At 35.3% G+C, this 144,179-nt stretch overlaps 1 long non-coding RNA gene across 3 annotated transcripts; it reads left to right on the top strand.

Annotated features, from left to right (window-relative positions):
• The first annotated feature begins 37,892 nt into the window (after nt 1–37,892).
• On the top strand, nt 37,893–118,836 carry LOC118009309. 3 transcript variants are annotated; one of them, XR_004678875.1, is made up of 6 exons: nt 37,893–38,128; nt 89,782–89,859; nt 91,026–91,084; nt 93,822–94,549; nt 95,143–95,284; nt 116,405–118,836. It is a non-coding gene; the product is annotated as an uncharacterized LOC118009309 (long non-coding RNA). The 3 variants fall into 3 exon arrangements; XR_004678874.1 differs by lacking the exon at nt 116,405–118,836 and having other exon boundaries at nt 37,896–38,128; nt 95,143–95,712; XR_004678876.1 differs by lacking the exon at nt 116,405–118,836 and having other exon boundaries at nt 37,971–38,128; nt 94,386–94,549; nt 95,143–95,712.
• The last annotated feature ends 25,343 nt before the right edge of the window (nt 118,837–144,179 follow it).

The raw sequence follows: 144,179 nt of genomic DNA, 5'->3' as shown, positions 1-144,179 counted from the left end.
TTATATATCTAGGTTACTCTAATTTTAACACAGAATATGGGCAAGTCTTGGAGAAACTGTGCCTAAATCACTTACTTTTCAAAATCACCTTTAGCAGAGGTGAGATGTATTGAGTCTATTGTCAGTATCAGATTTTGTATACCAGAACCTATTAATGTTGTTCTATGCAAGGAGACTGGCAGAAGGAAGAGGTGTACCTAGAGATTTCGAATGTGAATGAACTACTCAGCATCATATAAAACACAGGCGTGGGTCTTGCTACTCATTTGTTAGTGCAGAGTTTTACCCCTCATTCCCCTCCAATTATATAGTTTTCTTTGAGGCTATTTCTCTGTTGATTTTTTTAGATCAAGAGACAGAGGAAAGTAAGTAATAGTCTTGGTGCCCATAGTTTCTAATTTATAGTAATTAATTCTAATTCTCTCCATCTTTATTGTAGATGAAAAGTTCTAGTTGTTAGCTATTATTTCTTTCCTATTTTTTAAGTTTTTATTTAAATTCCAGGTAGCTAACATACAGTGTAATATTAGTTTCAGGTGTACGATTTAGTGATTCAATACTTCCATACATCACCCTGTGCTCATTACAACAGTGCCCTCCTTAATCCCCATCACCTATTTAACCCATCCTCCCACCCACCTCCCCTCCGGTAACCGTCATTTTGTTCTCTACAGTTAAGAGTCTGTTTCTTGGTTTGCCTCTCTCTTTTTTCCCCCATGACTGTTTATTTTGTTTCTTAAATTCCACATATGAGTTTCAATAATTATTCATACATAGATCCTGATTTGTTTTTTTAGATTTCTATTTATGCACACACATAAATAACACACACACGGTTTTTGTCTTTAAAAAAATCAGAAAGGATTAGTAGCAGGCAAGTAAAGGGATATCATCAATGTAAAAACACATGCTAATAATACACTGTGCTTGGAAACATAGATGTGGCATCTATTTTTAGATTTTCAAACTGATTTTATTTTTAGCCTAATTTTATATGTACACACACACACCCTTATATATACCTACACACACACACACACACGTATACCTATATATTGTATGTACATATATATTACATGTGTGTATATTCCCAAGGGGTAAAGAGAATGGAGTCACTATAGAAAAAGCATTACAGGAGGGCAAAGGTAGGAGTATGAGAAGTAAAAGCAAAACAAACAAAACAAAAATGGCTGAATCATTGTTGAGTTTGTCCTTATTTTCTTCTGAAAATGTTATTAAGTATGTCTAATCTCTATGAGGATAGCTTTATTCCCCAGTCTCACTTCCCTCCACTCCTTCAGACGTCCGTCTGTTCTGTCAAAAATTGTAGGTAAAGTCCGGCTATAATATACAACAGAATGTAAAAGAATCAACTGACATTCCTTTGAGATTACAAATAATTTCTCCATAAATTTAAAAATTTCTTCTTCACTACTAAAATGACTATGAATTTATATATTAATTTCCTTCCTCAAATGATTTATATTTTAAACTTAGCTAGTTGGAAAAGTTCTCTTTCTAAGTGAAGCAATTTGAAACAGAAATGAGCAGGGAGAGGGAAATCATAGTTAAGCACAGAGGGTGTGTGTGTGTGTGTGTGTGTGTGTGCACGCATGTGCTCATTTGTGTTTGAATGTGTGGGGAGGTACATTCTATCGAAAGGAAGTCAGGAAAGGATTGCTCATGAGAGAAGCTTATCTCATGGTAAGTTCTGCCCTGAAAACATATGATCATTTTTCATCAATAATATATATTAATGCTTATGTATTGACGCTTAATGTGAATTTGCTCTATTTTTCATATTACGGTTATTTCCTTTATGCTTATTATTTTCCTCCATTAGACTACAAAGCTTGGTTCCTTTTCTTCTGAAAAAAATAATAGATCCAGTATTATACATATGGGATCCAGGCAACAAATTTTGACAAACAGAATTACTGTCCCATTTCAATCTCACAATTTTATTCTTTAAGGGGATAGCAAATAGAGTTCGATATTAGATGTTTAGGTATTCTCAGCCAAAAAGTAGGTATACGGAATAATGGTAGTAAGTGGAATATTTGGCTATATTCACATCATGGAATTTTTCTCCTGCTTTACCCACATTCCTGCTTCCAGACATCCAAGCAGAAGGAGACTTTTTTCCAAAACTTGAAAGTTAATGTTAAAACTGATTTAAAGAAACAGTAATGATCTTCAGGTTAAATTTTGTTTATTTTAGAGAGAGGGATGGGCGAGGGGCAGACGGAGAGGGAGAGAGAGAAACCCAGCAGACTCTGTACTCAGCACAGAGCCCGACACATGGCTCGATCTCACAACACTGACATCATGACCTGAGCTGAAACCAAGAATCAGATGCTTAACTGACTGCACCATCCAGATGCTCCCAGGTTAAATATTTCTAAGAAAAAATAGGGAATAATTTTTATCTAACTCATGACTTGATTAACTATTTTCTAATAAGGAAATTTCCTGTGAATGAATGAAAGAGATTTGAAATTTGATGCCCTTTCATAAATCAGCTCTCCAGACATGGGATTCCTTTTCAAAATTAAGCTAAGAAAACAAAATCTGCCTAAGTAGGAAGCACATTGATTATTGTTTTTCCTATGTAATATTCTGAAACAGCACTCACTGAACCTAACTCTTAAGCGACCTTTTCTTTTTTCTGCTTTGTAGGTTGTTGTGAAAGACTGCACACTTTGAAGAGCTGAGAAAAACTGAGAGAATTACAATAACACCAAGCAAGGGCCAAGATGTGGTCAAAGCTTTGAATCAGCTCTCCCGTGGCTGCCTACCTCCAGGTGAATTGTTACCTTCTAAATGCATTTTAAAAAAGCCAATTCTCTCCTGTTGCTTGTCAGAAAGTAAGATCCAGTTTATTTGAGAAAGATACGAGTTTATAATACGTATAGTTTTTAAATCTCTAACACAAAGCCAAAGAAGGTATCTACTTGTAAAATATGAAAAGAGCCTGGAGTTAGACAGATGTACCAAAAGAGAAAAGGAATTTGCATTTGAGTTGCAGCGTGACCTTCAGGCATAGAAGCAGAAAGAAGATTAAGGCAGAGATGACCTGCCGTTGGTACACGGTTGGCCTCAGCGAATCCCTGCTCTTGGCAGCAAGAAAAGTTCTTCAGCTAAGGTGAAAACACCTTAAATCCTGATTTAATCCTTCTACTTTGTTTTTTTAATTTTTTTCCATGTATCATGGTTCTATAGCTTTGAGTTTCTGTGAGACCTGGTCCCATGTTGGTGATTACTGTTTTCCTTCTATCCATACAGATTCTGATGCAAAATCATCTGTTACTTGAAGTAACGTAATGGAGATCCTTCCTTGCAACCCTGACAATCACCATGCTCGTTTATTTTGTCAGTGGTTGCTGTAAAAAAAAAAAAAAAAAGTGCCAGTAAACTGCTTATGTGCACATTTTTACCCTAATGGTAGAATATATTAATAGGTTAGTGTACCAAAGATAAGTTCAAATATTTTTAAGAATTCTAGTTACAAATATATTTTAAATTGTTTTCAAATCTAAAATAAGATGATTCGTGATTACAACATGGGACCAGTCTTGTAAATATTCTCCGGTGTTTCTATATAAACTTTTCAGAGTTTGACTGAAAGATCTTATTATGAAAGATTAAATGTTTACACTGATTATGATGAGGTGAATTACTGCAAGTGAGCAACTAACAAATCACAAGAAAGTAGAAGACTATTAATGTTGAAGAGGAGAGATGAAACTGGGTAGTTGGAATTGGGTGCTTATTGCAGGGGTGTGTCAACCAGAGTGCAGTAACTTGAGCAGCTCTAACCAACAGGTGCGACGTTCTTCTGTCCCGGTCGTAGTGCCACAGGTTGTAAATAACAATTGTATTGAGCTTCTGAGCACTGGAGGGGCACAACAATATGTACTCTGCATGTTGGAAGTGGGGAAAGGTCCTTCTTGCCCCATTTCACAAGCTTCAATGTGATTGGCTTTATTTTTTTTTTTTAAAGATTTTATTTATTTATTTGACAGAGAGAGACAGAGCGAGAGAGGGAACACAAGCAGGGGGAGTGGGAGAGGGAGAAGCAGGCTTCCTGCTGAGCAGAGAGCCCGATGCAGGGCTCAATCCCAGGACCCTGGGACCATGACCTGAGCTGAAGGCAGGCGCTTAATGACTGAGCCACCCAGGCGCCCCAACATGTTATTGATTTATTTGAGAGAGAGAGAAAGCGAGAGACAGAGCACAAGCAGAGGGTGAGGGGCAGAGGGAGAGAGTGAAGCAGACTTCCCGCTGAGCAGGGAGCCCGATGCCCAGGACCCGGGGACCATGACCTGAGCCACCCGAGCGCCCCTGTGATTGGCTTTAAGTTCACAATTTGAGCTCTTTCCCCCGATGACAGCTGCCTGGCAGGGCAGTTGAGGGCATGGGCTTTTGACCTTTGCTTGAATGGGTCCACTGGCTCTTTCATATAGTGACCATGTGACTTTGAAACTGTGTCTCCATTTCCATATCAAAAAACACATAGCCAAGAATGGAGCCTGCTTTGTAGAATTCAATAGAGATGAGGAGAGGTAAATAGAAATCTAAAGTATCTTATACAGAGTAAGCACTTACTAAATGTTAACTTACAGCATTATGAGGGAAAAGATATCCTATTGCGTATCATCATCATCTAATCATCCATCTACCTTCTACCTTGTTACAAAAGGGCTTCGAGGTAGACAAAGCCATTTTACCAAAAGAAAACATGTCTGTGTTCTGAGAGTTATTAGGGTACTCAGGCAACCACTTGAATTGGATGCTACCTGTCCTGCACTCTGCCCTGAAATGGTCTATGCACACTTTAATGTGAAGGCCACATAGAAATAGGAAGGCATCTTCATGAACTTAGTAAATTACAATTTCTTCTGCCTGTGCAAAGCCTGTAGTTTTCCCCTCAGTGGAGTGCAGTATGTTTATTGACTGCCACCATCTGGATTTGTAAGATATCAAGGGAATCGCTTCATTAGGTCTGCACTTCTCAGTTTTGGGGAAGGCTGATATAACATGCGGTACTAAAGGAGGAAAGTAAATTCAGAAAATACAAAAGCAGCCACATTGAAGGGGAGCTTCAGAAAGAGATACAAGCCCAATAAACGTGGGAGTTAATGAGAAGTGGACGGATGATTCTGCTTGGGGGGAATCATGATTATAACTGCAATTCCCCATGACACAGGGTGATTGTATCTAGACGGATGACTTTAGATATTAAGTGAGGACAGAAAATACTGAAAGAAGAAGCAACATTCCAAAAGAACTTTTGCGGTTATAATGTACTCTTTTTTTTTTTTTTTTGAGATTTTTTTTTTTCCTGGTTTGCATATTATTAACAACTCCAGATGGGTGGATTTGCTTCAGAGCCACACTATAAATCATCATCAGAGTTGGTTGTGATAGTTACTATTAAGGCTGTGTTCCACACTAAAATGTCTTTTTGTGGTTACTTTCTCTTCTTCCTTCGCATTCTACTGATCATCAATCACAAAAGCAGCTTGGCCATTTCTCTCTGTCTTGCCTCAGTGAACTTCGACTTCCCTTGACCGTTAACCCCTCCCTGGAATGCACATGACCTGTACGCCTCTCTGGGCTCCTATTCACCTCTCCCAATGAGCCTCTCTTCCTGGCACTGAGCTGTAAGGCAATATTTTCCATCTGTTGAATGAAGAGCATGACACAGGCAGTTTGATATGGTTTCAGAGACCACAGCAAACCAACGATGCACAACTCACTTTTATTCCACAAGCCTGTGGGAGCCCAAAGAGATAAGAGACCTTTCTGCTAGGCTGAACACAGAGCCTGGTATTCAGAAACAAATATTTCTTCCTGAAACACTCAATATGTTTTATATTCAAGCCAGAAACATTGTGGGTTGGAATAATCTAAGGATAAATCTAATCGGAAGTTATCTTGAAATGTGTGAGCAAGCGTCTCTTTCATACACCAGCTGTTTTCTTTCCAAAGAATGTTTACTGGATGGGGGATCAGCCTGTTTATTATGCAGTAGCAAGAAAGTTTTGTCTGTTCTGAAAGAACCTACAAGGCCTCTCCAGGGAGAGAGAGGAAGAATGGTTCATCATGAGTTCAGAGAAATTTTGGGGGCTCTGATAAGATCACATCCTCAAATATGGGAAGATTTTTCTTTACAAAGCACTTAAAAATATGTTATGACTGCTAGTTCTCAATATCAGAATGTTTGTGGCAAAATTCTTAAAATAGCATTGCTAAGTGTACAAAAATACTTTTTACAAACATTTTGTAATGCTATAAAGGATTTGTGATAATTGTTAATATATATGATTTCTTAATTTACACATTTAAGGAGAAAATTGAGGATCATTAGCTTTAAAATTAATAGGATCGTTAGCTTTAAAAATTGAAATAGGGGAGACATAAACCTTGGTAAAGGAAGAAATTTTATTTAATTATATTTACTTGTTCAAAACATGTCAGTTGCTCTTCAGTACATCAGGAATCAAATTATACTTCCTGGTGTGGTTGTCAAGATTCTTTATGACCAGACCTAAACCCACTTTGGTCCCAAACAGTACCACTTACCCATATTAAAACATCCAAATATTCTAGCACTTTTTTCTACTGTTTTCTCTGTCTGAAATTCCCTTTTCCATCAGTTTTCATATTAAAATTCTAACCACCTACTGAGGACACTTTTATTAGTTAATGTATCTAATTCTTCCTTTTTTTCATTAATTTTTTCAACTTCTCCTCCAGGAATAATCACAGTTTAACTGTTTGGTGCTGTGAAAGGCATTTGTGTTTGTGTGTTTCTCTCTCTCTCTCTCTTTTTTTTTTTTTTTGACAGTTCAGTTTGCAACTACGTGAAAGCTATTTTTTATTACAACAACTGCTTTTAGACTCTGCTAGATGTAATGCATGTGTTGCCTCATTCTATCTTGACAACAATTCTTTAAGGTTAATACTATTATCTCAATTTACAAATAAGGAAGAAGGGTTCAAGAAAGGCTAGGAAGCTTGCTCAAGGTTACTCAATAGTAAGTGCTCAAACTGGAATTTGAAACTGAATGTGCCCGACCTCAAAATCAAATGTTCTTCTCGGCCCTAGTTCTGTGGGTGTTTTTTTTGTTTGTTTTAAAGATTTTATAAATTTATTTGAGAGAGAGAGAGAGCGCGCGCGCACGAGCAGGGGGAGGGGCACAGGGAGAAGCAGACTTCCTGCTGAGCAGGGAGCCCGCTACCCTACCCTGAGGGACTTGATCCCAGGACTCCGGGATCATGACCTGAGCCAAAGGCAGATGCTTAACCAACTGAGCCACGCAGGCGCCCTCTGTGGGTGTTTTCTTGAACATGCACCAACTGCGAGGCCGGCTCTTAATCTTTCTAGACTCCATCAGTTCTGTAGCGATGTTGCCACTCACTTTTGACTGGACTAACTCAAATCTGTAAAATCTTGGCCAACTTTATTGAAAAATGGGCTATAAAACTACCATTGGTTCTGTTTAGATATTTGTCTCAGATTCCACAATTGTTATATATGAAATAACAATTCTCATATATACACACAAAATACCCAGGCATATGAGGTTTATGTGTGCATAGATAGGTGTGTGGTATACTCCTTTACTGATTTTCAGACAAAGGACAATTTATTCTTTTAATACCCGTCACTTAACCGTTTCTCTAATTTACTGAATTCTTTATGCTAATTTTGGTAGTTAAAACATTGAGCTATGTTTCTTGTAGACAAATAAGACTAAGTTCTTTGAGAACCTAAATGTAGTCGTGAAGGCTATTGGAGGAAAGTAACTTAGATACAATGCTGACTATAGCCTTCGGGCTAAAGAAATCTTACAAAATGTTCTCTACTAAAAGTCTCTATCAGCACATAGTGCCTCCTAGGCAATAAGCAATTACATTATAATAACATGGACACTTAATACATTTATTTGTCCTTCTAAAGTTTAACAAATTGTGCTTTTGCCAATTTCAGTGTAAGAGGATATGTGTGTAAGTGTGTGTTTAAGAAGGAAAGTTATTGAATTAATTGTTGAAAGGCCCACAACATTTTAGTTTCTCTCCACTTTAAGATGTAATAAAATGTATGTAGATCATCACACTTAGTATTCTTACGAGTATACTTACAAGTCACTTGGCAATAAAATCCTTACATATAAGATGTAATCTATTCCATTAAAATACCTACAGTTTTTTTGTGTATACATGTATAATTATTCAAAGAGATAAAATATTTTCCCTGGCTCCAGTATTTCTTGCTTCCAATGTATCCTTTATTTTCAGTTAGAGTCATTTTTATAAAACACAAGTAAGAATATAATATGTCTTTGCTCAAAGTCCTTTACCCACTCCATGACTTTCATAATAAAATCCAAATTTGTTGATTTAGCAATCCAAATGGTTTTTTTTTTTTTTTTTTTTTTAATTTTTTTATTCTTATGTTAATCCCCTTACATTACAACATTAGTTTTAGATGAAGTGTTCCATGATTCATTGTTTGTGCACAACACCCAGTGCTCCATGCAGAATGTGCCCTCCTAAATACCCACCACCAGGCTAACCCATCCTCCCACCCCCCTCCCCTCTAGAACCCTGTTTGTTTTTCAGAGTCTATCGTCTCTCATGGTTCGTCTACCCCTCCGATTTCCCCCACTTCATTCTTCCCCTCCCGCTACCTTCTTCTTCTTCTTCTTTTTTTTTTTTCCTAAAAATTATTGCATTATTTGTTTCAGAGGTACAGATCTGAGATTCAACAGTCTTGCACAATTCACAGCACTTACCAGAGCACATACACTCCCCAGTGTCTATCACCCAGTCCCCCCATCCCCCCCACCCCCCCCCCCCCCCCAAAAACACCCAATTTGTTTCCTGCGATTAAGAATTCCTCATATCAGTGAGATCATATGATACATGTCTTTCTCTGTTTGACTTATTTCACTCAACATAATACCCTCCAGTTCCATCCACGTCGTTGCAAATGGCAAGATTTCATTCCTTTTGATGGCTGCATAATATTCCATTGTATATATATACCACATCTTCTTTATCCATTCATCTGTCGATGGACATCTTGGCTCTTTCCACAGTTTGGCTATTGTGGACATTGCTGCTATAAACATCGGGGTGCACGTACCCCTTCGGATCCCTACTTTTGTATCTTTGGGGTAAATACCCAGTAGTGCAATTGCTGGATCATATGGTAGCTCTATTTTCAACTTTTTGAGGAACCTCCATACAGTTTTCCAGAGTGGCTGCACCAGTTTGCATTCCCACCAACAGTGTAGGAGGGTTCCCCTTTCTCCGCATCCCCGCCAACATCTGTCGTTTCCTGACTTGTTAATTTTAGCCATTCTGACTGGTGTGAGGTGATATCTCATTGAGGTTTTGATTTGGATTTCCCTGATGCCGAGCGATATTGAGCACTTTTTCATGTGTCTGTTGGCCATTTGGATGTCTTCTTTGGAAAAATGTCTGTTCATGTCTTCTGCCCATTTCTTAATTGGATTCTTTGTTCTTTGGGTGTTGAGTTTGATGAGTTCTTTATAGATTTTGGATACTAGCCCTTTATCTGATATGTCATTTGCAAATATCTTCTCCCATTCTGTCGGTTGTCTTTTGGTTTTGTTAACTGTTTCCTTTGCTTTGCAAAAGCTTTTTATCTTGATGAAGTCCCAATAGTTCATTTTTGCCCTTGCTTCCCTTGCCTTTGGCGATGTTTCTAGGAAGAAGTTGCTTCGGCTGAGGTCAAAGAGGTTGTTGCCTGTGTTCTCCTTTAGGATTTTGATGGACTCCTGTCTCACATTGAGGTCTTTCAACCATTTGGAGTCTATTTTTGTGTGTGGTGTAAGGAAGTGGTCCAGTTTCATTCTTCTGCATGTGTCTATCCAATTTTCCCAACACCATTTGTTGAAGAGACTGTCTTTGTTCCATTGGACATTCTTTCCTGCTTTGTCGAAGATTAGTTGACCATAGAGTTGAGGGTCCATTTCTGGGCTCTCTATTCTGTTCCATTGATCTATGTGTCTGTTTTTGTGCCAGTACCATGCTGTCTTGATGATGACAGCTTTGTAATAGAGCTTGAAGTCCGGAATTGTGATGCCACCGGCTTTGCTTTTCTTTTTCAATATTCCTCTGGCTATGCGGGGTCTTTTCTGGTTCCATACAAATTTTAGGATTAATTGTTCCATTTCTTTGAAAAAAGTGGATGGTATTTTGATGGGGATTGCATTGAATGTGTAGATTGCTCTAGGTAGCATTGACATCTTCACAATATTTGTTCTTCCAATCCATGAGCATGGAACGTTTTTCCATTTCTTTGTGTCTTCCTCAATTTCTTTCATGAGTATTTTATAGTTTTCTGAGTACAGATCCTTTGTCTCTTTGGTTAGATTTATTCCTAGGTATCTTATGGTTTTGGGTGCAATTGTAAATGGGATCGACTCCTTAATTTCTCTTTCTTCTGTCTTGTTGTTGGTGTATAGGAATGCCACTGACTTCTGTGCATTGATTTTATATCCTGCCACTTTACTGAATTCCTGTATGAGTTCTAGCAGTTTTGGGGTGGAGTCTTTTGGGTTTTCCACATAAAGTATCATATCATCTGCAAAGAGTGAGAGTTTGACTTCTTCTTTGCCAATTTGGATGCCTTTGATTTCTTTTTGTTGTCTGATTGCTGTGGCTAGGACTTCCAATATTATGTTGAATAGCAGTGGTGATAGTGGACATCCCTGCCGCGTTCCTGACCTGAGGGGGAAAGCTCTCAGTTTTTCCCCATTGAGAATAATATTTGCTGTAGGTTTTTCATAGATGGCTTTTATGATATTGAGGTATGTACCCTCTATCCCTATACTCTGAAGAGTTTTGATCAAGAAAGGATGCTGTACTTTGTCAAAAGCTTTTTCTGCATCTATTGAGAGGATCATATGATTCTTGTTCTTTCCTTTGTTAATGTACTGTATCACATTGATTGATTTGCGGATGTTGAACCAACCTTGCAGCCCAGGGATAAATCCCACTTGGTCATGGTGAATAATCCTTTTAATGTACTGTTGGATCCTATTGGCTAGTATTTTGGTGAGAATTTTTGCATCCATGTTCATCAGGGATATTGGTCTGTAATTCTCCTTTTTGATGGGGTCTTTGTCTGGTTTTGGGATCAAGGTAATGCTGGCCTCATAAAATGAGTTTGGAAGTTTTCCTTCCGTTTCGATTTTTTGGAACAGTTTCAGAAGAATAGGTATTAATTCTTCTTGAAATGTTTGGTAGAATTCCCCTGGGAAGCCATCTGGCCCTGGGCTTTTGTTTTTTGGGAGATTTTTGATGACTGCTTCAATTTCCTTAGTGGTTATAGGTTTGTTCAGGTTTTCTATTTCATCCTGGTTCAGTTTTGGTAGTTGATACATCTCTAGGAATGCATCCATCTCTTCCAGGTTATCGAATTTGCTGGCATAGAGTTGCTCATAATATGTTCTTATAATTGTTTGTATTTCTTTGGTGTTGGTTGTGATCTCTCCTCTTTCATTCATGATTTTGTTGATTTGGGTCATTTCTCTTCTCTTTTTGATAAGTCTGGCCAGGGGTTTATCAATCTTGTTAATTCTTTCAAAGAACCAGCTCCTAGTTTCGTTGATCTGTTCTACTGTTCTTTTAGTTTCTATTTCATTGATTTCTGCTCTGATCTTTATGATTTCTCTTCTCCTGCTGGGTTTAGGCTTTATTTGCTGTTCTTTCTCCAGCTCCTTTAGGTGTAGGGTTAGGTTGTGTACTTGAGACCTTTCTTGTTTCTTAAGAAAGGCTTGTATTGCTATATACTTTCCTCTTAGGACTGCCTTTGCTGCATCCCAAAGATTTTGAACAGTTGTGTTTTCATTTTCATTGGTTTCCATGTATTTTTTTAATTCTTCTTTAATTTCCTGGTTGACCCATTCATTCTTCAGTAGGATGCTCTTTAGCCTCCATGTATTTGAGTTCTTTCCGACTTTCCTCTTGGGATTGAGTTCTAGTTTCAAAGCATTGTGGTCTGAAAATAGGCAGGGAATGATCCCAATCTTTTGGTACCGGTTGAGACCTGATTTATGACCTAGGATGTGGTCGATTCTGGAGAATGTTCCATGGGCAGTAGAGAAGAATGTGTATTCCGTTGCTTTGGGGTGGAATGTTCTGAATATGTCTGTGAAGTCCATTTGGTCCAGTGTGTCATTTAAAGTCTTTATTTCCTTGTTGATCTTTTGCTTAGATGATCTGTCCATTTCAGTGAGGGGGATGTTAAAGTCCCCCACTATTATTGTATTGTTGTTGATGTGTTTCTTTGCTTTTGTTATTAATTGCCTTATATAATTGGCTGCTCCCATGTTAGGGGCATAGATATTTACAATTGTTAGATCTTCTTGTTGGATAGATCCTTTAAGTATGATATAGTGTCCTTCCTCATCTCTTATTACAGTCTTTGGTTTAAAATCTAATTTGTCTGATATTAGGATTGCCACCCCAGCTTTCTTTTGGTGTCCATTAGCATGGTAAATGGTTTTCCACCCCCTCACTTTCAATCTGGGGGTGTCTTTGGGTCTAAAATGAGTCTCTTGCAGACAGCATATCGATGGATCTTGTTTTTTAATCCAGTCTGTTAGCCTGTGTCTTTTGATTGGGGCATTTAGCCCATTTACATTCAAGGTAACTATTGAAAGATAGGAATTTAGTGCCATTGTATTGCCTGTAAGGTGATTGTTACCGTATATTGTCTGTGTTCCTTTCTGGTCTATGTTGCTTTTAGGGTCTCTCTTTGCTTAGAGGACCCCTTTCAAGATTTCCTGTAGGGCTGGTTTTGTGTTTGCAAATTCCTTTAGTTTTTGTTTGTCCTGGAAGCTTTTTATCTCTCCTTCAATTTTCAATGACAGCCTAGCTGGATAGAGTATTCTTGGCTGCATATTTTTCTCATTTAGTGCTCTGAATATATCCTGCCAGTCCTTTCTGGCCTGCCAGGTCTCTGTGGATAGGTCTGTTGCCAATCTAATGTTTCTACCATTGTAGGTTACATATCTCTTCTCCCGAGCTGCTTTCAGGATTTTCTCTTTGTCTATGAGACTCGTAAGTTTTACTATTAGATGTCGGGGAGTTGACCTATTTTTATTGATTTTGAGAGGGGTTCTCTGTGCTTCCTGGATTTTCATGCCTGTTTCTTTCCCCAAATTAGGGAAGTTCTCTGCTATAATTTGCTCCATTATACCTTCTGCCCCCCTCTCTCTTTCTTCTTCTTCTGGGATCCCAATTATTCTAATGTTGTTTCGTCTTATGGTATCACTTATCTCTCGAATTCTGCCCTCATGATCCAGTAGTTGTTTATCTCTCTTTTTCTCAGCTTCTTTATTTTCCAGCATTTCATCTTCTATATTACTGATTCTCTCTTCTGCCTCATTTATTCTAGCAGTTAGCGCCCCCATTTTTGATTGCACCTCATTAATAGCCTTTTTGATTTCTACTTGGTTGGATTTTAGCTCTTTTACTTCTCCAGAAAGAGTTTCTCTAATAACTTCCATATTTTTTTCAAGCCCAGCTAGTATCTTTAAAGTGATGATTCTGAACTCTAGATCTGACATTGTACTAATGTCCGTATTGAGTAGGTCCCTGGCAGTCGGTACTGCCTCTTGTTCTTTTTGTTGAGGTGATTTTTTCCGTCTCGTCATTTTGTGCAGAGGAGAATAGATTAATGAGAGAACAAAATGCTAGCAGAGTAACCACGTCCCCAGAAAATATACTCTAAACAAATCAGAAAAGACCTGAAGCAGTGGGATAAGAAGGGGAAAGAGAGAAAAAAGAAAAAGAAAAAAAAAAGAAAAAGATAAAGATAAAAACAACAACAAACAAAACAAAACAACAACAACAAAAGAAAAACCAGAATGTGATCAAATATGATCTATATGGTATATAGATCAGTGCCACACACTAGATTTGGGGTGTGTTTTGGTCTTTTAGAAGAAAGTGTCTCTCAAAATTTTAAAGAAAGAAAAACTTATATATGTACAAAAATAAGGGTTGATATGATGAAGGGATGGAAAATGACTGTAAAAATGGAAATTATAAAAAATTTTATAAAAGGAATTGATAAGAAGTTGTTTGAAAAAAGAAAGAGGATTTAAAAAAAGAAAAAAGAAAAAGAAAAAAAAAGGGAGAGGATGTGATCAGGCAGGGGAATAGAGAACACCATATACTAGAGATTTAGGGTATATTTTAATCTGTTAGAAGAAACTATCTCAAAATTTTAAAGAGAGAACAACTTATATATATAAGCCAAAAATATGGGTAACTACTATGAAGGGATAGAATATGACTCTAAAAATGAAAAATAAAAATGTTTTTTTTTAAAAAAAGGGATTGATAAGATGTTGGTTGAAAAAGGGAAAAAGAAAAATTCAAAAAGAAATAAAAAGACAAAAAGACAGTTAAAAAAAAAATTAACTTTAAAAGACTAAGGAATCATGGTAAAAAAGCCATGAATTCTATGTGTAGTATTCCCCTAGCGCTGGAGTTCTGCCGTCCTCATTGATCGGTAAACTTGTTCTTGGCTGGCTGTTCTCGCTGATCTTCTGGGGAGGGGCCTGTTGCCGTGGTTTCCAAATGCCTCTGCCGGCGGCGGAATTGCCCCGCCCTTGCCCCCTCCCGGCTAAGTAATCTGCTGGGTTTGCTCTCTGGAGCTTTTGTTCCCTGCAAGCTTTCCGTACAGCTTTGGAGGCGGAGAGTGAAAATGGCGGCCTCCCAATCTCCGCCCCGGAGGAGCCGAGAACTCGGGCCCGCTCCTCAGTGAGCCCCCAGAGAACAGCCGTCAGTCACTCCCGTCTCCCCGGTCTGCAGCTGCACTCCGTGCTCACCCGGCCTGTGACCGCGCGTTTCTATCTCTGGCACCCGACCCCGGGTGGAGTCTCCACACCCAGCAGATCCCTGCGGTGCCCTCCCGCGCGGCTCCTCCCGGGGGAGGAAGGTGAGTCTCCCCGGATCTGCCGCTTGTTGGGTTCCTGCTGGAGAAGCTGGGGCCCGACTGTGCCGCAGATCACGGTTTATGGCAACCCCAAGCTGAGAGCCCGCGCCTGGGTTCCGTCTCTGCAGCCGGCTTCCCTGCTCCGTTACCTGGGAGCTCTGCCGCCCTCAGGCACCCCCGGTCTTTCTGTGACCCCGAGGGTCCTGAGACCACACTGTCCCGGAGGGTTCCACCCCCTGCTTAGCCACCAGAGTGACGTCCCTCAGCGGAGCAGACTTTTAAAAGTTCCGATTTTGTGCTCCGCGGCTCTATCACTTGCCAGAAGCGGCCGACGGAGGCCCCTCCCCCGCCGTCTATCCTCCCGAATATCGCCTCGGATTCCCTTCTCCGCACGTCCTACCTTCCAGAAAGTGGTCGCTTTTCTGATGAGAGAGTTGTTGCTCTTCTTTTCTTCGATCTCCTGTTGGGTTTGTAGGTGTTCAGAATGGTTTGATCCCTATCCAGCTGAATTCCTGAGAGGAGACGAAATCCAGGTCTCCTACTCCTCCGCCATCTTGCTCCGCCCCCCCAAATGGTTTTTGACATGGTTCCTGCTTACATCTTTAGTGTTAACATCACTTTAAATGCCCTCAATATCAAGCCAAACATCTTCCTGCTTCCTGAATTCACCATGTTTTTGCAAGTATCTAGAGATATCTAATGAAGAAGAAGAGCTGTACATGGACAAGTAGAGGAAGAAGGGGGTGGAGGTGTGCGGGTATGAGGTATTCGGATGGCATGAGGAGAGGGGGAGGCATGGGTTGCCGAGTGAAGAGGGAGACTTTATTATAAAAGTAAACGGGACTAAGAACTAGAATCTGGAGGAAGGGTAGGTGCTACTCTTCCCTAGCACACAGATCATTCCTACATCTTTAGAGTAGGAAGGAATCTCAGAAGTTGAAGACAGGAGATGAAGAAACAATAAAGAGGAGAAAGGAGAAGGAGAAGAAAAAAAGTAAGCTTAACCCTCTCATAGAACTCATCTTTACAGTTTCATTCTACATTAACTGTATTTCAGTAAAAATATTCTTCTGTTAATATTACATCCACCTGATTTTATTACACTTTTGGCTTCTAGGTTATATCCTCAAAGGCATACAAATCGGTTCACACTCAATATTGTGAAACAAATATTTCAAACTTAATACTCAACAGTTAATAAATAAAGTTCTGGGTATTCATACCCTTTTTTCTTGTGATTAAAACATGTATCACAGCAACAGAAAATCACAAACCCATATTTGTATTTATAATTGCTGAACAGTGACTCTGGTCATGGCTTTCTTTTTCTGGTAATTATTTAGTACTGTCGAGAGAACATAATGGAAATACATACTGTTTAAAAATATAGTAATATATTTCTTTCCCAACATCACCTTAGCATTACATAGTGCCCAAAACTTCCCCAGTACATTTACAAAGAGCCTTGAGAGGGAGCAGGAGAAGGAAAAGCTGATTCTCATTACTCTTTTGAAGTTGAGACTAAAAACAAAAGATAAGACTCGGAAATTACTTATATCCGAGCCAGCTTCCGATCATCATTAATGAAGTTATCTTTATCTCCATGAGTTGTTTATTGTTCTGATTTAATATAAAAAGTTGATGTTTCTTAAAGACACTGTTTTCTTTTGAGGTTAGTAAAAAGTAGATAATAAACTACCCATAAACCACAAAAATGAATATATAAATCTACTGTGCAGTTTTTATCATGCTTCAGACTTTTTATAATCCTCATGTATTGATCATGATCTACATGTTTCTAGGCTTTGAAATTAAATTAATATTTAAAATAGAAAAGTAGAATTCTTTAGAGGAAATTTTCCTTGGAATTGTAGAAATTAAACATAGCAAATGTTTTTTACATTTTGTAATACTATATATATATATGTATATATATATGTAATGCAGTCAGTAATCCAAATAGATAATATTATGTTTAAAAAGACCAGTTAATATACAGCGTTAAAGTCACAGGATATTCATGAAACTCAGAGGGCAAATCCTTCAACTTATGCAAAAAAGTTTGGCTTTGTTTCAGAAATTCTACCCTCATAAATCTAAGCAAAAGAGTTATTATTACATATCAGATTATCAGCTAACATTATGATAGAAATAAAGCTAAGATAAAGGCAGATGTTTTTCTTTTTTAAGATTTATTTATTTATTTTAGAGAGAGACAGCATGAGCGGGAGGGGCAGAGGAAGAGGGAGAGAGAATCTCAAGCAGATTCTGAGCTGATCTCAGGACCCTAAGATCAGGACCTGAGCTGAAACCAAGAGTTGGTCACTCAACCGACTGCGCCACCCAGGGACCCCTAAAGACAGATTTCTTAAGTCAGTCCTGACCGCCACCTGCTTAACACTATGCCAGCTACTCTGAGGAACATACAAAAAGTTGCAATCTCATTGAGGAGTGAAGTTTACATACCGAAAATAAGCAGAGAATACAATCTGATAGTATATCATCAGGTACTAAATTCTGCGTAACCGTTTATCAGTTCTAAAAGAATTGAGTTGAAAGAAGATGTTAAAAACCGATACTGAGGAAAACTGAACAGTTTCTAAAATTTCTCAGTAACTGAATATGAGAGTTAGAGTAAAATTTTATCAAGTCCCTTCATTTTCAGTCTTGCCACTATGCCCAGTTGTCTTTTTATAATGAATATAAATATAAAGGGTTGTACGCATTGTGTGAAGTGTTTCCAGGTGACTTCATAGAGATTTCTTTCCCAAACATCATCTTTACATCACTTAAAGCTGAAAACTTTCCCAATACATTTACAAAGAGCATTGAGAGGGCACAGGAGAAGAAAAAGCTTGTAGAAAAATTTTAAAGTTTGAAATAATTTTTGAGGAAGACGGAAAGAAAACTGCTTAAGGAAAAATCAGAGATTATTAAGAAGCACTAAATCCCCAAGTGAGTAGACAACCACACATTTATGATCAGACAAATCTGTACATTTGGGAGAATTTCTCGAGAAACGCTCAGGAGCTGAGGCATGATAATATTAAAATTCTAAGTTTAGTAAGTCATATTATGTACATTTGTACCCCCAGCCTCTTTAACACTTCTAGTGCTCAATGATTTTAAAATCCCAATTTGTTTTTTGATTTGCCTCTTCTCCAACCACTTAAAATCCATTTATCCACTTAGAGATTCTCAAGGAGCATCATTTTTAACCTAGTAGGGTCTCTTTCAGTTATTGTTCAGATGACATCCATCATCACTGCGTACAAGATGTAATACAAAGAGAACTCTTGGAGATTTCTCACATCTCGATCTCTCTTCTAGTCTTGCTTCACTCTTTTACTGAGAATGTGCTAAAGAGGAAGTATCTACAAATGTGTTATGAGTGTAAAATAAGATAAGCAAAGGGCCCTTTGCTCAGTGAAACCTCTACCCATTGGCATTGTGATAAATAAAAATCTATCATTTGATGCATATTTTTAGTCTTTTCTTACAATTCAAATACAGAAGGGAAGGACTAGAAGTAAATGTGAGCAGGAGATTGTACTGTTGTTGGTTCATTCATTTGCTTGTTTTCAGATCTTTCGCCAAGAGCATATTATACGAGGAAAAAAGGATGAGACACCAGAGTACAAGCACCTACGTGTTGGGAGACACTGGGAATTGGGAGAGGAGCACATCCATGAGTGAGAACCGAGAAAGGCCATGGAGGCCCCCCGATTCTGCTTTCATTGTGCCTGCCGAAGCCATCCTTTGCCACCGCCACTGAATCTCCTCCATTCTCGAGATGGTGGCTGCTCAGTTCAAAGAAAGAATTCGATCTGAGGTTTGAGGAAGATCAAAGATAAGTTTTGTTTGAAGTCTGAATTTGTTCAGAGAAAAGATGAAGCACATGGGAGTAGATGAAGGTGGGGGCTGTGTTGGTATAAAAGGGTATCAGTGTGGTCAGAGCAGTTTTAGGCATTGGGAAAGATCAGCAGCTTAGGAAAGTGCTAAAATTTGGAGACAAATCTGGAAATCATTCACATCGAAATGATCTCTCTTGTTTGGGTAATGGGTTCATGTGTTATTTCCTCATGGAATGAGAGGAATACTAAAACTAAGAATGTAATTTTATATAGTGATTGGGAACTCAGGTCTTGGTCTCTGAGAGTTTGTTGTCGATTACTGCCCTTGAAATTTCTGTCACTTTGGGCAAGATACTCAACATCTATTAGCCTTGGTGGGAGCTTTGGTAACTGGAGATAACACTTATTTTAGAGAGTTTCAGGCAAGGATTAAATGGGTAATGCATGTAAAGTGCTGAGCAGATGCCTGGCTTTCACTATGCCCTCAACTGTTCCTTAATATTATTATTAATGTTATCATTATTACTGTACATATATAAATTGGCAGGCTTGCTTTTCACCAATTGTTGGTTTCTTAAACAACTATCAATCACAGTCTTCTCCACTGTATACATAGTATACCTGATAAAAACATAAGGGAGATTTTTAATGGCTTTTTAAAAAAATCACTAGAGCCAGGAAAAAGCACCTGGTGAATGTTAGCATATTCACAGTCTACAGGAAATTCAATTCAATGAAAAAAAAGGAAATCCAACTTCAGTCTGGAACAACTGTCAGTCTTCAAAATTGATTTTTGCGAGTGTGGAGTGATAATCTTTTACCCAAATTTCTCAGGGCGAGGGCTTTACAAGGAGGTTGTCTGATAGTTAAGTCTGTTTTAAAAGATATTTCTGTAAACATGCTAAAGTGCTTCCTGTCTCAGACCAGTGCTTGCTGAATGACATGGCATTGCACAGTGTTTGTGCCCGGAGCTTAAAATGCAGGAAGCTATAGATCATTCTTAATGAATAAATCATGTGTGTTCCTGCTGTCAATTCTGCTAACGTTTTTACAGAAGCTAAGGCTAGTGCTGTGGTAAACTATCAATAATTAGAACCTACTAGGCCAGCTTATTTAGTACCTCGATCTAGCAGTAACAGCTGTTCCCGTATATATTTCTTTCTTTCTTTTAAAGCACTGAAGCACAACTTAGAAAAAACTAGTTCCTAGAATGTATCTGGGTTTTTTTTTCCACTCGTTTTCATGTGAAGCAATAAAGTGTCCATAAAAGCAGACCATTTTTGAATAATAAAGCTGGTCTTGTTTGAGGCATGGAATTCTCAAATTATTTATTAAATTTGGTTTGAACGCCTTATAGTTAAAACTTCATTACTTGCCATAACAATCTTGTCAGAGTGTCTGCGATATTAATAGGAAAAGAAGTGAGCTGAGTATAACAAAAAAAGGGGGGGGGATTTAGGTGCTTTATCTTTTCAAAAAACATCTAATTGACCATTCCATTTTGGAGAGAAAATAGATTATTATTAGGAATGTACAAATCAGATACATGATTAGCAGCTTATATTTGTTTTATATAAATTTATATGAATTCTATACACATTAATTTTATATAAGCAGCTATTTAATAATCTCCATTTAAAGCCAGGGATATAAAATAGTAACTAAACATAAAATTGGTATCTTTTCATTTTAAAATAACTTTGAGTGTCTACTCTTACTTTCTTCAAGTCTTACGTTTATTCAGTGTTTGTTTAGTTCTTAATTACACCAGAACCTTCATTTAGCAAGTATCTATGCACTTTTGGGAATTTGGGCTTTAATACAGATTTTTTTACATAAAGAAATGTCCATTTAATGAACATATCTGTGAAGCAAGCACTATACTTTTCATGAGTGTATTTGGCCCAATAATTATGTAATCTTTACCCCAAGGAAGCTTATTAAACTAGATAATACAGTTAAGTGAATGCACCTTTAAAATCTAGTGGGACAGTAGCTATGATAAAGGCATTTGCAGGGTACTGGGTGAACATGGAATAGACACAGTTGAATCACAGAGACTGGTGAGGAGAATTCAGGTAGGAGAGTAATGGGATATTAAATTAGAGTGCAAGCATGGCCTTGTGGGTTAAATTAAAGCACTTGAATTTTTGACTAGAAAGTTAAAGGAGGCAGTAAAGGTTCCTGAATACCTCAAATGAAAGATAGAGGGCAGAAAAATCAGGGAGGCATCAACAGTCAAAAGATTATAAAAGATCCAGAACACACAGTACAATCTGGAAGGTACCCTGAATCTGAGTGGTTTTGCAAAATACAGTTTATTATAAGTTCAAAACAGCGTTTGAACTGTTTAATGATAAAATAGAGCATATTAAAAAGAAACCACTATTGTCTTTATCAACTGCTTAAGGGTTGATTTTTTTTTTAAATTTTATTTTACTAATACTAATAGTTTACAGCTAACTTAGATAGTTTTACCTGGCAGTTAAACCTATCTTATCCAATCTATTATTTTACTGTTATATAAAATAGGTCCCACTGAGGGTTGTCTAACTGTAAAATTATAGCCCTTGAGAACAAAGAACTAAATCTGATTATATTAAATTTAAGTCACACTTTGTATGCATAACCTTTTGCCAGTGGTCCACCCTCTTCAGTCAACAGTTCTAAATCTATCTTTAGCCCATAAACTTGTTTTTTACTGCCACATAAGATGAGGGGAACTGTTTACATGTAGACGACTTATTGACAATTATTTTAATACCTCTTTTAAAATATTCTCTGTGGATGTTCATATGTCTTTATCTGAACCAAGTTTCCATTAACTTAATAACTCCAGTCCTTAGATGGAAGGACAGTGTTATATTGTGAAAGCACTTTCATCTAAATGTTACCCTTACCATAAAAATAACTCTTGGAAAATTCTTGTTCCAGAAGCCAAAAGATAATGAGCCCATGTGGAATATGTATGTTTATTTACTTGTGCAATGTTATTAAGGTGAATCAGTTGAGGAATGTAACATCGATTTTTAACACAATGTGAGGTTGCTATACTTATGTCATTTGTCACACCCAGTGATCCTGTTAATAGTCTTTAAAAGTCTGGACACCTGAGTTTTAATATTCTGTGTATTTCCTTACTCTGGACTTTTCCTCTCTATGCTGGAGACAGTAACATTTACCTGATTTCAGAAAGCTTTATACTATCTTGATATCTCTGATTCTGATTCTCAGGTAAGAGTCTTCCTTTTTAAAAGAGAAATAAAGCAGAAATGTAAAAGTATTATTTAGGCATTCATTGAAGAATTCAGATCTCTTGACTTTTCATTTAATAGTAACATATACTCCCCAAAATTGGTCTCTTATTTTGGCAAATTTTAACAAGTTTTGAAACATTAGGCAAGATTCCCTCTTCACTGGAGAAAAGAATATTTTGAAATTTGATGGCAACAAGTTTAATAGTAGAAAAATCCTATCTAACACACACACACACACACATTTAAAACCCCTGATATTTTATTCACAAAGACTCATTACTAGAAAAAATAATTTTAATCATCTGGGTCTATGTTCTAGGGAAGTGCAAATATCTCAATATAAAAACATATTAACATAACATTCTATCACTGTGCAAAAAAGCAACTCTAATCCACAAATTCATTTTTTTTAAGAAAAGTAATTCTTCTATTTCTGAGAAAGAATGTGTACAAAGACACCAAAATTCTTCCTGGTCCTTAAGTCTCTTTTTCAAATATTTATTTTACAAAACTACAGTAAGAAAAAAAAACAAAACCTGTCCAATGGAACAATGCTTACGTTCGAAAATTAGATTTTTTAAAAGTTTCTAAAGCTCTCCAGGTAGAAAATAATTTGAAATTGAATTATCCAAGATACCATGGTTTTATTAACACTATTAAAGGAAGAGATTCCTTGAGGGAAATTCAAAATCAACCATATTCCAAGACACAAACTGAGGGTTCTAGAGGGGAGGGGAGGTGAGGGGATGGGCCAGCCCCGCGATGGGTATTAAGGAAGGCATGTACTGCATGGAGCACTGGATGCTATACGAAAACAATGAATCCTGAAACACTACATCAAAAACCAACGATGTACTGTATGGTGACCAACAGAACACAGCAAAATAAAATAAAAAACAAAACAAAACAAAAAACCAAAATCAACCGTATTCAGTGGCAATTACTTAGTAGCTTCTATATAATAAATAACAAATTCATGAACAACAACAACAAAAAATCAAGTGGTCTCCCCTTGTAGAAATAGCTATTTGAGGTAGGGTTTTCAGGATGGCAAAAACTGAAAACTTGAGCCAGATGTTTTAATAACCTAGATTGATTTGGGGTCTTTGTAGTGAAACAAAACTCAGGTAAATTTTTCATGACTCAAGTTTTCATTACAAACTTGGCTGCATCCAATTACTGATAGCTGTTACTCAATCACACATCGTGTTATAAATTCACACCTTCTGTTCCACAATCAAAATCAGTACCACAGGAGGGGAAATGAAAGAGAATCTACTTTGCACTGAGGTCCTTTTCAACCAGGGCCTCGTGGCATTGTATGAATATTAATTTCCCATCAAGTGATATTCAGTAAGTTAACGCTCACGAGAGAAGCCATAATTTGGACATTATTTATAATTGTAAAGTCTTGGAAATGATGAATGATGCTTTTGCCAGTGCCACATAGAAATTAATTTCATTTCTCCTTTTAAATTGCAAATAACTGTGAAAAACAATTATATATGGATGATACCTATACACACATATATATGGACACACTCTGAAGAGAAAGTAATAATCTGCCCACCTGAGACAGACAATTCAGAAAGAGAGAGAAAAGTAGTCAAATAAGGTAGTCAGAGAAACAGAGGTAGGCAGTAAACTTTTCCTACTTGTTACTTTCTTCTAAAGTCATGTCTTTTTTAGAGTACTAAGGATTCTATGGTTCTTAAACTGCCATGATGGGGATTAAGCTAAATATTGAAAGTACCTCTTTACATATTAAGACCCCTTGTAATACATTTGGCTTTTGTTACTAAACATATTTGTCATTTTGGAGAACTTGGTGTGGAAATTTAATTGCCTTTGCAGCATCAAAACCCCACAGGCTATGGTCCACGTTGAGGTGCTAATGCACGGAGGACATGCAATGTTTTGTACTGAGAGTAGAAGCAGTAATCATGCTAAACAGTGCACATGCAAATAAATCATTGTATTTCAAAGTGATTTATCTGGCAGTTTTACACTTTTCTAGGCTTATCTTGGTGTCAAAGCATAGACTAGAGGCCTTCTGGACATACAAACAAACCCTCTGCTATAATCCTAGGTAATACAACATGGGAGTAGTGAATATCAAGAAGCCTAGGAAAGCCATTCCACAGATTCCAAGCTATGGAATAAGTATTGCCCCAGGGAGTCTTCAACACGCTAAGAGAGAACATTGCCCCCTGATGAAATGTGTCCTTGCTGGAGCCAGATAGAATCCGCTGTCTGCAACCCTCAGTTTTAAGGAAAGAGCTATTGCAATAAAAAGGGCCATACTGTTTTCAAATAACTGAAAACAGCTTTTCTTTGCTTCAGTCCAGGGCTGTCGTCAAAGAAATAAACTTCTCTCAGGACCAGTGATGAGACTGCCTTGTGAGTAGGAGATTTATACTGCTGTCTGAGTTACTAGTGAAAGTCTACATGTGGGTCTCATCTTTCTCCTTGTCTGCCCACCCAGTTAAAACTCTGGCAGTGTCCTCCGGCAGGGACTGGAGCCCTTTAGGTAATTGCAAGTCTGATCCCTGATGTTGCGACCGACCAATCCATTGACCACGTCAGACTGATATCCCAGCCCTTCTGAAACTCAAGTTCTAAGCAGAAAGCTAAATACAGGCATGAATTGTTTCTTTATGTACTGTGTTGAGGTTTACCAGAACATCATTCAGGGTAAATCAAACCTTAAAACATTCTGTTCTTGCTGCTTCAAAGAATCTTTTTTTTTTTTTAAATCATATCAGTGTTATAGATATGAGTAACTTTGTCTAGCTTAGAACAAAATAATTTTCTTGGGATGAAGTTAAGCCACTTCCATGTCTATTTCTGTGATAGGTAATTCTTCCCAATTCATCTAAGAAAACATTAGCTATGTGATCTATGACCTTTCTTGAGGAAACACTTCCCAGTAAATCCATAGCCATGCAGGTAGAAATAGGGTACCTCTTAAGAAATCAGATTTCAGATGCAATCCATAATTATCTGATCACAATTGTGTGAAATAACCAAATACCATCAAAGGGCAAATGGACAATGTTTGGAATAAGGGATCATTTGAATATGGGCATGACAAACAATCATGTATGAAAGGGCTTATTTGTAAAAGATATATGACTTTTAGGCCAGTTTTTTTGATACTTGGCTCCTACTATGTAGTAAAATTATATGAAAAATTGTTTAAGGTTCAGTGATTATGGGCCCCACCCTAGACTTACAGAATCAGAAATCTTTGAGTTTTAAAATACTACTCCAGGGGTGCCTGAGTGGCTCAGTCGTTAAGCGTCTGCCTTTGGCTCAGGTCATGATCCTGGGGTCCTGGGATCGAGCCCTGCATCGGGCTCCCTGCTCCGCGGGAAGCCTGCTTCTCCCTCTCCCTCTCCCACTCCCCCTGCTTGTGTTCCTTCTCTCGCTGTGTCTCTCTCTGTCAAATAAATAAATAAAATCTTTAAAAATAAATAAATAAATAAAATATTACTCCAGTGATTTTAATGCACAGCCAAATTTGGGGACGCAATGACCAAACACCAAATGTGGAAGATAATCTTATTTCCATCAAAACTAGGGAGTTAAAAACAATTCTTATCACAATGGAAAGTATTTCCTAAAAGAATTGCAGACATGCCTGTGTCAAACACATTTTGTACTAGAGCAGTTGTACCCCCTGTGTTTCTGGGATGTACATGGACTTAAGTTAGAATAATTAGGAGAGTAATTGCATTTTGTATTTAAAACATGAATTTTTATCAATCACAGAAAAATGAAAATGTATTATCAATAAGTATAGCAGTTCAAATAACAATAATAAGCACTGACATTTATGGAATGCTTACTTTCTGTCAATAATACACTCAAAGAACATCAAGGGTCAGAGTTGGTCACACAGGAGGTCCAGAAAATAGCAAAAGAGAATCTGGATGAGTCCAAATAAAAACTATTAAGTTAGCTATTTCTGGTTGCACACTTAATTTTTTAAGTTTATTAGTGAGATACTGATCAACAATAGAACGATGCTGCAGGATTCTGATACATCATTTTAGTTTCTGTGTTTTTTTTTTAATAGTTCCTGTATACTTACATTAGTTCTAAGTATGGTATACTCATGCTTGATTAGCTGAGCATCCTTATAAATTACGAAGAACTCTGATAGGTCATTATTAAAGAGTTTTCTAACTATAGTGAACTTCTCTGATATTTAAATAGCATATAGATAACCAGATATAGAAAATCTTATAAAATTGTTTCTGAACAGTGTGCATTATCAATCCAGTGTGCTGTATTTTATATAGATCCTGGGAAATCCCCCAGGAGCAGTTGGATTTTACCTGTTCCCTTCCATCCCTCAAAAATCTCAAACATTTTGAAATGGTTCTTGTTTCCTCTCATGCATAGTTCCAATAGGATTACTAATAACCACAGCCCATATGTCTCATGTTTAGAAAGTACAGGTAGATGCATATATCATTATATCATTATTTTCATAATACTGCAAATAAATAAGGAATGACAAAGAGGATGATGACAATGTTGAGGATAACGATGATGATGATTGCCAAAAGGATAGGGAGAGAGGGAGGAAGAAGAAAAGGGTGATGAGGGAGAAGAAAAGGGTGATGAGGGAGAAGAAAAGAGAATCAAAACTTTAAAATTTTTATTTATTGATTGGCTATTATGACCTACATTCAAAGTCAAGTATTTACTATTATCTATCAAGTAGGCACTGCAGATTCCCACTGCCATATGCAGAATTGTTTATATAATTTGCTTTAATCATAAACAACAACAAAAAGAATGCTAGATGTCAAACCCTGACCTGCCCAATTCTCTAGAATAAGTTATGAGAACTACATGCTCTTGGAAAAATTGATGAATCGAAGCAGAAAGTCTAGTTTGAAAAAAATCATATAGCAATAAATTCAGGTCTCTTTATAATGTAATTCTAGATATCTGCAAAAATGTTCTTCTTCCATGACATTTAATGACAAAGTAAACTGATAGCAATACTTAATACTTATTTAACTACATTTTCAGAAGAGGTGTGTGTCTACTTTATTGAAATTTTTATTCCATGAATAAAAAGATACTGTATTTTATTTTTTCATCATATAATGTTATGAACAAAAATATTGTATTTAATGTGTTTTAACCATGTAATGTTAAAAGTGTTAACACTAAAAACAAGACTATTGAGACCAAGATCTTACCAAGTTGTGTCAAAAGGCATTCCAATTTAAAGTTAAGAATGTGATTATTATCAGTATTACAGCCTACTGAGTGATGATCTTAATTTAAAAAGTACTGGTATTTAAATTTTAAAATACCATAGAGGAAGTCATTATGAAGTTTTATGTTTGTTTATACCTGAAAAGTTAGATATACTTATTAGATATACATTTAACATATATTTAAAAAAAGAGATCTGAGATCCTTTTAAGAAATCTATTTTTCCAAGGAACACTTCTTTAAGACAGAGATTATTCCCCCCCCCCCCGGCCCCTTCAAATAGTTCTAGTACGGTATCATTAAAACCTAAATAAATTGGGGTGCCTGGATGGCTCAGTGGGCTAAGCATCTGCTTTCTGCTTAGGACATGATCCCAGGGTCCTGGGATCGAGCCCTGCATTGGCCTCCTTGTTCAGTGGAGAGCCTGCTTCTCCCTCTCCCTCTGCTGTTTGCCCTGCTTGTGCTTTCTCTTGTTCTCTCTCCCACTCTCTGTCAAATAAATAAATAAATAAAATCATTAAAAAATAAATGGGTTTTATGTTCAAACTTTTTTATTTCTTGACTTCCATTAAAAAAAAAATCCGAATTATATTGTCCTTCCCTTAGAGTCCACAGATACACATTTTGGATGTACTGCCTGGAGATGATGCAAGTGCTGTCAAGTTTCCTAACCTAGGTTTTATTTCCTTCAGGATGAGAAATAGAAGTACATAATTTGGCAGAGAGCAAAGTGATTATCCTGTTGCCTAAGAGGCAAATGTTTTAGTGATGTGCAAAATAAAGAATCATTACAAATTCCAAGTGATATGTGATGCTGCTCTAAGTGTGGGAGGTAACAATGTCTGGGGAAAAGGAATTGTTTCTGGAGGACGGGTGGGTCTGAATGAGTGGGACTTTGTTCCAGAAAACTAAGGTGGACAGATGGAGTTTGGCTTTGGAGCATGACTTAGATTGGAATGTGCATCCAGAAAAATCCACTGCTCCTCTATTTTTTCATTTTCTTGATTCATCCCCTAACTTTGTTTTCTGTGTGCCTTTGTTTGTTTGTGTTTCACTCCTGACCTTTTCTTTGAACCATTTTTTTAAAACAATTATGCCTTTACATGTCTTGATTACTTTTTCAAAATATAAGCACAAACTGAAGTGCCTCCTATTTGTGCATATTAGAAGTGCTATTGAACTATGAAAGGTCCAAGTGGCAGAACACTGCAGCCTGGACCAGGTGGAGAACTTTATCTTGCTGTAGGTTTTAGTCAAAGTTGGCAGATTTTAGGGTCAATTTGATAAATGAGTCTGTTCTGAACAATATATCCAAAGTGGTATATGTAACCTCTCAAATCCCAAGAGACATACCTAGCATGTAGTATTCAAATGCAGTATTTTTTTTCACCTTATAGTAACTAACCTACATGCCAGAACTATTAGAACACTGGCAACTTTACAGAGGCATCAGGTTCCAGGAATTATCTCCCTATTCATAAACATAACTTACAAAGTCATCCATGACAACTGGTAATTCTGAATCATCAAGTCCTATTGGAATGATATTACCACTATAGTGTTTGAAAGATCCATAAATGCATAATAGGTCCTGGGATCCATGTTGATTTGCAATTGGAGTAAACAGCTGATTAAGCTTATAATAACTGTCTGGCATATGCTAAGAATACTCATCACCTGTACTAGCCAATAGTCTATTTAAATGAGAGTGTGATAGGAATCTTAACTCTTGCATCTTAAATTTTTAATGATGTCATTAATCATTGATTCCCCCAGGAGTATAATATTGCTTTTAGCTTACAATTTTGAAAGGTAGGGTGAATTCCAGGAACTTTCAGTTGTCAAAATTGTTCTCATTCCATGAATTGGAAAGGCAACATGGGGACTGTGCCAGTTATTAAAATACCTATTTTAGAGAAGCTTTTGTTTCTGACCAATATGTGTGGCTAATGTGCAATTAATATGATTGGATTTATCCTCCTACTTAAGAGAAACAACTGAACAAAATAAATAAAACAATGCTTTTCAAGATACTGGGCATGAGGCAACAGAAAATAGAGACTTTTGAGATAGAGAAAACAAATGAGGTGAACCCTAAAACTGCCTAAGTTTACTTATTTGAGGGAACGTTCAGGTTACAGAGTGGGGAGAAGAAACCCAGGTAGATCTAGGCAGACTTCCTGAGTTGAGAAGACAGATCTAATAGTCCAAGGAAAACAAGGTAGCTAAATTTCATGATACAGAGCATTGGGATAACAAAGCTGCACAGAGAGAGAACTCCAGAGATCTGTAGAGGGATCCCTCAAGTGTTCATCAGAGTACTGATCAGTGCAAGCATGTGAAAAACTACCTGAGGCTTGGAAATGAACCACCTAAAAGGATTAGAATACAGTAACTTGAGCTCACCCAGGGCTGGGAATAAACTCTATTTCCATTAGCCAGATTGGAAACCCTCATAATTCACTGAACATTTGGTAGTGTATTCAGAAGAATCTTGCCTCAGTGCTGGGGAATAATTAGCTATACCCTGAGCACTGCTCCAGACCTTACCAAATCTTAAAATTTAAGGCTCTAAAGTCTCAAACTAGGTCTTAGTATCATAAATGTGTCCAAGAACAAAGATTGAGAATATAGGGTTACAAAAATATCCAACACCCAACAGGATAAAATTAACAATGCCTGATGTCCAATAAAAAATTATCAGGCACACAAACAGGCAGGAAAATGCAATCCATAATGAGGAGAAAATGAAATCAATTGAAACTGACCCAGATGTTAGAATTCGCAGACAAGAACATTAAAACAGTTATTACAACTGTATTCCATATGTTCAAAAAGCTAGAGGAGAAATGAATATTAAGTAGTGACAGAAAAGACATAAAAATATAGCCAAGCTTCTAGAGATGAAAACTACAGTGTCTGGGATGAAAAATGCACTGGATGTTATTAACAGCAAACTATGCATTGCAGAAGAAATGATTAGTGAATTCGAAGACACAGGAACAGAAATTATGCAACATTAATGAAACACACAGGGAAAAAATATGTAACTAAAGAATGAACAGTATATTAGTGAGCTTTGGGACAAATTTAAGAAATTATAATTGCAATTGGGAGCATGAAGTTTGGCTGAGTTGGGGAAAGGGAAGTGGCAGGAAAGAATATCTGAAGAAATAATGATAGAAAAATTTCCAGATTGATTAAACTATGCAAAAAAAAATTTTTTTTAAAGATTTTATTTATTTGACAGAGAGAGACACAGCGAGAGAAGGAACACAAGCAGGGGGAGTGGGAGAGGGAGAGGCAGGCTTCCCGCAGAGTGGGGAGCCCAATGTGGGGCTCGATCCCAGGACCCTGGGATCATGACCTGAGCTGAAGGCAGACGCTTAACGACTGAGCCACCCAGGCGCCCCATAAACTATCCAAAAATTTTAACAGTTCCAAAATCTCTACTAACTCCAAGCACATTACAGAAATACAGTCCAGCTAAGTGAAACATTGAAGCATCAGTTACTAAATCATCTTAGCACCATTAATTAATGATTTGAACACTGAGTGCTTCAGATATTAAACTTTATCCTAATAGTTTCTAAGGAGCAGTTAAAAGCATTACAATAAGTAGGCAGTAATGTTAAGATTAGAATTAACATTTCAGGGACACAATTATATCTGTAAAAATGTCATCAGTCTTTATTACAAGTAGAACATTTGATTTAGGATGTTTCAGAACAAGTGTTGAATATATAATTTCAAAAATCAAGGTAAATGTGATAAAGAGAAAATCTTAAAAGTAAACAGAGGGAAAAATGCATTATGTTTAGGAGAACAAAGATAGCTTGCTGGAAACATTGCAAACAATAAAACAGTTGGGAAGGGAAGATGGCAGTGGAATAGGAGGACCCCAGGTTACCTTGTCCCAGAAATACAACTAGACAATGATCAAATCATCTGAGATACCCCAGAAATCTATCTGAAGAATGGCAGAACAAACTCTGCAACTAAAGGTAGGGAAGAGGCCATATGGAAGAAGGTAGGAAGTGCAGAGATGCAGTTTGGGAGAGTAACAGATCATGGCCCCTGTGGTAGCAAGAGAGCCACAGTCACAGAGAAGGGTGAGAGACAAACTTGTACACAGGGGAGCTCATGGAGAAAACAAATCCTCATAACAGTTGGCTTGGAAAGTGAGAGAGGGTCCGAATTTTGTGAGTTCTTGCAACCAGTGAGGCTTAAAGCCTGGAGTTTTAAAAAATCAACCTGCTTGGCTCTGGGAGAACTCAGAGGACTTTGGGGCTGCTCTTGGAGAAAAGGCAGGGCAAATAGCATGCAGACATACAGTGTGGAAACAGTGAGCTGAAGATCACTGAGGCACACAGTGGGGAGGTTGGTTGATCATTATGTAGCATGTCCCAGAAAGGCAGAGTTCATAGAGAGACCCCTCTAGGAACAATGGAAATGGCAGCAGTGCCATTTCCCTCCCCCAATCCCTCAGCATAAGCATAGAGCCACCTGCAAGGACCAGTGCAGCACTGACACTCGCTACCTAATTGCTTACACCATTCCCCCCACTCCCACTGTGCTCCAGAAAAACTGCCCTTCCCAGTTATATCTGCTTCAGCCCCAGCGCAGTGGGCCCCCTCCCCTGGAAGACTGGCCCAAACCCCTGCCAACTTTGCATCTCCCCACCTGGGAGTTTTGTGAGGCCTCACTTCCAGTGGCAGCAGTGACAGGTCTCATTTCACAAGCAGATCAGAGTATACCTAGTTAAAACTTGCCATATTCAGGCCAGAAACCAAACACTCCCCACAATAGGCAAAGAGAGCCTCTGTAGACGACTGGCCTGAAGGAAAGGGCTAGGACAAAATAGTAAAGCACATGCAACACACACTGGGGACACTCCCAGAAGCGCCAGGCCCTGGAGAACAGGGGACACTACATTGCAGGGCACTACAGGACCTCTTCATCATAAAGCCATTACCCTCAAGAATGGGAGATGTAGCTGATTTTCCTAACACACGGAAACAGGCAAAAGGCCACAGCCAGAGATATAAGCAAAACAGATATAAGCAACATGCCTGATGGAGAATTTAAAGCAATGATCATAAGGATACTCACTAGATTTGAGAAAAGAGTGGAGGACATCAGTGAGACCATTAACACAGAGATAAGGAATTACATGGCAGAGATAAAGGGCTCAGTATACAAAATGAGAAACATATCTGATATAATGAAGAGCAGGGCAGAAGAAGAAGAGGAATGAGTTAGAAGAAAGAGTAATGGAAAGTAATCAAACTGAACAAAAGACAGAAAAAATAATTACACAAAACAAGAATGGACTTAGGGAACTCAGTGACTCCATCAAACATAGTAACATTCATATTATAGGAGAAGAGGGGGTAGAGAATTCATTTGAAGAGATACTATCTGAAAACTTTCATAATCTGGGGAAAGAATCAAATATGCAGATCTAGGAGGCACAGAGAACCCCCAGCAAAATCAACAAAAGCAGATGCACACCAAGACATATTGTAATTAAAATCACAAAATATAGTGATAAAGAAAAAGTATTAAAAGCAGCAAGACAAAAGAAGAGAGTTACATACAATGGAAAGCCCCATAAAGATATCAGCAGATTTTTCAGCAGAAACTTTCCAAGCCAGAAAGGAGTGACATGATACATTCAAAATGCTGAAGGGGAAAAACCTGCAGCCACAAAAACTCTATCCAACAAGGCTATCATTCAGAATAGAAGGAGAGATAGAGTTTCCCAGACAAACAAAAACTAAAGAAGTTCATGACCACTAAACCAGCCTTGTAAGAAATATTGAAGGGGACTCTCTGAGTAGAAAGGAAAGACAAAAAATGACAGTATGAACCTAGGACACACAAAAGCAATAAAGATGAATATTTCTGTAAAAAATTCATCAAGGAACTCACAAAATAAAACGATGTAAAATATGACACCAAATACCTAAAATGTGGTGGAGAGGAGTAAACAATGGGCTTAAACTTAAATGACCATCAACTTAATACAGATTGTTTTATGCAGAAGCTGTTATATACAAACCTACTGGTAACCACAAAGCAATAAAATAGTTGAATAGCATCTTTAAAGCAATGGAAAAAAACCCAGAAAACCTCTCAGCCTAGAAACTATATACCTAGAAAAATATCTTTAATAATAAAGCCAAAATAAAGACAACAAAGACAAAAAGATGTTTAAAAACTTTGTCACCAGTAGGCCTGAATTACAAGAAATGTTAAAGAAATTTTTTTTTTAGGAAAATAAGAAATTTTCTTCTTATTTAAGTTCATTTTAAAGATACTGAATGATTATAGGAAACATAGTAGGACAGTATTGTGAAGATTATGAAAAATATAGAAGTAAACATATGACAACAATAGTGTAAGGGCCAGGAGGGGAAAGATGGAATTAAATTATTGTAATTTTTTTATAACATACATGAAGTATGTTATAAAGTCAAAGACATATAAAATAAACTGTAACAGAACCACTAGAGTAGCACAACAGTTCCAGTATATAGAAGATATAAAATAAAATTAACCATGAAAAATATTAAACTAAAAGAAAACAGTACAAAAAAGGGGGGGGGTGGTTAAAAAAGCTAAAGAGGAGGAATAAGGAACAGATGGGACCAACAGAAAATAAACAAGAAATTTTAGATTTAAATCTAACCATATAAGCATTATGTTAAATGTAAATGGGATAAAAATAACATATATTGACAGACTAGGTAAAAAAGCAAGACCCAATTATATGTGCTTATGAGAAATCTGTGTTAAATAATAAGATACACACATGTCAATACTAAAAAGGATTAAAAATTACATATCATGCTAATAGTAATCAAAGGAAAGCTGGAGTGGCCATGTTGATATCAAACATAGTATATTGCAGACTAAAGAATATTACCAGGGATTAAAGAAATTCATTTCAGCGTGATAATGGAACGACCTAACAAACCTAAATGTTTATGTAACTTGTTATAGACCTTCAAAATACATGATACTAAAATTGAAGAATGTCCAGGAGAAATGGAAAAATCTACAACTATAAGTCAGAGAGTTTAATATCTGCATCTCAATAATAGAAAAGTAGATGGAAAATCAGTAATCACATATAGGACTTGAGCAATAGTATTAAACCTATTAATTTACACAAAAGAATATTCTGTCCAAAAGCAGGAAAACACACATTCTATTTATGTTCTCATAGAAAATTTACAAGATAACCTATATCCTGGTCTATAAAACAAGTTTCAGTAGATTTAAAGGGATTCAAGTTAGATATTCTCTGAACAAAATGAAATTAGGAATCATTAACAAATTTCTGGAAAATTACAGATATTTGGAAACTATATAACATACTTGTAAATTATTCATGTCTCCAATCTATTTTAAACTAAATAGTTTTAAAAAGCATATAAAAACTTATGGAATATTGCATATTCAGCACTTAAAGGAAAATTTGTGGCACTAAATACTGTATTATTAGAAAAAAATTGCCTCAAATTGATGATCACAGCTTCCACCTTAAGAGTGTAGAAAATAAAGCACAAATGATGCCCAATGGAAGCAGGGGAAAGGAAATAATAGACACCAGAGCAAAAAATCAATAGAATAAGAAACAATTTTAATAACAGAGAAAATATGAAAATGAAAGATAGTTCTTTGTAAAAATTTAAAAAATAAAAAAAATAAATTTCTAGCCAGAGTAGTCAGAAAAAAAGAAGAAACAAAGTTCTCTTAGCAGAAATGAGAAAAATAACAGTACTAGAGATTCCATGAATATCCAAAGCATAATCAGGGATATTATAAACAACTTTATGCAAAGAAATTTGACAAAAACAATGAAGTGAATAACATCTTGAAAACAGGAAGAAATATATTGCTTGTATAGCCGATGTCTATTAAAGAAACTTAATTTGTAGTTAAGACATTCCAATAAATAAAACTCCTGAATTGAATACCTTTACTGGTGAATTAAAACAAAAAACTAAGGAAGATATAATTCTAATTTTGTACACTTTTCCAGAAAATTGAAGAGAAAGAAATACTTCCCAACTCATTACATGAGGCTAGCATTACACTGTTATCAAACCCAAAGATGGCAAGAACACAAAATGCTGACTAATATCCCTTATAAACATGATACAAAAATTCCTAACAAAATTTTAGAGAACAAATCCATAAATATATAAAGTGTAGTTTATCCCAAGAATCCATAAATAATTTACCATTCAATAATCAAATAATATTATTCACTATATTAACAAACTAAAAATTGAGACATTTGGTATATAAACCATTTCCTCTAGGTTTGGAATTCTACTTTTCTCCCGGAGAAGGTTGGAGTTGGATTCTAGTTATAGGTCTGGAAGTAATGAGGGGTGGTAAAAATGGGACACAAGCAAAATTGCCTTGTCCTTGTAGGGTAAATGCCTTAGGCATTCATTACAGAGACCTCAAACAAGGCAAGAAGAAACGAGTTGCTTCCTCAGATGAGAGAATCTCCATCGGATTTAGTGGTTCAGAGTGAACTGTTTTATGTAACCTAATCTTATGAGTTTATTCTAATTCTCTGTTTACTGCCCCCCAACCTGTTTCCTAAAACCAACGGATATGTTTGCAAGTATGAATAATATATATATATATATTTTTTTTTTTTTTTTGCTAACTCACTTTGCTTCCTCAAGCTTCTGCTACAAGTGATAAAGACTTATTCAATGGGATCTTAAAGAATTAGGGCTTTGATCTTTTTGTTCTCATTCTTTAGGCCCCACAAGTCAGTTACAAAAAGGAAAGCTGACACCACAGTTCTAGAATTTCATAATCAACGTTTTATTTAATAATAGCAGCTATTTAATCAAGACTTAAACTCCTGAGCACAGGAGAACCCTGGTAATAAGGCACTGTTGTGCCACTGCATGTCAGGGACTGTTAGAGAACTGTTCTCTGTGGTTGTTTTCTCACTGTGTTCTGATCCATGCATAGCAAATATCCCATCTGGGATTCTTATCACTGAATGTCTACTACCTTCAACCATTTCCAGGGCCAATATTCTTTCAGTTATTTTTATAGTTAAAAAAATGGAAATGTGCTGGCCAGTTTAAGAAAAATAGCATTCATTAAAGAATATTAGAATTTAACATGATCAGTAGGATAATTAGAGAAAACAAAATTTGAGCTTAAACTTGTAGATGAATATCTAAAAATATGCTGCAAAATTTAGCTCATAGGAAAACCTATTCTGGGCTTCCTCTCAAAATGAAATGGCAAAAAAAAAAAATCAACTTTACTGCAATGCTTATTGTCTGTTATTACTCCCCAAACTGATGCCACCTCTCCATGAGAAATATAATCTTGCTACTACTACCATTCCTCAAGCCTAGAATTCAAAATTTCAGTTTTACTGAGTAGAACATGACTCACGATGTGCTGATTTTTTAAAAATACAAGCAAGTTATACAAAGATGGTTGGTGCCCAGGAATATGCCATATTTTCCTGACAGTTTGCTTCACCTATTTCTCCATGTATAAGTAGGGTTTATTTATCATATTTATATTCCTAAGTTAGTACATATACTGTAGGATATAGGATCATGACAAAAATAGAGGATTGGTTATCACCTACAGATCCTGTAGTTTGAGCTAGAGATAATATGTGATTGGACTCTGTTGCTTCACTTTTGACAGTGTGAGAAGATATTTTCAACTGTCTGAAACTTGAAAGTATTATATGAGTCTTTACAGTAAAATGACTATGAAAGCTAGAGGCATGTACCTATTGAGTAATCAAAAAGATGGGATCTAGTCAGGATGTCTGTCATGTTTTGGCCACCTAGTTCTGAACTACCATCCTATTTAGGGAAAACTCTTTATTATGTGAGTTTTGGTGAATGGGGAGCAGATAATCTCTCACTCCCTGCAGCTAAGCTTTTAGACACATAACTTAGGCTAACTCAATCATATATTCCCAGAGGGACATTGAAATTTGAGAGTGCTGCAAAGAGAGGGAGATTTAGAATTTATTCACAGTGGCAGAGATGGAGTTGAGATTTTGTTGATCACAGCAGGGAATGTCATCTTTGGGTTTTTATGAAGATTTAATAAGTTGATGTAAATAAACTGGCTTGAATAATTCACAGAGCATATCCTAGGTGTTTATTATTAATAAGTGAGAGGCCACTTCAGGCATTGCCAAAATTGGACTTAAGAGCATTTTACTAGTCCAGGAATTCAGAATTAAAAATCACCCCTTGCTATTGTAATTTAGTTTGTACTTCCTTAGATGTGAAATAAATATTTTATTAAATTGGATATTTATATGAATCAAATGACTCAATGTATGACCTCCAATCAGTATAACTCATTTACTCTTGCAAAAGTTACCATGTGATCACTTTTTGTGTTTTGGGAGTAGACTTACAAAAAGGGATGCAGAACCAGTGCAACAGATAGACAATTTCACTACATTAATCCTCTTATGGGAAGAAAAGGAGAACTAGTGTGTGATATTGCCTAAGCACAAAGCCATATGCAGTAAGTGGAAGGGCTGGCTATCCAATGTAGCAGATCTGCTCATTTCACCATATCCAGCTTTTGTGCTAGTTGGAGACAGTCCTGGAGTATTGTGTAATGTTTCAGAAAGTCCAGTATGGGGAGTGCTGTTTGCATAGTATACACCATCTACTGCTTTGCATTTTGTTCTTAGAATTTCTGGAATTAGTGTTCTTGAGTACTGCCAAACTGCAGCCTCAGTGAAGGTAAATATATTTTATTCTCTGTCTTTGGAAGTATGAGAATTGTAAGTGTTGTTTGTTTTTACTTTTTATTATATTTATGATAGAAAAAATAGTATAATATAATTGGACAAATTCTAAAATTCATCTCAATTTTTATACTAATAGTCTTCATTTTATACATAAGGAAGCTGAAATCTAGCAATTCTAATGATTTGTCCAAGGTCATACATATAATAAATGGCAGAAGTGGATGAAATCTGGGTTTTGATGACCAGAGGTAATGTGCTTTTCACAACAGTCACTCATTAAGCTTCCTCCTAACAGAGAACACTTTATAGCTGACTAATGGTCATCACAAATGTAGATGGTCTTAGACAATTAAGAGTCAAATAACGTGAGTTTATTTTACATATAGAAAATGCATAATTTAATTAAAACATAAATCTGGTTTTGTTTTGTTTTGGTTTTTATGTGTTATTTTGGTAAGTATGAAAAGATAATAGTAATCTGTAATATATGCTACAGTGGCACAGTGTAAGACTGGAATCAAGATCTTTTAATTTTAAGGCAATTATTCACAATGCAGATGATATTTAAAAAATCATAAATATATATATGTAAATAAATTTAAAATTACACAAACATTATTATTTCAAAAACATTTTGCCCATCCTCTATCCTCTTCCCTCTGGCAACCAAAAGTTTGTTTTCTTTATTTATGAGCCTATTTCCACTTCTTGTTTGTTTATTTGTTTGTTTTGTTTCTTAAATTCCACATATGAGTGAAATTATATGGTATTTGTCTTTTTCTGACTGGCTTATTTCATTTAGCATAATATTCTCTAGGTCCATCCATGTAGTTGCAAATGGCAATACGCCATTCTCTTTTATGGCTGAGTAACGTTCCATTGTATATATATACCATACCTTCTTTTTTTTTTTTAAGATTTTATTTATTTATTTGACAGAGAGAGACACAGCGAGAGAAGGAACACAAGCAGGGGGAGTGGGAGAGGGAGAGGCAGGTTCCCTTCTGAGCAGGGAGTCCTATGCGGGGCTCAATCCCAAGGCCCTGGGACCATGACCTGAGCTGAAGGCAGATGCTTAACACCTGAGCCACCCAGGTGCCCCTATACCACACCTTCTTTATCCATTCATAATCATTATGGCTGAGATTAAAATCCTTTACACCACCATTCCTAATCCCAACTTCCTCTCTGCCTTCCCTTTGGGTAGTCATCTCTTAAAAGGTATTTTTCAATCCACATGATTTTCTAAGCATTTCTATACATATAACTTTGTCCAAAAATGAAGGTTGGGATAATTCGTTAAAGACCCTAAACTCTACATATTCCTATTTAATTTGCTGTGTTTACAAAATCATAATAATATCAATGGATATAATTAATTTCAGCAAAGCATTACATAATATAGATTTTATTTGGCCATTTTCATTCTGAAGTAATTTTAAATAATCCACTTTTTCAATTGTATCAGTAATATTTCATAAATATTGTCCTTATACATAATTTGATTATCTTTGTGATTAATTAGAGAAGGGAGGTAATTGTTTTGTAAATTTCATCTCTGGAGATTATTAGAAGAAATATTGAACAGATTTTCAAATTCATGTGACTTTAAGAGTGGTTTTGTTTTGAATCAGAGTTAACAAATGACTAGTATCTTTTCTGTTCTATAATTCTGTATCTGTTTTTTTTAAATAAACTTCAGAAAAAATAATAGAGAGAATAGGAGAGTCTTAAAACTCTCAACACTTTTCAAAAAGTTGTTTTTATAAGAGTAAATCAAAAGGTAAATCAAAAAAATATTTTCAGACAAATGAAAATTTAAACACAACATATCAAAACTTATGAGATGCAACAAAGGAAGTTCAGAGAGAAAAGCTTATGGCTATTAACACATACATTAAGAAAAAAGAAACATCTCAATTTACTACCCAACATTACACCTCAAAATCTAGAAAATGAACAAATTAAGCCCAAAGTTAAGAGAAGGAAGGAAATAATAAAGACTAAAGCAGAAATAAATGGAACAGAGAACAGGAAAGATTAGTGAAACTAAGAGTTGGTTCTTTGAAAAGATAAAGTTGGCAAACGTTTAGCCAGACTAACCAAGAAAAAAAAAAAAAAAAGAGAGGCTGAATTGGGAAGAAATAGAAAATCTGAACAGACCAATAACAAGAAAGGAGATCAATCAATAATCAAAAACCTCTCACCAAAGAAAAACCCATGATCAGATGGTTTCTTAGATTAATTCTACTGAACATTTAAAGAAGAGTAAATGCTAATTCTCAAACTCTTCCCAAAATGTGCAGAGGTAAAAACACTCCTAAACTCATTTTACAAGCCTAGCATTATCCTGATACCAAAGCCAGACAGGGACACTCCAAGAAAAGAAAACTACAAGTCAATATCCCTGATGATTATAGATGAAAAAGTTCTCAATAAAATACTAGCTAACTGAATTCAACAGCAATTAGAAGGATCATACTTTATGATCAAGTGGAATTCACCCCTGGGATACAAGGATGATTCAACCAAAGAAAATCAATAAATACATCACATTAATAGAATGAAAGATAAAATATGTATAATCATCTGATGGATGCAGAAAAAGCATTTGACAAATACAACATCTTTTCATGATAAAAACTTGCAACAAATGGGGTATAGAAAGAATGTACCTTGACATATAAAGGTCACATATGACAAACCCACAGCTAGTGTCATACTCAACCCTGAAGGGTTAAAAGCTTTTCTTATAAGATGAGGAGCAAGACAAGGGTACCCACTCTCACCAATTTTATTCAGTGCAGTAATGGAAGTCCTAGCCAGAGCAATGAAGCAAGAAAAAGAAATAAAAGGCATCCATATTGGAAAGGAAAAAGTAAAATGGTCTGTTTTCAAATGACGTGATTTTATATATGGAAAGTCCTAGACTCCACCAAAAATTTAGAACTAATTAATAATATCCAGTAAAGTTGTGGGATATAAAATCAATATATTTAGAAATCAGTTGCATTTCTATAAATAACAGCCACATTTCTAAAAAAGAAATTAAGGGATTCATAATAGTCTTTCTGCTTGCATTGTTCAGCTTTCTCTGCTGCTTCACCTTGCATACCTTCAGGTAACCTTAAGTGACACCTTTTCACTAGCTTTCCAGACTAATTAAGTCTCAATGCTATCTAAAATTTTACTGCATATTTTACTCCCCTTTCTGATATTGGTAACACTTGTATTAATTGCTCAGTGTGTATCTTCATATTAGACTGTTCAGGAACTATTCTGTCATGCTCACTGCTGTGTGCCTAGATCTGTCACAGAGTAGAGGTCAATGATTAATTGTTGCTGATTTAATATCTTCACTATTTCAAACTTGGGTGACTTGGAATATGAAATAATTTATTTTATTTTATTTTTTTAAGAGATTTATTTTTTTTAAGATTTTATTTTATTTATTTGACAGAGAGAGAGACAGACAGCTAGAGAGGGAACACAAGCAGGGGGAGTGGGAGAGGGAGAAGCAGGTTTCCCGCGGAGCAGGGAGCCCGATGCGGGGCTCGATCCCAGGACCCTGGGATCATGACCTGAGCAGAAGGCAGACGCTTAACGGCTGAACCACCCAGGCGCCCCTGAAATAATTATTGATAGAAATAAGGATCTAAAACGAAAAGCTAATTTTTCCAGGAAATAAGATAAATGTATGTTTTCATGCTCAATTTTAATTTAGATAGGACTTCCAGGTATAGTCATTTAGAGCCAATTATAAGCACGAAGCTTAAAAAAAGTACAAAAGGAAACACTAAAATGAATAAAAAACTTAAAATACAAATAGTCGTATATTGATAAGGAGAAAAAAGAAAACATGTGGCAGAGAACAGAAAATTGCCTAAGCATGAGCATCCACTATGAGAATCTAATCATTAAGGTTATGAGAATTAATATGATTGCTCAGGAAAAAATACAGGAATAAAGCCAAGGACTGAACTTTGAAGAACGGCTTAATTTTGGGAATAGAGTGAACAAAAATAGCATGTAAAGGATAGAGAGAAAGAAGAGAGCAATGTTTGTATGAAGTTACAGAAACCAGAGAAGGGAGTGCATGAGTCAGAACAAGTGCTACAAAAGAGTCTGAGGCTGGAGACTGAGGAAATGATGGTGTTCAGTACGTAGGAGTAGGAGTTCAACAGTGCTTTTCAAGGAACAGTTGGAGTAGGGTAGGGGAGTTACATTAAAGAGTTTTAAGAACTATTTGGAAAAGACAAAATGGGAGCTAGGACACAAATATTTTTCAAGGATTCAGGTCAAAAGTTTGAAAAATGAGGGGCACCTGTGTGGATCAGTTGGTTAAGCATCTGCCTTTTGGCTCAGGTCATGATCCCAGGGTCCTGGGATTGAGCCCCCCATGGGCTCCCTGCTTAGCGGGGAGTCTGCTTCTCCTTCTTCCTCTGCTGTTCCCCATGCTTGTGCTCTCTCACTCTCTCTGTCAAATAAGTAAATAAAATCTTTAAAATAAAAGTGTGAAAAATGGGGTTTTAGCTTGAAAGGAGGGCAGGTTTTTTATTTTTCTTTCAAAGGAAAAGGAAGATTTGACCATGTATAAGGTAGAAAGAAATATCCAGTGAATTGGGTTGAGTTAGAGAATTAAGAAAGAAAAGAGATTAACTGAGGAAGAAACTTATTAGAAAAGGCATAGAGATTATTATTTACCTTTATCATCATCATCATTATTATCATTGCCATCTTTATTAGGATAGATTCAAGAATGTAGGTTGAGAGCTTCAGCTTTTCAAATAATAATAATAGCCGTAATTTGTTAAATGTTTATAATCTGCCAAAAATCTGTTAATTACCCCTTATCCCCTGTAAGGTAGAAAATTGTACATCTATTTTGGAGATGATGACATTGAGGTTGTGAAGCTGGAAAACTGGTCAGGGTCACTCCATGTCAACAAAGAGTATTTAACTTTGACTCCAAACCCAAAGCACTCCACCACAGCATGATGCTGTTTCCCTGCAAAGGGAATGATTTCCTCAAAACAATGCAAAAGCAAAGAGGGAGAGATGCACAGATTTTTTGAGTGGAAACGAAGGCAATTGGGTAAGCTTAGGTTGGGATGGTTTCAATTTTCCCAGTAGGAGGTGAGGTTATGTGCTTAGAGGGGAGGGGGGAGCACTGGGATTAGGGACTTGAGTGCAGTGGAAACATTTGGAACAGCTGCGGCGAGGAATGCACTAGGGAGTCAACAAATGATAAATAAAAGATTTGCTGAGATACAGTGAGAGACCAGCTGAGGTTACTTGACTTGGTCACTACTGTCTAGTGACTTGCTTCAGTTTACAAACATGGGAAGAGAAATTGGGCAGTAAGGGTTATTGAAATGTGGGGATTGGTAAGGTGGAAATAGCTGGAGATCAAAGAGGGGGGAGAAGTAAGTGGGCCGTAAGTGCATTATGACCTGATTGATTGTGTGGGTGTTGGCAGAGTAGAGAGGAAGGGTGTGGCTCCGAGGAAGAAGTGTGCATGATGAAGCTACTAGACTGCATGATGAAGATGAAGACAGAAGAAGAGAAGACATGAGAGAGGCAGAAGGATAGCAATCCATCTGTAGTTTAATAATGATAAAATAATTTTAAAAAGAATTGCTAACATTTAATGATTGCTCATCTTCGGCTAAAACCAATACCTGTGTTACTGTGTTGAATTCTCATAATAACACCATCAGTTTGATATCATTATCTCCACTCTATATGTGAAGAAACCAAAAGCTGGATAAATTAAGTAACTTGAAGAGGATTTTAATCCTCCTGGAAATGGAAGAGAAGGGATTCAAGGACAGATTGTTGGGCAGCAGAGCCCAGTGAACTTATCCAAGAAGGAATCTTTGATGAGGGTTGAGGCGCCCCTTTGTAACATATACACATGGTTGAATAACTCCAGTTCTTTGAGATCCTTTAGTAAAAAAAAGATATATATATGCTTATATGTAATTCTTATAAAATCCAAGTATACTACTTCATACATTTCATGTCATAGGAAAACTTTCTGGGGAAGGTACACACCTGCTAATTGTTACTAACACCCTCAGACATATTTTATTGGTCAGGCTGTAGTGCTCTTGCAAAGTTTTAGTTCTTGCAGCTGGATGAAGCTGCACGTTTTGAATGCCTGAAATTTGACCTAAATGGTGTTGACATTACAGTGACTGTGAGTGATGGAAAAGGAAACAAAAAATCTTGGATTTTTTTCCTCTACAGAGACCTCTTCTCCTTAAATTAATAACAACAACAGACTTAGAAAATATCTCATGAACCGTAGACTGCAGCCAGAAGTACAGCTGCGGAGTTCCAAGAGGCCCACAGAGACGCCTGCCTTTCAGGCTAAATCTTTCCACTCATAAAACTCCCCCTGTTGTGTTGTGAAAGTGTCCTCTCTGCTTGTTATTTTATTTATTTATTTTTGTTTTATTCTATTTTATTGACATTTAAGTGTCAGTGGAAAAGATCTCCAATGCTTGACATGGATAACTTTGGCAATCTATATTTATTGTGCTATGATTTCACAGAAACAGAAAGAGGGAAAGACAACTGAATTCAATAAGTGTATATTGACAAGTACACTAATGAGTGAAGTTCTAGATTCCTAGGGAGCTTACAAGGTGATTGAAGCATGATCTCTGTCCTCAGAAGCAATATGGTTTAGAGAGACAGGTGGGCAATACTGAGCGATGATTATAATATGAATCACAAGGTCACTTTATTTTGAAAAGTTTTGGAAGTGAGTTTTGGTAATATAGATGAGGAGATATTACATATGGTTAGTGGACCTGAAAAGTGATTGAGGCATTAATAGCAAGTAAAGCAAAGATTTTGATAGGTGTATGTAAGATTAAAACTCAAGCCAGGTAGAGAGTATCTCAGTATCACAGGCAGCAAGGCAAGACGGTGAAGGTAATTTTCATGAAACAATGTGGACCTGCTCTGTGTAGTAGCTCCAACTGTATGCATGAGAAATATGCACTGAGGCCATTTTTGAGATTTTTTAAAAAAAGATTTATTTATTTATTTGAGGGAGAGAAATAGAGAGATAGCAGGGGGAGGGGCAGAGGGAGAGGGAGAGAGAAAATCCTCAAGCAGACTCCCTGCTGAGTGTGGAGCTGGACGAGGGGCTTAATCCCAGGACTCTGAGATCATGACCTGAGCCGAAATCAAGAGTTGGCCATTTAACTGACTGAGCCACCCAGGCACCCTGAGAATTTTTTAATGTATGGTTGACGAGTACAAGCAGCATTGTTTTCTGCGACTGTGAGCAGTGAAAGATTTATGAACAACTAAGTCATATAATCCATATATTCTTTAGGCAACACATTCACTTAAAGATATGAATGAGGCAATTACCTGGAACATTATACTTAATTACTTTTTCATTGTTTACTTATGCATTTTGCTAAAAGTAATATGCAAACTTTAATTACATTGATATATGTGATAAGGGAGTTAAATAATTGACCCTATATAATGACAGAAACTTTGAATGAAGAAGCGTTAAGAGAGGTGTTCTAGATGCCCTTTGTCACTTCTCTTTCTGACAGTAAAGTAGACTTCAAACTCTGACTTTGCCACTTGAAATAGCTGAAAAGCTGGAGTGTGTGTGGCAGGAAGAGTAAACATGTTTATACCTGCATTGCTAAAGTGGCAAGATAACAAAGAATCCCACAGAGAATAACAATGAGAAGAACATCCAGAAAGTAACCAATCATCAAAACCTACTTTGACCTTACTGAAAAACTTGGATACCTTGAATTTTCTGCTCTGATGGTTGTATGGGAATTAGCCTAAGGAGACAGTCTAACCTAGAGTTAGGAGCCCATATAAGGGACTCCCACTATAAAGCTGGAAAAAAAGGGATTTTGTTGGCATTGTAAGGATAAGAGGGAAATGAAACTGTCAAACAGAAAGTGACCGAAAAACAAAAGAAAAACTAACAAAGCAACCAAAATCTGTCTTCAACTTGGCATCTGGAGGAGAGGAAGAACAACCAACCCTCATTTCAGGTTGTGTTCATACAGGCTATCTGTATGCTCAGAAAAAAATAACTAAAGTGATTTTAGGTTGGTAGTACCTCCATGAAATAAAGAGACCCAACTTCAATGAAATAATACCAATGTGTATGAAAAAAAGAGAAATTTTAAGAAACATTTTACTCCCAAATTAATTTTTTTGAGAGTGGCAAAGCTTTGATACTAAAACAGACTAGAATAGAAATTCATGAGAATTTCTCTTACGAAAAAAATGTCTTCAATCAAACAGTAATAAACCAAATCAGCACTGTTAAAAAGTATGATTCAGAATGAGCTAACTGCATTTATCACAGAAACAAAACCTTGGATTAAGGTTAGGAAATTGATTCCTATAGGTAACCATATGTATCAAGACTAGTTATTGTCCCAATATTTATTTTCTCCTTCTTCCGTATAAATGGAAGTTTTGCTGAGAAATACGAGTTTCTAGAAATACAGCGGGGTTTTTAAAAATTTACTTTGAAGTTTTTTAGTGTGAGCATGTATTTTCCCAGAATAGCACACTAATTTCCCAGGCTTCTCTGCAAATACATGCTGTCTTGGGTCTAAATTCTGGCCAAAAGAATGCCAGATGGTGTGATGCATTTAACTTTCATTCAGTTCTCTTAAATAAAAAGGAGCAGGAGCATACCTGATTTCAACTTTTTTTCCTTTTTTGCTTGCAAAATGTTGATATCTCCTACAATACCCTTGTAAACACATTGAAGAATGGAGGCAAAAGGCAGAAAGAATCTGGAACAGATTCTATATCATACTTGAAGTCTTCATGCCTCGTCTACTAAATACAAAAGAAATAAACTTTTATTAAGCAATTCTTACTTGAGATTCATTAACAGTTACTGAATCTATATACTGAGTAATACACCACATTAATATAAAGAAGAAAAACCATATGATCATCTCAGTACATAAGGAAAATGTATTTAAAAATGTTCAACATCAATTCATTAAATATCAAATTAGGGTTGGAAGAAAATTTCATTAAGCTAGTAAAAGGCATAAAATCATCTACAATATCTACAGTAAATATTATAATTACGATGAAATGATGTTAGCATTCTCACTAACAATGTGGTAGATTAAAGAGGGTCATAAATTGTTTGACACCCTTGCTGGGTTCTATGTCTCCTAGCCTTGAATCTTGGTAGGCTCTTTGAAGAATACGGCAAAAGTGAGGATACACCAGTTTCTGGGCCCAGGCTTTAAGAAACCAGCAGCTTCCATTTCCACCCCTGTGCAATCTTCTCTCTGGGTGCCTTGGTCACCATGTAAGAAGTTGAACTACACTGAGAACAGCTTGCTGGGAAGGCCGTATATCCCCATTCAGATGGGTAGTCCCACATAAGCTCAGCTGCTAATTCATTCTTGCCAAGACTCCAGACATGTAAACGAAGCCATTTTGGACATTGCAACCAGTCCATGTGCCAGCAGAACATTAATTCAGGGCCACAGTTAAAATATATGGAGGAAAGAACTGCTCAGCCAAGTTCTTAACATAGTCTTAAGAATAATAGAAAAGGTGGTTTTATTCTCCAGTTACTTTAAAAAAAAAACAACAAAAAACAAACAGACTTTAGTTTCTAGGACAGTTTTAGGTTAACCAAAAACCTGAGCAGACAGTATGTAGAGTTCCCATATACCACCTCCCCCCATATAGTTTCCCCTATTAGTAACATTATGCTTTAGTGTGGTGTTTGTTACAATTAATTAATGAGCCCCTCATTAACTAATGTTCATAGTTTATATTAAGGCTCACTCTTGGTGTTGTACAGTTTATAGATCTTGACAAATGCTTAATGCCATGTATACACTGTTAAAATATCATAGTTTCACAGCCCTAAAAACCTCCTGTATTTTTTCTATTTATCCTATCACCCTCCAATCCCGGGAAACCACTGTTCTTATTCCTGCCTCTATAGTTTTGCCTTTTCCAGAATGTCATATCATTGGAGTAATAGAGTACGTGGTATTTTCAGACTGGCTTCTTTTATTTAGCAATATGCATTTAAGGTCTTTTCATGGATTAATAGCTCATTTCTTTTAATCACTGAATATTTCATTGTACGGCTATACCATAATTTTCCATTCACCTATTGAAGGACATTTTCTTTGATTCTAGATTTTGGTGATTATAAATAAATCTGCTATAAACATTATGTGAAAGCTGTTGTGTAGACATAAGCTTTCAATTCAAGACATCCTAGGATGTAATTGTTGATACATACAGTATGACTATGTTTAGTTTTGAAAGAAACTGCCAAGGTATGAGTTGTAAGACTGAACCATTGTGAATTCTCACCACTAATGAATGATAGTTCCTGTTGGTCTGTATCTGCACCAAAATTTGGAGGTGTTAGTGTTTTTTGTTCTTGTCAGTGTCTTGCATTTTAGCCATTCTAATAGGTGTGTACTGATATCTCATTTTTTTAAATTTAAAATTCCCTAATGACATTTAATGTTGAGTATCTTTTCATTGGTCTATTTGCCATCTGTATTGTGTATCTTCTTTGATGAGGTGTTTCTTTTGCCCATATTTAAATTGGGTTGCTTATTTTCTTATTCTTAAATTTTAAGAATTATTTATATATTTTGAAGGCATGGCTTTTATTAGATATGTTTTGCAAAACATTTTTCCCAGTCTGCAGTTTGCCTTATTCTCTGAGTAGTATCTTCCTCTATGGGAGAAAAATTAATTTTTAAAGTCCAATCTGTTAATTTACATTTCAGTCCATTCAATGGTCCATTCTGTGTTAATTTTTGTGAAAGGTACAAAATCTGTGTCTAGATTCTTTTTTCTCCTATTCTTCTTTTTTCATGTAGATGTCCCATTGTTCTATCACCATTTGGTAAAAAGACAATTCTTTCTCCATTGAATTGTCTTTGATTACTTATAAAAATCAGGCTACTTTGGAGTCTTGCAGCTCAAAACTGGGGACTCATAGATGGAAAGTACAGGCTGCATCAAGCTAAACTCAGGAGGGCATAATTTTTTTCAATCAGCACATGGCACTGAACATCTATATGTCGAATCCTGTGGAAATGAAACATTTTTTGCTCTCAGAGAACATCCAAAGTAGGATCATTTTGGCTGCTGTGCTGAGAATATACTGACAGACAGTATGGGAGGAATAATGAAAAAAATATGAAGTTATTGCAAAATTTTTCCATGTCATCTAAAATGCCTAATTTAGGCTCAAGACAAGCTTGATGTAGGAAGACTGTGAATTCATCTCCACCATGGAACACACCAAATTACACCTATTAATACAACAACTTCTGAAGAACTGAGGGCTGACTGAACAGCTACTAAACGACCAAAGATAGAGAGAATGGCAAGAGAACAGTCAGAGAGATGGAGACATGCCATGGTTTAAAAGAGTAACAAGCATATGCAATCACAGCTCCAGACAGCGACCAAAGGCACCAAGTCCATACAGTCTGCCTAGGGGACACCATACATGAGGCCACTCCTTCAACTTTAGGAGAGGGAGCCATTTCACCTAATCCATAGAAAAACACAAAGTCAAGCAAAATGGAGAGACTGAGGAATATGCTCCAAAAGAAAGAACAACAACAACAAAATGCAGAAAAAGAACTAAATGAAACAGAAATAAGCAATATGCCTGATAAAGAATTTAAAGGAATTATCATAGAGATATTTACTAGGCTGGAGAAAAGAATAGAAGAACTCAGTAAGACCTTCAATAAAGAGATAGAAAATATTAAAAAGAACCAATCAGAGACAAAGAATACCATAACTGAAATAAAGAAACACACTAGATGGAATCAACAGTAGATTTGAGCATTTGGAAGAATGTATCAGCAATCTGGAAGATAAGATAATGGAAAGCACAGAAGCTGAAGAGCAAAAAGAGAAAAAAACTAAAAAAATGAGAATAGATTAAGAGATCTCTTGGACAACATCAGAAGAACAAATATTCACATTATAGGGGTCCTAGAAGAAGAAGGGAGAGAAAGGTGGAGTAAACTTATTTCAAGAAATAATAACTGAAAACTTCCTGAACCCAGGTACGGAAATAGATATCCAAGTCCAAGAGTCAGAGAGTTCCAAATAAGATGAATCCAAGGAGGTCCACATCATGGCACATAATAATTAAAATATCAAATGTTAAAGATAAAGAGAGAATCTTAAAAGCAGCAAGAGAAACAAAAAGTTACCTGCAAGAGAAAACCTATAAGGCTATCAGTTAATTTTTCAGCAGAAACTTTGTGACTCAGAAGAGAGTGGCATGATATAATCCAAGTGCTGAAAGGGAAAAAAAAGCCTACAACCAAGAATACTTTACCTGGCAAGGATATCATTCAGATTTGAAGGAGAGATAAGCAGTTTCCCAGACAAACAAAAGATAAAAGAGTTCATCATCATTAAACCAGCCTTACAATAAATGTTAAAGGGACTTCTTATATGGAAAAGGAATGGCCATAAGAAAAATAATAATAAAAAGATGTAAAATAGGGGCACCTGGGTGGCTCAGTCATTAAGTGTCTGCCTTTGGCTCAGGTCATGATCCCAGGATCCTGGGATCGAGCCCCGCATCAGGCTCCCTGCTTGGCGGGAAGCCTGCTTCTCCTCCTTCCACTCCCCCTGCTTGTGTTCCCCTCTCTCGCTGTGTCTCTCTCTGTCCAATAAATAAAATCTTAAAAAAAAAAGATGTAAAATATAACAACACATACATAAAATATGGAGAAGGGAGTAAAAAAGGAAGAGATGGGGAAAGAAGTGAAAAAAAGAAGATTTCTTTCTTCTTCTGTTTTTTTTGTTTGTTTGTTTTTAAGAATGTGTTTGCACTTAAATGACTGTCATATTAACATGGACTGCTGTTTACTTAGGATGTTATATATTGACCAAATGGTGACCACACACCCAAAACCTATGATAGATACACAAAAGAGAAAGAGAAAGAAAGCCAAACAAGACACTATAAATGCTCACTGATCACAAAGAAAGAGAGCCAGAGAAGAAGAAAGGAACAAAGAACTACAAAATAACCAGAAAACAAATGTTTAAAATGACAATCAGTACATACCTACCAATAATTACTTTAAATGTAAATGACCTAAATGCTCCAATCGAAAGACATAGACCTGTGGAATGGATAAAAAAACCCAAAAAACAAGACCCATCTGTATCTGCCTATAAGAGACTCAACTCAGACTTAGAGCCATATACAGACTGAAAGTGAAGAGATGGAAAAATATTCACCATGCAAATGGATGCAAAAAAGAAAGAAAGAAAGAAAGAAAAAGCCAAGGTAGCAATTAATATCAGACAAAATAGACTTTAAAACAAGAGACAAAGAAGGGCATTGCATAATGATAAAGGGGTCAGTCCAACAAGAGGATATAACAGTTGTAATTATTTTTGCATTCAACATGGTAGCACCCAAATATTTAAAGCAGTTAATAACAAACATAAAAAAGTAATCAGCAGTAATACAATAACAGTAGGGGGCTTTAACCTTTCACTTACCTTAATGGATGGATCATCCAGGCAGAAAAATCAATAAGAAAACAATATCTTTGAATGACACCTTGGATCAAATGGACATAACAGATATATACAGAACATTTCATCCCAAACAACAGAATACACATTCTTTTCAAGTGCACATGGAACACTTTTTAGAATAGATCACATATTAGACCATAAAATAAGCCTCAATATATTTAAGAAGCTAGAAATTATACCATACATCCTTTTGACAACAGTATGAAACTAGAAATAAATTGCACACACACACACACACACTTGAAAAAACACAGATATGTGGAGACTAAATAATATTATACTAAACAACCAATGGGTCAATGAAGCAATCAAAAACAAAATGAAAAAATACATGGAGACAAATGAAGAAGAAAAAGCAACAGACCAAAATCATGGGACACAGCAAAAGCACTTATAAGAGGAAAGTATATAGCAATACAGGCCTACCTTAAGAAACGAGAAAAACTCAAATAAACAATCTAACCTTACACCTAAAGGAACTAGAGAAAGAACAAACAAAACCCAGTGTGAGTACAAGAAAGGAAATAATAAAGATCAGAGCAGATAAAAAATGACATAGATACTAAAAAGCAATAGGAAAAAAAACAGTGAAGGCAAAAGGTGGTCCTTTGAAAAGATCAACAAAATACAGACCTTAGCCAGATGCATCAATAAAAAAAGAGAAAGGACCTAATACATAAAATAGAAACGAGAGAGGAGAAGTAATAAATTACAGCACAGAAATACAAAAGATTATATGAGCGCACTATGAAAAATTATATGCCAACAAATTGGACAAACTAGAATACATGGATAAATTCCTAGAAACATACAATCTTCCAAAACTGAACCAGGAAGAAATAGAAAATCTGAACAGACTGATTACAAGTAACAAAATTAAACTGGTAATAAAAAAAAAAACCCAAAAAATAAAAGTCCGGGGACTTGATGGATTCATAAGTGAATTCTACAAGACAATTAAAAGAGCTAAAACCTATTTTCCTCAAACTATTTCCCCCCCGCAAAAAAAAAAAAAATAGAAGAGGAAGGAAAGCTTCCAAATACATTCTATGAGGCCAGCATTATCCTGATTCCAAAACCAAAGACTCCGCAAAAAAAGAAAATTACAGGCCAATGTCCCTGATAAACATAATGCAAAAGTCCTCAACAAAATAGTAGCAAACCACATGCAACAATACATTAAAAAGATTATTCACCATGATCAGGAGGTATTTATTCCTGGGATGCAAGGATGGTTGAATATTTGTCAATCAATGTCATACACCACATCAACAAAACAAAGGATAAAAAACATATGATCATCTCAAGATGCAGAAAAAACATTTGACAAGATTAAACATCCTTCATGATAAAAACTTAACAAAATGGGTTTAGAGGGAACATACCTCAACATAATAAAGGCCATATATGAAAAATCCACAGCTTGACATCATCCTTAATGGTGAAAAACTGAAAAAGAACAGAAATATTAAAAAGAGTCATTCATATTGGTAAGATGACTTTAAACTGTTACTATTTATAGATGGTATTATACATGGAAAATCCGAAAAACTCCACCAAAAAAATTAAAAAAACAAACTAGTAAAAGTAATAATTTCAGTAAAGTGGCAGGATACAAAATTAATACCCAGAAATTGGTAGTGTTTTTATACACTAACAACAATAATGCAGAAAGAGAAATTTTAAAAACCCTGCACAATTTATAATTGCACCAAAAGTCATAAAATACCTAGGAATAAACTTTACCAAAGAAGTGAAAGTCCTGTACTCTGAAAACTATAAAACACTGATGAAAGAAATTAAAGATGGCACAAACAAATGGAATTTATTCCATGCTCATGGACTTGAAGAATTAATACTGTTAAAATGTCCATATTACCTAAAGCAATCTACAGATTCAATGCAATCCCTATCAAAATACTAAAAGCATTTTTCATAAAACTAAAACAAATAATACTAAAATTTATATGGAACCACAAAGACCCAAAATAATCAGAGCAATCTGGAGAAAGAAGAATAGCTGGAGGTACCACAATTCCGGATTTCAAGATATACTACCAAGCTACAGTAATCAAAGCAGTATGGCACTGGCACAAAAATAGAACATAGATCAATGCAACATAATAGAAACCCCAGAAATAAACCCACATTTATTTGATTAATTAATCTATGACAAAGGAGGATTAATTAATCTATGACAAAGGAGACAAGAATATACAATGGGGAAAGAGTCTTTTTAACAATAATTGGTGTTGGAAAAACTGGACAGCTATATGCAAAAGAATGGAAATGGACTACTTTGTAACACCATAGACAAATATAAACTGAAAATGGATTAAAGACCTAAATATGAGACCTGGAACTATAAAAATTCCAGAATAAAACACAGGAAGTAATTTCTCTGACATCAGTCATAGCAGCATTTTTCTAGATACATCTCACAAGGCAAGGAAAACAAAAAGAAAAAAGAAAACTATTGAGTCTATATAAAAATAAAAAGGTTTTGCACAGAAAAGGAAACCATCAAGAAAAAAAGACAACTTACTGAATGGGAGGAAATATTTGCAAATGATATATCCATTAAGGGGTTAATATCCAAAATATATAAACAACTGACATAACTCAACACCAAAAAAACACAAATAATCCAATTAAAAATGGGCAGAGGACCTGAACAGATATTTCTCCAAAGAATGCATACAGATGGCCTACAGACACATGAAAAGATGTTCAACATCACTAATCATCAGGGAAATGCAAATCAAAACACAATGAGATATCACTTCATACCTGTCAAAATGGTTAGTATCAAAACCACAAGAAACAAGTGTTGGTGAGGATGTGGAGAAAAAGGAACACTTGTGCACTGTTGGTGGGAATGTAAACTGTTGCAGTCACTATGAGAAACAGTATAGATGTTCCTCAAAAAACTAAAAATAGAAATAATAATTTCACAATTGGGTATTTATCCAGGGAAAATGAAAACACTAACTCAAAAAATACATGCACTCCTATTTTTATTGCAGTGTTATTTACAATAGTCAGGACATGGAGGCAACTTAAGTGTCCATCAATACACAAATCGATAAAGAAACTGTGGCATATATACACAATGCAATATTACACAGCCATGAAAAAGGAGGAGATTGTGCCATTTGAGACAACATGGATGGATCTAGAGGGTATTATGCTAAGTGAAATAAATCAGATTGAGAAAGACAAATACCATATGATTCCACTCATAAATAAAATCTAAGAAAATGAATAAACAAACAAAAAGCAGAATCAGAATTATATAGAGAGAGAACAAACTGATGTCTGCTAGAGAGGAGAGGGTGAAAGTGTTGGGCAAAACTGGTTAAAGGGAGAAGGACAGTTACTGATACAGTAGTAGTGATGTAATGGGACAAATAAATAGTAGCTACACTTGTGCTGAACATAGCATAATGTATAAACTTGTCAAATCACTAAAATGTATACCTGAAACTAATGTAACATTGTGTGTCAATAATACTCAAAAAAATAAAAATAAAAATCAGGCTACTTTGAGTAATACCAAAGAGCATGATTGCTGGATTATATGGTAAGAGTATTTTCAGTTATGTAAGAAAGTGCCTAACTGTCTTACAACTGGTTGTAACATTTTGCATTACCACCAGCAATGAATGAGAGTTCCTGTTGCTCTACATCCTTTCCAGCATTTGCTACTGTTAGCCTTCTTTGGTTATAACTTTTATATTATTCCATTTTCTTTCATTTCTTAGTCTATCAATTATACTTCTTTTAAAATTTTTAAGCAGTTGCTCTAGATTTTTCCATATATACTTATAACTAATCTAACCCCAACTACTGCAAACTAATTACTTTATAATATAGTATTCCCAATTCCTCTCTCTGGTCTCTTAACACATTGCTGTTATTTAATTTATACATACACTGTAATCACCTAATAGAATTGCTATTATTTGTCTGAACAGATTTCTGGAAGATCATTAAGAATAAGAAACATAAACATTTTAATTTTATTTATTCCTTCTCTGATGCTCTCCTTTACATGGATCCAAGTTTCTGACTTATGTAATTTTCCTTCTCCCTGAAGAATTTATTTTACTATTTCTTGCAAGACAGTTCTGCTGGCGGAAAATTCTCTTAGTTGTTCCTTGAGAAAGTTTTTACTTCTTCACTTTTGAAGAATAATTTCACTGGATGCAGAATTCTGGATTCACATTTTTTTCTTTCAACATTATATTTTACTCCACCCTCTTCTTGCTGGCATCATATCTGATGAGAAGGCTGATATATTTCTTTTCTAAGTTAAGTATCCCCCCTAGCCCACCTCTGACTCCTTTCAGGATTTTTTTCACTTTGAATGTATGTGTCTAGATGCAGATTTTTTGGTATTTATTGTGCTTGGTGTTCTTAGGAGTCCCAGATCTGTGATTTAATGACTGTCATTAGTTTTGAAAAATTCTCATCCATTATTGCTTCAAATATTTTTTGTGCTCCTTCTCTCTTTCTTTTCCTTCTGCCACTTCTATATATAAGTATATTATACCTTTGTAATTGTCATATAGTTCTTGGATATTATATTCTTTTTTTTTCATTTTTTTATATACATGTCAGTTTGGAAAGTTTCTATGGACAGACATATCGTTCAGCAAATTGATTCTTTATTCATCTGTGCCCAGTCTACTGACAAGACTATCAAAGGTATTTTTTGTTACTGTTATAACAATTTTTTATGTCTAGCTTTTATTTTTGATTCTTCCTTCTGCTTTAATTAAATCTCTTCTTACATGCAGCATAACTTTTCTTGAGGGTTTTTAATATGTTAATCATAGTTATTTTAAAATGCCTATCTGAGAATTCAAAACCATTTTAACAGATTCAGAGATGTTTGCTTTGTCTCCACAGACTGTTTTTACTTGACTTTTAACATGTCATGTACATTTTTGTTGAAAGCTGGACACGAAGTATCGAGTAATAGGACCTGGAGTAATTAGGGCTTTTTGTCAGGCTTTATGTGACTATGGCTGGGAATTAAACTGTGTTTCATGCATGATATTGCTATAGGTGCCAGAGGCTTTGGTTTCTTATGGTTTCTTTGTTTTGTTTTGCTTTTCCTCCCCTGTTGTCCTTGGGTTTCCTTAAGAACTCCTTCTAATATAGGGACTGTGTTTTATACACTCTAAGTTGTAATCCACTGTTATCATTCTATAGTCCAATTACAGTCTCCAATGTGCTCGCCTTTCGGTAAGCCAGTCTTAGTTCTGACTACACATATTTACCTCTCCAGATCTTGAGGTTGTAGTTTCCCTTGTGACCTCAATTCTCTGAGGGACCTATGAAAAATCATTGATTTTTACTTTGTTCATTTTTTTCCTTGTTGTGACAGTGAGAATTATGACTTCCCAGCTCTTTACATGTTGGAGCTGATACTAGAAATCTCCCCAATGAGCATTTTTGAAGTCAGTATAATTTTGACATCAAAACAGACTAGCAGAGTATGAGGAAGGAAACCTGTAAGTCAAAGTGGCCCACAAAATTGTGAGATATAATAAGATAATTATTGTTTTAAGCCACTATGTTTTAGAGGAGTTTGTTATAAAGCAATAAGCAACCAAAATACCAATATATAAAGGTGTTATTAGAATTATAAAAAGAATTTGGTAAAATTGCTGGATACAATCAATTCAGGAAATCAACTGAAGTTCTTATACATCAACTGTAATAAGAAAATGTGACTAGGGGCACCTGGGTGGCTCAGTCAGTTAAGTGTCTGCCTTCGGCTCAGGTCATGATCCCAGCATCCTGGGATCGAGCCCCACATTGGGCTCTCTGTTCAGTGAGGAGCCTGCTTCTCTCTCTCCCTCTGCCCCTCACTCTGCCTACTTGTGCTCTCTCTCTCTCTCTGTCAAATAAATAAATAAAATCTTTAAAAAAAGAAAAGAAAATGTGACTAGAAAATATTATTTAAAATAGTAAAACAAAGAGCATTCAGATAAATGTGACAAAAGATAGATAAGCCTTTTAATAAAAAACATTAAAACTTTACTGAAAGTTAATAATGAAGACGATGGAGAAATATATTACTAACTGTGAAAACTCAGTATTCTAAAGATATCAATCTTTTCAACCTATAGAATTACTAAAATCCCCATCAAAATACTTAAAGTTTTTAGTGGAAATTGCTTAGTAAATTCTATAATAAAAATGAAAGAACAAGAAGAAATAAAAAAGGGGGCAGCTGGGTGGCTCAGTCGATTGAGCTTCTGACTCTTGGTTTCAGCTGAGATGGTGATCTCAGGGTCGTGGGATCGAGCCCCAAGTCAGGCTCTGCACTAAGAGCGGAGTCTGCTAGTTTCTCTGTCCCTCCTCCCCTGCATGCTCTCTCTCTCTCAAATAAATAAATCAACTTTTTTTTTTTTAAACTAACTCATTCCTGAGAAAGAAGGAAAAGTTTTGGAGGTCTTCTCGCTTGACTTGGAAATAAAAAAAAAAAAATCAAAGAAACTGTAGAATTGAGGAAGGAAGATCTAGGACAGAATTGGTAGAGTACACTTAAAACATGTTTGTCCCAGGTGTTCAATTCAGCCACTAAATCTCTCCTGCCCCTGATTCACACTCTGCTATCATTTAATTTCTCATAGAAACCTAAATTTCTATTACTTGTTTTTCAAGACAAGAGTGGTTTGGCTACCAATTTACTGCAGTGAATACTGAAGGGCATTGAGAGGTACACATAGCTATTATGAACAAGATAGAAGAAAAACATTTTTTTAATTTTGAACATGTGAGGTCACAATAGTGAATACTTCCAAGCTCGAAGTAGAGATCTTGGCTTCTGCCCCAATGGTACAATGTTCTAACTTAGCCTTTATAGAAATGTTCCTATCAGAAAACTGGGAGAGAAGAATCACCCCTTCCTGTTCTCAATTTATTGTTTACTCCATTGTGTAGAAAATGAGTATACTCAGAGGCACAGGTATATTCCATGTAACACTGAATTAAGAGGGGAGGAGGTGGTAGAAGGTGGAAAACAGGTTTGGTTTTTCTTAGAGTATTTTAGTATTAAAGACTTCTTTTCCCCATTAAATCATATTGATTCAATTTTAAAGAAGTAACCACTAAAGTTAACTGATATAAGTCAGAATTCAAGGCTATATATATTTTTTTAATATTTAAAATAGTATAAATACTATTTGTATTCAAAGTTTCAATGTTTGGTCACAAATGAAGAATCTGAATGGTCACATCTGAAAATCCAACATTTTGAAATCATTTTGAAGATATTTGATTACTTATAAGAAAGGCCAATAAAATTCCAACCCCTTCTTTTTCTCTGATAATAGAGGAATTAGTTGATGCCCTGAAAGGAAATGAGATGCAGTACAACATAGATTTCCTAGTAGATTACATGTTTTTTGTTTATTTTCTTATTGGTTTAAATTAAGTTCAACTATTTGTAGGCATTGTCTACAACTCCCCCCCCCCCCCCCCCCAGTTTTTGGCAGGTCATCATATTGACACTTGTAGAAACGTGCTATGTTCATTGGTACTTATCAATGTAGCACACATCACAAAACACAAAGGGTTTTTATAATCCTGAGATGGTACTGTAGTTGAATTCAGTAAATTTCACTTGAAACATTTTTAAGTATATATATATTTTTTCATAATTTGTAATTGCATAATTTTGGAATTCACAAATAGTTGGCAAAGACACTTGCATTTGTTAAAGTTGCCCCATTCCCATGCATACCTAACCAAGACTGAACAAATATTCCAAGTGTCTTCATAGCTGGTCACTGGGGTCATTCCAATTGGAAAACAAAACTTCAGATGCTATTTCCTTTACCTAAGCTAATTGCAAACAAATGTTCCTTTTGTCAGAAAGGGAAAAAAAATGTTATGCCCAGTGGAAAAGCTCTTTCTGTGTTTGGTGCTAGTTTCTGGCAGCCAAGGTAGGCCAACGATCTCACTTTTCCTTTTGGTTCTTCTCAGTCAGGATTGCCTATGCATAATTATTTTACTACTAATTCAACTTCAATTGAATTTATCTTGGGGATATCTAATAACTAGAATTTATCTTGGGTACTAGGGATCACAGTGCTCCTCATTATTGTAATTCCCATGTCTGTTGCTTAAGAGGAAATGCAAGGCAGCCCCAGGAACTCAAACTGCTGTCCTGACAGCCTTCCAGAAGAACAATAAGATACAAAAAGTCAGAGGGAGGAAAATGCCCAGTTTACTAATAGAACTGCCCACACAGAAAAGAAGCCACTTTGAAAATGTTGATTTGAGCCCTTAAGCCGCACAAGGGAAAAGACTCAGAGCCCACTAAAGAAAGGAAGCCCAATAAATACAAAGAACAAGCTGCTTTATTCTTTATTTCATACTTGCATTACCAAGTGCCTATTCTGAGCTTGTTTTCTATTTGAAAGGCCTTGAGGGTTAGGGAACTATTCACCACTGTATTAATTGGTAAAGTTAAATCACTTGCCCGCTGTATTTGCTATAACACCCACATTCTCTGCAAAGCCATTGGCCACCTGTACTCAGCATGTTCTCACACATGGTCATTAACTCTGAAAACTAATGCAAGCCAAACAAAGCCTGAGGAATAAATGGGTTGCCATAAGAAAACAATTAAAAAGTCACCTGTTGTGAAAAGACATATTTAATCAAACCTGGGCAAAGAGACCACCCAAGATTAAACAGAAGTTTTTCTACCAGTCTGGTATTTACAATACAGGTGCATTTTTGTGAATGAGTGATTGTGATGAAAATGTATTTAGTTGATATGTGTGAACACTAAGAATAAAAATAGATGTTCTAAAAAAAAGAATCAAAGTTCCTGATACAATAAATATCCGATTAGTTTGTACTTTATTTATCAAAACTAAGAATCTATTTTTTTCTTCTTAAGGGACCAAAAGTAAATTATGTTTTACACAAAATTGATCATTAATGATACTGTGAAATGTCTGCAATTGCTGATTAGACTCATTGTATTCATCAAGATTTGGGTTATAAATTATATTAAAATGTAAAAGATGAATTCTTTCTCCATTTAGAAACAAATAATCGTGGTAAAAATACTTCTATACTACTTCTAAACATTCCAACTGATCATTTCTTTCCTCAGGATAGATTCTTCAGTCTTTTAGATTTCCAATAATAAACATTTGTTAGACATTTCAAAACAATTAAAATTATTGCATCATAGTTAAGTTTTCTGTCACTAAATTTTACATTTCTAAAATTAATGGGGGATTTAACACATTGTTTTATAACAAAGACTAAGTCCATGCTAGAAGATATGATTTGTATTGAATGCCTTGGGAAGAAAATAATCACACTTTCATTCAGACATGAAAACATATTAAAAAACAGAATGTGCATTTGTTGTTAAAAGGTTAATTCAATGATACTAAGAAATACATTAAGTTATAATATTAAACCAAATATCACCATCAATGTTAGCTAATTTCCCACTTAAAAATGGCAAGAGGAAAATTATATGATGGAAATAGTAAATCTTTACTGTCCCTATTCTAATAATTTTACTAAAAACTATTTTTAATACCACCTGCTTTGCACAGATTTTATGCAGAACTTGAGTGTTTTGTCTAAAATTATAGAAAAGCAACAGAAAAAATTTGACTTGAGTTCCATATCTTTAAAATGGGAACAAATTGTGTGTGTGTGTGTGTGTGTGTGTGTGGTCACTATGGAATGCAAAGTGGTTACGAACATAGAGGGCCTGGGTCAAAACTTGCCATTTAGATGCTGTGTGACTCAAGCAACTTTCTTAAGCTATCTGTGTCACACTTTGCTCATCTGTAAAGTGGGGATAATAGTAACACCTACCTGATAAAAATGTGAGGTTAAATTATTTAATATATGTCAAGTGCTAGCATATGCTAAATGCTACTTATTAGTAATTACTGATATTGCTTTTGTTTCAGATTTCATGGGTTTCTGATGATTCAGGAGATAAAACATAAAATCTCATTGTAATTTCCAAAGCATTTCTTTATCTAACTCATGATATTATCAGATATTCAAAAATTTTAATGATTTATTGTATGTTGGCTAACTGAACATAATAAAAAATGTTTTCATGATTTTGAACTTAAATTGGCCTTTCAAAGGCAAAGATCTTTCATAAACATAATGTTTAATGAATTATAGCAATTAATTTACTACAAATGAGATAGCAAGAGGTGGCAACTGTTTGTGTTTTAGAATATCTGAGAAGTGCAAGTGTATAAAACTGAATGATGTTTACTACTTCTACCTCTTACCTAGCCTTCGTAGGCCACTCAAGGTCTTTCTGCTATTGTCTTCCACTCTTAACTACAGGACATATAGTGATATACTATAGATATTCCACAGACCTTAAACTCAGTATGTCTAAAACTGCCCTTACCAACTTTCTTCTTTGAAGTTTATTTACTATATGGCTTATAGTAGATTTAACTTTTTAAAATTGTCTTCAACAATTACTATTGACTACATTTCATCTGCCAGGGTTTCAATCTTCACATTCACTTCATTGCATGTTCCTATGTGTTCTACCTTCTGAACAGCTCTTGGATACTTCTTATTTCCTTTCTGATGCCTTGGTTCAGGCCCCTATCATCCTTTGTACTGAACTATTATGATAGTTCTCCACTTGTTCTCTCAAACTTTGGTCTAGTTCTCTTAAGTTTGTCCTCCACACTGTCAGTATGACCTCTCTAATATGCAAACTTGTCATAAATCAGCATTTTATAAGGGGCTTTGTGAGACCTCATCTTGGCTTTACTCCCCACCCCACCCCCCTTCCCTTCCCTTCCTCCTGCCATATCAAACTGTTAGCCATTCTTGGGAAGTGCCCATTTCCTTCTGTGGCGTTATGCTTTTGCATTGTTCCCTCTGCCTGGCATATTCTTCCTTTCATTAAATAATGGATTCTACTCATCTTTCATGAACCAGATTAGTGTCATCTCCTTTCCAGATTCCCCCTTGACCCCAGAAGAGACCATTCCTTCTTCCTCTGTCCCAACACAGTGGCATATCCTCACTTCTAGGATTTATTTCACTGTATTGAAATTGTTTTTATTTTTCCACCATTAAACTAGAAGCTGCATTAAGCCAGGTTTTTAAATATATTTTTCCTTTAAGGTTATCAAATTTTAATTTCTTCTGGAAAGGAAATTTTTAAAAATCCTACCATTTATTATAAAATAAAGACTGTTTTTACACCAAAAGTTGGAAGAACATACCCTTATGTACATTCATAATATAGACAAAATTTTGATTAATGTTTGTTTGTTTGTGAAACCATGTAAAACCCTTCTCATTGACTAGTACAGATCCAGGGATTTGCTATTGGGAATCACTGATTAGATACACTAGTTTTAACTCAGGTTCAAGAATAATTGAAAGGGAATCCAAGAACTTATTTGTGTGGTTATTTGGGGGATGCTGTGCACTTAGCATGGGGCCAGGGGACTGAATACCCTTAATAAATATCCACTGAGTGAATGAACATGTAAAGAATGACCAGTTAGTTAATTCTGTAATTTGTGGGAGAATGCATCTCTACATGAAGATCAAGTTATAGGTTATTAAGTTATTATTTCCATAAGTTATTATTATATAAGTTATTATTTCCAATCCTATCTCTTGCTTCTTCTCTGTCTACCCCTTTGTTTTCCTTATCCTACTTCATGTTTCTCTTCCTTTTTTCCTTATATTTAATGAATTTTTATATTGAAAAAATATTTTTCCTTAACCTAAAAATATTTACTCCCTAATATTGCAGAATTTTTGTCTTATGTTCATTTTATACCAAATAAGCAGGGACATTATTTCACATCTGTTCATAAATGATATTGTTTTTGTCTATTGTCATAAAAGTCAGATTTTTACTCTTAGGATACCTTTATATATGTGGCTACATCATATGTATTATTTAATGGTTCTAAGAAAAGAACAGGTAGCAATTTCTGACTTCCCAAAGAGGAAGGGAAAAACATTTGGATCTTAGAGATCAGCTGTAATTCTTATCCTGCTCTGGAATGTCTAGATTCTGATCTGAGTTATAACAAAGAGTAAAGAGAGTTGTTTGATCTCTCCTTGTTCAAGTTTACTCATCCCTAAATAGGGGAAAATAGAATTCCTTTTAATCTTTCTCAAGGATAAGTTATTGAGCAAATGCATATTTTGGACTTCTCAGAAGAATCAATAAGAATGATAATAATACTAATGATAATAGTAGCATTATCATAAACTATTGAGGTATTTCATCAAGATACTGTTTAACTAAAGCCCACGCATAGTTCAAAGAATCGTTTTACACTGTTTTACTATTATCTGGTTATTATTAGTTGTGAATAGTTTCAAACAACAGCCTAACTGAATAAGGAATTTAATCTGGATCAGCTGTGATCAGGCTAAGATGCCTTCTCAATCAAAGAATATATTTTATGCTCATCGTGTCTTCTTTTGAGGGTTTTCTAACACAAATTTTTCTTGAATTATGATTTTAAAAGACTCAAAGTCTACCAAATAATTCAAATTGAAATAAAAGTGGCAAAAGAAAGTTATTATCCTGTTTGTCCTTGGGCTCTGAGAAAATGCAGAGGGATCAGGAGCAGCAGAGACCACCAGCGAAGAACAGCTGTTGTGAAACAGCAGGAAGGAGTGTTCCAGCAAGGACAAGAGACCCCAAATAGAGGTCTGTAACATGAAAGGGTGTGTGTCTGGAGGGCGAAAGGCAGGATGACTGTGAACTTCTGAAACTGGCAAGTAAACTGGCACGGTGACATAAAATGAGAAAACACTCCAGATACAACATTAACCAAACACAGAAATGTCCAAAGGAAATGCCACTCAAATTTAGAATATTCTTTAGCTGCTCTTAACTAAACACCTGTAAAATGTTTTTTAAGTGAAGGTTAAAAGTCATCAGACACCAATATTTCCTTTAGGTAACATTTTCATGAACATTTGTGGGTAACAAAACAAAATACGTGCCTTAACTTCACATTTCTATTGATGATAACGGGTAGTTCTCATGCACCATCTATATTAGGTAAAATCTTTGCCTCTTCCCAACACACGCTCACCACTTAGCTTTTTTTTTTTTTTTTTAAATCTCTCCTTAAAGTGCTGTTCAAAAGCATCTTCTTTCTATTGCCTTCTACCATGACACTCATTCTCTCTCTGATGGGCAACCCCATCACTTATTTTATGAAGCTCTGTCTGGCTGCTTCTTGTTCTGTTTATATAGCCAATATATTCCTGTCCCACATATTTTCATGTGTGTTTGGGGCTTGTTTTATCATCTTAACTGAATTTCAATTTGTCATTAAGTCAAGCGGTTTCATATGACCATTTTCCTTAAAGATATACTACATCTTTTCCTTTGTTTAGTGCGTGGTCGGTTAAGTGTTCCTGAGACTTCTCTTGGCTTTTTAAAATGCAGCCCCATACTCTGAGGAGCTTGTTCTCAGACATTGTAGATACAACTCTTCTGTAGGTAAGTGTTCCCATGCTTTGTCCTTAAAAGATACTCATTGAAACACACATGTATTTATATCCATGTTTCACTACTTTCTCATATATTTGATAGTAAATGTTTATGAATTCTTTCAATAATAATCCACACCTTGTTTCCCCCATGTAGCCTTGGCTGTTGCATCTAATACTGATATCTATCTTCCTTCACTGCACTACTCTGGGAAATTTCCTGTACTATTCAGTAATAAGATCCCTTAATTGTGTATAAAGGGAGAACCCTCAGCTCAGAGGCAAGTTTCTGGGCTTGGAGTCATTAAATGAGATGATGTGTACAAAGTTATTAGTGTAAAGTAAGTACTCTGAAAGTTAGGTATTATTACTGGTATGGTGGTAATTACTTAATGGATCCATTTAAGATATTTTTATCTCCCTAATTAGACTCTATGTCCCTTTAAAGCACTTATTGAATTTTTACTGTCTTGTATAGCATTTGCAGCTCAGCAAAGTGGACAAAGTATTTGTTAATTGTTTGATTAATGGCAGGAAGGCAGAAGACAGGGAAAAGTATTAGAGGAACTACAAAGAATCAAACAAAGCCCACCAAGGCATAAAGTCTATAAGATTCAGATGGTTACAAATTGGAATTGAGTGGGAGATGAAGGCTATTGGGAAAAGCTTCCCAGAGATAATATTTTAAAAGCTGAAAATTCTATTATTTTGACCGTTTCTGGCCCAAATCACAGGTTTTTTTGCAAAATTAAAAATGTAAACATTAGTCCCAAGATTGTGAAGCTCTGATCTTTTATATCCTTTATATTCTTCTATTAATCTATTTTATGCAAAAGGATGCACAATTATAATACAAAAGATTAAGTATAATTGTTTTCTGAAAGGCAAAGAATTCATTAAGAGAAAACAATATAAATGGAAACTGCAATGCACAGTTATAACAACAAAAAAAAAAGTCTACAAAATAGATTCCAGGAACATTACAATAAAATGTTAGACAAAGTGGGAACCAGGAAGGGAAATGAGTTTTAACAGAAAGAAAAGAACTTTACAACCTCCTGTGGCTCAAGGGAGAAAAAGCTCACCCACATTGCTCCCTTTAAGAGTTTTTCCAGGTTTAACTAGCTGCGTGGAGGTTCCCATATGGCTATTAAAGAATTATATTATCAAATAGAAAAATAATAAGTATATTAAAAACAGTATATAATCATGCTATTAGAAGGGAAGGGCCATGTCATGAGCACATTATATTTAAGAGTTCAGAAGAGTAGGTACTCAATAAACGCTATTCTCAGCTAGGCTTTGAGAGCTTACTTTCTAAATCCAATATATAAGTAAATAAATAATGCAGCCTTGATAACCCTCAAAATAGAAAGTAATGGTCCATTAAGAGAAGACATTAAGAAGTCTTATTGACTCATGCATGGACCCTTCAAGTGCCCATTATTAGCCAAATGCTCCCATCAATTGTATTACCCACATAGAAAACAGTCTTCTTAAATACACCTTCAGGCCATAAATTCCTGTTCTTAATCAGCTAGTGACCAATGTTTCTAATTTGAAATTTTATAATTTTATTTAAAAAGTTACAATTTTTGCTTTAAAGTTGCATTTTTAGGTGGTGTGGCTCATTTTTAGAAAGCAGTAACAATCGATTTTTTTAAGTAGACCTCATATCCAACAGAAAGGTCCTTAGTTGTGCTGCTCTCACCACAAAAAGGAAAAAGCAGTAGGGTTCTTTTTCAGTGACACCGTGGTCATATATAAATCAGCATGCTAACATAAATCATTCAGGTCATTTTCCGTCAAATGCCAAGGGTACAAAATAGACTTGATGGTTCATATGTACATTGTATGAGGATGTTATCTCTGCTTTCTGAATGAATGGAGGATTCATTTGATACAGACCTGGAAGACAGCTAATGAATCCAAATGCACTGGTCTTCAGTTGGATTGATATCCAGGCTGCCTACATTACATTGTTTTTAACTTCTGGCCATTTTAGCTGGGAAGGTTCTTCCATCTGGGTTTCAGGCACACACACCTCCGAAGTTAGTTAAAACTGTTCGCTTAATTGCCACCCTAACTTGACACTCAAAGGTCCTCTTACTACACTGGGTCATGTTTGATAGTTTCCTCAACTTCCAGCCTATAACCCTTTGCAAAATTATTCCTCCTCAGCTCTTCCTGATTAAATTTTAGCTCTACCTTTTTGATCTGTATTTCCCTGAGTTGATTGCATGCCAGATATCTTTTTTCACTTTTCCTTTTGGTATCACTTTCTCCCTACTCCCCTCAAGCTAGCCTTTAGTCATCTGGATTCTTTCTCTTAGTCATAGATTCTCTTTACTCCCACCCACCGCCACTTCTGGGGCCTTCCCTGGCGTGGACTAATGGTTACTATTCTTACAGCTCTAGTCAGACAGCTTCTGGCATGCTTCTACATTAGCATTCCCCAACCTCTTTTTCTATCAGTAGATAAATGATGGCTTTTTTTGTCTGTGGAAAGGAGGTAAATGTAATACACATTTAATTTGAGAAGGGGTTAGTCATCACATAAGTCATTATTCAGATATAGCTGCTCAGCAATTTATACATCTGGGAACGAATTAAGTATGTGTCATGTGGAATCTATTTGACACAACTTTTAATCTCTAAAACATTTGTGAGGAGGAAGTTGATGATACCCTTTCTTTTAGCGGAAAGGGCAAGGCTAAACGAAGGTTGTATGAAAAGGGATGGAGAAAAGTATCTGAATTATCTAGGGAAAGAAGGAAAGAAGGAAACATGAAAAAGGAGAAAGTAAAGCAGGCTGGAAGGAAATAAAGGAGAGGAGAGGACAGGTGAGAAGAGGGGGGGGAGGGGAAGGAAAATGGAAAGAACATTAGTTTCACTGGGAGCATTGTTAGAGTAAAATATTTGTGGTATAGTTTACAGGCCAAATGAACTGAAATCCTCATTCTATAGCTGCAGAACTAGAGCAGAGCTTGGATGGAAGGCCCAGAAGATGCATCTTGCCTCTCCCCGCTTTCTGTAATGCCTTTTTTGACAGTGGCTTCCCAGTGACACCTTTATGTTCCTCAGTCAATATTACCTCATTCTCGGGCGCCTGGGTGGCTCAGTCGTTAAGCGTCTGCCTTCAGCTCAGGTCATGATCCCAGGATTCTGGGATCGAGTCCCGCATCGGGCTCCCTGCTCGGCGGGAGGCCTGCTTCTCCCTCTCCCACTCCCCCTGCTTACGTGCTGTGTCTCTCTCTGTCAAATAAATAAATAAAATCTTTAAAAAAATATATTACCTCATTCTCTTAACTCAGAATTCTGCCTTGCTTTTCAAACACAGAAGAGGGGAGCATATCTACATTTATACTAAAGAAAAGAGAGAGAAAAGAATTTAGCCAATGATATGTAATAAAAAGATGATATTCATCAATTATCATTGAACCAAATATTTAATTTAACTAGTTTAAGATAGTTTATTAATTAAATTATTAATAAAAGGTTATGGCCTTATTTCAGTCTGGTTCTTAGAAGGTAAACAGCAAAATATGACTCTCAATAGGAAAATGGTTACGTAAAAATAGTCCCTTTGCATTGTAAACTATTATGCAGGCACTGAAAGAATAACATCCAATTTAAGACTATTTCCATAATTTAATAATAAGTGAGGAAAGAAAATAAAGAAAAACATGTACAGTTAGTATCATTTTTATAAATCAATGACAAAACTCCCCTCATATGTGTGTGTATATACATATAAGGATATGTATATTGTCTTAATATATTCTTGTATAATGTTGCATGGCTATAGGCAAAAATAGAGAATAATATCTACTAAGTTGTTAATACAGATTTCATGGATGCGGGTGTGTGAGGGATATGAGAGGAAAAGAATAGGAAAGAAGAAACAAGAATCAAGTTGACAATTGAAGGGGGTGGTCTTTGGACAAAAAATATATATATTAGTATAATTAAGCATTTATTATACATACAATTTATTATTTATACACAATTATATCTATATATAAGTGTATATAAATGAATTCATGTGTGTCTGGGCACATTTTTTTAAAAAAACCGGAAAGGATAGGACTTAATTCTCTCTCCATCCCATCCAACATCTGCCAAAAACCACAATTACACATTTAGAGTTGTACAAACAGATGTGCAGATAAGCCTTCATATAATTCATCTCGTCTCCTCTCTCTACAACTTACATAGTGGGATGTAAACTTACACTTTAGGTTGCAAACCTCCAAGGGGCATGAGTAAACCTGAAATGTCAGAACTCTACAATGGCAATCAAACTTGTGAGAAATGTCAAGGTAATCACCCCATATGCTTGGTGAAAATAGTAACCCCTGAATGCAAAAATTAGATCAGCAACAGAAAAAAGAAACTGAAGGAAGAAATGTATACCAGTTAATAGTCAAAACTATTTTGTTGTTTTCAAAAGCATATGATAATCATTAACAGAGCTGACAATTTTTTTTTTTTGAGAGAGAGAGTGGGCTCGTGAGAGCGAGGGGGGCCTGGGGGGGGCAGAGGGAGAGAATCTTAGGCAGGCTCCACGTCCAGTGTGGAGCCTGATGTGGGGCTCCATCTCACAACCCTGAGATCATGACCTGAGCCGAAATCAAGAGTCGAACGCTTAACCGACTGAGCTACCCAGGTGCCCCCAAAGCTGACAATTTTTTAAATGCATATTTGCTATTTGCTCCTTCAGCTTTTAGTTTTCTTTCTGTCCTTTTCTCTTGCTTTTTATTAAAATATTTTTCTCTTGTAAATTATTTTGAAATTGAAATTTTATTTTTATCTGATTAATATGTGCCCAGTTCTAATATTTAAATAATTCAATAAATCTTAGAATGAACAATAGCAGCCCCTTGCCTGTCCCATGCATATTCTGATTCCAGCTACTCCAAAGTCCATTATGTTATTTTAGTTATTTCTTTTAGGGTCTACCTCTATACACCTAAATGATATATTAAAATCTCTACATTCGGGGTGCTTGCTTTACACATTATCTACTGAATTCCTATTATGGAAGTTGTATATTTAGCTTACTTTTACCTTACATTTCTCCCTGACTTATCTTTCAATATTGTCATGTAATGCTTTTAGTTTAATCAATATTTATTCACACCTGTACAATTAAGTTCTACACCAGGCAATTATTTAGTTCATATTTTTTCTTAAGAGGTCTTTGTTGAATTCTTCTGTCTGCCACTCTGATCTAAATTGGTCTCTCTGAGCATGCCTGCACCACTCTCATCTTGAAGCTTTCCTTACGTTAAGTCACCATCTCCCTCTTAGACTGAATCTCCTATTTCCTGAAAGTCATGACTTCTTTCTAGGTACTCCTCTTGGGAGCATATCTTCTATTAGCTTTCTTTAAGAGAGTGCAAGTGAGATGATTTTTGTTAAGGTGACATGTATTAACTTGATCTATACTTATAACTGATTAATAGCTTGATGGAGTACTGAAGCTGAGCTTAGAGACTGTTTTTCCTCAGAATGTTGAGGATGTTGCTTTGTTTTCACTTGCCATCTAGTTGTTATTGAGGAATCTAACATCATGCTCAATCTAGTCTTTCCTATAGAAACTGTTCTTTTTTCTTTTTTGTCAAAGTTTTTATTTATTTATTTTAGAGAGAAGGGAGAGAGCATGTGAGTGTGAGCAGGGGAGAGGCAGAGGGAGAGAGAATCTGAAGCAGACTCCATGCTTAGTGCAGAGCCCCAGAGGGAGCTCAATCTCACCTGACCTGGGCCAAAACCAAGAGTCGGACACTCAACCGACTGAGTCACCCAAGCACCCCTGTTTTTTTTCCTTTTGGGGAGCCTTTGGGATCTGTTCTTTTTTCTTGAGGGTCTATAATTTCATGATCATTTGCCTTGAGGTAGCTATTCTGAGCATTTAGTGGACCCCTTAAATTTGTAAAAGGATGCTCTCAGTTTTGCAAACTTCCCTCGATAAGTTCTTTGACAATTTCCTATTTTTGTTTTCTTTTTTCTGTTTCTTATGTCTGAATTTCCTAATAGTTCAGTTTTGGATATCCTGTGTTGAGTTTCTAATTTTCTTATATTTTATCTCCTATTTTACATTTTTTAATCATATTACCTAGTTTCTGATATAATCCTTTGACAATCTTTTAGCTATTCTAGTTTTTTTTAATTCATTTTTCCTTGTTCTTTGAGTTTCTATTGTATATTATTTTTTCATGCAACTCAAAATGTTCATTTTCCTAACAATTTTTTTTAAAGATTTTATTTATTAATTTGACAGAGAGAGACAGAGAGCACAAGCAGGCAGAGCGTAGGCAGAGGGGAAGGGAGAAGGAGGCTCCCCACTGAGCAAGGAGTCGGAGGCGGGACTCAATTCCAGGACTCTGGGATCATGACCTGAGCTGAAGGCAGACACCCAACCAACTGAGCCACCCAGGCACCCCAAGAACTTTTTTTAAAAGATTTTATTTATTTATTTGAGAGAGACAGAGATCGCGACAGAGATCATGAGCAGGGAGAGGGAGAAGCAGGCTCCCTGCTGAGCAGGGAGCCAAATGTGGGGCTGGATCCCAGGACTCTGGGAACATGACCTGAGCCAAATGCAGATGCTCACTGACTGAGCCACCCAGACACCCCTTTCCTAAGAATGTTAATAACAGTTTTTGTTATTATTTTCTTTTATCTCAGAATTGCAGAATTGCTTCTATTTCCTCTAATTCCCATTCCCCGCCCCCCCCCCCATTTATTAGCATTGGTATCTGTCTTTCATGTACTTTCATGCCTATTAATTCCTGTGCATCCATTCACTTTTAAGAATGAGATGCTAAGGGGCACCTGGGTGGCTCAATCGTTAAGCGTCTGCCTTCGGCTCAGGTCATGATCCCAGCGTCCTGGGATCGAGCCCCGCATCGGGCTCCCTGCTCCGCGGGAAGCGTGCTTCTCCCTCTCCCACTCTCTGCTTGTGTTCCCTCTCTCGCTTTGTCTCTTTCTGTCAAATAAATAAATAAAATCTTTAAAAAAAGAAAAGAATGAGATGCTAAAATGTTAATTGGAGACTTGTTTGGAGTGGGACAAAGCATTTCAACAGAGAGTCTACATGTTTACATAGTAGAATGAACAAATGTGGATATGGCTTTTGATTGTAAAATCCACACATATTGGTATCTGTGTCATTTTTCTTGGGCCAGATTTCTCCAAAGAACTCCCTCTAATTTCCTACTTGAGGCTTAGATGAGGGAAGATAAAATCTTGACTTATAAGCACTCAGAGATCCCAAAGGGGAAAGGGGCTGGAGACTACATATTAATATAGAGATTTTCCATCTTTAATCACTACCCCCCTTCCCACCTACTGCTATAAGTGGGGACTGACTCCATATCCCCTCTCTTTCAATCCTCTTATGAAAGTAAATGCCTTCTCTTCTGACAGAAATGAAAGGAGACAAATGTTTGTACCTAACCTAAGAGGGAGTCTGGGGTCATAACTTCTTTATGTAGTCTTCCAAAATTTTAAATTAATTTATATCAATGTTTCATATAATAAACATATTAAATATTTTTGAGATATGTTACAAATATTCTTCTCAAGTTATTTGACTTTTTAATTATTTTTTGACTCAAGTAGAACCTCTAAAACTAAAAGAGAATCTACAACATAGTGAACACCTGCTCTCAGCTAAGTCTTAACTATTTTCACCCAAATTATCTCATATGTCATATTTAGTACAGGTTGTTAGTTTTCCCATTTTATGCATGATGAAACCAATGTTCTGGGAAGTTAGTAAACCCCACTGTCAGTGTGCTAAATATGATCCATGAAGTCACCAGTCATGTGAGAATGAAGGCTTGTTTGGTTATTATCTTTGTTTTGTATCTTTGGAATTATGTCCAGTAATTCTAATTGAATACAGGAACAGAGTTCCTGTTGTTACCCATAATATGTACAGAGGATATGGCCCTAACTTTGTATAAAACAGAAAAGAAAAAGCTGTGTTTTTACTTTGTTCAGAGTCTTATCTAATCAGATTGTGTTCTTTAATGCAAATTGGTTGGTATAAATGTATAGTAATCCAAGAAGATATAAACTGCAATGTTATTGTGAATCTGCATCATTCAGAGGCCCTAATTCAAACAAGTGCTCATATAGTGTTTTCCTCAGTGTCTCAGTCAGATAAGCTTGAAATTTCTCTCTTCCTGGAACACTGTTGATTCTGGTTTGTCAGGATTCTATAAGATTCTGCTGGTCCCGGTTTCTCTACTGGGATTTACATCAACCTAGTTATTGTTACTTCAATGACTCTAGGCTACTTGACAAAAATCTGGCTAACTGAATGCTCTATAAACTGTTCTAGACATGTGAGAATGAGTGAATACTTTCTAATTATTTTTATATAGCAAATATATTATTGATAACTAAATCTGACAAAGATATTACAAGCAAGGAATGCTGCAGGCCAATATACATATTAATATTGATGCAAAATACTAAGTGCAATATTAGCAAACAGAATTCAAAGTCACATTAAGAAAATCATACACCATGACAAGGTTGAATATGTTCCAGAAATTCAAGATTGGTTCAGTATTAGTATTTCCATTAATATCTCACATAATAATAAGGTATATAAAAATTCTTAGATGCTAAAAATCTTCAAGAAATTCAACATTTTTTCCTGATTTACAAAAGAAGATTCAAGAAAATAGGAGTTTCCAGAGACTTCCTTAACACGATATAATACATATGCTTTAGTTCTAAAGTCACTTTCTTATTTAATGGGTAATCCACACAGACATTTCCACTAAATAAAAAACAGGGGAAGAATGCCCACAATTTTCAATAAGGTAGCAGGATATAAAATTAACATATACAAATCGATGGCCTCCATACACACAAATCTTAACCAGTTTGATGGCACAATGGTAAGGAAATCTCCATTTACATCAAGAAGAAGTAAGATTAAAATTTTAGGACAAACAAAATAAGAAATGTACAAATTTATATAAGATAAACTCTAAAATACTCCTGAAGGGTGGACTTCTGCTCCCATCTGGTAGTAAAAAGCATCCTTCCCTCTACCCGCTGGGGTGTTGTCAGAGGAGGCCTAGTGGTGAGTCAGGACTTTCATCACCCCCAGAAGTAAAGAGGCTACACCCTCTATGGTGTCACTGGAAGCCATAGAGAAAGCAGTAATGAGGAGCTTCTTCTCCACAAAGCCTAAGAAGTATCAGTGGAGATCTGTTTGGGAACTAAATTGTCACTTATATACCAAAGTAACTAGGGGCTCCTCATCAGCTCAGGTGTCAATGAAGACCTATTGGAGAACTAGACTTCTAACCCAGTAGTAACAAGGCTGCCCCTCTCCTTTCCCTGTTGGAGCAGTGTCAGAAGAAAAATCTAAAAATTTTAAAGGGGTGCCCGGGTGGCTCAGTTGGCTAAGTGTCGGCCTTCTGCTCAGGTCATGATCTCAGGGTCCTGGGATCGAGCCCCACGTCGGGCTCCCTGCTCAGCGGGGAGTCTGCTTCTCCCTCTGTCTCTCTCTCTCTCTCAAATAAATAAATAAGTAAATAAATAAATAAATCTTTAAAAATTTTAAATACGCACAGAGAATTAGATGCTGATACAGATGTATGTGAATATGTGTGCATACATATATTTCTTTCCTAGTGCAGCATATCCTAAAAGGAATCACACCCAAATAGCAATGAGAAAATGTAGTACTCAGAAATTCATTTATAAATACCATTTCAAACAAAAGGAACTGATGCTCCTAGGTCTGAGTCAGGGAAAGTATAAGATGAATTTGGAACATCAATCATATGATTGCAGAAAGGAAGAAGCTGTTTAAAAAAAAAAAAAAAAGTGCCATGTCAAAAGAACTCAGAAGCCAACTCCAAAAAGCTACCAGTGCCCACATCTGGGACATTTTTAGCCCCAAAATAATAATGATAGTAATGTTTTATAGTAAGTATCCATGAGTTTGCACTAACATAATAAACAAACAATAAGTAAGGTAGGTGGGTAGATAGATAATAGATAGGTAGATAGATAGATAGATGATATATAGATAGATGAATAACTATATTTTAAGATAAATGGGACAACTTTTCCTTATAGTACAATTTGAATATATAAAGAATCATGGAAATAGAAAAATCATAATTTTGCAGACACACTGTAGTAACTGTTCTAGTCAAGTATCATCAATGTACACTGAAATTATTTGGGGAAAGTATTATGAGAAATAGGATATTTGCAAAATTTCAAACTATCTCCCCGTAAGATGCTTATTAAAAGTGGAAAATAATAATTTTATGGGGCAAAAACTTGGCACACACCACCTTAACAAAGTTATCAAAGTTAATATCACTAATATGAGATGTAGTCATCATGTACTTGATATAATGCACTGAGAAGGGTGCAACCAATTTGTGTTACTCTTGCCAAAAAGTGAATGACTCAGACTCAAGGAAAAATGTAAATTAAATGCAACCACAGTTCCTGGATTGGGTATCAGAAAAACAACAACAAATAGTGGGACAATTGGTAAGTTTGAGTAAAGTGTCTAGATTAGTTAATAGTATTGTATCAACATTAATTCCTTAATTTTTATAATTATACTATGGTTATGTAATTTGTTAACATTTGGAAAAGCTGGTAAAGGATTTTCGGGAACTCTTTGGTACTGTTTGCAACTTTTTGTAAGTTTAAAATTATTTCTAAATAAAAAGTTTAAAAAAGCAAAAGCAAATAAAATGATTAGTTTGACTTCTGTCTCCTCATTGCAACCTGATTGGTCATCACCTATGGTTTCAAATTTGTTGGTATAAATATCCTGAAATATCTGGAAATTTAGGTAAAGAAAATGGGAGTTACACTGTATAAAATAAATTCAATGTCTTATGTTTGTATTTGGTCCTAAAAGATTTTGAGTTAAAATGGCTAAATTTATGACCATAGTTATATTATTAATCTTTAAATTTAGACTTATATTACTCTGTAGCTTATAATTTTAAAGCTTTGTTGCTTCTTCCTGTCTTTTATGTAAACTTCTCATGGCTGAATAAAAATCAAGGATAGATTAGGAAGTACTAAAATAGAACAGGCTCTTATCATCACATTTTTTCCAAATAAAGTTATCCCAATATATAATCTTTACAGGCAAGCCCTATTTGGTAAAGAAACTATGTATAAATGTTTGTGTTTCAGACATAAGAATAAATTATAAAGAGTGTAGCAATTTCTTATGATTGGCAAAGAACAGAGCATACTGGGGTTTTGAACATTCCACAGTTTTATTAACATTTATCCTGATTTAGACATTTGGTACACGTGTAGGCCATATTGTAATTGAGATAAAATATTTATACTTAATGTTTTGTGTAAGGCTAAAAAGAAGATAATATCTTATTTGATAACTAGAGCTAGTTGGAATTTGACCAGTTAATATGAATAACTTTGCTTGAAAATCTTTATCTAGATGATCAGAATTTAGATGGGTAAGCTGCCTGATTAATTCCAGATTTCAAATATTTTCATTCCAAATTCTCTTCCTGCCAAGATAATTATCAGGAACAATATAGATGAGCACAAATGGTTTGGGAAATTTTATGTTGTTTAGGGTTAAAGATAAGGTCACGATATTTAAACTTCAGTTGTACTTGGTAAATATATCCTTTGTCAAATTCTAATTTTTAAACATTTTTGGAAGTAATTCTTGCAAGGTTTTGTCACACTCAGTGTCATTTGGAAGATGAATCCCAGTTGGCTGCATTTCATAGCACCTGCAACTTTCGGAAATGACTAAGATTTTCAGTTGACATGTCCCAGATATCAATTTATGTTACAAGTTAAATGATGATATCTGTATGCTTGTGAGGCAAGGTGCCTTTGTTAAGGAGACTATCTAATGATGAAGAGCAAATAAAGTGAAACAGTGATTTAAATCTCTACTCAAGAGGGAAAAATATACAAAAGCTTAGAATTTGACCTCAGATGTTAAAAGGAAAATTAATTACAAGGCTATGTAGAAGCATGTATCTTAGCTTTTTTCAATATTGTTGATGTTTCATAAGCTAAATAAAATATATCTTTGGTAGTACTGCATGATATATGTAAATCAAGCAGTATTTTACTAAGTCAATATTCTACAACTAAAGTTTGTAACATATAATTATGCCTCAATTATTTTATGAGTTGACATTCTGAGATTTAAAATAAACAATGAAAGACTAAAAAGGGATGCAGATCGCCTGCAACTCGGGCCCAAATCTCAAACTTTTAGTGGGAGGAAGTTCTCTTGCGATTGGATATAGAAACTGTATTGATTTAATTTGTTTAGAGCCCCTAGAACAAAAATGGTCCAGGAATGAGCAGGATAATAAATTAATAAAAGATTCAATAACAGAATCACAAACCAATCAGAAATTTTGTATATAACCATATACCTGGGTCACTCTTAAAAAAATTTAGTTATTATTTGGAAACCTGAGGATGTTGGGGGGGGGTCTTGAAAATTTATTATGTATGTTCAGCACTAGGGGTTAGGAATGGATATTAGGATTTTAAATAAGAATATTTGAAAAGGTATCAGGGATTTTGTCAAGTCAAGATTTTACCTGACCTTAAAATACTTTTAGGAGATAACAACTGACTCTCTATAGTTGGATTTTGAGGGAAAAAAATTTCTCAAAATGCAGACATCTTTGACCCTAGATCTTCCTTGGAATAGAGATAAGGGGAAAAAAGAATGGAACAAAGGACAGCTAGCGGGGCAATTATAAGTGCCAAATTCTGGGCTTTACAGACTTGTTTCTCTAATACAAACCTAGAAAGATAGACACAAAGTTTGTTGCTGGGTAGAAGAGATGGGTAGAAGCACAGATGCCAATGAAGGGCCCGTATGCCCCTGCAAAAAGGAGCTTTAGTCTCTGGAGTGCTTCAGTGACAAGGCAGACTTTGAGAAACACTGAGAAATACCTGAGAAGAGCTGACAGAAATATGTCCTTCCAGGGAGGCATGGGCTGTTTCTCCTTGCTCAATATTATGTTTCCAGGCCATAAGGGAGTATCTGACCCTTAGATAGCACTTAGCAAAACTTCGTTTAAGGAAAAAAATTTAGTCACTCCTTTTTCCTTCCTTTACATTTTGGAACTTCAACTACAGTATTCATTACAGTATGTTGAGTTATTATACAGCGTTCTGAATATTGAGAGAGAACTGAATTTCAAGCAGGATAGAAATGGCTTTCAATCAAATTCTATTCACTACTAGTTTGAGAATTTAGAAAAGTTACTTACCTTCACTGATTTTCAGTTTCCTCATCTGTGAATTGAGATTAATAAAATCAAAATTATATATAAGAAGTGTAGCACAATGCCTAATGTAACATGGAGTAAGCAGATTGAATAACATAGATGATAAATTTAGATTAGAGAATATAGAACAGAATAATTACAAACTTGGGGTATTACATCTGCTGAAAAACTGGCCTAAATGAAGAGGTTGCTTAGGAATGTAGCAAATGGCATATTCACTCGTGATGTAAGCAACAGTACTAGTTACAAGAAGGGCAAGCTGTTATATCCCCTAACAGTGGTGAATATTTAGGAGTTATTTGGGCAATGCTCTAGCCCAAGGGCAAGGAAGATCATTTCTGTCATTGGCTGGTACTTAGTACTCCATTTCTAGAGCAATGCTAGTGTTAGGTTGTATAGGGACCTAAGCTGAATCTCTGTCCTACTGCTTCTCCAGTGAGAGTAAGAAGAGAACAACTGGTAGGAGCACCTTTGGAATCCAGTATATCCCTGCAGTGAAGTGCATCTGGAGACTCATGGACAGAGGGAGACATGAGAGAACAGTGTGCGAATCTAGCAGTTATTCTGAAGACAACAAATAGAAGCTAGGGCGAGGCTTTAATTTCTACCCCCAAGTAGAAGACAAGGAGTATGGGAGGTGGGCTAAGGTTGTTGATGTGGTTTCTTCTGGAGTCATGTTGGGCTCTCTCTGTCATGGACAAAAATGAGAATAAGCTTGTGGTGACAAGAAGGAGAATTTGATATACTGTAATTCCAATTCCCAGGGAAACCAGAAAAAGAGCAGATGTCTAAACACAGATAGAATGTCTTATAATTTAGGCTCATATTTCTAACACATTTGGCAGAGAGTTTCTAGAAGAAAGGCAAATCTTAAGGATACAAAAAATGAGGAAAGAAAAGTTAACATTCAGAGAAATACTTTAAAATATGGCTGGCCTTAAAATGTAACAGGCACATTGAACTGAATTTGACCTTCTTGGTAATTTTTAACAAAAGATGAATACTTTCATAAAAATAGAAATTGTTTATCTAAATTAGATGATAACCATTATTCTTTCTGAAGTCTTCTTTGTCCTAGATCTATAATTTTCAACAATGAATGATGTCTTCATATATTTTTACCCAAAGCCTTTCCTTCATTCTTCTGAATACCCATGGTCTCTTTTGTGCTCAAAGGAAAACTAATGGAATGGGACTGGTGCTCAATCATAGTTGTAAAACAGCTCAATCATAGTTGGACATCTGTATGTGTAATCTCACTTCATTATAGCCTTTATGACTTTGATTTATCTATCTCATAACTCATGGAAACTATAATTTTTATTTTCTTGATTAATAATTTTTTTTCTGAAAAAAAGATATGTTCTAAATCATAAAATTAAAGCTGTGTTTGTTTATAAAAAATAATTCTGTGCAAAGCTCAGTCTTCCCATTACCTGGCAATATTGGTTATCCTAACAACTGATGAGTCTCATGTTAAAGTCTCATCAGTAAATCTAAGCTGAGTTTTAAAAAATTCTCCAGAAGACATTCAGTTCATATATATATTACAGCATCTGTTGTAATAGGCCCTGGAATATAGTCAGTAATAATTCTGGTCTTCCTTAAGAAGCCTCTATAGTTTGGTGAACCATTTGGAACATTGGATAAGGTGCATAAAGGTAAACCAAGAATACAGCACTGTGGCATATCACATGGTAAAGAATCGTATCTGTAGGGTTTTCACAACCTACTTCGATCAGCTTGTGGTCCAAACTTCAATGTTGATTTTTAGAAGAAGGCTAATGGTGAATTTTAGGTAAAATTTCAAAGAGAGCAGGTGAACAGGACATTTTGTTTCATTCCCAACCAAATCGTAGGCTGTTTGCCTTCCTTTTTAGTCAGCTTGTCCAAGTTGCTGTGGTAAAGTATTTTGGGTGCTCTTGATGAAAGAAGTACTACCTAAAGTCAAATAGCTCTTAAGTATAAGAACTAAGATAAGAATCCAGGTCTCCTGACTCCAGTTTTATGGCCAAAATATATACTAAAGGGCTTAAATAACTAATCCTTTGCGAGAGAGTTAAGTAAATTTGGGTTTTATTTAATAATCAAGAGAGCACCCGAGTGTGGTTCCGTTAGAGAAAGAGCACTCCTTTTGACGTCAGTGGAAACAGGACTTTATATTGAATTCAGGGTAGGGCTCTAAATGGACATTCCTGTTGCTTGATCATATTTCTTGGTAATCTCTTAATATTTACAGATAGAATGCCAAAAAAAAGTTAAGTGTGTGTTAATCAGTTCCTAAAAGGATTAGACCTTAACTTTAAGTATTAAACCTTTGCTTATCCTGTCAAAACCTTCAGTTTCGTTGGAATCCTAATTACTAACCTATTCCCCTGTGCAGATGGTCATGGGGAGGAAGTTCCTTCTCCCTTGACCAAAGTAATTTATTAGTTTGTTGACAGATTACACAAGGCTGAGCTCTCTGCTTATCACAGTTAATGTCTCAAATACGCCTGAGGAGTGTGTATTTTGTAATTGCAAGGTCATCCTGTTACCACAAGCTCTAGCCTGTTTGTTTGAACAAGGGCAAGAACATATACATAGATCATTCAGTAAATTTACTAGTTAGAGGTATGGTGGTTAACAAAGATAAACACTCTATCTGCACAGTACCTGAAGAAAAGCTCTCAAAATTCCTAGCTTGTCTTCACACTCTAACACCAACACAAATTTTATATAAACTTATTTATCTGTCCTTCATTTTACATACATGCAAATAGTTTATATGCATTATCATGTATTTGTGTCACAATAGATTTAATCCATGCAGAATTATTTGTTACAATTAAGAAGTAAAAAAAATATCTGTTACCATCACATCTACTACTCATGAAATGTCTCTAAATTTTTCTTAATATATATAATATTTTAATGCAAAACTATGGATTGATGAGTTTCCTAAATTTGCTACCTAATAGGAGAATTTACTTTTATATGTCTTAAATCTGTTAATTTTTCTGAGGCCTTTCATATAATTTTAACATTCGGGATTCAAAATCCAGTCTAATCCATCTCTTCTCATTAAATTTAAGAAAAGTAAAAAGGATGAAAAATTCCTTCTGATAGTCACATGGGTTCAGGTTGAAATCCAATTATTGCCCGATGTGTTTCTTAAAAAAATCAATTAAGCAATCAGTGAGTGTGTCCACAACCCAAGAACATTAGAGTTGTGAAGACATGATATAAGCAAATGAAAAAAAAAAGGAAAGATAATTTGTACTGAGGGAACATCTCAAGATGAAAAGTATTAATTCTCCCATTTCCGTAATTTTTTCCCAAATGCAAAAATTACAATTCACTGATAGCCAGGGTCATTGAAGAATGATAAGTTATAATTTGGCAGTGACTGAGGTAGTAAAAGCAATTCCTTCACCCTTTGGTTGAACAACTGTCTACTTCTGAAGGACCATTTGGTCTACAAGCCCCCTCAGGCAACTAACGTAGTGACAAAAGGAAGAGAGTTTCTGATCTGTCTGCCTTGGGACTCTTCATCCTGAGTCCGCATATTCCTGGGACTCCTGTCACCTGCTCTTCCTTTTTTCATTGCCTATTTTTCCCATATTTACTAAGAACAAGTCTTGCTTTGTAGTTCAGCATTTTAAAATTTTTTCAATTCATTACCATGGAGAGTGTTATATATTTTTATATTATTTTATTTTTTTAATATCAAAGCTTGTGACTTTCTTGATTATTTACTTCTTTTGTTTTATACCTTTACTTTAAATCTTCTGTATGGAAAATTTATATTATTTTTACTCTTTATAACTTTCTCTTGTTACATTTATTCTCCATTGTTATAGTTATTCAACTACTTCTTTGTCCACTACCTTATTATTTACCTTTCTTTTCATATTTTATTTCTTCAAAACATGTATCCTCTTTGATTATTTAACTTTCTCTTTTAATTCTTATTATTTCTTTTATTTAATTTTGTTGCCCCTTTTGATAATGGCCACAGCAGTGTAGCAGCAGAAGAAAGTAATATGGAGCATTTGTTTGTTCATTCAGAAAAAAAATATATTACATGACCACAAATTACTAGGCACACTATTCAGGAGAAATATTGATTACTGAATAATCATTTCCTCAAGCTTTGGAGTTTATGTCATCACCATAATAATATGGATTTGGTGCAGTCTCTCTCAGCCATTTCTCTGAGATTGAGTGCCCCCCACCCATAACACCAAATAAGAGATTATTCTCTCAGGACCACTGAGTGCAGGTGATGCACATAGAGCTTTGGGAAATGCACTCATCCCCCTGTTTCTCTCCTGACAAGAGAACAGATATTCGAGAGCACCCTTACAGGGCCATAGATAAGCCTGCTGATGAGCATGCATTTGCCAACTTGTGTTCTTCTGAATAATGTTTTTTTTACTGTGTGTGCTTTTGTGAACGACAAAGCTGACCGTATTTCCCACTTTGTTTTGACTGTTGGAATAGTCATAGTCAGATTTGTGGCCCACTTCTTGCAATTTTATGGCAGGGATTTATAGGATGATCTTGGTGTACTAAAATTCACCATTGGCTCTTTCCATTTCTTATCCTTATGTTCAATTTGTCCTGATTTCTTTACTAATTAGTATCCTTTGTGTTGTCTTCCCTCTTCTTTGCATTTTGAAAGGTGCTTTAAATTAGTTTTAAGAGTGAGACAGAGCCTTTTTTATACTATAAAAAGTTTTTAACAGATTGTGTATTTTTGAGCAGAAACTATGCTCCATCTGCCTCTGTTGGCACTCAGTGGTAGACTACCTGATAGAAAAAAGGTGTGAATTCTAGCTTAATTGATTCCAGAGCAGTTCTGTGTTTTTATCGTCATATACAAACCAAGGGTTTAGATTCATATACACCCTCATTTCTGATTTTAAAAAAAGTCATGTAATGAACATTGTTTCTAGGGTTCATCTTCATTGGGCTGGTGTTCTCAGAACAACAGCTTAAACAGCTTCTGGTTCCTATTCCTCTACCTCCTCCAATATCTCAGGCTCCACTAATCTAAGGCATTTTCTTTCACAAGTCAATTGACATTCACAGATTTTTTGCCCACTTAGTATTGTGAAGTTTCCTTATAGCTTTCTCTGTTACCTTGGAAAAAAAATGTTAAGTATTTTTCCTAAGACTAAACATTTCTTAGGGATATGTGTAATGAGGAGCAGACTGCTGTAAAGTTATGGAGAGGAATAAGAAGAGGGAGGTTTTCAGGGAAATCTACATCAAACTAGTTAAGCAGAAATGAATCTGAACTATTCTTATGGAGTAAAATAGCTTTATTATCCTGTATATCCCTAAACGTGGTGCTATATCTGGGGGAAAGATTTGATTAGAACTAACGGCCAAATTCTTCAGGAAATATCTGGAGTATAACCTCGTGCTTTCTCTCACCCTGAGGATATAGGGAAATTATTCACATATGCTCAGTACAATGAGAAGATTTCTTTCTTCTTCCTGTGCACAGCAAAACCAGCTGCCGTTGAGGGCACAGACCAGAGAACTCTTTAGAATGAGCAGATTAACACTTCTTTCTATAGGAAGAGTTAAGCATATATCTCTATTCTTTAGAGTGCGTTTTAAGTTTAAGCTTAAATGCAATGCATCCGTGTTGATAACAAACTGGAAAGTTATGTGTATTTTTCTGAAAGCTCTCAGAACTTCAGATGGAAAGGCAAAGGGGTATAGAAGGTAAACTACAGCATTGTGTTTATTTATATGAAGCTGAAAGTATATTCTAGAAGGAAGTGTTACAGGCCTACAGGCACTCCCTTTAATTCCCTGTAGAATATGATAGTTGCCACCAGCCAAGAGGCAACTATATAACAAAATCATCATTTATGAAAGGTTAGATACATAATTTAAATATGTTTTAGAGAAATTCAAGTAATATAAAAAAAATTAATGTACAAACCTTTAAACGTAGGAAATTCCATTCTGGATTTCAGTTCACGTCAGTTTAAATATAGCACATAAATCATTTTATCCTAAAATCATTTTTTTCAGCAATAAACATGATATGTTCCATTGTAACCAAACATTTCACTGGGATCAAATTAAATAGTCTAAAATTTATTATTACCACCTTAACTACACAAATGATCTATTTTTGAATGTCTGGTCTATTTGGCTACATTTGGCCTTTACTATAGATTATTTATGAAATAATTTTATTTAATTCCATCATATAAACATAGCTTGAGTGCTGTCCATCAGATATTTGCATTTGTGTATGCTAATGTGAGACACCTATCTCCCCATCCTCTCTGTCACCCTTATACATACTGAAGACCAAACTCTAGAGCTATATATGGTGGGTGCTGGCTAGAGCCCCATTTCTCCCTTCCATGACCACACTGACAGCTTCAACATGACAATCGACAGGTCGATCTATCCGGGCTCACCTTTAAGTATGCCAAATACCAAAAGAACCAAATTTTCTTGGTCATCCTTGTTACCCACAACATCACCCTCTCCCTCCCCCTCTCTCTCTATATATGTATATTTATACTCATACACACACACACATACATATATGACTTTACTTATAACAAGAGCTGCAACAGTCCCTATATGGCAATGGCCAACTTTACAGGGATTTTTAAGCCAACATTGCCAAGATAGTGATTCTAAGAATAATATGTTGGGAAAAATTCCAATTGCCTGTTAACCACTGGCTTGTTGATATTGGGAACAGGTGCCCCTAGAAATAGTTATTTTTATACAATCCATTTTTACAGACTTGCAAAGACATTCTTGCTCCTAGGATGCTTTTCTCAGGGTGAAACCAGGATAACATCATAGATTTGGATATATATCATAGAATCCTGAGTATGAGTTTGAATAATTTTACAGATAAATTTTGCTTATCTACAAATTGCTAAATAGAAGAAAAGTGTCTTTAATAGGCCATTTTTGAAATTTATTATAAATTTTCCTTTAGTGAAGCTATATTCTTTTTCCTTCAAAGCCTGTAGTTTAAGTCAGTGGATAATTTTTAGCTGTATGGAAGAAAAGAAAAATGATTTTTCCACATACGCATAAGATTGTAACCATATGCACCCAATAGTGCAGTTTCTACTATGGGTTATATTACACCAAAATAAATGACAAAATTTCTGCCTGGAAAGCGAATATTACAGGGGAATAAGTGATGTAATAAAAAAAACCAGAGTGTTGTCTGTTAACTTTAATTGGAATGTACTTTCACTGCAGTTTCCAGAATAAGATTAATATATATATATTAAGCAAAATAAAGGAAATTCAAATATATTAAATAAATTCAATAATTAAAAATACGTGCTATTTGTATTTTTATAAACTTTGCCTCCCTTTTTTGTATAAGCATTATTTTAATAGAAACTAAGTAGGGACTATGACTGATTAATTAGTATTGATTAATGAGATTTGTGACCCAGAATAAATAAGGTTCTCCTCTCCTCCTTGCTCCTTTATTTAAGTTTTATTATTGAGATTTGCCTTAAGATTAACTTTTACATAAAGTGGTTTTAAGTATTAAGATTTGCCTTGAGATTAAACTTTTTTAAGAAAAAGAGTTTTTCTTTTAAACATTTTATTTATTTATTTATTTGGGAGAGAGACACACACACACAGCGAGAGAGGGAACACAAGCAGGGGGAGTGGGAGAGGGAGAAGCAGGCTTCCCGCTGAGCAGGGAGCCCGATGCGGGACTCGATCCCAGGACCCTGGGACCATGACCTGAGCCGAAGGCAGACGCTTAACGACTGAGCCACCCAGGTGCCCCAGAAAAAGAGTTTTTCTAATACAATGTTTGAAAACTACTGGAGAGGGTTAGAAGAGAATATTATTTTCCCAACTCTGGTTTTCTTGAGGAAGGATTTTCCCTCACACATTGGTGGCACCTTCCCACCTCTACTACTACCCTGGAGTTATCTAGTTGACTGGAGTTACTTAGCTGATGGGAGCCAAAATTGGCCCACAGTTTTCAGTGAGATGGGTTAAGCTCCAGAAGTCCAGTGCATGGGATTTCATCACGTTACTATTTCTTTCTCCATTCAGGTTACTGACCCAAATAAGTGTGTTGAATCTGAAGACTTAAAATGCTCCAAGGTTCAGGCTGGGGGTAGTCTCCTTTGTTGATCTTATTTGGATTTCATGACATTATCTAACCTGGTTTTATCTGTAATAAATGGGATATTGTGGGCTTCCATCTTTGTTTTAGTTCTTAAATTGATCAGAATCTGGTCTGAGGATTAGAATGATGGTTGCTTCCAAAATCCCAATTGATTAAATGGCTTTCAAGTGTTTTCTCCTCTATACAGAGAGAACAAAATTTGCTACTAACCAATGATTGATTATTAGGAGTCATGCTCTATTCTATGTGATGTTCACATACCATGTCTTTTAACTCCTCTGCATTCCAAAATAGTTGCTATTCTTATGTTCATTTTACTGATGAGAAAACTGAGACCCAAATATGTTAGTTACTTGCCAAAGGATAAAACTAATGAGTGGAAGAGCCATGACTCAAATTTATAGTTTGGTTTGATTTTACTTTTTAATTTTTTTAGAATTTTTTTTGAAAGATTTATTTATTTGAGAGCGAGAGCACGCATGAGCAGGGGGAGGGACAGTGGGAGAGGGACAGAATCCTCAAGTAGACTCTCCATTGAGCACGGAGCCCCAGGCAGGGCTCTACGCCAGGACCCTGAGATCGTGACCTGAGCCAAAATCAAGAGTTGGTCGCTCTACTGACTGAGCCTCCAGGAGCTCCTAGTTCAGTTTGATTTTAAAGACTGTCATTTTTTTTTTTAATTATAAGACATTTAATGTGAAAAAATGACATAATATGACATGATTAAATTAACATGTGAACTTTTTTGTATTGAGAAAAATGGACTATTAAAAAAAAAATAGGTGCCTGCAGTTTAATCATCTATCTGATCCCCCCCTTTCGATCTCTCACCTTTGATCAATCCAATGCTAATAAGTTGTTGTTTATCTCCTCAGAACTTTGTTCTTCCTCTTATAGAACTTATAAACACACCTTGATAATTTGGGTTTTTAATTTATATATTCATAATCATAATCTGCAAATTACTACAAAACTCTTTGTTTCTCACTAACTATATATCTTATGTCCAATTCTATTTTTAAGTTATTTCACATGAATTAGATTATGTCATACATGGCTGACTATTTTTAAAGCTTTATAATTCTCTTTAATTCCCTCTGTTCCCTCTTCCTTCTGTGCCACTCTATACAGCAATCCCACTACCTACATAAACAGAGGAAAGCCTGGCTGTACTTAAGGACTCCTCTACATGTTTATGTATTTATATAAAAAAATGTAGATTTATAACTTGAGTTTAGATAAATCAGGTTATAAGAACTCAGCTTTACAAGGAGTTTCATTTACTACCCCTATTTTACTTGCAAAGTTTTCTTATGATTTAAAAGGCTTCTGAAGGATTTCCTTTGCTTCAGGAACAGATGGGCACTATCACACGAGAGCCAACCACACAAAGTTTTATAGTTAATGCATTTTGTGGCAAGTTTTCCATTTGATGTCTCACAGTTTATAAACTTGTAGCAATAAAGATATTGTGCAGCACGTGTCCCATGATGTTGTGCCTTTTGTTGATTATGGTATCATTTGCATTCTTTTCATGGGTTTCTTTAGTCTTTACTCTTTTTTTTTTCCATTAAATGTAGAATTACATAAACTATTTATAGACACACATATTTTGCTTATAAGTATGGTTGAAAAATGCAAAATAGTTACAAAAAATTAAAGAGAAATGTTGGCAAGATAGAATGATTAACTAAAAGATTTATAGGATTACTCAGCTTTTCTCTTTGATTTCAGTTTTGTAAGTTGTATTTTTCTAGTGATTTGTCCATTTCAAATGTGGCAGATAATTGTTTATAACATTATCTCGTTATCTTTCATATGTCTGATGTCCTTACATTGGCTAGTTGTGACTCTTTTTAAAATTTCCTCTGTAAGACTTGCCTGCGATTTAGCAATTTAATTATCTTCTAAGAACTTTTGCTCTCTTGATTCTCTTGATTTTATGTCTTATTAATATCTGCTCTTATTACTTTCCTCACTTTTTCATTTTATTTTATTGTCCATTCTATAATATATTGAATAGGTGCTTAATACATTACTGTTACAGCCTTTCTTCTTTCCTAGTATTTGCACTTAAAGATGTTTAAGTGTTCCTCTAAGTACTGCTTCAGTACATCAAAAAACTTCTGGTATGTAGTTACTTTATTGTCACTTATTTCAAAACTTTATTATTTTCTACTATGACATTTTTATAGGTAGGCTATTTAGAAAACTACTTTTATATTCAATAAATATGGGCATTTTCTAATATGTTTTTGCTTATGATTTCAAATATAATGAATTATGGTTAGAAAAAAATTTGTATCATTTCAATCTCTTGGCATTTTTGTAAGATTTACTTTATTGTCTAACATATGGTCATTATTTTTAGTCAATAATTGCAAATGTTTCTTGTATATGTGCCTGAAAAAAATGCTACACTGCATTTTTGATGGCTAGCATTCTACATATGTCCAAGAGATATATTTTAAAAATATATTGTTCAAACTTCTATATTTTTATTGTTTATATATTCTAGCAATTATTTAGTAAAATGTGTCACTGTTATTTTGGATTTGTCTATCTCTTTTAGTTTTATTAAATTAATAATAATTATTAAATTAATAAAGTTATTAAATTAATAGTTTCTATATTTTAAATTCATATTATCAGGTACAAATACATTTATTACATTATTAAATAATTATTACATATTTCTGGGGAATTGGCAAAAAATATCATTATGATGTGGTCCTTTTAATTTTAAGTAGTGATTGTGCCTTAAAACCTATTTTGTTAAATTTCAACAAAGCTCCACCAGCTCTTTTATTTGCTACTCTTTGCTATAATTTTCTATTCCTTTATATTCGAACTTTCCACACCCTCATGTTTTAGAATATATAGCTATGACTCTTGCTTAGGCTGCTGCTGTTGGTTTTTATTAGTATTCAACCGAATAAATGACAAAAATCAATCAACTATATGGAGATGGGCAAGGTGTGTAATAGGTCAGTGTTTGCTGTGGCAATGGGTTCCGTGTATATAAATTGTAGCTGCATATTTCTTCTTCCATAGCTGCTGTGGGGTTTCCCAAACACCAGATCTTATAGACTGTATCTGAATATGTTCAACACTAGTGATAAACAACTAAAGGTGAGTGCATGGTTTTGAAATACTCTGTTCACTGTTCTCTGTGTAAGTACTTTGTTAAGATGCTTGCTTGAGAAGGCTGACTTAAAGTTTAGACAGATTATAAAGTAATCAAGTAAATTGTCATATTTATTCTTAAGGTTTAGAATGTATTGTTCTGTGAGCTGCAGTTATTCTATACCTCATATTTTTCTATACCTCATATTTTTCTATACCTCAAAATGCATTTACCAACTACATGTATAATAAATACAATTATAAGAAATTCAGACATGGAAAGTTTGGAAAAATTGTAATAGAAACAGATGAACTAGAGAGGCACCTGGGTGGCTCAGTCTGCTGAGCATCAGCCTCTTGGTTTTGGCTCAGGTCATGATCTTAGGGTCCTGAGATTGAGTCCCACATCAGGCTCTGTGCTGGGTGTGGAGCCTGCTTGAGATTCTCTCCTTCTCCTTCTAGCCCCTGCCCCCCCACCCCCAATTGACACTCTTTCTCTCTCTTTTTTCAAATAGATAAATAAATCTTTTTAAAAAAATAAACAGATCAACCAGAACATTTGATCATTTAACTTATTTTACTTCCTATTTTCATATTTTAAATAAGTTTTCTATATTTTCTCTTTTAACTATTCTTAAAGCATAGAACAGGAAATCGAAACATTTGTAGAAAACTTCATGTTCCAGGAAGGTAGTTAAGTTTTGATGTCCTTCTCCACTTTCTGGAGGAGACCACCTTGAAAGGCCTTTGGTTTTAGAAGTCATATCTGGAGATAAATCATTAAACTTAGTGTTATGAATTTTTATTTGCTGTTAGGATAAGATTTTAACCAGATTATTGATATATTACATTATGGGGAATTATGTTAAGATACAGTTAAGAGTCCAAATTGTATGAGATTACAGTTAAAAGTAGATTAAATATTCCTAACTCAGAAATACACTAGTTTCGCGAACATGATAATTTTATGAGGTACTGTATGGGAAGGGAATTTTCTTTTCTCATCATAAGTGATGGTTACTTCTATTCCAAATCACAAATGATACTCAGAATGTGATATTTTGAAAAGTGTATAATTAGAGAACATGTCTCATGTGATTATTGATCCTCCTTAGAAATGCTGGGTTGAAATGAAAATATAGTAAGTACTAACAATGGTCTTTATATTTCAGGGTACCTAATTATCTGACTGACCCAGATGGAGTTCCAATATCCTTTTGGAGGAAATATAGTAAGAAGACAGAGTTAGACAGTTTTATAGCTCAATACAAATTTTAACAGGAGATCACAGTTAATCATTAAAAATAAAATGAACACATTATTTGGATGCAGCTAACACAGAGATTGGACAATGCAGACCAGATAAAAGAGGAGTAATAGAAATCAAGATGGTAAAGAGATTGAGCCAAAGGAAGCAGGAAATCAGTGTGAAAACACAATTCCTCAGAAAATTCACTGAAACCTTACCTAGAGCATTGGATATTCCATAAATCTAGCCATGAGGACTTGAGCCAGCTTGATCGTTTGATCTAAATGTCAAAGCACACAGTAACCTCAGCTGATACCTGGACTAAATTTTGACTAATTAACATTTAAATTGGAATTATCTTGGTTATTTGACTAAAATTCTCCCAGGAGATCAGAATGAAAATGCTTAATAGTTAAATTTGACAACTGAGAGGATGAACAGGTTTAAAAATAGGAGAAGTATTATATAAAATGGGAACATCTGTCTTCTGAGCTTTCAACATGTCAATGACCTTTTTAGAACATGTTTATATTAAAAATTCCTTTTGTTCCCATTCATAAATGCCAAAAGGCATATCTCACCTAATTTCATTTCAGAGAAGGACTAAAAAGACTATGTTTCACACCTTATTTAAAAGCTGCTGCAATAAAGATTATAAAAAAATTGAAGCCTTATTCTTAGGTACTTGGGGAAAAAAAGCATTAATAAAGAAAATTAATTGAGAATGAAATAAAATATCTCTCAGAAATACAAATATTTTAGATTTTAAAATACTGAAATACATATATATATATAAGTACACAAATTATATATGTACAGCTTGATGAATTTTCAGAATGAACACACCAAACTTGTCAGTACACACACACACACACACACACACACCTGTTGTGATTATTTGGATTGCTTTAACTCCATGGACCAATATGGGAATAACTGGCATTTTTACATCACTGACTCCTCAGTGATGCAGTAATGAAATCCTCAATGAGAAGTTCTAGCTCTTCTAATTCATCCACCCACCTTAATTTTTTTAAAACTCTGGATATTCATTTATTTATTCATTCACCCACACATACATTTGGAGATACAATTATGGATAAGACTCTCTTTTGTTCTGTGAGTAGTTTTAAGCTAACGGGGTAAGTGAGATACACACATAAATGACAATAATGCAAGTCAAGTCATTTTAAATTTTTGGAAATGGTACACATAAAGTAAAAATAAAATTGAAAGAAAATAATGAATAGAAACCACAATCAAGAATGACTTCATGGAAGAGAAAGCTTTTGAATTAGTCCTTGAAGAAAGGAGCCAATTAAAATATACAGCAAGAGGGTAATAACATTGTAAGCACTGCATAAAGTCATGTTGGCAAAAATGTCCACAGCACAGGTGGATTGCTGGGTCTCACACCCAGAGTTTTTGTTCCAATATGTCTGGGGTGGTCAAGCCTGAGGATCTGCATACCTTACAAGTATTCGTGTGATTATGATACTGCTGGTCCGAGGACTACATTTAGAGAACCACTGCTCTGTTGTAAAGTAGTCTCCCTTGGTGCAGGCAGAAGGCTCCCTGAACTCCTGGGATTACTCTAATCATTGTTACCTGGATTACATACCTAGCCTGAACAATATTTGGAGCTTGGATGCTCTTGTTGTACAGGCCTGGATCCTATGCCCACCTTTGTATCTTGGGGCAGATCCCATGGACCGAGGGAAGTAAGAATCCAAAAAGGATATTTTAGATACCATTGCAAAAGGGAAGGAGTACTAGGCAAACACAAATATTCATCAATGTGCTTTAATTCACAGCTCTTTAAATTTATTGAATTATTAATAAAAACATACATTGGGGCGCCTGGGTGGCTCAGTTGGTTAAGCGACTGCCTTTGGCTCAGGTCATGATCCTGGAGTCCTGGGATCGAGTCCCGCATTGGGCTCCCTGCTCGGCAGGGAGTCTGCTTCTCCCTCTGACCTTCCTCCCTCTCATGCTCTCTGTCTCTCATTCTCTCTCTCTCAAATAAATTAATAAAAAAAAAATCTTAAAAAAAAAATAAAAATAAAAACATACATTATACTCCCCATTAAAATAACTTTAAATGATTACGGCTTCACTGAAAATGTGGCATTTGGGCTTTAAAATGTAGTAATATCAACCGTAACATGGAAGAGCATATGCGTTTTCAAAACATTTCAATATATAATGCATAATGGTTGAGAAGAAACATTTATTTGTAAATTGCATCCTGAAGATAAGGTTAGTTCAGTATCAACATGTTGCCTAGCTGAAGGTGGGTAGCATTCCCTTTGTAGGTTATGTGAATGGAAACCATGCAGTCGTGCAACACAGTTGATCCTTAATTACATTCAGAATTTTCCATGAGGTATGGCTCATTAGGTAGATAACTGGTTTTGTGGATTGGACATTTTTTTTTTAAGATTTTATTTATTTATTTGAGACAGAGAGAATGAGAGAGAGAGAGCACATGAGAGGGGGGAGGGTCAGAGGGAGAAGCAGGCTCCCTGCCGAGCAGAGAGCCTGATGCGGGACTCGATCCCGGGACTCCGGGATCATGACCTGAGCCGAAGGCAGTCGCTTAACGAACTGAGCCACCCAGGCGCCCCATGGATTGGACATTTTATTGGTCACTGTTATAGCACAGTTTTCTTAAAGAAAGCATTTTTTATTAATCTAGAAAATATTTCTTCCTTGGCAGGTATGATTTCCACCAGTCTAGATGGAGCCTGCTCTAAAAACCCTCAGTGTGGATCTGGATTCTTTCATATGCATCCTTTCTTGAAACATGCTGACTAGAGTCCCAGAATGTCTGCATTCTCCACAAATCTACAGTCTCCCTATGGGACTGTGATAAAGTTACTTACTTTATGGTATTAACTTAAGGAGTTATAGAGTAGCAAATTTTTTATTTCTTTGGACATACATTTAGCAATGGCATACCAGCAACAGATAGAAAGCCTTGTAGCAATTTTACCACCAGCAAAAATGGCTTACAGAGAAAAAAATATTGAAGCTCACTTCAAGTTTAAACTTGTGAAAACTCACTGTTCGAACACAGATAAAGTGTTTTCCAAATAAAATGATCACATGAGGGATATTTTCACCCATTTTAATTCTTTGGGAAATGGATAATTTGAGAATAAATAGGGAAAGCAAGGGAATAATTCTTCAGGCAGACATGCTATCCTGTGAACTTGCCCTTGTGAAAAACTGCCCATGAGCATATTTAAGGGTTTATTGTTCTGTTTTCTGTGTATATAAGGTATGATCATACATCTGGGGAATGAGTTATGAAATGGAAAATGTCCCCTGGCCTGAGACTACCGACGTAGCTGTTTCGGTGTTGCTTTGGCGTGGTGACAGCATTCAGAAATTCTTCTTAGTGCAGCCAGAATTGAGAGTCTCAATTTGTCTCAAAAAAGCAAGGTAAAAACAGTCCTAATTTGCACACTTTGCTTGTTTGATTTTATAATTTTGACCAAGAAATCACAACAGCAACTTGTGTGTTCAATTATATAATTTTGAAGTATCCTTTTTCATCTTTTGAATTTGCTTTCAAATGTTATTTAATATCCAGCTAAACAAACAAGTAAAACATGTGTGGATATTTGTATCACTGTCCAAAAGACATAGATGAGTAGCAATGAAATAAATACCATGACTTTTTCCTTGGCTCCAGGTTTGTTGGTTATGGACAGACAAAGTTAAGAAGTGTGATTTTTTTTTTCATAATGCTCTGTCTCTATTATTTGGAGATGATTTGTTCAGTTGTCAACATATTTAATCTAATTTCCTAGTAGTTTGTAACTGGGTGATATGAAGAGAAGCATGAGGGGATTTCAGCATAAACCTATTAATTTTCTATTATTACTACTTAAGTTTATTGGAAGAGAAAAATGTGCGTGTACTAAAATATTTATGAAAATGTTATTTTGTAATCTCTTAATACTGAATTATTTTTTCTAAGGTTTAAAGATTGTAAAATGCTCATGAGATTCTTTTTTTTTTTTTCAATTTAGACATGCTTTTTAAAAATTTGCTTAAATAGGACATCAGCAAGATGGTGGAATAAGAAGTCCCCTGCTCATGTACCCCCATAGTGACAATAATTTGGCAGCCATTTATGGACAAAAGTGCTTCTGTGGGAGCTTTGGGACCCAGGTAGGAAGTTTGGAAGCCATGGTGGAGCCCACAACAAAGGAAGGTCATTTAAGAAGCCTGGCCCATGTCCAGATGGCTGGCTTATGAATCATGGTTCTGGTTACAGAATAGCCATATCCCCTAGGAATTTGGCTACAATCCCACTAGGTCTTGGTCCTGTCATCAGCACCATCCACTAAGGGACCTAGGAGAAGCCCTCCTTGCTTATGCGTTGGGTAACAAGTCTGCCAACCTCAGTCCCAGCTGTGCACCATGAAGCAGCCCATGGGCCCCCTCCAGCCCCTGGATACATATCATAAAGTAATGTAAATAGCAATATGGATAACATAAAATACGGTGGGGGAGAATAAAAGTATAAAGTTTTTGTGTGCAATCAAAGTTAAGTTGTTATCAGCTTAAAATAGATTGTTAAAGTATAAAATGTCTTATGTAAGCTTCATGGTAATCACAAAGAAAAACCTATGATAGATATGCAAAAGATAAAGAAAAAGAAATTATAGCGAAAATAAAATCAAATCAGAAAGGGAGGTAACAAGAGAAGAAAGGAACAAAGAAACCATGAAACAGTCAGAAAACAACAAAATGACAAGGGTAAGTCCTTACCTATCAATAATTACTTCAAATGTAAATGAATTAAATTCTCCAAACAAAAGACATATAGTTCCTGAATGAGTAAAAAATACAATCAACAATATGTTGCCTTCAAGAAACTCTACCTTTAAGGAAGCACATAAGTGAAAGGTGAAGGGATAGAAAAACCCTATTTTATGCAAGTGATAAACCAACAAAAGAGAACAGGAGTGGCTATACTCATTTCAGATGAAATAGAATTGTCAAAATCTGTCACAAAAGACAAAGAAGGTCACTACAGAATGATAGAGGTGTCAATTCATCAAGAGTATATAATAATTGTAAATATATATGCATCCAACATTGGAGCACCTAAATACATAAATAAAGCAAATATTAACAGGTCTAAGGTAGAGACAGCAATGCAATAATAGTAGGAGACTTCAATATTCCACTAATAACAATGGATAAATCATTCAGACAGAAAATTAACAAGGACACACTGGACATCAGTTACACTTTAAACCAATGGACCTAACAGACATGCACAGCAATCTTAAAATTTATATAAAACCACAAAAGGCATGGCGTAGTCAAAGCAATCTTGAGTAAGAACAAAGCTGGAGGCGGGCGCCTGGGTGGCTCAGTTGGTTAAGCGACTGCCTTCGGCTCAGGTCATGATCCTGGAGTCCCGGGATCGAGTCCCGCATCGGGCTCCCTGCTCGGCGGGGAGTCTGCTTCTCCCTCTGATCCTTCCCCCCCTCATGCTATCTCTCGCTCTCATTCTCTCTCTCTAATAAGTAAATAAAATCTTAAAAAAAAAGGTCTATGAAAAGGATTATAATCTCACCCTGTTTTTAAATGAATTATTCTTCTAAATTTATTGCCCCAAAATGTCATTAAATATGTGCTTAACTATTATCAGAAAAACAATATTGCTCATTTGAAGCATAATTTGCAAGGGTACATTTGAAACCTCTAAATTATTCACAGCATTTAAAAGATGAATATGGGGGCGCCTGGGTGGCTCAGTTGGTTAAGCGACTGCCTTCAGCTCAGGTTATGATCCTGGAGTCCCAGGATCGAGTCCCACATCGGGCTCCCTGCTCGGCGGGGAGTCTGCTTCTCCCTCTGACCCTCCCCCCTCTTATGTGCTCTCTCTCAAATAAATAAATAAAATTAAAAACAACAACAACAACAACAAAGCAGTCGTAATCAAAATAGCATGGTATTGGTGTAAAAACAGACAACCATTAGAACAGAATACAGAGCCCAGAAATAAACCCGTGCACATATGGTCAATTAGCTGCGACAAAGATGCAAAGAATACACAGGGGAGCAAGGATAGTCTCTTCAATAAATGGTGCTGAGGAAACTGGACATCCACATGCCAAAGAATGAAATTAGGCCCTTATCTTACACCAGGCACAAAAAATCAACTCAAAATGTGCTAAAGACTTGAATGTAAAACCTGAAACTGTAAAACTCCAAAAAAATATAGAGGCAATCTCTAAGCTTAGCCTTGGCAATGTTTTTTTGGGTATGGCCGAAAGGCATAGGCACCAAAACCAAAAATAAACAAGTGAGACTACATAAAGCCAACACGCTTCGGCACAGCAGTCAATCAATAAAATGAGAAGGCAGCCTATGGAATGGGAGAAAATATTTGTAAACCACCTATCCAACAACAATTAGTATCCAAAAATATATAAGGACCTCATACAACTCAAGAGCAAAATCCCCCCAAATTTTATCAAAAATTAGTCAAAGGACTTGAATAGACATTTTTCCAAAGAAGGCATACACATGGCCAAAAGGCATATGAAAATATGCTCAGTATCATCAGGGAAATGCAAATCAAAAACCACAATGGATGTCTAACCTCACGCCTCTTATAGGATGGCTCTTCTCAAAACCACAAGAGAGAGCTAATGCTGATGAGGCTATGAAGTAAATGAAACCCTGTGTACTGTTTTGGGGAATGAAAATTGGTATGGCTGCTATGGAAAAATAATATAGAAGTTCCTCAAAAAAATAAAAATATGGCTATTGTATCATCCAATAATCCCACTATGGGCATATATTCAAAGGAAATGAAGTAAGTTTCTCAAATAGGTGGCTGGACTCCTACGTCTGTTGCAGTATTATTCACAATAGACAAGATATGGAAACAATCTAAATGTCTATCAGCAGACGGATGGATAAAGAAAATACAGTGTGTGTGTGTGTATACATATATATATTGTGTGTGTGTATATATATATATACATATATATAGTACATTTTGAATAAAAAGAGTTCTGATATTTATGGTGTGTTAGATTATAAAATCTCTCTCCTACTTCCCTCCTTATTTGTTTGTTCTCCTTTTCTTTTTTTTCTTTTTTAAAGATTTTTTATTTATTTATCTGAGAGAGAGAATGGGAGACAGAGAGCATGAGAGGGGGAGGATCAGAGGGAGAAGCAGACTCCCCGCCGAGCAGGGAGCCCGATGCGGGACTCGATCCCGGGACTCCAGGATCATGACCTGAGCCGAAGGCAGTCACTTAACCGACTGAGCCACCCAGGCGCCCCTGTTCTCCTTTTCTTAATTGTATTTACAGTAACAATCATATGGGAGTTTTGAAAAATACAGGCAATAGTGAGCGATTTTATGATTAAAAAGAAGAAAGAAGGAATCCCTGGATGCTTGTCAATATTTGGTAACAGAAAAACTCGAAGCACTTTATGTTTATAGAGAAAGAGTCATTACATGTTACCCTGCAGGTGCCCTTCAGGATAACCTAGGAATGGGTGTTTTTGTCAGAGAAATGGTCAACACAGAGGTATTAAGTCACTGAAGTCAATGTCCATTTGCGTCACTTTTGGGGTAAAATGGTGCTGATACCAATAATGGCACGTAATTTTGTTTTTTTAATTCAGCAATTCAAAAAATTTCGACATGTGCTTCAACAGTGACGAATACCTTGGGAGTTCTCTTCACTACCAAATAATATTAAGTCCTAACTTCAAAAATTTTAATGAATTGGGTACTTTTGTGGATTTTGAATTTTAGTTTCTTTTTTGGCACACCAGGAATCACTCATTCATATCCGTGCTTACCTAGAAAACTTCTATATAATATTTTTCATAATAAAGTATGTTTTGCTTTTTTGGCTTTCTCTAGCAGATACTGAGAAACAGCATGCTGCTTTTTTATAAATGTGTTCGCTCTTCATGCATAAAGGCAGGAATATCGTTTTCTAACTTGCTCTTATAATCTGTGCTCGTTCCAAACACATCTCTGGATTTCACAGTGTTATTCCTTTTTGTCCTGTTCTGTCAACTCAAACTTTTACAAACCAAGCCCTGTCTTCAGCTTCCAAATATTAGTCTAAGAAATAGAGATGGGGACATTGTTGTGGGGACATCACCTTCTATTGAAGCCAGGGTTGATTCTCATAAGGAATTCAAACTGTGGGAGATTTTAAATACTGATCAATAACTTTCAACGTTATCACTTAATTAAGAATATTTATCTTCCCTTGGCAAAATGCAAGCAACAACATATCCAGGGTATAGATGAATTCCATCACTTGAATACATATTTGCAATAAGAATGATGTCTTTCCTGAGGAAATTAAAGTGAAATATATAATGGGTCTGATAATATATGTAAGCTAAATATTTTCCTTCAGAAAAAGAAGGCACAGATTTATTGATATGAAATCTGCTCCCTCTCCTTTCTATTCCCCTCTCCTCATGTTTAGTCTCAGAAAATTGACAGAAGCTGGGAGTAACTGAAGTTGCTATGAAGTCAACATCTATCATCAATTCTTTCCCTCCTCAAGTCAATGAAAAAAACAAACCAAAGAAGGTCATTGCCCACCTTCTTTCCTTTCTTCCCCCTTCCTCCCTCCCTCCCTTCCCCCCTTCCTCCCTACTTCCTTCTTTCCTTCCTCCTTCGTTTCTCCTTCCTTCTTCTCTTTCCCTTCCTTCCCTTCTTCTTTTCTTTCTTTCCCTTCTTTCTTGCCCTCCTTTCTTCCTTCCTCCTTCTATCTTTTTTAAATAAACCTTATGCCTCAGAGAAAACTCTTTAACCAGAAGGTCATTAATGGCATTCGGTTTGACATGACTTCTGAAATCGTAAATTGTCTTTGAAAGCCAACCCAGGAATGTAATTCTTCTAGAGGTAAATAGTCCCCAGTTTTCCAAGAATTTGAGGCAGTTATAGTTAAAAAATCCTCTTTGTCCTTCTCCAGGCAAATCTGTGAGAAGTCTAGCAAGGGCAGTTGGCTGATGATCTTTTTCAAGAGTCTATCTGAAAGAGCCTATAGCAGCATATAGCTTTAATGTTCCTAATTAGTCAACATTTCTTTACATCACTCTGAAAGAGAAGAGCAGTAATTCAGGTGCAGAGGCTAAATTATAATCATAAAGTGATGTATTTCTGATACACTAAAGTGGGCATTAAAGACTTATCATTTAAACTTCAAATTAGGTAATGGATAGATTTTTGAAAATATTTTTGAAAACACTCACTGAAAATTGAAGTTAAATAATTTGACTTATTTAAGGGGTCATTTTAATAAATATTAACATTATAAATTACACACCCATACTTTCTATTCAGTCAAGATGTAAAGACTATATAACAGAAAGTTTTGGAATATAAAGACACATTTCTAGTACATAGAAAATAGTCTGAAAGCTTTATAAACATGGAAATTAAAACCCAAATGACTCAGGATAGAAGTGTAGGTCATTTATCAATTATACATGCAAACAATTTTTCTCAAGCAGACCTTCTAAACGAGCTTTTGTTTCTGATTGAAAACTAAACCTGTGTAGCATACAATATTGCAAAACCAAAAATGAGATAGTATTGTTTTTAATTTAGCCTAGGTGTTAAAAAAGGTCTTTAACTTTTGTTAATCTGATTATCTACTTTGTCAAAATATGTAGTGGTCAGTATGCTTTTTTTTGTGTAGTTTTTGGTGATGTGCACTTCCTACCTCCCTCATTGTGTTTAGAATAAATGCACTGTTTGTGTATACAGCAAAAGACCATCAGAACCTCTCTACTTAATGGAGTTTAGTCTAGAATGGCTTGCTGTAAACAAACATGAGAAAAAGGTCACTTGCTTTCCCCAGGAATGTGGTCTAGTGTCTGAAGTTTTGGTTTTATGAGCTTAGCATGTTCCTCAAATGAATTTCAATTTCGTAAAACAAGCTGTAGATATTTTTATGCATGATTTTTTTAATGTGTGATAAGCTCACTGGTACCTAAGACAGCAATTTAATTTTGATTTATCAGAAAGACATTTAATTTCTTTCAGCAGTATTGAGGAAACTGGAATATATACATTGCTTCTTTTATTGAGAAGTTGAATTCTAATCAGTTATTTATATATGATAAGCTTACTATGAGCCAACCACTGTCCTAAGTGATGTAGGAACTTCTCAGTGGCAGTAGGTTTTGTCACCAAGAAAGTGGCAGTTTGAAAGCCCAGTGACAGCTGGAGTCACAAAGTTAGAAATTACTCATGTTTAACTGCTTCCTTCCCAATGTAACTTTTAACGACATGTTGTGGCCAGTGTCTGCCCAATAACTGACATCAAGATGAAAGGATGCTAGACATTGCACTGTTTTCCTGATGCTACCGTGCAGGTCTTTTCATTTTTCTGGCTTTTCCTTATTACTTCATATAGAGAAATAACTAAAGCTTGAAAAAAATCTCATGAGCTAAATAAAAAACACTACTGTTTCTTTTTGAAAAATATATATTTTGGAAATGTTCAGCTTAACTATACAGATGGTTGATTCAGGTACAGCCACTTCTGCTAGAAGCTGTTAAGACAGAAGACAGTTGGAAAAATAATTAGGAAAATAAAACCACACATTTGAAGAAAGGCCTTGTTTTTGTCAATTAGCATAAAGTGTGGCATTTCAACTACCTCTTAACGAAGCCAAATAAAACTTATTTTTTACTCTATTTTCTTCTATATTTTCTCAATAACTATATTTTTGACTTTCAGCCATCATCAGGAATACAGATTTGAAAGAAATAAGTTCCTGGCTTAAATATTCCAAGAGGAGGATAGTGAGTAGCAAAACTGACTCAGTAGAGAGCTATTATGAATGGCTGTATTTTACCTCAGGGAATTTCTAATAATTGTAGGATCTAATATTCCGGTGCCCCCTTTGAGGTCCAGGGTTAAGAGGGGATCACTGAATTTCTATGTCTTGAGCAACTGAATATGAAGTAGAGGTGATTTATGAGCTGAAGAGGAAGTAAACACATATGTTTTAAGGCTCAAGCAACGTACTGGATATGTTATCTGGGGAAAGTCAGTTAACCTTTTAGTTTTCCCACTTGCTAAAAAAAGTATGAAAAACATGTCTTATGTACTTCATTGGGTTGGTATGAGCTTACTTACATTAAAATGTTAGGAAAGGTCTTTGAAAACTTTAAAGCTTACTACCAAAAAAGGTTCTTAAATTTTACCAATCATTATTATTATCAACATCATTTCATGCTTCTTTTGTCCCCAACTTTTATATTATTCTACAGAATATAATGTTTCAAATCTGAGCCTCTGAATTGAAAATGTAGAATGGGAAATTGAAAAACCAAACACATGCTCTCATTGAGTGCTCCAGCACAAATCAGTTAGGTTGCACATAGTCCCTGGGAGTGAGAGGAGCAGGCTGAGTGGTGGCATCCCAAATCCACACTGTCCTAAGAGCAGGAGAGCTGTGGTCACTGCAGCTCTCTCACTACTCAAAGCGTTCACCAATTCTTAGAAGGCTGAACTAGCTGATCTATGAACTTATTTCAATGGCCAAATTCCATGCTAGTATATACCACAGTTAGAGATGAACTAGTGATGTTGAGTAAAATATTTTGGAACACAGGTAAAACAAGTCAAGAGTGGAAGTTCTGAAACAAACAAACAAAAATGAGTCAAGGGACTCATTACTTTATGCTGAGATTTTCCATTTACAAAATACTTTTTATTAAATTAAATTAATTAATGTGAAGGATACTTTAATACAACTGGGTATGTAGAAAGTCGCATCAAGGGAGCTTTTTAACATATGCAAAAAAACACTTATTTTAAAAGGCCATATATATTTTAGAATTTTATCAGAGCATTTAATCAATATATATATATATATATATATATTTTCTATTGATACTTGGGAAAATAAAGAATAGTGATTAAGAGCTTAAATCTGGAATCAGAAAATTCTGAATTAAATCTTGGCTCCTCCCAGTCTACCACTTACAGCTATATGGATTTGGTCAACTTTCCCACTTCCTCATCCTCAGTTTCTCATCTGTAAAAGAAGGATAGACTAGACCCTAACTAATAGGGTACTTACCAAGATTAAATAAGAATATGTATAAAGAGCTTAGTAAAGAAACACAGAACATGTGAATAAAATATAGCTATTAGTATGACCAATGATAATTTGATTGGTATTTAATGTTAAATATTTTTAAGACAGGAGATTTGGAGATTTTTTTTCCTAAACATTCTAAAGTTAAATAGCACATTGATGAAGAACATGATCATCTCTTTTTTTTATTGACTCTATACCAATCTTTTATATTGCTACACTCACTTGCACTAACTACTTTTCAACAGTTTTTTCATCACTTACGTGTTTTTGGTAAGAACTAAAGAAGTACTGGATAATGTACTAAAGTAGAAAGTGAAAGACTGTTTTGAATCAGAAGGGGAAAATAGAAGAGGAGGGTTGTGTGCTTTCCCTTCTAGTTCTGGTATTATTTTTGTTTGTTTTAATAGCTGAAATGGAAATGTAATTTCCAAAATGTGGAGATGTGATTAAGTAAAATGAAGATTGAAATAAATACTAATTTTAAACTACAAACTGGTAAAGGGGCACTAAGCTTAAGTTACATTTATAAGGAAGAAGGAATGCCTGCTTTAGGGATCTTGTTCTCACAAGGTTTTATGTTAAAACATAGGAAAGCATGATAAAGAATTCATTAGGTATCTCCCAGTTTAAGGAGATGCATTTATAAATACATTCCTAAATATCAGACTGGATAATGTACTGTTGGACTAAAGTAATGGAAGTTCTGTATTTTCTTCCAGAAAGTAGACAGGGGGATGTCACAGGAAGCTTTACTGAGAAAGTGACCTTGGAGCTTTTCAGATATTGATGTTACACAGTAGAAAAGAGATAAATACATATGATTGTATAGTTACATATGTGGGTAGAGCATTTTGGGGAATGTGGTGGTGCAGTAATCAAGCCTGATATTTTCTATATATCTTCCCAAATTAAAACTGCATTCACATACATTACATTGTTTAATCCTCAAACATCTTTAGAAATTACTATATTTTTAATAGATAATGTAACTCAGACTGAAAGCAGTCCAGTGACTTAGCCAAGCAAATGCATCTAGCACAGCTGTTTTTCTTATTATTCTGAGAAATTATTTTAAAGATACATGGTTTTAAGAGTAAAATTGAGAGTAAGTTATAGTAAATTTAGACACATTTATATAAAAAGAAAAATTATTCGAAGGAAATGAGGATATGGTTTATGGGTTTTAACATAGTCTAAGAAATATGTAACTATATATACAGTTCCGCCAGGCTCACTGAGTGAAGTCCTAAGTCTCAAAAAGTGCACCAAAACATTTGTTTAAGCTCAGTATTGTTTTAAAATGTTATCATAAGTGGCAGAGAGATTATTTATTCTCTTTTTCTTATTTTTCACCCCATGTTTGGTTGACTGGATCTTCTCCAAAGAGAAATTAAGTACAGAGCCAGGAGTAACTACATTCTAAAATATGGTCAGTGAGATAGAAATCTAACGACTCTATGGAAGAACCCCTCAGCTTTCCCTTCATTTTGCATGCTGGGGAGAAGATAACGATAGTAAGTAGGCGGATGGAATCATGAATGTTACACTATATAAGAAAATTCAGAAGTTATTTCCAGTCCCAGTTCTGCCATGAAAAAACTATGTAAACTTGAATACATTATTTTAACCCTCAACAACATTGTTCTCATCTACAAAATAAAATCATTAGAAGAAAAAGAAAAAAATAATAAAAATAAAGATCATGAAACACAGAAAGATTAAAAAAATCATTAGACTAGGGATAGGTTTTAAGACCCTTATTACCTTTAATTTTAACTTTATAAGCTGCAGAAGGTTTTTGACATGTATTTAGAGGTAACGGGGTGACTTCTAAACTATAACTTCTGTAACACTAAAAGAAAATGTTAGAAAGAGGAAGAAGAAAAAATGTATCAGCAGGTCAGCTGCAAAACATTTCCATTGTAAGCAATTCCCAAGGATGTGCAAAAAAGAAAATACTAAAAAGCACTTAGGGGTCTTTCAAGTATTTGAACTTTAAAGAAAAATTACATTTAAAAAGCTGAGAAAAGCAGATAAAGAGACAAGCTAGAATAAGAAAATTATTTCTTGGAGAGTTAAACTGTTTTATCAAATCTACTTAAAATTTGAAGAAAATATTTTAATTATTAGGAAAAAAATAAGAGGATAAAGAAAGTGATGTATGGATGTCCCAAGGGAGATATCAGTGAACAGTGTCTTCATCTAGAGTTACAGGGGGAAAAAAATTAACTGAAATATGTCTCCAACACCAATTTTTAGCAAACGTACAAATAATTGATACAGCACTAAAAGATGTATATTTAACTCTATTATTTTGGTGATATTGTATACGTAAACATGAGACCTGAGTTACCTGATAGTCATAAAACACATTTCAGTAGTGAAAAAAAATGATTTGGCCAATCATTTAGACTTCAAAATGTCTACATGGACCTAGAAAATAGAATTTGAACCTGCTTAGGAGGATGAGGATGAGCGTTTAGGAGAGGAAAGAAGAAGAAAAAAGTCAGGAAGCAATTTCAGGAATTGTATCACAATTGTTTTCATACTTGCTCGCTTCCTCTCCCGAGAAGGTACACTCTGAGCAAGGTAGTTTTTATCCTGAGCACAGTTTTGCATTGCACTTGGCACCACCTTGCCACAAAGTCTGCCAACATAATGAACTAAGGATCTGTGGTAGCAGAAATTAAGCTAGTTGGTGGAGAAACAAAATATAACAAAACAATAAATACGGTAAAAATTAGGTGTGAGAACAGAAGTGAGGTATTCAAGAGCTGAGGTTCTAATAAGAATGGGGTGTTTGTTTGCTAAATCCAAGTTGGGTCACCTACTCTGTGATCAAGAACCACTATTTTCATTTTTCTAAGAGTTTCCAAATTGTAAATGGACACAATAATATCTATCTATAGGGCTGATAGGAAGTTGAAATGAAGTAATATAAATGCTACTATTGAGTAAATGCTTACAAAGTATTAAGTGTTATTTTTATTAACTGTAATTTCTACTATAAATGTCATAAGGAGTAAAAAAAAAAAATACTGAAGGGTTTTCCCCCAAAATAAAGTACATTAAAAATAATAGGAAATATTTTGTGTCATGAAAAAACGTCTTTGGGATTTCAAAAACGTGTCAGTTTCCATTCTGAAAATTATATCTTAGAAATCGTATTACTCCAATATTGTAACAGGACTACAGTATCTACAGTGTCTGGCACATAATAAGTATTCAATAAATAATCTGTTGAACATGGGAAGGTCCTTCCCTGCCATCTTAAAACTCAGAATATTATAGCCCTATGCATTGGAAAGGAGATTTCCATTATTTTCCTTTTTCTTAACTAGTTAAACTTCATATCTTCTTTGAGAAGCAGGTTGTTTGATGAGTCACTGGTGAGGACAAAATCTACTAGAAAAATACAATATTCTATCTTTTGGTCCATCACTGCAAGTTTCTACAAGGTACATTTCACTTTACGATTATGGTAATCCCTCTCTTAAGAATTTAAAGGATGGTTCAAGCTTGCATGTGCATTTGTGCATTTGCATGTGAGTGCTGTAAGGAGGCAAATTCAAGAAGATTATGTAATTTGGAAGAAGAATAGATGCTTTGATTTTTTTTTTCTTTTCTAAGAACCAGGGTGTTGCCTTTTCTAATACCAGGTTGAGAAATCTTCCTGCAGCTGTATGGGCTGTACATCATATAATCACAGAGCACATAATGACAATGTGAAAATGTGCTTCCAGCAAGAACATCAGAGATGGACCACAAGACATGTTTAACAACAGGTAGAAATTGGTTCTTTGGGGCTTTCATTACACTGAAAGTGTCTAAAAAGCAATTTATTTGCTCTGTATCATACAATAAGTCTTCTTCTTTTTTTTTTTTTTTGAGTCTGTGCTATCCTAAACTTTTTGAAGGATCTAGTTTAATAGTTCTTAATATATCTGATCCCTCCATATGCTTGAGGAATATACTTCAAAAAAGAATACCATCTAGAATAACTCTCAATAGCAGTGAGTATGTGTGTATGTGCATTTAATGCATTTAGTGCACAATGAAAAAACTATTCCAGATGAATTTGACTTTTACTCCCAGGAAGTAAGAATCATGACCGTGGCTTATGGTGATATTTCTAGTTGTTCATTCAACATCTAGCCACCTTCCCCTTTCCTCAATATGTGAACTACTAAACTAATATATTTTCTAGTTTCTCTTATAAGTATAGGTGGCCAAATCATATTTTTAGTGAATGGGGTTTTTATCAAAGACTGGTGGATATTTCTGGAAAAAAATTGTGTTTTAAAAATTTGGTTCTACACTTCTTTCTCCTCTTGACTGGAATTTAACATGAGTTTGGAATGGAAGTGAGTATCTTAAAACCATGAGGGCCAATGTTGCGTGATAAGGAATAACTTTTGTGAGACAAGAAGGAATCTGGGTTGTTGAGATTTTCTGAAGCAGCCAAATCCATGTTGGAATGCCCTAACTGGAGACTTCCTGTTATTTGAAGTAAATAAACTGGTTTCTGACTACCATGGAAGGTTTTCTACATCATGCAGATGAAGACATGTCTGTTACATAAATCATTACTGTGTGTTTATAAATGTGGAGACTTAGTCCCAAAGTATTTCATCATTTGGATCAAATGGTCTATATACTAACAACTATTATATTTATATCTCCATCTTGAAACTTTTAACAGAATTTCCAGCTGTCATATCCAACTGCCTCCTTGGCATGGTCATGTAATTGTCTAGGAGCGTTACAAAATTAACAAGCCCAACATGAACCCTCATAATTCCACTTACGCACTAGCAGAAGCTGTTCATCCACTATAGTCCCCCAATTCTTGTCACTGACTATCCCTCTGTGCTGTAGTGTAGGCCAAAATCTTGAGATCACTCTTCATTACCTTTACTCAAAATTCACATGTATCAACTCACCTGTTGACTCTCCTCTAGAATACATTCTGAAAAAAATAAAATATATTCTACTATAACCATTTTTTATGACTCCCATTGCCATCACCATGATTCAAACCACTATTACCTCTTTTATTATTTAAAAATTATTTTAAAATCCCCTAAATTTTATTCTTATTTCCAGCCTATCTTTCCAATGTTTGAAACAAGAGGGATAGTACTACTGAGTAAATCAGTAATGTCATTTCTCTGCTCACAATCATCTTATTCAAAGTAAAAATCAAATTACTTGCAATTACTCATAAGGCCTGGAAGATATTCTCCTCTTATAATCTCTATCACATTATTTTCTAACATTCTCTAGTTCTCTCACTCCATTCCAGAGAAATTTATTTGTGAGTGCCTCTAAAAGGTTAAAAAAAATTGTGTTTCTTCTACTTTTTTGGGTTTTCAAAGATGTCCTCATTTAAATTATTTTACCCTTTTTCAATCAAAGCTATAATTTACTAGGTTGAAAATTTAACTAAGTACTATAATATTTCAACCGATATGATGATAATTAATCAGATTTTCTTTTGTTTTCATCAATCCCAGCTCTGTACTGCAAAGCTTTTTAACATGTTCACAGAAATTGCCCATTTCTCTCCACCTTTAGGGACTTGTCTGCATCAGCTTCAAGTTATTCACCACTGTCTTTGATCAGTAGCTACCTTATCTTATGGTCTTCTGATCCTTAATATTCTTTATAACTTTCTATGGTGGCAGCAACCTACGGGTCCAGTAAATAATATATTAATTATTTCATCACTGCACTTTATGTTGTCACTTTCCATTCTAGAAAATGAATAAAACATGCTTCTTTCACCCATTCTTGAAGAGATAATTCCAAATGCTGTATATTTCCTGAGGATCTGTGGCTAATATTCCATTCTCTCACACTCATTTCTGATTCATTTATGATTCTTTGGTTGTAAGTTTAAGCTGACTTTGACTAACTTCTTAGGAAAAGCAAAAACAAAAACTAAAGATTATCAGAGGTCTGAAAATACTCAAAGACCATAAGAGCAGGTTTAGAAATCAGCAACAAAGCGGGACTAAGTGAAAAGCATTATGAAGTATTCAGAATGGTTTCATAGTAGGAACAATCTTGTTAAGGCTCCACCATGAAATAAAAAGAAAAAGAAAAAGAAAGAAAGAGAGAGAGAGAAAGAGAGAGAGAGGGAGGGAGGAAGGAAGGAAGGAAGAAAGAAAGGAAGGAAAAGAAAGGAGGGAGGGAAGAAAGAAAGAAGAAATCTAAACATTACTTAGTGGGTCAGTTGCTCAAAATTCAAAGACCCAAAGGAGAGCATTCTATTGGCTGAATCTAGTTATGGATCAACCTCTGGCTCTGTCCATAGTGAAAGAACACATCTATCTGGCCCTTTGGCATCCATAATAGAGGGTTTTACCATCCCACCCAAATGGAGGAGAGAATTACCAAAGGATATATGCCTGCTGCTTAGAGGGGGTGAAATAAAATATGGGTGATCAAAAGATATCAAAGAACTACCAAAGAGATCCTATTCAACACTGCTGTCATAAATAGCACATGGCTACTATTAAAATTATTATTTTAATCTTGCTGGTTAAGAGTTTCCTCATCTTGGGGCACCTGGGTGGCTCAGTTGGCTAACTGTCTGCCTTTGGCTCAGGTCATGATCCCAGAGTCCTGGGATCAAGCCCACGTCAGGCTCTCTGCTTGGTAGGGAGCCTGCTTCTCCCTCTCCTTCTGCCTGCCACTCTGCCTGCTTATGCTCTCTCTCTTTCCATCAAATAAATAAACTAAATCTTTAAAAAAAAGAGTGTCCTCATCAATGTTTTATTTACTTCTTAATACTTGAAATCTTACCTACGGGAGAATAAACAAATACCATTTTTTTTTATAGAGACTAAAAGAAGACATGGTCAAAACAAAATGTGCTTTAAAAGACCTTCAAGAATTTAAGAAAATCTTTTTTCATAGCAAAGTATACAATGTGAGTAAAAGTGCCATCTTGAGATGTGTCAGTATATTATAGTCTGTTATTATTTCCAATTGGGGAAAGTAGTTAATGTAAAACAAATAGCTGATAAAACTCTTACTATATATTTAGTAATGGAACTATTGCTATAATTACTTTCACTTTTGTCTGTTTTTTTTTCCCCTTAATCCATGTAATCTACTTAATCCACAAAAAGTTAAAATAAATAAATGGCCCTGCTTACTCTCTCCACTTTGAAAAGCCAATAAAGAAGCTCATAGCAAATTAGTAATGTTAATTTTAAAGTAGGGTTTGGACTAATCTAGATAAAAGTAGCAAACTAGTACAAAGAGAAGACGCATTAAAAGATTTAAATGCTAACAGGACCCATAATCATACTTAATTTTGGATATCTTTACTCTTGAGCAATTTGGGGAGAGATTTTGAAGGACAGTCAAAGTTTTGATCCCTATAGCCAGACCCGCTGAACATTTCCTTAAAAAACCCTCTCACCTTACTAAAGACAAATAGCAGGAGTAAGGAATGATGTTATGTAAGCAAGCAAAATATTTCTTCTGTTGTCAAAGTTTACCTACAGGAACAAGTAGAAAACACTATCTTTTCCAGAAAGTATTTGATAAAATTAAAATATCTTAAACTACCATAATGGTCCTTCCTGTTTTCTTGTGGATCTTTAGTCTTTTGAAGCTCACAGATCTTCTCTTATTTTTACCACTATAAAGATGTTGTTTATTTTCTGTCCTAACTGCATAAGAAAAATAGGATTCCAAAAATAAAACCAATGATTCTTCATTGTTTCATAAATATAATCATAGAGGGGCGCCTGGGTGGCTCAGTTGGTTAAGCGACTGCCTTCGGCTCAGGTCATGATCCTGGAGTCCCTGGATCGAGTCCCACATCGGGCTCCCTGCTCGGCGAGGAGCCTGCTTCTCCCTCTAACCCTCCCCCCTCTCATGTACTCTCTCTCTCTCTCTCTCTCATTCTTGCTCTCTCAAATAAATAAATCTTTAAAAAAATATAATCATAGAATATTTAACTTATCTATCTTTACAATATGAAGAACTGACACAAGTTTATTCACTGACCTAACACATTTTAATAAATATAGTCTGTTGTTTTTTAAAGAGGCTAAATAAAGTGTTAAAAATATTTGAAAAGATGGGAAATTTGATTTTGATCATTATATTCTGTTTAGTAAGTTCAAATAAGGGAGAACTTCAGTTCAGACATGTAAAGTCTATCAAAAGTTATCTGTTTAAGATGAGCAAAGGAAAGATACCAGTTATTTTAAAAAGGGCAAATCAGTTGGAGGTAAAATTAGAGTGTCATGGAAATGATAGAGGTTTGGTTGTATGCAAATTATTTAAATTTTTGAGTTTGACTTTCTTTATGAACAAAATGGAGGAATTTGACTCATCATGTTTTTATGTGGATATAAGATAATATACTGAAATATATGTGGTCAATACAAGAGATGAGTTCTCTACTTCCTTTTTTTTTCCCACCTTTATTGAGATATAATTGACATATAACATTGTGTAAGTTTAAGGGATAGAGTGTGATTATTTGATACCCTTATGTAATGTGTGTTGTTTTGCAAAAGCTGCAAAGTAAAAACTACATTTCTTAGTCACCCTTGGAATTCTGAATATGATGCATATTTGGCAAACTTATGTGTTTGCCCAATATTTGATGAAAATAAGGCAGAGGTCATCTTTCTGCTGCTAGGGAAATTTTGGCTATCCACTCTCCTGGATATACTTGATTTTTCTGCAGCAATATTAGCATAAAGTCACTGGCTTTCTGTATGACAAGAGACAGAGCTGCAGTTAGTGACAAAGGTTTGCAGAGGTGTGGCATGGTCTGGAGCTAGGAACAATTGCTGATCACGGTGACTTCCAGCTTTTAGGGGTTCCTGACTGTGGCAGTGCCCTTGTGATTCCTCCAGCTGCCAACTGCAGGAATAGCTTCCCAATTCCCTGTCCAGTTCTCAAATGTAGAAAAGACAGTGACTTTCTTTGTGGGTTGGTAGTCATTCATGAACATCCAACCCAGACTTTATTTCTTATACCCTCAAATAAATTCCCTTTTTAAGTGGCTTAAGGGGATAAATGTGCTCTGAAAAGGAACCTGGTTCCACACAATGCTGAGCAGATACTGATGCACAGTTGATAATTAATGGCAACATTATACCTGTAAAAAAAAAAATACACGTGTATACAAAAGAAGGTGCATTTAAAATTGTAAGTGCAATAAAAATCTTTGGCAAATTCTGAATGAACTTATGCTTAAAAATCTCTAACTAGTCTGTTTCCTTTTACCAAATCAAACATTATATACTAAAATATAATTGACCAGTGGATGCAGTATAAATTAATTCTTCTCTGAATATAAAATTGGGTTCTAATCATTATACATTTGTACGTAGGTGTTCTTTTTAGCAAATCCTGATAAGGAAGTTATCTATACACTATGTGTAGTCTATTGACAGTTCACTGAAGAATGGTCTCATAGGTTGCAGAGTTGCTATAAACATTTGAGTAACATATCTCAAACATATATAGAGTGAGATAATTTGTTTCAAATCCAAATGCAATGTAGAAATATAACTTAAAGAAATTAAATCTGAGCAACTTATACATTGAAACCAACTATGTCCCTTTTCTCTAAAGAAGTTTACATTAACTTATGGCTACATGTGTGTAGTCTACATTTGATTGCTCCCAAGTTATTTGAAAGTCTCAAAACAAGACTGAATGTGCTTAAAAACATGTGTTGCTGCTAATGTCCTTTGGGAAAACAACTATAGTAAGTCACCTTGTGGTCATCAAGAACCAAGTCACCTTAAACAGCAATAACCAGCATATGTATAATAAAGACAGGAAAACTGAAAGTTTTTGGCTTCTGCCTCCAGCAAAGTAACAGGAAATGAACAGTTCAGGACATATGGGCAGACGAAATATTCCACTCTAATCTTTGCCTAAATCAAGAATTATTGCACAGGATACACTTCATGCTGTTCATTTAAAGCAGCTATAATCACCAATATTGCAATGTGTTGTTTCTAAAAGCAATGCTTTTGTATCAGGTTATTAAAGACAAATGGCTTCCATTGTTTTATGTATTTTCAGACTGCTACTCAAGTTTTATACATTCCAGGGTTCTTTAAAATAAGGCAAATATATATTCCTTGGTTTATTAAATTTATATGATGAAAATATAAATTAAAATCCTATAAGTCCCCATAAAAGCCTGCATCCTGAATCATTGATGGAAAATTTAAAATTGGATACGATCTTGCAGCTTATCATGCCTCTTCCCCCTTCCCCTGAAAACCTGAACAATTTCAAAATAAGGAATTAGTTAAGAGATCTAACTAAGGTCAAACCTATTGTGTGTTAATCATCCATTTTCTTAAGTAGGCCACAATTATGGGCATTTATCTATAAGCATATATTTTCTTTACCTCTCTATTTATCTCCACCTAGTCTCTTACACATAAGTACACTGGAGGTACTTTTGCACAGCAAAACTCTGTTACAGCAATGCACAGGGATTTTTTTTTTTTTTTTACTTTAACTTTTATAGCCATAACTTTTGAAGTCAAGGCTAAGTAATGACAGAGAAAATCTTATACATTTAAAACCTGAATGGATTTCCTCTCTGTCCTAATCAAGGGCTATTGCTGGTCTTCTCTTCATCCCTGCTTGGAACACGAGAGTGACAAGAACTCTATCTTGGTTTTGGATCTTCTGCGCTGAGCCAGAGTAAGGGTAATCAAGGAAAAGACATGAGTAGTTTGTGTGAGGTAGTTTGAAAGGGCTCAGGAAAATGTTGGAGAAAAGACAAGTTCTCTTTTTGCTAGACAATTTAGGTACAACATGGGACGCTCTGAATAGACAAGAAGGCAACTAATGGGGCTCTGAGTTCATCAACACTGGGTGAGAAAAGATGGTCTGCAGACCTTGGTCTGCTTCTGTCAGACTTCCCTGTTCTCGATGGGCAGAGAAGGGGCCCAGCCATTCTTTTTTTTTTTTTTTTTTTTTAAGATTTTATTTATTTATTTGACAGAGAGAGAATGAGAGTGAGAGAGCACATGAGAGGGGGGAGGGTCAGAGGGAGAAGCAGACTCCCTGCTGAGCAGGGAGCCCGATGCGGGACTCGATCCTGGGACTCCAGGATCATGACCTGAGCCGAAGGCAGTCGCTTAACCAACTGAGCCACCCAGGCGCCCGGGCCCAGCCATTCTTAATACTGACTCCACTACTCTCTTCAGGACTCACCAGGGCCAGCCCTTTCATTTGATGCCTCTAGACACATTCTAAGGACGGAATTTCCCTTCCAGGTGACCTTTACCTTTGCTCCCCAAGGAGCAGATATAGGTGACTTTGCTCCCCCAATTCTCTTTTTAATCTATTACCCAGCTTTCCTCCAGCATTTCCCTTTTGATTCTAAAAAGCGTATCTGTGGGGGGCACCTGGGTGGCTCAGTTGGTTGGGTGTCTGCCTTTTGAGCCCCACGTAGGGCTCCCTGCTCAGCGGGGACCCTGCTTCTCCCTCTTCCTCTCCCTCTACCATTCCCCCTGCTTATGCTCTCTCTCTCAAATAAATAAATAAAATTAAAAAATAAAAGCATATCTGTGAAATATAAAGGCATTTGTTTGTTTGTGGGGATTTTTTTCATGCCTATGCTAATAACACTGATGTTCCTCCAGTGTTGACGATGCTAAGTGACCATGAGATGCTGAATGACAATGAATGCAAAAAAAAAAAACAAAAAAACCCACAAAAAACAAAGCATGGTGATTAATATCTCAAGACACATTTCTCTGTCTATATAAGCAGAACATTTCTTTTTGTCAGCCTAAAGCCACTGAGGATTATCAAATTCCCACTTCAGCCACAGGAGGCATTAACTTTTATTTACAGACATTCTCCAGCAGAGAATTTGGTGGAAGTCATCAGCAGGACGTTCATCTTGAAGAAGATGCCATCTTCACGTTTTCACAGATTTATGAACCAGCTCACAGAAAGAGCCTGATGTCTTGAAATGTTTTTAGGAAATTGTGACTTTAATCACTATGTTTAGAGTGATTTCTGACAAACAGATTGAAACTTTTTCATGGCTGTTGTACTAATACAGACAGAAGCAGTGTTAAGCTTGACAAGAGTTAGTGTGAGTAATGGACACAGGTCAGAAGACAATGCAGAAGTGATCAGTTTGCGTGAAAGACATAGACGAGAACCGAGACAGGCACATAACCACGGCTACCTGGACAGTTCACCAATATCCTTGGGAGGCAAGTATCAGGATCATGATGCACGCGCCCACTTTTCTACCTTCCCACGTGTCGGCTAGCAGAGGCTCTCCCAAACGCTAATCCAGTCAATCCTTGTAACAGTATTCTGCATCCGTAAGATCACCTGCATATTTGAGATTAGTGAACTGGAGCAAAAGGTAGCCAAGGTCACACAGCAAATGTAAGAACCCAAATCCTCCACACCGTCTCCAGACTCCAAGTGTAGTGCTGTTGGCACCTCACAGCTGCCTCTGGAACTGCTAGGACCACGAGAATGTGTGCTGCGTGCTGCGTGTCCGACGTGAGGGTTGCTTTAAGCAACAATCGGAGACAGGTACTGACCACTTACGACAAACTCTTGCAAACACTTTGCATGCGTTATTTTTATTTAATCCTTTGAGTAATCTAAAGAGACAGTCACCATTGTCTGCTGAAGGAAACTGAAGCTAGGAATGGTTCAGCAACTTCCTAAGGTCACATACTTATGTCTGAGGTACGTAAGACACAGGCAGTCTGACTTCAGCACACTTACCGTGAAACATTACGTTATAAACCAAAAGATAATGCCCCAAATGCCCACTGTCTTCCTTGCTAGTCTTTCAGGAAGCATTTGTATTACTATGCGCATTGTAATATGTGTTCTATCTACAAACTTTGTCTTTTTTTTACCAAAAGCATAAATGAAGTAATTGCCAATTTCATTAGAAAAAGATTGGATTTAAGAATATATGTTGCCTTAATTTCACCTGTAGTCTGTAAGTGTATGGACTCCAGAAGTAATTATGCTAAATGCAGATAATGCATCTTAGATTTGGTGGCTTTGCTTATATAGTTATTTATTATTATTCCACGTCTATGTTTCCTTAATACTATAAGATATAATGATTAATTACTGAAATGCAAACATATTCTGTTGCAGATTGGAAACCCCGAGAAGCATACTCTGAGTCAGAGATTATCCTGCAGCAAGCGTTTGAGGGAGTACCCTTGGTATCAACGCCTGTGGAGACAGAGTTGGTGAGGGAGAATTTGACTCTGACCCAGCCACAACAAAGATCTCAGTCTACCTCAAGAGGGACATCAAAGCCATTTGGCTCTTCAGATGTGGCAGGGAGAGTGGATTTTTATTCTCCTACACCAAGCAGTCATTAGATACAGGCTGCCCCCAAGAAGGAGGCATGGCTGTGGATAAGGCAGTGACCACAGGGAGGAAAACTTCCAAGAGGACTGAGGGCTGAGGGCCAGCAGTGCTCGCAAAGCTGGAGCAATAAGGCTAGGTTTCTCATTCTTTGAAATGGGAGCTGTAAGTAGGTAAAGGGTCAAATCTAGAACAAATTGATAAATGTGATGAGAAATGTCTTCCTTAAAAAAAAAGAAAAAAAGGGGGAGAGAGAGAGAAATGCCTTCCTTAAAATAGGACATCAACTAACAAATTTAGAAAGGATGATATAATAAGAAAATCACCATGTGGCAGCCATCATATTAATAACTGATTCAAGTAACAACCATCAAGGGACTCTAAAACTAGGGAATATGGTTTTGAGAAGAATGACATTATTCCTGTACCCTCAAATTAGATCCTCCAAAATACTTAAAAATTACAAAGCCAATATGAATGAACTACAAAGAGTTCATTCATATTGGCTAAGACTGGCACCATTATTCAAGTGATCAGAGATAAAATAACTTTGATGGGCAACTTGATATTATGTACTACCTCACAGGAGTAAGAATATGGCATCACTTCTATAATACTTCTACCAGAAAAAGCATCACCTGAAATTATACTTGAGGAAACATTAGACTAATCCGAACTGAGAGAAATTCTACAAAGTAATTGGCCTGTAATTTTCAAAACTGTTAAATTTATGAAGATCAAGGGAGGTCAGAACCATCCCAAATGAGGGATACTGAAGAAAAATGACAGCTAAAGGCAATAATTGAGAATTGGATCCTCTTGATATAAAATACATAATTGGACAGTTGGTAAAATTTCAGTGAGGCCTCCCGGTGAGGGATATATGAGAATTCTTTGTACTACTCTTTCACTTTATCAGTAAGTTTGAAATATGTCAAATAAAAAGTAAAAAGTTGAATAAAGGAAAGAAAAAAAACCAGATGCAGTCTTTTGAGTTCCTAGAGTAAAATAAATGACAATTACAAATCAAAGCAAAAATACTTTTGGCTTGCAAAATTCTTTGCAAATTTTTTGATTATTTGCAGCTTAGCACATTAATGGAGTCAAGTCATGTTTATGCCTGATTCTAAAAGGAAATAATTTATAATTCATAAGAAGCAGATAAGCACTCACTTTCAATTCCATTTTCAGATTTGTTTCCCAATCCCATGGCATCTTGAGATACGAAATGCATATGGAGAAAGGTTTTGTTGCTAACTTGTTTGTGAGCACTATTTCCTTTGATACTTTATGACATACTACATTGTTTAATATAACCAGCACAGAACTTTCAGTATTAGACATTATTTAAAAATTTATATAAATTGAAATATGTTCCTTTTAGAGTAATGCAGGAAATAGGAAGCATTACAAAGCAAATGGTTGAGGCAATAGAGAGATAAGGAATAAGAAACAAAACAAGAGAGCCACTATATATGTATATGAACATATTAAATATGTATATATTCATTCATAACCATTCTCCCTATGGGAGAACATATCCTTAACAGAAAATGAGAGAAGTTAGAGAATAATATTTTTTTGCTAAGTACAATTTTATTGGTATACTAACCTTCATATTGTTACTATTAGGCCTTCATAGGCTTTTGCAAAAACAAACATATTCTTCAACTGTTAGTTTAATTGGCTAGAATCAAAACAATTTATTCATAACCTTGACTTTTATCACCCTTTGATGACATTCCTTACAAGGCTCTGACTGAGCGTGTTGCATGCATCATATTTAATCCTCAAACACTGTAGAGAATATATACATTATTACCTTTATTTTGCTGAGGATTAGAGATAATAGTATTTATGTTGTCTGACCAAGGCCACACAGTAGTAGAGCAAATAATTGCACAGGGGCAGAATTATTCTTGAACAGTTTCCTTAACTCCTCATAGGGAAATATATGCTTATGTTAATTTGAAATTAAAAAAAATGATTTTACATTTCTTTCCCACTTTTGTATCAATCTTTGTGAGTTTTGCTCACTTTGGTTTTCATAGGCTTAATATTTTATATGTTATTGAACATTATAAATATGCATTATACTCCTAGTACAAATATTAATTTCAAGAAATAAAAGGTGATGCAATTTGAATAAGATAAATTCATTGAGAGCATAGTAAATATGGGAATCTTACATATTTAGATATATCAACGTTTTAATATATTATATGTGCTATTGTATAGTTATTTAGAATGTACAGTATTTTATATATCATTATATATACACTATATGCTGTTTTATTACATCTAAACAACATATATGTATATATATATGCATATATATATATATATATATATATATATATATATATATATATATACACACACACCCATATATATACTATACAGATAGGTAGATGTTTCAGTATAAGGAATTAGGTCTGTGTATGTTTTACACATGTGTGCTTTTTAAGATACCTACAACAGCAGCTTTCCTACACAAATTCAGACTGCTGGAGGTATGGAGAGAGAAGCAAAGGGCATAGAGAAAGCAGAGACTAGATCATCACTTTGTGACTTACCAAGTTCTGGCGGTAGGATTTTTTCCCTCTCTAATGAATAATGTAATTACATGTTTCTAGAGGGAACTTAACATTTAATGATGGAGAATTGGCTTGTTTTTTTCCTAAGTAAACAGAGAACCTCTCGGCCCTCCTTTGGATTCATAACCACCGTTCTATATGTGGTGTTCTACAATTCAACAGACATTTGCCAGAAAGAATGCAATCACATACAATTTCCCATTTGGATTCCGATCTATTGAAATAAGGTAGAGGTATGGGCAGGTAAATTCTAACCATAATTTCAGAGGGCTTAAGTCTTATTTCAAATATGGAACTAGAAGGAACTACACAAAAATCCAGTCATCCTCTTATAGCTAGGTCTGTTGATTCTTGAATAACTATTAGGGCCAAGCTTCATAAAGTAAAGTGGATATTGAACAGAACAGAGAAAAAAACATTTCTTTTTGCATGTATCATCTTCACTGGAGCTGAATTCTCATTCCTCCATATTGTCCATAAACAGTGTTCATCTAAAGTTTCAGTGTCCAGGATGAACTCGCCAGACACTGTGGAATCCTACTGCTTAGACATCCACCTAGCAGCTGACGTCACCTTTCTCGGTCTGTGGAAGATGAGCTGCATTTGTGAACGAGCTTTTCTTCAGGACTGAAAAGAGACTGAGGAATCAATTGTGAATGGACTTGGGCAGCTTTGTTTGTTCAGTTTATAAACAGTTTGAAAAGTTCTGAATCTTGCCCGGAACACTTTGGCTTAGAGACAGCTGTGTAAAATTTGTAAAAACAAGCTTAGTTTTCACATTGTCCCTCACTGTTGCAGTATGACAAATATTTTCCTTTTGAAATTTAAAAATATTTGTTTGGCTATGTCATACAGATATGCCATGAAATATCTCTGTTTGCCTTCAATGATCAAAAAAATCATTCATACTACATAAAATGTTTTCCTAATTAGTGTAAATTTTACCAAAGAACAAAACCCGTTATGTTCATCTGAGAGTGCCTTTTTATTTTTTTTAGGATCTACTTTCCAGAACAGTTTTAGATCTACAGAAAAATTGAGAAGATAGTATAGAGAATCCCCATTTAGCCAATGTCCAGTTTCCCATATTAACAACAATGCACATTACTATGGTAAACTTGCCACAACTAATAAACCAGTATTGATTCATTACTACTAAGTAAAGCCATAGTTATTCAGATTTCCTTAGTTTTTACCTACTGTCTATTTATGTTCCAGCACCCTGCCCAGATATAACATTGCAGTCAACTTTAAGGTGTTCTCTAGGCTTCTTTTGGTTATTCCAGTTTGTCAGACTTCCCTTGTTTTTGATGGCCATAAGAATTTTGAGGAGTACTGGTCAAGTACTTTGTAAAATGTCCCTCCAGTAGAATTGTCTAATGTTTCTCTCGTTATTAGACTGGGTGTATGGATTTCAGGGATAAAAAAAAAAAAATCACAGAGGTAATTACCATTTTCAACACATTCTAGCAAGGGTACACAGTATCAATATAATTTATCAAATGTTAATATTCACCTTGGTCACCTGGCTGAGGTAGTGTTTGTCAAGTTTCTCCACAATGTTATTCTTTCTTTTTCCCCATTTCCAAACTGAAATTTTTAGAAGTCACTACACACAGTTTACCTTTAACCAATGAGGATTTACTCCTTGAGGACAGAGTATTTCCATACTTTATTAGGATTTTCTCTGTAAGGGAGATGTCTCTTCTCTACTATTTATTTATTTATTCAATAATTTATTTATATCAGTATGAACCCATGAATATTTATTTATTACATCGGGTTTCAGTCTAATACTGCTTTATTTTATTGCTCAAATTCTGCCAGTTTTGGCCATTGGGAGCTCTTTCGGTTGTCTCCAATGTCCCTATGCCATGTATCCATCAATGTAGAGGTGGGCTTTGTTGCTGTTTTAGCACTGACTTTCTTCATGTTATTACAAGAAGATCCAGGCTCTTCTTGAATCTTTTCTGCCCCAGTCCTAGAATCAGTTGTTTCTTCAAAGAGCCCTGGAGCCTCCTTTTTGAGAATGGTGTTAGAAATCAAGATCTGTGGGCACCTGGCTGGCTCAGTCGGTTAAGTATCTGACCCTTGGTTTTGGCTCAGGTCATGATCTCAGGGTCGTGAGATTGAGCCACATCTTGGGTTCCATGCTCAGTGGGGAGATTCTCTCTCTCCCTCTTCTTCTGCCCCTCTCTTTGCTCATGCTCTTTTTCTCTCTCAAATAAATAAATAAATCTTTAAAAAAAGGATCAAGATCTGGGGTCTCATTATGTTTGTTGCTACTGGACTAAAGTTGCTTCTAGGCCCTAATTTTAGCTGATAGAGAAAAGAAATTTGTTTGTATACCAACCTGTACGGACACATATCTATAGATACTGCTCTATGTCATTATCTCTATGCATATTGAGCTAAACATAAATGCATACTACGTCTCCAACCCTAAAACATTACCGCATGGATCATTTTAGCATTCTTTCCTTGCTTTACTGTGAACTCACACTACAACACAAAGAAACCTGGATCCCACTATTTGCTGTTTAATTAATCATTTAGTTCCAGTATTTATATATAACAGTATCAGAAACAACTTTATCAGCTAGAGTACAGTGAAAATGTCTTGTTTGCCTCCAGTCTTACAGGCTTCACTCATTTTCTAAGTTACTTAGCTCATCGCCTTTGCCCACACCCCCACCTGCATTCAGTGATTTTCTTTCACATATTTGTGATACAATTAGATCCTCTTATGAAAGTCTGTGTTCCTTCCTTGAATTTCCCCAACCTTCCAAACATTTTTTTATTTGTAAACATTAAGGTCGACTTTTGTGCTGTTAAATTATATGGGTTTTGACATATGAATAATATCATGTTTCTGTGACCGGATCACACAAAATGGTGTTAATGCCATAAACAAACAAACAAAAAACCAAAAACCCAAATACCGGGTTCTATTTCACCCTCTCCTCCTCCCCTAGAACTTCTGATCTTTTCATCTTTTTTAGTTTTGTCTTTTCCAAATGTCATATAGCTGGAATCAAACACTATGTAGCCTTCTCTGACTGGATTCATTCATTTAGCACTATGCACTTCAGGTTTATTTCTGTCTTTTCGTAGCTTAATGGCTCGTTTATCACTGAATATGATGCCATTATCTGTTACATCACAGACTGTTTATCCATTCACCTACTAAGTACATACTAGTTGCTTGCAGTTTTTGGCAATTGTGAATAAAACTGCTACCTACATTTACGTGCCTGTGTGTGTGTGCGTGAGCATTAGTTTTCAAGTAAGTTGGGTAAATACCTGAGAGTGTGATTGCTGCATCATGAGATAAGATGATGTTTATTTTTTAGAAAATGGACAAACTATGATCGTATTCTAAAGCATAGGAGGAAAGTGTCCAGTCTCTTACCATTAATTATGACTTGTAGATAGACATACTTTATCAAATTGAAGATACCGTCTATTCCTAGATTGTTGAAATTAAAAAAAAATCATTAATGGGTATTGGATTATGTCAAATGTATTTTCGGCATCATTGATACAATCATATGATGTTTCTTCTTTACTCTTTTGATATAGAGGATTATATTAACTGAGTTTCTAATGTTGAACCAGTCTTTCCTACTTAAGATAAACCCCATTTAGGTGCTTCTTACACATTATTGGATTCAATTAGCTAATATTTAGTTGAGGATTTTTGCATCGTTAGAGAGATTGATCTTAGTTTTCCTTTCTTATAATGATTTTATCTATTTTTTGCATTAGAGTGAGGACCTAAATTATGACTCCTCCCACTGAGAAGCTCCCTTCTCTGTGGGGAAAACAAGTCATCTGCAGGAGAAGCAGAAGACAAATGACTTTTTGCCCACTGGATAATTTTTATTGTTTTGAATAAGTCCTTAGCTTTTTACTAACAATCAATCCAGCAACCCTATTAAGACAGGCATGATAAAATGTTAAGTTTGACTCTTTGACATGACTCTTTTTTATCAAGAGGTTTATCACCTTATTTTATTACATTTAGCTGTTGCTGTCATCATCATCATTATTATAAATATGCTTTATATGAAATGCTTCACGAAATATGAGGAAAGGTAAATTTGATTTAAGTGTGTTTCTTTCAATTTGTCTATGTCCCCTTGGGACTTATTGGTATTCGTGTTCTATAAGCCAATGATACACTTCTGAACACATAATTGCAGACAACATGATCCCTCTACCAAAAATATAATTTGTCACTGTACCACACATGTTTTATCTTTCAGAATAATACAATCTTTAGTGGTACTTTGAAATTTTGCTTTTTTAAAAAATCAAGTTTGCCACTAGTATGCTTAATATTCAATTTTAGAGGTCACAGCTTGTTTTAATAATGAGTAGAGCACACTAGCTTGTAATAAACATTAAAAGTGTGTTAAGGTTTTAAACAGAGCAACTTTCTTCCAGACAATTTACTTTATGTTTCTCCCGGCACTGAAATGAAGAGAAAAGTCAAGTAGCAACTCACACTATTATTTCTTGTCAATAACAGTAAAGATATCTAGAAAATTTCATTAGAACAACTTCTTTAAATATACTTCTCTGACTTTCCTTCACATAGTAATTTTAATTTTGCTTGGGGGAAAACTAAAAGATGTTTCCATATTAATTACATTTTAACAATTTTTTTTTCAAAACTATTGATGTTTCTTTTCCCATTCCTAGTTTTAAAAGTACATTGGAAGTCACCATCTGTCAATTAATGATCCTTTTAATTTGATCTCTATGCTTGTCTGTATAATTAACAAGAAACTTTTTCACACTGTTAAAGTAAACTAATTTGTGCTTTCCAACAATTCTCTCAACTGATTTATTTTTTTTTAAATTGGATTTTACATATACTCAGAGTCCAGAAGGGGGACAGTCAAAATAACAGAGAACATTGCAATGAATGTTGCTGAATATTTGTATCGTTGGATGAGCTCAGAAAGAAGGGGCATTCTTAAATTCCTTATATTTGGCTTAAAAACATAATATAGTCATTTGTAACTACTGATGACTCTTGAGAAGTGGGACAGATAGAGTATCTTTGGGACTGATCTCCTAATCTTGTAGGCAATAAACTAATTACACTGCAGGACTGAGGGCATTCAGTGCTGAGACCTTTCCCAGGCTCTGAGCCTACCTTTTTCAAGGTGAGCTGCCAGCCTACCAGCCATTAGCAGTGTCTCAAACATCCGGCCTCTGGGGAAAGGTATAAAGGGCCAAGTGACAGGAAAAAACTTCAAAATGCCTAGAATTGCCAGAACAATGGCAATTTCATTCTTTGAGTTTAGAAAGATTTAATAGAGAGCGTAAAGGGAGGAAAAAAAATAAATTAATGTGGCCCTTATGTAATATTCCACTTCAGTTTGACATCATTGCACAGATCACTTTTAATGTGGCTTTTTAAAAAAAATGCCAGGGCAATAGCAACTTCATTCTTGGAATTAAAAAAGAAAAACAATAATGGAAAGCACAAGTATAAAAAAAGAATTAAAAAAATATATTGTTGAATTTATTTATCATTCCTTTTCAGTTTGATACAACTGCACAGATATATTTAATGTGACTTTTTCTAAACTTACAATTAATTCTTTATTCACGTGCCATTGAAAAAAAATCTTGAAAAATCTGATATGCTGATTAATAAATAACCAAGTGGACTTTATAGAGAAGACTAGAGATTTTCTGGTTTGATTTTTCCCAGCTAAACCACTAGGTGGCGTCACAGCCATCAGGTGACTTAATGGATAAATCTGTTTTTCACAACTGTGGGTTAATGTCCTTTTTAAAAATTACCTACTTAGGTGTTCTTCCACTGTTTCCTAATCAGTTACAAACTTCCACTATCTCTTCTATCACTACTTATAGTAATCACTAATTAAAAATAATGGAAAATAATAAGTAATATTTTGATTATACCATTATCTTTGTTAACACATCAAATCATATAGTGGGACACATTACAATTCTTGAATAAACTATGAAAATGTCAGAAGGGAAAATCTTTATTTGCTATAATGAATATAACTTGCAAAATATACATTTTAAAGTTAATACTCTGTTTATATTAAGCAAAAGTAAAAACAAAAGAATGAATTTGGGTTTACATTGTTTTCTTAATCTGTCTGTTATGACTAAATCAACACAGTATTACTCAACATGTAATGCTATATGTAACTATGAAGTTGCTGAAAATTGCTCCTAGAGCTTGTGTCCCATTTAACAAAAGTCTAACCTAACACTGGTATATTAAGGTATTTGATGTTCGGCCCCTTAGATATACGTATGAAAATTGAAAAAAATACAATCATCAGAGTGTCTTGCTAACCATTAACTTCTAGTTATTTGAGGTGAAATGTTGGTTTAAACGGTTTGCCTCTTTTTCAGGTAGGCCTGGAGTTTAACTTTTTGCTACATTTTTGACAAGTATAAGCAGCCCCAAAACCCCAAAACCAAACAGAAAAAGCCACAGGAATCCTATAATCATTACATTACTTCAGGTATACGTCTAGCATTTAATTTGAGACTCTATGGGACTGTTCTGAGATTTCATTTGTTTGATTTAATGAAGACAGGGAATAAATTGAGTAATCACCAAGATGTTCTCAAACATAATAACTTCTTCAAAATAGTAATTCTAAAGGCAGATATGCAAAAATTGCTGAAGAGACAAGATAGGTATAGACTAAATGATAATCTGTCCCTCTCAAATCAAGGTAAGTTAGAAAATAGGGAAAAAACCTGGAAGACAGAAACATGGAAATAGAACAAAGGAAAATGGGGAATATGCTGTTAATGGAAGATATCTCTTAGCTCATTGTTGAGGACTTTGGAAATCTTGGGGAGGGTGTACTTTATGTAAGAATTCCACTGCAATAGGAGTTGGCTACAATTCAAATTTAGAGAAATGTGACTGTATCTTTTTATTTTATCCAAAGAACATCTCAAATACTCTATACCCCAAATTATCTACAAAGAATGCCCTCTAAATGTTGTCCCATAAATCTTCTTTTACAAATTAAACCAAGAGGGGCGCCTGGGTGCCTCAGTTGTTAAGCGCCTGCCTTCAGCTCAGGTCATGATCCCAGGGTCCTGGGATTAAGCCCCGCATCAGGCTCCCTGCTCAGTGGGAAGCCTGCTTCTCCCTCTCCCCCCCGCCCCCGCCCCTGCTTGTGTTCCCTCTCTTGCTGTGTCTCTCTCTGTCAAATAAAAAAATAAAATCTTTTAAAAAAACCCAAAAAACAAAAAAACAAATTAAACCAAGAGTTTCTCTTGTTAATTCTGTTTCCTTCTCTCTACAGCTCCACATGCCAATAATGTCTCCTACTTTTCATAAATGGAAATTTTCTATGTTCATTTTAAACAAGCAGCAGAAAATATGCTCATTTCAACAAATAAATCATATCTTGAATTTTTAAATTTGGTTGATGTCTACATAAAGGGACAGCAAATTATGGCCCATGGACTAAATCTGATCTACCATCTGGGGTTTTTTTGTGTTTTTTTTTTATGATGTGCAAGGTAAAAAATGTTTCCCCCACTTTTAAATAAGTAAAAAACACACAAAAAAGGTGACTATTTAGATGTAAATCTAATAAAACCTATGCTAAAACTACAAAATGCTGATAAAAGAAAATCAGAGAAGATCTAACAAATGGATAGACATACTGTGTTCGTGGAGTGGAAAACTCAACAGAGAAAAGATGTCAATGCTCCCCCAAATTGATATTTACATAGGTTTAAAATGATTTTTATCAAAACCAGCAAGTTTTGGTGTTTTGTTTTGTTTTTTTCAGACAGGATTATTCTAAAATAAATATGGAGATGCAAAGGAACGAGAGTAGTTAAAACAATTCTGAAAAGGTAGGAGAGAGTGAGAGAACTCTGTTTACTTAATTTCAAGACATTAAATATCAAAGTAATCAAATACATGTAGTATTGGTGGAGGGACAGACATACAGATCGATGGAATAGAAGACAGAATCTAGAAATACCCACACAAATATGCCCAACTGATTTCTCACGAAAGTTCAAAAGCAACTGAGTGGAGGAAAGACAGCCTTAGAAACAAATGTGTTGGTAAAACTAATGTTGTAATGTATGGGGATTAACATAAGAATAAAAAAATAAATTAATTAATTAATTAAAAAAAAAAGAAAGAAACAAATGTGTTGGAGCCACTGGACATCCATTCATTAAAAAAACAGATAAACCTAAACCAAAACCAGACACCTTATTTGGTTAAGTATTGTATTCTTATAGGAAAGTTAATATAAACTTCAGAGAAGGATGCTTACCAAGTAAGATTTAAGCTTCCTTAGATTGACACTGTATACTACCATTTTAATATTTTTAAAGAGGTGGGTAGTGTAATTACCAAAAAGCTGTAATATTGCTAACTCTTCCCCAGATTTTTCCAGATGTGTGAAGAGCTTCAGATGCAAATGACTCCATTTTACCTGATGAGTTCAATCTCACCGGTAACTCAAGAAAACTGCAGGCCATTGTCAATGGCTGCTTATTGTGCGCTTTGCTTTTAAAAACATGTTCTATGGAATTTCACAACATTGGAAATAGAATAAGCAGGAAAATATTTATATTACTTTTGTTGCTCTCCTTTATTTTCTCTTTAACAACTAAAAATAACAGCTCAAATTCCCAGGGGCTGAAGATTTTGTTATTGTTTTTGTTTAGCCTGAATAAACTATAATAACTTCAACTATCCAAGGAAAATATATTTTAACTGTAATGGTACAATCACATTTTTTAAGAATGGGATATTAATTGAGAGTAATAAAAGGTTAAAATAATAGTAAAATTTTTGTGTAATAATTACCTATTTTTTGGAAAATTAAAAGTGATTACTAGTAATATGAGTCTTTTCCACATTTATTTATGTTTAATGGAGAGTCAAATCAAATTTCTTTCTCTTGGTTCAGTTTTAGTAATTTTATTATCTTGTAAAATAGTAATGAGGCTAAAATTTTAAACTAACTTGACTAGAACCACAATTGATATTGCTTTGTATTTACTTTTGTTTCAGAATTTATAGTTATATACCTTTTATATATAAATGTTTTGTTTTCTTTTTTCTAATCTGACTTTCAGGTTTTTTGTAATAAAAAGAAACCTGTTATTGAATTTATGATTTTTATTTTTCTATTATTCTTTTCTTTTTTTTTTTAAAGATTTTATTTATTTATTTGACAGAGAGAGACAGTGAGAGAGGGAACACAAGCAGGCAGAGTAGGAGAGGGAGAAGCAGGCTCCCCGCTGAGCAGAGAGCCCGATGCGGGGCTTGATCCCAGGACCCTGGGATCATGACCTGAGCCAAAGGCAGATGCTTAACGACTGAGCCACCCAGGCGCCCCTCTATTATTCTTTTCATTAATGTTTGGTTTCTTTGCTATCACCATTGGGATTGCTTTGTTGCTCTTTTCTGGCTTCCCTGCTGAATGCTTAGTCATATATTTTCAGTGCCTCTTGTTTAATTTGGGAGCATTCATGACTTTGAGTAGAGATATGACAGCATTTTGAAAGCCTTGCAATATATATGTAAATGTCAGATTACTTTCCATCATATCTTATATATCTCTTTCCTATATATATTACATATATTATACATGTTTATAAAACATATATACATATACATGTTTATATAATAGTATATACATATACATGTTTATATTATATATAAAAATATATACATATATATGTTCATATTATACATATATACATGTATTTGGTTTTTTTTACATGTATGTTTTCTACATAGTCTGATTATACTCCTGATTTCCTCTTTTCTCCAAGAATTATTTGAGAATGTGTTAACATTTATAACTGACTTAACAGATAATTTTGTAATATTAGAGACAGAAAACACAGTTGCATTATGGATTTAACACAGCATGTTTTCGTGTGTCATATATGTTTATTTTTTAATGTTCTCTAGGCACTTGTAGAAGTCATATGCTTACTTGTTGCAAGGTAAGAAGTTTGATACACATTTATAAAAATACATAATTCAGGTTATTATCTCAATTGCTATTTATTAATTATCTGTAATTATAATTATCTGTAATTATATAATTATAATACATTTCTGTCAGTTTTATAATTAAGATTATGTATATTGTATCAGATTGTTATCTACTTGATCTATCAAAAGTAAAGAATGTATATTAAGGTACCTATAAAGAATATATATTAACCTTCCTAGTACCATTGTTAATCCACCAACTTCTACTTTTTTTTTAATTGTTTCTTCTGAGATAATTGTAGATTCACAATTGTTAAGAAACAATACAGAGAAGGTAGCAGGAGGGGAAGAATGAAGGGGGGGAAATCGGAGGGGTAGACGAACCATGAGAGACAATGGACTCTGAAAAACAAACTGAGGGTTCTAGAGGGGAGGGGGGTGAGAGGATGGGTTAGCCTGGTGATGGGTATTGAGGAGGGCACATTCGGCATGGAGCACTGGGTGTTATGCACAAACAATGAATCATGGAACACTACATCTAAAACGAATGATGCAATGTATGGGGATAATATAAGAATAAAAAAATTTAAAAAAAAAACAATATTTAAAAAAAAAAAAAAAGAAACAATACAGAGATCCTGTATGGCCTTTAACCCAGTTTCTCTCAATGGTAAAATCTTGCAAGTCTATAGTACAATATCCCAACCAGTATATTTAGATTGACATGGTCAATATACAGAACATTTCCATCAATTCAAGGATTCCCAAAGGCTACCCTTCTATAGTCACACCCACTTCCTCCCACCACCACACCCTCTTTAACCACTGACAACCAATAACTTGTTTTCTATTTCTATAATCATACAACCATTGTACAATCTGGCTATTCTCCACTCCTACATTTAATAAATAGAACAGCTTTACTATTTCAGGTTCAAATCTATTAAAAATAGACTAGAGAGTTTGAGCAAGTCATGCCGGTTCTAAGATTACTATGAATCTGATACTAGACAGTTCTTTATCTGCCCTTTGTTACCTGTAATTTTCTTGGTCTTTGATACATTTGGAATTCACTCTGGTTTTTTCTTTCTTTCTTTCTTTCTTTTTTCTTAATCCTCTCTTACATTTGTGATTAGCTTCTGAAGAGAAGTACTTCTCTTTAGGACTCATTGTGTTTCAATAAGATTTATTTCTGAATTTCTCTCTCTTGTTTTGCATGACCCAGTCTCACTAGAGAAACCATATCCTGACCCATCTGGTCCACTCCAATTAATCTTCCCTATAAGGAAGCAAAAGTAAGGCTTTACTATGTTAATTGCCAGAAGTATGCCAAGAAAAGGTCATTGGACCGGGGAGTCAGGAGCACCAACTTAGTCTAAATTTTACCTATTTATTTAGCATCGGGCTTCTCTAAATCTTAATTTATATAATAAACATAGAAAAGTAATATCCTTGTATTCTTAACATTTTTAAGAGATTGATACTTCGGAAGATTTTAAAGTCTAAAAAGTCTTTAAAACTTTAGGAATAAAAAAATAAGCTATAGTAATGTGATGTTTAATAGGAACATTGACCTTGAAGTAGAACCTTTGGAATAACGTCACTTAAGTAGCTACATATTCAACCTATATGTGAAATGTAATTTGAAGAAGTGCTCAGTAAAGTCTCGTTGGGTGTCTAATGCTCAAATTACATAACCTATGTAATTAAAAAAAGAAAAAAAAATTAACTGGATGTTTTGCTTATACAGTGCCAACCAAAATGAGTGGTGAAGTTTACCCAATATGACCAAATGTTTTTAAAATGTTACTTAACTTTCATTTCCAGTAACTTATTCAGCGCAAATCTCTAAGTAGAGCACGTAAGAGAAAGGATAATGTGTTATAAGGTTGTTGAACTAAAAAAGTTACGTAATCAAGTTATAATTTACTGTCCCAATGTAATAAAATACAAAGATTTCACTGTATCTTCTTTTTTTGTCACTCAAATAAAAAGTTCTCCAACATCAAAATATCTTATATTGTGTTTTAAAACAGTAATATTGAGAGTTAAATAGGGTATTTCTTGAGTTAAATTGTGAAATTGAATATAACAGAGTTAAACTAAATATTTACTATGTAAAGAATATTTGTGAAACACTGAAAAAAAAGATAGGTACTGCTATTTTTTAATAGATTGTTCTTTTGCTATTCATTACATATGATAAAAAGATCTTTAGGTTAGATCATTTATTTTCCAAAAGAAATCGCTGTTTGAATTTCATTTTATGATCTTGGAACACAAAGGGTCATGGTTCTAGGGCACGAAAATATTTAGCCACCATCCCATGAAAGGTTAACAACTTTTTTTTTCCTCTAGAAATCCCTTAATACAGAGAGAAAGTACATTTATTTTTAAAAAGCATTTAGGCCTAAACAGCCATACTTTCTGAGTATTTACTAAATATAAAGAAAGTAAGTTACAGTTCCTTTTAAATGTACATTATTACTTTAGTCCAACCCATTAAGTTTTCTAAACTAGGGTTTGTGGTATTTGGCATCAATTCTTCTGTTCTTTTGATAAGTACCTAAACAGGATGTCCTTGCAAATTAAATGAAAAATAGCTCTGGAAGTTTTCCTCCCTCAGGAATAAGCATTAAGATTGGCAGATGGCTTAAGTGGAAACACACAAGAATGCACTTTAGCCAACATTAGAAAAGTGTTCTAGCAGATATTACGGAGGTTCATTCATGAAGGCCCATCTCACTTCCTTCTGTACTGAAATGTTTTAAATGGCCTCACATGGAAGAGGCTGAATTCATTTTTGTCTAAGCTGTTACAAGACAGCCTCAATGAGGAGGGGAGCTTCACTGTAACTAGTAAAAATAAAAATAATGGCTTATTTCTTTTTTTTTTTTTTGAAGATTTTACTTATTTATTTGAGAGAGAGAGTGAGAGAGAGAAAGAGCACAAGAGGGGGGAGCGGGAGAGGGAGAAGCAGACTCCCTGCTGAGCAGGGAGCCCGATGCGGGACTCGATCCCGGGACTCCAGGATCATGACCTGAGCTGAAGGCAGTCGCTTAACCAACTGAGCCACCCAGGCGCCCATGGCTTATTTCTTATCAGAGAAATTATATTCCTTGATACTGAAAAAAGAGAGACACCTCAACTCAAACATGTTTCCCAAACCTTGGACTACCCAAAGACTATGTCATTCTTCATACAACTTAAATGTTCTTACTTTTTTTTCCTCTCTCTCTCTCTCTTTTCCCCTTTTAGGCTCATTAAGTTTATATGGCAGATATTATATTATTATTCTCTCATGATTAAGTGTTCATAATTTTTAAAAAAATTAAGTGTTCAGTAGTGATTTTGTACAACCACTAGAAATACTTCAAAACCCTTAGTAATACTTTAATGTTTCAACTTAAAAGATCTCAGGTATTGGAAACTGGAAAAAAATTCCATGAAAATGGGAACTGGGGAAATAATATTTGAAAGTAAAATGCTATTTTTATTTAATTAAATAGTTCATACATAGCAGGTATTCTTTTAGACTGTCATTATTTTTAAGAGTTGACATTTTAAAAAATATGACTATATATATTTAATGAATAAGGAAAGATCCTAGGAATAAACTCAAGTGGGGAAAAAAGTGCAATTGTCCAGCATAGCTCAGCAGTACCTTTTTTAGTGACATAAAATGAGCTTTTCTGATCTTGTCGTAAGTACAAACTATGTCCTAAACATAATGAAATACATATAGAAAATATTCAAACAATTGCAGAACTTTTTTTAACTTATATTTTTAACTTTCTTCTTCAATCAGCTGGCTTATCAAAACAACTAGATTATCAGCAAGTTAGCTATCCACTTTATTCCTCATGAGGAAGTATACATATTTAGTGTGAATGAAGGTCAAAGAATGGAGAACAATTAAAAATATATATTGATAATAGACAGATGTAACTTGTAGTATTTGTCCTTTTTTTTTTTTGAAGATTTTATTTATTTATTTGACAGAGAGAGACACAGTGAGAGAGGGAACACAAGCAGGGGGAGTGGGAGAGGGAGAAGCGGGCTTCCTGCTGAGCAGGGAGCCCGATGTGGGGCTCAATCCCAGGACCCTGGGATCATGACCTGAGCCGAAGGCAGACGCTTAACGACTGAGCCACCCAGGCGCCCCAGTATTTGTCCTTTTTTGAACAACCCAAATTACATTAGACAATTTTCTTTTACTCTCTCTAACCCCCCTAAATATAGCTACCCTGAAAATATGTGTATTCTATTCCATACCATTTTAACTACAATAGCAACAAAATAGAGTTGAACACAGCTAATTGCTAAACCCTGAGTGAGCCCCTATTATTATTTATGTACTAAATGTTCACTACCAAGCATCCCCTGGCTTCATTTATCCTTACCCATATGTTCTTACCCGAATTCACTATAGTCATCTCCAATCCTGATTTTTCTTTTGTATTTGTAAGATAGCTCAATGGCACTATCTTCTGTCTAACTAGCCAATACAGAGAACTCAAACTTTCATTACTCTCTCAAAGCAATTATCCAATCAATAATTAGGTCTTTTCAATTCTGTTAATCAGATAGCACTAAGATATTCTGTTTTAAAAACAGCTTTATTTAAAAATTATTACAGTATCCACATATCTAGTTTCTCTCTCCCCTGGCCTGCCTCATTTCAATACACATTACATACTATTGCAAAAGCAATCTTTTAAAAGCAAATATGATCATGTCATTTCTATCAAAAAACAAAAACTCCCTTCCAGAGCTTCACTGCCCACAGGAAAAAGTAGGAACTCCTCCTCATTATGGTATACTGCATCAAGGACCTCTTAACCCAAGACTTGCCTATCTGTCCAAACATACCATCTATACAGCCACACAGAATCACCCCAACATCAATCATATTTGTAGCAAAACCTTGTTTTTTTATAGCATATTACAGTGAAATCAAAATGTCCAAATTAAATCATCCTAGGATGGTTGTGCATTTGTCTCTTTCTTCGAGCTCTATCAATTTTTCCTATATATATTTTGATCCGACTCATTAGCTGCATTAAAAAATTATGAAGTTTATACCTTTGTCTTGATCTGTATGTAGGTAGAATAAAATTTTTTCATATAGTTATTGTACAAAAAGTAAAAAACATCCTGAAGATTGTATTCACAGTAATTGAGTAATGAAGAAATCTCGCTGACCTCTTAGGTTATAATCAACTGTACAAATTAAAATTAAAAAACTGAACTAAAAGCCGTCTTACAAGGTAGTCACAAGGGGGCCTTTTGGGCTTCAGTGATCCTGAGTGTACAAAAGGGGAGGAGAGCCCTAGGGAGGATTCTGGGCAGCTGTGCCCTGGGGCTCGTATTCTCTGGATTAGGAGTAGACACTTCTGAAACGTCCACCCTATGCTTGGAGCAAGACAGAGTGCATATGAGCCCAGCCCAAAGAGGAGCAGGAATGTGTGAAGAACAGCTTCTTTCCTTAGCCAAAATTTGTGATTTTGCTCTCTTTGCCCTGCCTTTTACCTTTTCTCTCTTGCTAGAACATCTATTTCCAGAGGTGGTATTCACCTCCCCAGCCCCAAGTGGGCAGAACATAGTGGGAAAGAAATGTACAAAGGAAAGACAAGGGTGTCAGACACTTAGGTGCTTTTTTTTTTTTCTTTTTCTTTTTTAGAAAGAGAGAAGAGCTTGTGAGCACACAGGCAGGGTGGGGAAGAACAGAGGAAGAGGGAGAGAGAGAATCCTAAGTAGGCTCCATCCCCAGCGGGGGCCCATGCCAGCTTGATCTCATGACCCTGAGATCATGACCTGAGCCAAAATCAAGACTCTGTGACTTAACCCACTGAGCCAGGCAGGATCCCCTTTCATTCTGCTTTTTAACATGTTTCTTTAAATGTTTATAATGCACCTTGTTAAATATTTTCATGAAATTTTATTATACCTTTTCAGTATATGTGCACCTTTTCAACAGCAAGCATAGTTTACCCTTTATTACTAAATTATGTTCTTTTACCCTAATAGAAAACAAATATGTTTTGTTCTCTATTTGTTAATATGCCTGCAGTGGTAAGGAACAGATTTCAGGTCTCAGGAGATTTCATTTTATTTTTGCTGGTCAGATATCATAAAGGCTAGGAGTATAAATGTCATGTAACTTCCTAACTAGGTGTAGGGCATGTTCAAGAAAAGTGAAATCAAATCCTTTGATGCTGGACCCAATGGAGGAAATTGTAGCTAAATGTTGATTTACTTATAATAGATGTCTCTGTGAGAAAACATACGTATAGGATATGCACAAATCACTTTTATTTATCAGGCCTTATTCTACTTATGAACCACAATTTAACTCTTCTGCAGCAGCTGGTTTATGATAATGGACAGATGCCCAGTATGTGTTGCTTTTTTCCAACTACCACTATAAAGACACACTTAATCACATATATACATGCAACTTCTTGGCTTCATATCTATGAAGCTATTTAAATATTTTTATTATACATTTGTCTTTAATGCTGCTTCTGTTAACAGTGATCTTTTTTATTTTTTCATTCTTATATGTTCATTATTGCATTGGTGCATAAATCTGTCCAACTGGGGCCTTAGGACCATGGTAAGATATGCTAGAATCAGGGTTTTGTATTTCCTTACCTTATTAAAAGGAAAGTGCCATAATTATCTTTTAAAGGAAGGACCTGACTTGCTTTCTCTCTGTACTATTTTTGTACTTTACTAGCCTTTAAACTATTAAAAAAATTATACCAATAATTTAGTAATTTTGAGGCATAGGTTAGTTTAGGTAATAGAGCATGTGCTTATTAACTTTGTCTTCAGGTGCCTTCTTCTCAGCCAACTTACGACTAAGATAAGTGTCACCTGATTACTCCAGCTATTGACTGAAGATCTATGTAGGTCCAAGAAATGAACTACAGTGCATGTCAGCCATTCTCAATAAAATATAATACTGGTGTGTGTTATGAATTATTTTTTTTTTATGGTAGCTCTGTTCGTAGGAAAAAATACATGAATCAAATAGAATTATGTGTAGATTAAAATAGAACAGTTACCTAAAGTTGGGTGGCATGGATTGTAGCCTTGAATCGTTTTCTAGCCAATTTTGTGTCCCTGTGTCATGTGAGTTTGGACAAGACACTTCATCTCTCTGGGCCTCCATTTTAAACAAGGAGCTTGAAGTAGATGATGGCAGAGATCCCCCTCTGCTCTCGGATGCCTTGGCTCAATGGCCTACCCCTCTACAGGTCCCGGCCAGGATGCTGGTGCTATAAGCTGCTTGAAATATAAAATTGGTTTGTCTATCATATATGCTCATTTAATGAGCATTCTGAAAGCCCTTTTCATTTAATAGCTTTTTCTAGTTTTATGGACTTGACTGCTGTAATAATGTCTTGTTTTTAGCCATGTAGCTCTAAACATCATTAACTTGAGGTCTGAGTAATCTGCACTTGATATATAGTTGATGGGATTTTGGTATACTACAGCATTCTTCGGTTACATATCTGTCCAGCATCTTATTACCCTAAGCACTGTGATCATTGTTTGGAAATCTGTCCTATGGAAAGAATAAAAGCATTTTTTTCACATGTACTTCACAGATTTGAAAGAAGTTTCATTAAAACATCATTGCTCTCTTTACTGGGAAAAAAATTATAAACTATTAAATCTTTTCTTTAGATTGAGTCTTTCATCATTACAAAGTGTACCTTTTTACCCCTGCTGTCACTACTTGATTAAACTCTTCCATCAAAAGAACCACCACTCACTCCTTAGGCTGGGGTTTACATGGTACCATCCTTACTGTCCTTTCAGCTTCAGCTTTTTTTTTTTTTTTAATCTTTATGTTTAAGGCATTCCATGGTAAGTGACAAATATTTGTGTTTTTAGTTTAATCAATAATGAACATTTTTCTTTTGATTAAATTTTTTTTTAAGATTTTATTTTTTTTTATTTGAGAGAGAGAATGAGATAGAGAGAGCATGAGAGGGAGGAGGGTCAGAGGGAGAAGCAGACTCCCTGCTGAGCAGGGATCCCGATGTGGGACTCGATCCCGGGACTCCAGGATCATGACCTGAGCTGAAGGCAGTCGCTTAACCAACTGAGCCACCCAGGCGCCCCTCTTTTGATTAAATTTTAATATATATTTAATATATTTACTAAGGTATTTGGTTTCAAGTTTGCCGTACTATTCTTGCTCTCCTATTTATTCTTACTTTTGTTATCCTTCCTTGTATTATTTTGAATTAATTAAATGTTCTTTTATTATTTCACTGGTTATCTCTCTTAGCTTGTTAGTTATATATTATTTAACAAATCTTTTTGTTATATTATACATGAATCCTTGACTTCCTAAAGGATTCATGTACAATTAAAAAACTTATACTAATAATTTAGTAATTTTGAGGCATAGGTTAGTTTAGGTAGTAGAGGATGTGCTTAACTTTGTCTTCAGATGAATCCTTGACTTAACTAAAGTCTTGTATATCTCAGACTTATTAAAATCTAGCATATATTATTATATCTGCAACTTCCCATAAAATAAAAGGATGTCAGAACACTTTTTTTTTTAAGATTTTATTTATTTATTTATATTTATTAGAGAGCGAGAGAGAGAGAAACAGCATGAGAGGGGAGAGGGTCAGAGGGAGAAGCAGGCTCCCTGCTGAGCCGGGAGCCTGATGTGGGACTCGATCCCAGGACTCCGGGATCATGACCTGAGCTGAAGGCAGTTGCTTAACCAGCTGAGCCACCCAGGCACCCAAGGATCTCAGAACACCTTCAGTTCATTTTTTCTCTTTTAAAAGACAGTCTTTTTTTAATATCTTTATTTTTTAAATTTATTTTATTTATTTTTTATTATGTTATGTTAATCACCATACATCATTAGTTTTTGATGTAGTGTTCCATGCTTCATTGTTTGCATACAACACCCAGTGCTCCGTTCAGTATGTGCCCTCCTTAATACCCATCACCAGGCTAACCCAACACCCCACCCCCCTCCCCTCTAGAACCCTCAGTTTGTTTCTCAGAGTCCATAGCCTCTCATGGTTCATCTCCCCCTCCAATTTCCACCCCCTTCATTTAAGGGGAACTATTTTTTTAATTTAAATTCAATTAATCAATATATAGTGTATTATTAGTTTCAGAGATAGAGTTCAGTGATTCATCAGTTGTATATAACACGAGTGCTCATTACATCACGTGCCCTCCTTAATGTCCATCACCTAGTTACCTCATCCACCCCCACCACGCCCCCTCCCCTCCAGCAACCCTCAGTTTGTTTCCTATGACTAAGAGTCTCTTATTGGGGCACCTGGGTGGCTCACGGGTTTAAGCATCTGCCTTCTGCTCAGTTCACGATCCCAGAGTCCTGGGATCGAGCCCCACATCAGGCTCCCTGCTCAGTGGGGAGCCTGCTTCTCCCTCTGCCTCTTCTCCTGCTCTCTCTCTAACAAACAAATAAATAAAATCTTAAAAAAAAAAGTCTCTTATGGTTTGTCTCCCTCTCTGATTTCATCTTGTTTTATTTTTCTCTCTCTTTGCCTATGATCATGTTTTGTTTCTTAAATTCCGCATATGAGATCATGTGATAATTGTTTTTATGATAACATTTTTTTTGTATTTTAATTTTAAATTTGAAACCCTATAAGACACTGATTTTTTCCCCTTGTATTTACCCTGTCCTCTGTCCTTTACTTTTCTTGTTTTTCTAGATTTCCTTGTTGGATAGTTTTCCTACTGCCTGAAGCATTTTCTTAAATGTGGTTCTGCTTGTGACACATTATCTCAATTAATGGATGCCTGAAAAATGTCATTATTTGCTTTCATTGTTGAAGGATATATTCATGGTTTACAAAACTCTAGGTTGGTAGTTATTTTCTTTAAAAAATGCTCTAAGGCATCATTCTTTGTCTTTTATGTTTTACGGTTTCTGCTTAGAAGTCAGCTCTCAGTCTTAGACTTGTTCCTTTTAAAGTAATATGTCTTTCCCACCACCTTGACTGCTTTTAAGATTTTTCCGTTTTCCTGTTTTTCTTTGGTCTACTTCACTTTTCCAATGTGACCTAATGCACAGTTCTACTTGTATTTATTCTAAAGTTTTGTAGCACATCATTATTATATTCTTTTATATATTTACAGGAGCTACTCAATTATTAATTCTTCAAATATTGCTTCCTGCCTCATTCTTGGACTCCTGTTCTATTGGGACTCCAAATACATGTATATTTTACACTCTTTTCTACATGTTCTTTCTTTTGTCCTTGTTTCCAAAGATACCTTTTATTTGTTCAATCTTCCAGTTAATTAATTCTCTTTCCATATGTTTCTAATTTCTTGTTACAATTTCTTGTTACTGCATTCTTAACTTGTTATTAAATTTTTCAGTTCTAGAGTTTCAATGTAACTTTATAATAGTTTCCACTTTTCTACAAATATTCTCCTTCCTGTCTTTGAACTTACTGAATTTCTAGTTAAAATCATTTTAAAGTTCCTTTCTGATCACTCTTGTGTCTGATCTTCAGTGGGTCTGTTGCTATTCTTTCCTCATTAGTTTCTGGTTCATTCCTATACTTTGCTTGCCTGGATATTGTTGATTGAATAGAGAGCTTTTGGAATGAGACAGAGACTGAGAAGTTGAGTCTCGCAGTCCTGCACATCGCTCTATGTTCTTCAATCAAGAATTTACCTTCTGCTTATGGAAGATAGCTGAATGGGAATCTCTTGAATTAATCAGAGATTGAGCTGATTCAAAGCAATCCTGGGCATAGGTTTTTGAGAGTTAGTATATATCTTACTTACACACATGTAATCTTTTTCATGTTCAAATTGGAAACCCAGGGTGCTTACAAGTTCTCTCTTCTTTGGCCTTAAACTATAATTCCCTTTAACAGCATAAAATGGTAGAAATCTTGCTTTTATGAGTAAGTCTCTCAAAATGTATGCTCTCAGGTTGGCACATACTTGGGGAGGGGGAGAATCATGATCAAATATCAAGACTTCCTCTGTCAGCTGCACTGCTCTCTCTTATCTTGATCCCTTAAGTCTTTATGCTTTAGAAGCTTTCTTATAAGCCCTACCATCCCCCTCTTTACCCTCTCCTTTTTTTACATTGTGTTCAGCTATTCTATTTGCTTTTGGTCATGAAATAGTTGCTTTGAAGTAAGCTAGCACAGCATTACTGGAAGCAAAAATTCCACAAAATGCTCTAGCACTGGGTCTGGGTACAGTGCTAATCATAAAGGGTAACTAATACAGGGACATTCTGGTCTAATGGAGCTTACAGTCTGAAATGGAAAGATAAAAAAAAAAAGTAGGACTAGCATGTGGAAAACCCCTCAGAAATGCATGAATTTCTTGTCTTTTATGAGGCTAAACATTAGTGCAGCATGTGGATGATGAGTGAGGTGGAGAGTAGAGGCTGACATCAGTAAGGAAGGCCTCTTATTTTATAGTGGTAAGCTTTGAAGGCTTTAAACAGAGAAATAATGAGTTTATATATATTACTGAATGATAATTCTGCTTAATGTGTCGAAAATAAATAGAACGGAATAGCCGAATGAACAAGGGAGAACAAAGGCTTCCTGCAATAACCCAGGCAGGAGATGACTCTGGCTTGAATTACAGTGATACCAATAGAAAGATGTGTAAAGATTTAGAATATGTTTTGAAAAAAGCACCAATTAAAATTGTTAATGGATTTAAAGCACAGAGGTGAGGGAAAAGAAAAGAATCGGGAATAACTCAATTGTGTTGTTGTTGTTGCTCCTACCATGGAATACATAGTGACATCATGTGGAGGAAGAACCGTTATGGACAGGAAAAAAACCAAGTGCTAACTTTTAATAACGTTAAGTTTGAGATGCCTCTAAGATAAACCATGTAAGACTGGAGATGATGTTTGAAACTGGATATAGGAGAAAGAAATTCAGTGTTTCAGTGTTGAATTCAGAATGGCATTCAATGTTTATAAATATTTAGGGGCGTCTGGGTGGCTCAGTCATTAAGCGTCTGCCTTTGGCTCAGGTCATGATCCCGGGGTCCTGGGATTGAGCCCCGCATCGGGCTCCCTGCTCCGCGGGAAGCCTGCTTCTCCCTCTCCCACTCCCCCTGCTTGTGTTCCCTCTCTCGCTGTGTCTCTCTCTGTCAAATAGATAAATAAAATCTTTTTAAAAAAATGTTTATAAATATTTAATGTTGGGAATTCACTAATAATGAATAATTTTTCAATTACAAAAAATTACAAATTAAGGAAGTATGTTTTGACTTATTACTTACCACACAATTTAAAATGCATAACTAAAGTAAATGTATTATCTTCTTCTATTGGTTTTAATCCTTATATTTCCAGTGTGAAAAAAATCAGACAAAAATACCACTTGGTTTGAAACAGATTATGAATATTTCTCAGTACATCAGCCTGAACCTCCCCAATGTCCCAGCCTTATCTACATCTATGCATCTTTATCTCTTTCCACCCAAGTTTCATTTCTCATTGCTTACACATTTGGCTTTTAACTTTAGTATGTTTCCAAAAATATTCTCTATAAAAGCAGCAGTAAATTCTTTGTTGTCAAAATCAATGACCTCCCTCTAGTCATTGTTCTATTCTACTTCTCTGTAAGATTTTTTAATTTTTACCTTTTTCTCCTGGAGGCTTTTTCAATCTTGTTGTTTATAACAGCAATCTATCTGATGATGTCCTTAGTCTGTATCTTCTAAATCTTCATCACTTATTCTTCTTTCCTTATAAATTACTTCAAAGAAAGACTTTATTAAAATCCCTCCCTGGGGCTGCTTCTCCTTTCCCTTGAGACACTCTCCTTGTGTAATGAGTTCTCCTTCAAATGCTTCATCTACCACTTTCACTCAGAAAAATCCAAAGCCATTTACCAATTCATACAAAAACATTTACTGATGCCTGAGGTGTATGCAAGACTGTACTATATCATCCAGAAGAAAAATGAAAAAAGAGTAGCAAATACACTGGAATTAGAAGTCAAATAAATGGAACTGAAAAACACAGACAATGAAACTACTGTGTGATAATTATTTATAGAGCACCAAATGTTATGAGAGGACAGAAGAGACATGGCTATTCTGGCACAAAAAAGGAGAGACCAGAGAAAAGGAAAGTGGGTTCAGTGTTTAATGCTAAGAATTCACTTGGTCACAAATCAATGATAAAGGTCTGAAAGAACTTGGCATCCACAGGACTGGGAACAGTCCTACGTGATGAAACTTTTTTACTGACTTAACGCAGTAAAAAGGCTAACGGGCATCTTTACAGCACAGTCTACGCTGTGTCCCACACCATACACTAGTAAGTATTCTTAATCTCTACAATTCCTTGATCCTATACACTGGTACACCAATACTATGCACTAATTATTCACAGAATTTCTCCAGCTAATTTGGCAGGGATGCTTTTCAGAACGTCTCTCCTGGGTACTAGTCTTCCAGATGTCACTAGTTAGGAAACTGCAAATTGGATATGTGTTCTACAGGTGCCTTCCTGTTTAATTATTCACTTTTCAAAACATGGCAAATACTGCTAGCACATAGGCTCTATTGTCTTGTTTCTCTTTGGTTGAATAAACATGAAACATGACACATGAGACCTGTCCTGACTTCATGCTATGTTACCCTATGCACCTCTAGTTAATCCCTTTCTCAGAAAAAGTAAAATAAAATCTTTGTCTGCATTTCCTGTCTCTTCCTCTCCACTTGCTATTCACTTTTTGTATAATTATGTTATCACATATATTGAAACAGTACATAGAATAATATAACCCATTAAGCAAACCCCAATTAATCACATATTAATAATCTGCAATTATTTTTTTAGTAAATCAGTAAAGTATGGAAATGAGGTCAACCCATCATCCCCAATTCCTAGAAAACCATTGATATCTCATTCCAAAATATATATTCTATGAAGCTGTCGTGAATTTTTCTCAATAAATTTTATATGCTTATTTATACCAAAACAATACATGTAATATATGAAAACAAATACCCAATAAAGAACTCATACACTATTGTTTAGGGTGATTTCAAAATTTATGTCAATGGTATTACAGTTTATCTACTTGTTGCTTTTTCCTAATCAGTCATTGACGTTTTGAGACTTTTCTATGTAGATATACTTAGTACTAATTCAGGCATATAAATTTCAGCAGTATGGTATGAGTACTACTTTCTATGGTATGAATATGCCCTAATTCATCTCTTAATTTCATTTCCCTTTTCTAATTAGTTCAATGATTCTGTCAGAGACAAATGTATCCTTCTGCTTGTGCAAATGTCTCAGAGTTTATCTAAGAACTTAAAATTGCATTGACTGTCAGTTAGTTTGGAAAGTATTGCCATCTACTATGATACCAAATCTTCTTATCTCTAAGCATCATGCTAATACACATACTAGTAAACAAAAAAAGTCTATATTTGACTTACGGGATCATGTAAAATTCACTGATTTTCTTCAAAGTACTGATCAAAGTTTACTATCATGCTCAGTTTTCTCAAATACTAAGATAATGTGTTGTATCACCAAATATCTCAATAATAATTATAATATGAGGTATTATCATTCACCCTGACCCAAAACTGGAAGAGTCCTTCCACAGAGCAAATGGTCCATTTGCATGCATTAATAAAAGATAGATTAAAATAAAATAAAATAACAAATGCAAGAAACAAAGCAAACTGAAAGAAAAATTCTAATATCTTATACATAAACTATTAAATCCTACACACTGATAAAGGGAAAATTAGAGTTGCACCCGAAGACAATATTAAAACTAATTTTGTCATTTGCTCGGCATGACTGGAGGTGTGTCTTCCCCTCCAAAACATGAATTATAATTATCCCTGGAATTCTACCTTTTGAGAATCATCCTTTTTTTGTCAGCAGAACACTTTGGAATGGCTT

The sequence above is a fragment of the Mirounga leonina genome, unplaced genomic scaffold, assembly GCF_011800145.1.
Source record: "Mirounga leonina isolate KUSES-001 unplaced genomic scaffold, KU_Mleo_1.0 Mir_127, whole genome shotgun sequence".
Lineage (NCBI taxonomy): Eukaryota > Metazoa > Chordata > Mammalia > Carnivora > Phocidae > Mirounga > Mirounga leonina.
The sequence above is the reverse complement of the archived record's forward strand: the minus strand, read 5'-3'. Positions and strand labels throughout refer to the sequence as shown.